At 36.8% G+C, this 144,179-nt stretch overlaps 1 long non-coding RNA gene and 2 pseudogenes across 1 annotated transcript; 2 read left to right on the top strand and 1 right to left on the bottom strand.

The window, feature by feature from the left end:
• The first annotated feature begins 5,134 nt into the window (after nt 1-5,134).
• Nucleotides 5,135-6,100, top strand: LOC140846068 (olfactory receptor 6F1-like; annotated as a pseudogene).
• A 16,235-nt stretch (nt 6,101-22,335) lies between these two features.
• Nucleotides 22,336-42,900, top strand: LOC140846287 (uncharacterized). Its single transcript, XR_012125301.1, has 3 exons — nt 22,336-22,441; nt 41,745-41,843; nt 42,526-42,900. It is a non-coding gene; the product is annotated as an uncharacterized lncRNA (long non-coding RNA).
• A 16,943-nt stretch (nt 42,901-59,843) lies between these two features.
• On the bottom strand, nt 59,844-129,433 carry LOC140846067 (olfactory receptor 6F1-like; annotated as a pseudogene).
• Between the last annotated feature and the right edge of the window lie 14,746 nt (nt 129,434-144,179).

Here is a 144,179-nt window from a genome sequence, read left to right as displayed (position 1 = left end):
ATGTAATCAGTTCTGTAACATCTTTATATGTTGACAGGAACTATGCTAATTGGGGTGAGGATTTAATAACATATATAACAGCTGAGTACTTGAAACCAATATGATATTGTATGTCAACTATATTCAAAAATAAACTTAAAAGTTATACACATATGCAACTTGGGAGCACCAAATGATATTAAGCAAGTACTAACATCTGAGGGGAGAATAAGGCAACAATAAATAGTAAGGGGAGACCACACTCTCAGCTATAGACTGATCAGACAGAAAATCAGAAAAGGAAACATTGAAATGAAACCACACTTTAGACCAAATAAACTTAACAGATGTATGTATAGAAATCCCACCCAACAACAGTACAATACACACTATTCAAACATTTACCTTTGGGTATAGAATTTGGCTCCCTTAGATAATTATAATTACTCATGCCCATACATGCCACCAACATTCTGTATCACTGTAAACAGATTGTTTCACACATTTTCAAGTATCTCCTGGTGACTTCCACTGCCTCATTTAAAACCACTGGTTTACAATTTCTTTCCCTAATGGGTAAATGTTTGATGTACTTGGCGTTTATGCCTAAGAATTGAATTTTTATTTGATTTTATATAGGGGCTAATGTCCACAAAACATGTTAAAGAACATATTCTTTTTCTTGAACTATTTAAGCAAGCTTGCAGTTATACTGTAAATTTCCTTATCACTATACATATATGGATATCATCTAGACTTATTCTATTCAGTCTTCTAGGTTGGTGTTCTCTTCTGCTAACAAATTTCATCAGGTTTTTTTTTACCATTTGCATATAGGCACTGTGCTCTTGTACATAAATGTCTCGTGAAGTGGCTCAATCTTGGTATCTACTCCAGTAGGTAGCATAATTTTCCCAAACATCTGATTAATGCTTTCTCCATTGAAGCATTTGCTATAGAGATGCAAGCCAGGGTTGGTTTCTGCACTGTATAACTGTAAAATGAGATATCCAGGCTAATCTCTTAATTAGCTTTGTAGCTAGATGATATGATTTTCTGGCTGTGTTTATGGTGACTGAAATATTGAGGAATACAATTCTGCAATCAAAACTGAAGGGTGGATAAGATGGGTAATGGGAGCTAAAGAAACCCCTTAGGATGTTATTCCTTCAGTTCCTGCGAAGTCATTTTTAATAGTTCCCAGAGATTCTTCTTCCTTTGGTCCCTAAGGAAGAGGACTCTGACCCTCTGCAAAGGAGAGTCCTCTGGGAATCTACACCAATGTCTCAAGATGCAGGGCAAACTTCTGAGGCTCAAAGCTGACGTGACCTCATTCATCCTCACAGGGGGAGATCTCAGAGCAAGCTCTTCTAGACATCTTGGACAGAGAGGGGAAAGTTCAGAAAAAAAAATGAGAAATTTGGTGTTCATTTATACCATAGATGGGGTGACACAGCCAATGATGCAGCAGGGCATAATTAATTAGCTTTCTTCCCTTATGAACAAATTGAAAGTAGTGTGCTCTAGTACAGAGCTTGGTGAAAAGGAGAGTTTAAACAAAATTTTCCCATAATATTCCATTTCTGAAGATAACCAAATGGAATAAAGGCTTGTGAGTATACCTGGGGACACATAAACAATGCCATTTTTTACTCTCCAGGAGAGTAATGGATTTACATAACAGAACATTTATAATTTTGGATATTCTGTAATCTGAGGCACTGTTCTTTCTCAGACATTCCTTTGTCCTGTAAAATGCATAACTAACATATATGAACTACAGCTTATGTCATATAACTATACCTTATAAGCTATAGTTCCTCTTTATATGTAATTTTATTTTTATCAAAAGTGTTAAATGGTTTAAAATTACTTTCCTCTATCTTTTTGTTCCTTCTTAAAGTTACATACATCTTGGGAGTGTAGAACCCTACCTGTGTGAAAGGCAGAATTAGTAACTGGGATGTCGTTTAGAAAAAGAAGAGGGATGTTGTCTTTGGGATGATGTTCATCTGGATCTGTTGTCAAAGATCTACGCATGTTATTTCCAAATAGTTATTTGATTTCTTTCTGTGAATGCTAGGGGAAAAATAGTCCTGCAATGTTCCTTAAATAATCACAATAAAAGGTACCTTGGACTTCTGGTCTCATATGAATAATATAAATGTTAATATTTTTCTTATGGAACTAAAGAATCAAACTCAGGGAGACTATTTAAAAAATCAGTGCTAGTTTTTTCATTCAAAAGATTTTCTTAAATTATAAATTCTAGGTGACTGTTAGTCATAATATTTTCAAATATTTTTGAAAACTGCTCTAACCTGTGAAATGCATGCATTTATTTTTGTTACTTAGAATAATATGGGAAGTGTTAGTAGTTTCAGGAAATTAATATTTAGAGGTTCATTTAGTGGGGCAAATAAAATATCCCTAACCATACTAACATAATTTCACTTTTAACCAGGTCTAACTAATAATTTCAATCATGTATCTGTGTGTGTGTGTGTATGTATGTATATACATATACTATAATATATATATTATAATACATCAATAGTGCACAATAGGAAACAATAATGGTGTGGCATAAAGCCTTTACACATCTTTCAATAAAGTTTTATGATTGGGAGTTTCCTAAGAGTTTAACACAGAAATGTGTAGACATGAACATAATTGCCTTTATGTTTCATTTTGCTGATTTTTTCACTGTGATATAGGAGCTATCAAGTCTGCACCTTTATGGCAAGGAATTTTAAAAATAGTAAAAATTGTATTGTATATATACCACAAAGTTCTTACAATGGAAACAAATAATTTTTTCTACTATATACTTATCATGTGGATTATTTGGTCTGAGAGGCGATTTCCTCCCCTAGTTTGGGGAAGTTTTCAGCAATTATTTCTTCAAAGACACTTTCTATCCCTTTTTCTCTCTCTTCTTCTTCTGGTACCCCTATAATGTGGATATTGTTCCATTTCGATTGGTCACACAGTTCTCTTAATATTCTTTCATTCCTGGAGATCCTTTTATCTCTCTCTGCATCAGCTTCTCTGTGTTCCTGGTCTGTTTTCTAGTCCATTAATGGTCTCTTGCATCTCATCCATTCTGTTTTGAAGTCCTTCCAGAGCTTGTTTTATTTCTGTATTCTCCCTCCTTAGTTCTTGCATATTTCTCTGCAAGTCCATCAGCATGGTTATAACTTTTGTTTTGAATTCTTTTTCAGGAAGATTGCTTAAATCTATCTCCCAGGTTCATTCCCAGGGGAAGATGTAGAAGATGTTGAAGATATCTGGGTTAGCCTTGTCTGGATCAAATTTTTTTTCCTTTTCATGTTGATAGGTGCAGTGGTATGCTATTGACACGTCTGTCAGCTGGGAGAGCCTAGACATTTTCCAATTGCTCCTGGCCTTCCTTTACTGGGACAACTGCGACCCCTAGTGGCTTGTATTGGGCAATTGCGTGTAGACTAGGTCTCTGTATCTTGCCCAGCTGGTATAGAGGAAGCTCCCTTGCTGTGGGTGTGGCCAGCCTCAGGCTGCTGTTCTGCTATTGCGGGGCCCTGGAGGGGTAATGGATGGGGGGATCTTTCGCAGTTTACCTCCATGAGGGGTCTCAGAGCTGTTGCCCAGGGGGTTAGTGTGCCTGGAATTCCCTGGAATTTCCAGCTGCTGGACTGTGACCCGGGATGCTTCCGTCCAGTTGTGAGGTCCCTGTCCCTTTAAGACTTTCAAAAAGCACTCGCTTTTCTTTGTCACAGGGGCGCTGGCTTCAGGACCCACTCACAGGTCTTACTCTCCTGCTTCTCTAGTTTCCAGCACCCCATGCATGCACTGTGTCTGTGCTCTGGTGCGGATGGCTGGGGCTGGTTGTTTAGCAGTCCTGGGCTCCCTCTCCCTCCCCACTCTGACTCCTCTCCTCCTGCCAGGAGCTGTGGTGAGGGGCCCCGGGTCCAGCCAGGCTGCGGCTTCTATCTTACCCTTTTCACCAGGTGCTGGGTTCTCACAGGTGTGGAAGTAGTCTGGCTGTTGTCCTGTGTCTTCTGGTCTCTCTTTTAGAGATAGTTGTATTTGTTGTATTTTCAAAAATATATCTGCTTTTGGGAGGGGATTCCCACTGTCCTACTCATGCTGCCATCTTGGCTCCCTGCCTCATGTGGATTATTTGGAGCTAAAGAACATGTGTACATTACATTCATTGGAAAACTGTTTCTCTACAAAAAGGATTTCTGTATTTTTTTTTATTTTAGAAAGAACACTTAAGTATAGTTATAAAATCTGTATCATACATTTAAAAATTCATAAATGGGTATATCTCATTAAATGTTCTTTCATAATAGCTAAGCTATAGAAAAAACTGTATGTCCATTGAAGAAATATTAGAATTTTGACTTTAAAGTTATTTGCTTGACTGTTCCCAACCAGTGTAGAAAAATTGGTGGTTGAACTGATTCTGAAACAAAACAAGCCAAGAATAGAATTTAGAAGAATATTTATGAAAAAATCATTTCTGTATAGATGTTGAATCTTACATTCTGTTTTGTTTACTGGTGATGGCATTTCCTCCAGGGCCTATCTTGCACCCAGCCCTGAGAGATGATGTGGGATAGGGGCCATAATGTCCATACTGCAGCAATGCCTTGGGTTCCTAAGGCAATAGGTGTGGCCCAGGAGCTCCATCTGAGATCCAGCCATGGTCACGGGCCTTTGATATGCATGGTGCTGATTTCTTCACCATCTTAAATGTCTGGAATGGGACATACCTGCTGATGGAACAATGTCATGTTCTTGCAACAGCCACTAATTTTATGAATTAATTTGCACTATAGTATTCTAAAATGCCCCACCTGAGTACAATGTGCCCCACCATATAAAGTGATGTAACTGAGGGAAAATAATGTCTTTCCTTAGTATCTTCATTGGTAAAATATTCACATCAGTCAGGTGTTTACTATTAACCTTCAAACTTAATTTTTTAAATTAAATGACCAATTCCATGTAAAATGTTTATAAAGACACCAATTATGTTTTTGGAAACCATTAATTTTAATATGTTTAGAGGTCTTTTATCATCATGAAGTAAATGAATATTAAAATATCCCATTCTTGCTCATCCATCATCTGGGCTTTGTTGGTTCCAGATTGGAGAGGATGAGCTATGGAGGTGACAGACCAGACCACAGTGACCGAGTTCATTTTTCTTGGATTTCCTGGTATGCTCTACCTGAGACTCACATTGTTTGTGTTGTTTCTCACTGTGTATCTGCTGTCCCTCATGGCAAACACCCTCATCATATTCACTGTCGTGATGGAGCCAACACTCCAGATGCCCATGTACATTTTCTTAGGAAATCTGTCCTTCCTGGAGATCTGGTACACCACAGCCACAGTACCTAAACCGCTGGCCACCTGCCTGTCACGGGGTGTCACCATCTCTGTGTCTGGCTGTATAGCCCAGTACTACTTCTTTTTCTCCATGGGAGCTACCGAGTGCATCCTCCTGGCAGTGATGGCCTGTGACCGGTACCTGGCCATCTGCAACCCTCTACAATACTCAGTGCTCATGAGATCCCAGTGTGCCTGCAGTTCTCCTCTGGATCTTGGATTGGGGGCTTCATCACCTCTCTTGTGTCTACCATACTTGTTTCCCATTTAAACTTTTGTGGCCCCCAGAAGATCAACCATTTCTTTTGTGACTCAGACCCCATCTATAAACTCTCTTGCTCAGACACATTCTTGGTGTAGGCCTTGGGCTACACATGTAGCTCTATTGTGATTCTCAGTTCTTTTCTTCTCACCATTCACCATGCCCTCCTATGGACACATTGTGGTAAAAATAACCAGACTGTCTTCCTTGGAGGCTCAGAAGAAAGCTTTCTCCACCTGTGCCTCCCACCTGACTGTTGTCACCATCTTTTATGGTACCATCATCTTTGCCTATGTCCGCCCTCCAGCCAAGTACAACTTCATCATTGGTAAAGTGGTCTCCATGTTCTACTGTGTGATCACCCTGTTGGTAAATCCTCTCATATACACCCTGACAATCAAAGATGTGAAGAAAGCTTTCAGCTAAGTTGTAGCACAAAAGAGGTTCTTCTTGGTCAGAAACATACATAAGACTTGAGCAACTAACTCTATGAAGCAGTTTAGAATGGATTCTCAGACCACATTTGGAAATAGTAAGTACTGAAAATTATATTAAGTAATTGATACCACCTGATACAGATGTCTCTCTGAACTTTACATATTTGCATTGAATTATACTAAAATAGATACTTTACAATGTATAATTTTGTTTTTAAGAATCTTTTCATAACAACACACAGTGATAAAATGATAGCACAAGATTATTTATTGCCCACAAGGTATTCCCAATCAGAAAATGGGTTGGTTTAATCCCATATAGTATTTCAGTTAAATGTTTTCATAATTTACAACTCAACAGTTGCCCTAGGCCGAAAATTAGGTGCAACAATGTTAGGCCATGTGGTACAAGGGCTCTTACAATAGTATCTCTCTGTGCCTCAAATTAATTCACTCAATAAACATTTACTGAACACATATGAGCCAGGTATTGCTCTTAATTATAGATGTTAATTTAGTTATGAATATAGGCAGAACTGGGACCTTTATTAGAAAACACAGACATTTAACCTTTTTCTCAATAAAGAAAATGATAGATAAGATTTTTATGTTTCTGATTTTGTTTATTTTTATCTTATGTTGTTTTTGAAAAGTCTGGCTACTTTGTCTACTTTGTCTATCTTTGCAAAGAACCAGCTCTTGGTTTCACTGATTATTTTTCTATTGTTTTCCTATTTTCCATTTTATTTATTTATGGCATGATATTCATTATGTCCCTCCCTCTACTAACTTTGCTGTTTGTTTTCTTTTTTTTCAGCTCCTTTAGTTTTGAGGTTAGGTTGTTTATTTGGGACTTTCTGGTTTTTTGAGTTAGGCCTGTATTGCTGTTCTTCCATCTTAGAACCAGTTTTGCTGCATCTCCCATACGAAACTATTTTTTTTCTGTTTTTATTTGTCTTCAGGTATTGTTTTATTTTCTCTTTGATTTGTTCATTAATTATTTTGAAGCATGTTGTTTAGTCTCCATATATATATTTTATATATATATGGAAACTAAAAGTAATTACTTGAATATATATTCAAGTAATTAGTTTTGGTTTTCTTCATGAAATTAGTTTAAACTTTCAAAGCATTGTAATGCAAAGATGCTTAATACAGTTTCCATCTTGAGTTTATTGTGGATTTTTTGTGTCCTAATATATGATCTGTTTTTGAGGATGTTCCATGTGAACTTGAGAGGAGTGTGAACTCTGCTGCTTTGGGATGGAATATTCTTTATATGTCTGTTAAATCCATCGATAGTAATGTGGCATTCAGTGCCGCTGTTCATTTCTTTTCTTTCTGAAAGTTCTTTCCATTGATATAAATGAGGGTTACAATCCCCTGTTATTTTTGTGTTGTTGTCTATTTCTCACTATAGGTCTGTTAGTATTTGTTTTGATATTTAGCTGATCCTATATTGGGGTGCAGAGATACTCATATTTGTCACATCTTCTTCTTGAATTGATCTGTTTATAATTTTACGTCTTTTTATCTCTTGTTCATTTTGTTGTTTTGAAGCCTATTTTTTATGATATAAGTAATGCTACTCCTTTTTTACTCTCTTCTATTTGTATGGGATATCTTTCTTCATCCCTTCACTTTCAGTCTATGTATGTCTTTATGTTGATATTAATATCTTTTACTAGCATGCAAATGGGTCTTGTTTCTTTATCTTGTTTTGATTGGTGCATTTAGTCCATTCACATTTAACATAATTGCTGATAGGTATGTATTTATTGGCACTTTGTTAATTGTTTTCTGGTTGTTTTTGTAATTCCTGTCTCTGCCTTTCTTCTTTGTGTTATATTTACATCCTTTCTCTGCTACACGCTTCCCTTGTGATTTGATGATTTTATTTAGTGTTTTGCTTGGAATCCTTTCTTTTCATTTTTTTGTTTTCTATTATAGGCTTTAGGTTTGTGGTTACCATATGATTCATAGACAGTTTATTAAATATACTACAGTCTATAATAAGTTGCTTGATTTCAAACATACTCCAAACATTGTACTTTTTTATTCCTATTCCTCCTCCACAGTTTATGTATGTGTTATATCCTGCATTTTTTTATTTCATTATAGTTGCTTTTTCTACTTTTGTGTTTTGAACTTCATACTTGTTTTGTAAGTAATTGGTATACTACTTTTACTGTAAGTTTGTTTTCATTGATGAAAAATATTTTGACAAAATATTTCCATCTAAAGTTCCTTTAACATATCTTGTAAGGCTGTTTTAATAGTCATGAATTATTTTAACCTCTGTTTATCTGGGAAACTTTTAATCTCTCCTTCAGTTCTAAATGACAGCCTTGCTGGGTAGAGCATACTTGGTTGTAGATTTTTCCCTTTCAGTAGTTTGAATAGTTCATACCACACCCTTCTGGTTTGTAAACTTTCTGCTAATAAATCTGATAGCTTTATGAAGTTCTGCTTGTAAGTAACTGTCTTCCTTTCTCCTGATGCTTTTAAGATTCTCTCTGTATCTTCAATCTTTGCCATTTCAGGTACTGTTCTTCTTTGTGTTGTCTTCCTGATGTTCATTGTATTAAGGGCTCTCTGCATTCTAGGACCAGGATGTCTGTTTTATTCCCCAGACTGTGGAAGTTTTCAGCTATTATTTATTCCAATAGATTTTCTATCCCTTTGTCTCTCTCTTCTCCTTCTGGGAGAAGGATATTTAATATCCTCCTGGGGCAAATATAGTTTCATTTGAAATTGTTGCAGAGCTTTCTTAGTATCTTCTCATTTTTAAATATTGTTATTTCCACTGTTCCTCAGCTTGGTAACTCTGCACTTGCCAATTTCTACCTCACTGATGCTTTCCTCAGCTGCTGCTGTCTGCTGTCTGTATTTTTCATTTCAGTTATTGTATTTTTCAGCTCTGAATGGGTCTTTTTCATATTTTCTATCTCATTAAAATTTTCATTGAGATCCTCAATTCTTGTCCCTATTCAGGTGCATATCCCTATGGCTGCTACTTTTAATTCTTTATCAAGAAGATTGTTTATCTTTGTTCCACGTACATGTGTCTATCTTATCTTTTGTTTGAGACATATTCCACTGAGCCCTAATTTTGTCTAGTTTCCTGTTTCTTCCTTCGGGTCAGATAGATCAGCAATGCTGCCTGGTGTTGGATGTAGTGGCTGTGTATAGTAGGTGGCCTGTGGTGCCCAGAAACTCAAATGCTCTGCTAGACAGAGACCAGTTTTCTGCTGTGGTTGATTGGTGGCCAGGAGAGTCTGCCATTGGTGGTCTGTGGATGGGGCTTGCCTTTCAACTTCTCTGCCAGTAATGGTGGATCCACAACTAGCTTCTTCTTGTCCTTTGTCTGAAGTAAGGTATTTCTTTTGGGAATCCCAGTGGGAATGCCTGTTACTAATGACAGACCTCTACTGGGCCTAGAGTTGTAGGTGGGGCAGGTCTCCAGGGGAAAGCTGGAGATGAACCAGAGGGGCAGGTGTAGAATATCAGAACTGGTTTCTGAAAACATCTGTCCAGTTGGTCTGAGGGCAGCTGGGAATGTGTTCCTCTCTCTAGAGATTGCTCCCTCAGACCCCTGACATCTGGTCTTGCTGATCATCAAGCCCCAGTTCAATGTGTACCCTTCTTCCTGGAGCTTATCTCCAGGGCCATGTACACCACATTCCTGATTGGTTAAGCCTCTTTATTCCATTTCTCTCCTTCCTGATTGTGGACTTTTATAAGGGGATGGCTTGGGTCACAAATGATAATGGCTACGCTCCCTTACCCTTCTCAGTGTGGTCTTCCCTTCCTTGCCAGTTATAGATGGTTTATTATGATGTCTGCAGGTCATTTTCAGGCTTATAGTCAATGTAGTTTCTTCCTTGGTGTACAGGTATAACAGGCGATTGAGGTGACCTCAATTCCACCATTTTTCTCCAAGTGTGATTTACTTTTTAAAAATTGTTCTGCCCTATTTAAACCAATAGATTTCCATAAATATTTCACAAGAAGCTTATCAATTTAAAAACACACACACACACAAACATCTTCTGCAGTTTTGAATCTTCTGAATATGAACATGACATATTTTACCATTTATTTGACCTTCTTTAATTTATTTTAGCAATATTTTGTAAGGTATTCCTCATGCTTTTTAAAAATTATCCTTTACATTTAATATTTTATTGTTATTAAAAGTGCTTTCCAAATATCAGTTTCTATTTTTTGTTGTTTGAATGTAAAAATACATTTGATTTTGTATAATGACCTTGTAATCTGTGATTTGTATAACTTAATTTGCTGCTTCTAGTAAATGTTTAAAACATAGTCTCTGTGATTTCATATATACACAATTTTATTTACAAATAAAGTTTTCTTCATTCTCTCAACTCAATATGCTGACTTTTAACTGTGCCTTCATCATTCATCTTGCCTTATTATGAGGGTCTCTAGTGGAAATACTGAGTTTTGATGTACCTTGTGCCTATTCTTGAAAGCAGGATTTCAGTTTTCCACTATTAACTAAGATGTTAGGTACAGGGTTTTTTTTAATAGAAACTCTTTAAAGGATTAACAAATCCTCTTTCTGTTATAGTTTACTGAGAGTGTTTTTGCTGTGACTGTTGTTATTGAAACACAAAACACTGCTGAAATTTTCATATATTATAATGCTTCTTTCTATTGAGACATTCTTATCATTTTTAACACTTGTTTTTGTATGGAAAGTAGAATTGTTTGTTTTCAAATGCTAAACCAACTTCACATTTCTTGAATATATTTCATCTGGTTATGTTGTATTATCCTTTGAATACTTTGGAATATTTGATATGCTTATGTGTCCATGAGGGTATTTATTTCTTCACAAAAGGTATTAAGGGTTCTATATTTTTGATAAGTTCACATGACTGTCTGCTCAATAAAATGATTTGGAAGGATATTTTATTATTCAGTATATCTCCAAACTGTGACTGATCAGGTTTTGTATTTCTTATAGAGGAAATCGTCATGATGTGTGTCTGTTAAGATATTTGTAAATGTCATTCATGTTCTTGCAATTATTGGCAGAACAGGCTGTAATATTTTTATCTTTTTACTGCCTGATATATCTTCCTTAATTCCTGATACTGAAAGTGTTTTTTTTCTTGATTATCTAGGAAAGAGACTTCCATATTTTGATTTTAATATTTTTAGTACCAATTTTTAATTTCATTGTCATTCTCTATGTTTTTCCTCTGTATTTCATTGATTTCTGTTCTTATAATTATTTTTTTATATTACCCTACTTTGCCTTGATCTGTCCTTATTTCTCTAGCTCCTAAAGTAGAAGATTCATCTTATAAATTTCATTTCCCTGATCAGCATTTAAAACTGTATTTCTCTTTTGACAATACATTTGACAAAAAGTACAAAATATTTTTATGTGTCTGTCATTTCTTGATCTTTATTCATATTTAAATTTTTCAAAATATTTGAAGATTTTGACATACATTTCTCTTATGATCTCTGATTTGATTCAATTATACCACAGAAAATGCACCACAGGTTGTTATTTGCATTTATTGAATGGTTTGTTTTGGCTTATATGTACTGAAAAAAACACTGAAAAAAATAATGTTTATGAATGTAAACTGTGTAAATATAGAGGATTCATTATTTCAAGTCTTCTATATCCTTACAATTTTTTTCTTCTAACCATTCTTATGACTAAGATTTCAGTGTCACAATACTTAAACTACATATTTTTCTCTTTTTCCTTATTTTTTCAGATTGTTTCATAGCATAAGTAGTTTAACATTAATTGATTTTTAATTGATGATCACTTCAGAATATCTTACTAAGTATATTAAAAAAATAACTTTATCACCTGTAATTTTTTATTGGTTATAAAACAAGAGGCACCCTTTTAAAAACTTTCACAGGGGTAACATACAAGTTCAGCAGAAAAAAAATTAAAATTATATGACACTATATTCAGTAACACTGACAAAACAATCAAACCAGCCATTAATTAAACAAAGACAAAGTATGTGTTGTGATATCTAAAATGAAACGCTGGTTTAACTTTTAAAAATAAGCCATTATTATTAGTTATATTGACTGTTGAAGAAACAAAAATATGCTGAAACTTACAGTTTATAAAGTATAAAATCCATTTCTAAATAGAGAAAACATTAGAGGTTAAAAACGAAAATCTTACAATCACATTATTTAAAGCTACAAAAAACCTGAAGTGTGATGTCAGCAAAGTGGCAGATTAAGCATCTCCAAAAGCTTTTTCCTTTAAGAAATACTGAAAATTGAGCAGAAACTCTCAGATCAAGTGTGATCATAACTCCAGAAAAATGTCCAGCATTTCCCAGCAACCTAAGAAATGCTGAAGCTAGAAAAAAGGCAACTTGCACAGAGTAGGATTATGTATGTTATTTTAAAATTCCCTTATCCCAGCCTCCTCCATGGTACAGTGGTGGTTTATTAAATCAGCAACAGCCCAAAGCAGTGACAGACCACATTCCCAATAGGTATCCTAATCACTGGTTCTGGAAGCTCCAACTCACATATTATCTGTGTGTGTGTGTATTCAAACCAGTGTGGGAACTATCTGAAAGTGTACCATAAGGGGCTTACCTGTTTTGCCTAACATGGAATGCAGACTGGAAGACTGGTAAATGTTACACAAAAATATTGCAATGAACACTGACAGACCACAGAAAACTAGGAAAACATTACTGGTAAAACAGAATTAACTACTGAAGGCTCAGGCAAGAAATTTCTGGAAATTCATTGGAAATCTTGGACATTCACAAGTAGTCATGAATACAGGGCACTATGGAAATCCGTATGAATGGTCATGGCAACATGTGCTGCGAAAAGATCGGAGAAGTTGCAAAGCTTTTAACATAGGCTGGTACCTGCAAGCAGTGCAATGCTGGCCCGGAGTGGAGGATATGTCCAATAGAAAGCCAGTGTGCATAGACCAGCAGTGTGCAGCTGTGTGTTTTACTTTTCTTCTCTTTTTCTCTTCTTCCTGGAATTCAACAGAATGTCTGTTAAAATGTGTGCTAAACACAAAGAAAAGTATATTACAAGACAGACTTCAGTGACTTCACAGGGAAAATTGTTTAAAAATAGATTGGCGAACAGTACATGGTGAGAACTTATTCACAATGTAAGAATTTGTTCACCATGTAAGAACTTGTTTGTTATGCTTCAGAAGATTGGAGACTGACGAGAATTAGGCTTGGGGTGGATTAATGATTGTGCATCGAGCATTGACTCCCCTATACAGAATTTTATTGTTGTTAACAACCATTTGATCAATAAATGAGAGATGACCTGTCAAAAAAAATAGATTGGAATGGTTCCTAAACAAATGAACTATTAGAAATTTCAATAATTTTTTTAAATCAGCCATTTCTGAGGGAAGGTGTGAGAATATGACTTCCAGAGTTGCCACATCATAATAAGAAAATGTCCAATAGTCACATAAACACAGACATACACAAACACAAACCTAGGAACTATACAAAAAAAATAGGAAATTATGTCCCAAAGGAATAAAATAAATAACAAATATCATTGCTGATGAAGCTCAGTGTTTAAAACGACTGAAGAGAGATTTATAACAAAGGCAAAAATATGCTCAACTTGCTAAAAGAAGCCCTAAACCAAAAATAAAGGAAAACAGGAAAATGATGTGTTAACAAAATATTATTAATGAAATTATTGAAAGTATGGAAATGAACCAAACAAAATTCTATAGCTGAAAAACACAATCAGTGAAAACTTTAGTAGGAAAGTTTAACAATAGATATGAGCAGAGAAATAAAAGAACAAACAAACTTGAATATACAACCATTGAAATTACTGAATCTCATGACAAGAAAGAAAAATAAATGAAGAAAAATGACTAGAGCCTAAGGATACTCTGCCATCAAGGAGGCCAGCACACAGAGTGCAAGGTTCTAAGAAGAAAAGAGAATGTGACAATGTTTTAAGGAATATTGCACAAAATTCCCTATATTTGATGAAAGACGCAACTTTACTCATGAAGCTCAAATAACTTTGAATAGGAAAAACTTACAGAGATTGACAACTGACACTACAAGAAAGGGGCTGAAGGCAAAAACAGAGACCCCAGGACAAAGGCTGATTCTAGAAGCAGCCACTACCACACAGATCCTCACAGACCGGGGACCCTCTGTGGACTGCACTCAGTTGCTCATCAGAAAGCAGACAGACTGGATGGAAGGTGGATGATATTTTCAAAAAGCTGAAGGAAAAAAAAATCCTGTCAAACTAAAATTTTATATCCAGTAACACTGTTCTTTAAACATGAGGAGAAAATAAGCCATTCACAGAAAAATAAAACATGAGAGATGTCACTTGTTGGCTTGCCCTATAAGAAATGCTAAAGTGAATAATTCCAACTGAAATGAAAGGAAACTAGAGAATAAATCAATGCCCTGTGAAGAAATTAAAGATTTGATAGTATTAAATATTTGGGAAAATTTTAAATTCAGAACTATTGTTTCTTTAGAGAGTAATTGCATTGTAATTTTCTACATAATTTCAAAAACAAATGCTAAATTAATGTCAATGGCCTCACAACTTAAAAAGATGTAATTTGCAACAGCAATAACACAGAAGCAGAGCATATAAACAGCTTTATGTTTTTGAAATTAAGTTCTCATAAGTTCAAATTTTATTTCTGTAAATTTATAATGGGAAAAATAAACTTCAATGTAACAGTAAATATGTATTAAATTATACAAAAAAAGGATATAGCAAAGGGAAATAAAACAATTCATTACAAAGGCAAACAGAAATGGAATCAGTGTTGGAGGATATAAAAAGCAAAAAAGACATACAAAAAGAATAGCAATTGTCAGGCCTAAGTCCTTTATCAATAATCACTAAAAGTGTAAGTGGCAAACTAATCAAATGTCAAAATTCATAGAATAAGTGAAACAATGAGATCCTGTTATGGGTCGTCCATTGGATACTTGTTTTAGATACAAATTGACTGAAAATGAAAGGACAGAAAAATATATTTAATGCAAATGGTAACCAACATGGAGTTAGGTTTACTAAACTAACCTTGGAAAAAATAGGCTTATAAGACAAGAAAGTTTAAAAAGCGAAAAACATCTCTATTTTGATAGAATATTATTAATTCATGAAGATGTAGCAATTATATAAATATTTGCAACACACGACAGAACCCCAAAATGTATGATGCAACCTTTGCCAGAATTGAGAAATAGTTTTATAGTATATTTGGTAACTTCAATATTTCATTTTCAATAATATATAGAACATCTAACCATAAAAAAATTAGAGGGCTTGTATAGCACAATATAACAGATACCTTATAAACATATATAGTGCAGTGTAGCAACAGTGATATAATTCATATTCTTCTCTAGTTCACATGGAATATTCCCTAGGAAAACTATGTGGTAAACACAAAACAAGCCTCGATATATTAAAAAATTTCTGGTATTACATTAATATTTTCTCCAGCCACAAAGGAATGAAGATGGAAATTAAAAACAGAAGGAAACTAGAAAATACACAAATATATGGAAATTTAACAACACATTCTAAAAAACCACGTTGTAAAAAAAAAGAAACAAGGGAAATTATGAGATATTTAGGGGTGAATAAATGAAAACAGAGCATTTCAAAACTTACAGGATACAGTGAAGGCAGTCTTCAGTGGGAAAATCATAGCTGTCAATGCCTACTTCAAGATGAAAGATCTCAAATCAACATCATCTATGTCCTCAAACAGGATGTTTTTCTTCTTCCCTCCAATATGGATAACTTTGCTTTTATTTGTCTGAATGCTCTACAACTTTTGGATTCATGTAGCTCTAGTACTTAGGCTAAAGTTCATTTACAACACCTACTGTTTGCCCACAACAAATCTGAATCTTTTACTTCTAAAGAATTTTCTAATTTAGTTACCTTTGCTGCTTTTCTTCTCATAAAAAACAATATTAAGTAAAAAATAGAAATACAATTACTATGCATAAATATACTTGATGGGAATAAATTACATTTGATCATAATACATATAAAACTGTACTATGTAGTATTCAATATCAATTTATAATACATAATTGGTATATAACAAATATTTCCCTATTTTAATTACAGAACCTCAATTTCCAAAAATGAATATTTTTCTCATAGTTTGTCATTCCTTACAATGAACAGAGAATAGAGAATTAAAAATAGCATGATGTATTCCAATTTCTTTAAAAAGCTGACTACCTTAAGAAGAATGGTAAGCTTTTGAGTGGTGGAAGGATGCTAAATGCAATAATCTAGCACTTTGATCACTCACACCAGTCCAGCACTTACAAGGGTTTTCCCAAAACTTCTTTCAATAAGATGGCAAATTCCTACTGATATTTAACAAAACCTCCAAGTCTAGAAATAAAACAGAGTGAACAGTTTGACATGATTATTTGGCTTTTGGCTACCAATGAATAATCACCTTGCACTTTTCCCTTGTCCTACCACTCACAGTATTTAAGGTACAGGACCCTAATTGCAGTGCCCAGACATCACAGAAAATCCAAGATTTCGACCTTGCTTTTCTCTCTGCTTAGAATACCATCCTGAGGCTTTTCCCTGCATAACATAGCAGTAATTAAATAAATAATTGTGGGAGGGATAGGGGGAGGGAAGAATGGAATGAGGCATGCTTATCAAAATGCTAATAAAATATAAGCATCCTAGTAACTGTTTGAAATTCAGTTTATGAATATGTTTTGTAATTCAGAAAATATCAATAAAGTTATTCACAAGAAAAAGTGATCCTTTGGGATCATGATTCATAAATGGTCCAAACCAGACAATTAATCATAATTGCTGATTTGTTGAATTTCTTGGGAGTAAATCTCTGGAGCACTTGTTTTCATGTGACATAATCTGCTTTCCAGGGTGAGGCCCGTGCCCACTCTGGTAAGGGAGGGAGCTGGCAAACCTTTAAAAGTTGCTGAAGGAACAAAGAGGTGATCTAATACATTACTTTGGACATATTATCCAGAAGAAAAGAGGAAAATATATGTCTTTGGAATTGAATTTCTTTTCAGCCAACAGTGGATTTCATCATTCATGTAGTAGCTTAACCAAAATTGATGGGCAAGTTTATCAAGTGAGTTTATCCTTTTCTCAAGTAAAAGTATAGTCTTGAAGAAAATAGCCAGAACAAATCACAAGCCTGCCAAGTTGCAAGTTATTCACTCTAAGTCCTCTGAGAATTTATTATAATATTGAGTGTTAATTAAATTTACTATATTGACATTTGAGGTAATACTCATATTCCTGAATTAACAAGCTTGAAACAATTTCAGGGATAAAATACCACAGACATTGTGTAAGACCACTTATTTACAGGAAAACATGGTGATGATACATTTTATAGGAAATTACTATTTTGACATACTATTAATAATAAATGCTAATTTTAGTATTGACAATAAAAAGTGTAAGATTGTTTAGTTTTGGAAAAAAACCCTCAGTGTACCTCATGTCTGTCTATCTTATATGAAAGGGAGAATGATATAGTGAAGGCATAATGGAAAGTAAGATATTGTAAAGAATTTGAAATGTGTCAGACTTCAAGAAAGTTTTCATGTTGGAATTTCTGAGAAATGAATAAGGATGTGTAAGGTTTAGAACACCCCATACTAAAAAGTAAAGTTAAGAAATTTTGACTTGATGTAGTAAGTAAAAGTCACTTAATGGCAGAGATAAGCTGTATTATCAGGCTTTCAGAAATTCTAGAGGTAATTGTGAATATGGCAACTTCTAGAAAGGGAAATGTTTTAAGATTACATGATATGTTAATGACAGAACTTGATTAAAGCATGAATTATTGCAGCAATAACAGAAACATAATGCTATTATACTCTCAAATTATTCACATTTCCCATTTTTCTATCTATAAGAGTTGACTTACTATGTTTGCTGAATATTAATTTAAATGTTCATGAAATTAATTAAATATTCTAGGAAGAGTAGATATATCCTATATTGAAATATCTCGGTTATTTTATAGAAATTGAACTAAGTTTGCTTTAGAAAAAACTCACTTTTTTGCTCATATACATCCTTGTTACCTCTTTGATATTTCAGGCTGCCTATAAATGATGGCTTCATTTTGACTTATTCTGTTGCTCTACCTTATACTCATTATATAGAGAATTGATCCAGAACTAGAGTTCAGATGGTAACACTGACATTATTTTAATGTGGCCCAAGATTGTTTTTATAATCTTGTTGCATATTTTATGAAATTCTTCATTCACAGCGTTTAGTTTATTCTCAGTACATATGTCATATTCTCAACATATATTGAATTCTAATGTTCCCAGCATCTTACCCTCAAAAACATGTATGTAAATAAATTTTTAAAAGTAACTATTGAGCAAAAAAGACAGGAAAGAAAATATTAGTCATCATGATACCTATTTCCATGTCATTATGTTAGTTATATATTATGCAAAAAAGAAATTAGCCTTATTTAGAAATGCAGTACCCTTAAATTAAGCCTAAATAGGTGAAATAAATTTGGTGATGAGACTCCAATTCAAAGGACTGATCCTCTGGGCTCTTTGTTTTATTAGGACTTTGATCTTAGTGAATTTACTGTCCTAATTCTGCAAAACTCACAGAGCAGACCAGTGGCTTACTACCTGAGATCCGTATACCACCCTGACTGTCTGTCATTGATCATATTGTAAATAAACTGGTTATCATCATTCTTGTTCACTGTAATTAAGTACCAGGAAATGTAAGGCAAACAGCTGAATCCAAGTAAAAAGAATGTAAAAGTAAACATTCCAAGTTGATTATTTAGATATTTCTGAATGGATGTTTTGCACAGTATACAAAGGTTTTCCATCTACATGTACATTCACAAGAGCAGAATTGTAGAAAGATTAAAATATATAAGTGGGGATATGATAGGTATTGCATATAATATATAACCTTTCTTTGCAAGGACTAATGAAAGCACATTTAAATTTTGAGTTATGTAAATATGTCATTGATGATTCTGTATAAGGGTGTCTTTTATTTTCTCAATAAACACATGAAACATGTTTATCTAACAATAGAAAGATATGTAAGAATAAATGTGAAATTACTGGTTGTTAAAGCAAACACATCTGTGTAATTAAGATTATATATAATTGATATCATAAGTGAGATGTTGGCTTACCTTGCTAGAACCATGTTTCTCTTTCCTAACCCTGACCTTTCTTTCACCAGCTGGAGGAAATGGCCAACCTCACTCGTATGACAGACTTCATCCTCATGGGGTTCTCAGAGATTCATGAGATTCAAACCTTACATGCTATCCTATTCTTACTGGTCTACATGACCGCTCTCCTGGGTAATATCCTCATAATCACCCTCACCTCGGTGGACCAGCGCCTTTCTACTCCTATGTACTTTTTCCTGAAGCACCTCTCCCTCTTAGATTCTTTATTCATCTCAGTCACTGTACCCAAATCTATCATCAATTCATTAACACACACCAGGACCATCTCTTTCCTAGGCTGTGCCACACAGCTGTTTTTGGTCCTCTACCTGGCATTTTCGGAGCTGGTCTTACTCACTGTGATGGCCTATGACCGCTATGTGGCCATTTGCCGTCCCTTACACTATGAAGCCATCATGAACAAGAAGGTCTGTGTGTACCTAGCAACAGCTTCTTGGTTCAGTGGGGGCATAGGTGGGGGCATGTACACTTCTAGCACCTTCTCATTAACCTTCTGCAGCTTCCTCATACAACAATTTTTCTGTGATGTTCCTTCCTTACTGAAGATTTCATGCATTGGTGCACATATTGCAAAGAATGTCATAACTGCCATAATTTTTTTCTTGGCTTTGGGGTGCTTTACTTCCATCATAGTATCCTACACTTACATATTTCATACTGTACTGAGAATCCCTTCAGCAAAGGGCAGATCAAAGTCCTTCTCCACCTGCCTACCTCACCTCTTTGTCATAATCTTATTTTTCTCAACTGGTACTACTCCCTATTTGGTGTCCATGTCAGATATCTCACCACTGGTGAATGTTCTATTTTCTGTCTTCTATACTGTGATGCCTCCAACTCTGAATCCCATGATCTATAGCTTGAGGAATAAAGACATCAAGGATGCCTTAAGAAAGGTAGTTTTTGGCAAAATATCTTTCCATTGTTAATTCTTTCACGTGATCTCTCTCATCTATAAGATATTACAGGGAGAGGGGTAGATTTTGAACAACATATGTTTGGGGAAATATTGGGTAATTTTAACTGGCTATCTAGCAAGGAAGGGATAGAAATTTTTAAAAAAGTATTTCCAAGTGATGTTCTCAGAGAGGCTCTGAGAAATCAATAGTTAAGTTTTCTCTAGGGAGCTTCTGAAGCCTTGTGTTCACTAGAGAGACTGCTCAGAGGGCTCTGTAAACTGATGGCACAGAACAAGAAAGTTTTGAATTAAACAAATGATGGAGCTGAATGATATGGAACAGTACCATCCAATAGCCATCCTCCAGGGTGATAATATGCCTAACGTGTTAAAGAAAGTGAGATTTGAATTTCATTTTAATTAATTTAAATGTAGGCTGCTACCTGTGGCAGGTGGCTGCCATATTGGACATTCACAGGTTTAGAGTTTAAGTGATTGAGTAAAATCCCAAAACCTAAGCTTAAAATATAAAAATCACTAGGTATATCTTTCTACGATGTGTACAACATTCAGTTTGCAGACATAGGTCTACAGGGAAGAGTTTATGTATGAGATGTTGAGCATTTGCCTCAGAGAGAGAAATCCATTTTACCAAGAACCTGTTGTTCAGTTGATGCCAGGGTTCTTGTTTGTGGAGTCAAAGCATGAACTTAGTAAACACTCAAAGTAGGAGAATGAGAGAGTAGCTTTTATCGATACAGACAGTGAGAGGACAGAGCTCCTGGCTCATGCCAGGAGGAGACAAGATAGTCCAAGGTGGTGGTTGTCTAGGGAATTTATAGGCTGTTGAGGATTTTTGTGAATTTATAAAGGGCTTAGGGTGTGGACTTGTTAAAAGTGGCCTTAGGATGTTTGTCTTTGATGAGATATTAAGTCCATTTTAGCATGCTAAAGTGAATCTTACACATGATTACAACCGATTAGCATAATAAAAACATGGGCTACTTTTCTTTGTCTCGGACATATCAACCGATCTCACTGAAGAATGACTCTAGAGCTTAATGTTTAACACAAGAGTTATTGTAGGGGGTTTTCTCGCATGTAGTTACATTGCTCTGACTGTAAATATCCTGCCTTGCTTTTTCCGGAGGCCCTCACCCTCTTCTGCCTAAGCCCATGGTCCCTGTCTCACAGTGACAATTTTAGGAAAGAGAGTGGAGGGAATTTTTTCAAGGTGACAACTTCATTTAAGGAAAGAGTGAAAGGATTGGTGACTCTTAAAGATCTTTATCTGTTAATATATGCTACTCGGAATCATTAGCAGTCACAAAACAAATAAACAACTGAAGCAATATATTGACCAATTTCAAGGAAAAAACAGGGAAAAGAAAAACCCGATCTGGCCAGAATTTTTGCATAGTCATCAGAGCCTTTCCAAGTTCTAAAGACGTGATAACAAAAATGTCCGGAAGAGGGCCGCCCCTGGCACTGAGCTGTGGGAAGTGGGTGTGGCCTCAGCGGGGCGGGGCCTCGGATGCCCGGTTCCGCCCCGGGGGTGGGACTTCCCTGCATGCGCGGCAGGTGTGAGAGCACGGCGGTCGGCTAGTCCACGTGAGCGCCCCGGACGGGCAGAGCCGACTTCGCTGCCTATGCGCAGATCGCCTCGTAGCTGGCTTTTCCGAGGGGCCGTCGCCGCAGCCGCTCTCCCGCGCCGGGAGCCACACGCCCTCTCTCTTGCCTTCCTGCGGGAGCAGCGCCCACGCTCCCAGGCCCATGGTTCTCTTAAATGTTTTCTTGTAACCTTAAAAATGGAGATGACTGAAATGACCGGTGTGTCACTGAAGCGTGGGTCCCTTGCTGTCGAAGATGATGCGGAAGCAAAAAGACAGAACGTCCTAGAGTGCTGTGTGACCAGAGGGCCAGACGGGCCGAGAATGACTCTCCTCCCCGCAGTGTCGGTGTGCCAGGCCACCTGAGGCTGTGGCGCCGGAGAGGGCCTGGAGAGCTCTGGGGCTCGGCGGGAAGAAGGGGAAGGGGACGGGGCGGACGGCCTTTCAGAGGAGGGGGAGGGAGGGAGGACACCGAGAGCTCGGCAGACGTGACGGAGCCCTGCCTCACCGAACTGGACGTGGGCATCCCCAGGTCTGTAAGCGCCCATCAAGGACTCAGGAATCTTACAGGTACTCTGACGTCGTGGGCATATTCTCTATAAAGTCCTGATGTTTTCCACTGCATCTTCACTCACACATAAAAACTGCGGCGTACATAGAAAAATGCTGCGCTTCGCCGAAGCTCTTTTCACAGTGTATCATTTATTTGTAAGGGGTGGGTTGTCAGTAAATCTTTTTGATATTTTTGTTCTTAATATGTTTTCTACAGCCATGAAAATTTCTATTTGCGTATAACCTTAATAAAAAATATGATCGGTTTTATTCCTTTACCTGTCGTATCAGCAGATAAAATCATAATGAAAATTATGGTCAGAAAAAGTTATTTCCTCACCTGTGACAGCCTCCAGTATAGAAGAGTTATTTTTATAGGTATTTGTAAGAGCAAAACTCCAAGACTGTATATAACAAAAGACTTCAGCCCTTTAAGGGCTTTGTCAGTCAGTATTCTCTCTGTGAATGGATGAAGCCTTAATTGTTTCTAACGAAGGTTCTAGTGAAATGAGAGGGTATAAGAAAAATGGGAGTGGAATGAAGGTTTAGCCATGCCTGAGAAAATAAAGTGGTAAAAAAAATGGCTACACTAAAAAATTAAACACTTAAACTATTAGAAAAATCCTGATATAATTAGCTTCTTTCAAAAGAGGGTTCTGGCAACACTTCGAAATTTGTTTCTATAGTGGACAAAATGAGTGAGATTTGTGCTCTGATAAAAATGATTAACAGTGTATTTCCTTAATTCTGGGACCTTCTTGATTATAGAAAATCTACCACATCTCACTGTGCTTGTAGCTAGAATAAATAAAGTATAAGTAATAACTCATATATTCAATGGGTCTCATGTGCCCTGTTGGACACAATGATTATATGGATTTAAACCCCAAATAGGATAAGGTATAAAAGTCAACAACCTTAACTTGTTTTCATAATGATAAAGTAAGTGAATAATAGTTTTGTTTTTAAAAATCTGTAACTCATATATAAGAAAAAATGAATCAAAACTAAGCAACAGAATTTAATTTGACTTTACAAAAGGGATCATGTATATTCATTTGTCTAATGAAATATTTTGGAGATTTCATTCCTTCCCAAATAAATCAATGAAATCCAAATAAACACGAAACAAGATTTTTCTTGGAGTCATAAAATATTCTGAAATTACTATCATGAGCTGGTGGGGATAAAATTATGAGATGGTCATGAATTTTAAGGAATTAACAAAATGTAATACTATGAATTGTGCTTACACAATATCATATGTGTAAACATTAGGACAAAACATACAATTGGTGATATGTGACTATTTTTATCATGCAGAAATAGCCATTAAATGTTATTCAATATAATACAAGTTGAGGGAGTGGATATAATTTGGTGTAGATGGAGCAAACGTAGCTTTCCTGAATCAGACTGTTAGCTGAAATACAGACATTCAAGATGCCACTGGTGAGAGCTGAGTAATGTTAAACAAAATTCGACTGAATAAATTTTAAAGGTATTATTGGCTCTATTCAGTGATTCATGAGTCAGCATTTAATCTAGCACATTCAAAGGGGCTTTGAAGAGTTTTATAGAAGGCAAGATATTTTATATGCATAAGGGGGAAGGAATGAGGAAACTGTAGTGGGAAAAAGAGCAGATTAGATATTTAAAGGATACTTTCCTTACAGGATAGATGATATCTATTAGGCAAATTACCTAATTAATAACAATCAGGAGATTCCTGTGACTCCTTTAGGATTTCATTCTTGGTGAAACCAAAACTGTAATTAAGTCTCAAGTTAGTAATGTGGAACTTAGCATACGCAACTCCACGCAGGGCCTGTTGTCTTGTTTTCAAGAGAAAGAAGGGACAGCATTATAGAAAACTCCTAAATCACCTTGGAGAAAACCTAATAAATGTAATGCTGGCAGACTGATACCAGAAATCCAACTGTGAGACTGCTTCTAGGTGAGTTTAGGTGGAAGTGGAATATGTTATTGGGTCCTGGAGTTAGTGGGCTCTGTGGTATGCAGTCACATAAATCTTAGTTAAATTGTGTTCTACAGTTTTGTGGGAAGCAGGACTCAGACATGTGAACTTGAATATTTCGCTGAGGATATTTCCAAGCAATGTGTTGGACCTGCACCTAGGATCCTCTTTGCTTATAATAAACTGGGAAAGTCATAAAATGAGAGAATTAATGTTTAATAAAAGAATTAGAATTTGATTACATGAGAAATGCTCATGCTGTATCATACCTAGACAAAAAAAAAAGAAGCGAAAATTCTGAAATGTCTGCTGAAAGCATTGCACAGAAAAAAGACTTAGTGGATGGCTTTACTACATTCTTCTGAAACTTGGGAAGATAGAAATAGATTATTTATTCACAAGAGAGGAAGGATACTCCTCACAAATCTTTTCAAACTAGAGGCCATTTAGGGTATTTAAGAGTCTGTTCCTCAGCCATTTCAACAAAAGCCAAAAATAGAGAAGGAATTACAGAAATTCTTTGTGTATCAATTTTATATCAATTTGGCTTTTGTGCAGTGGAGTGAATATCCATGAAATTTATACAATTTTCACTTTATTCCTGACAATTTTGAATCAGGAAAAACTGCCTGCTGAGCTTGAACTGAAAGAGAAAGAGTATCCTGGAGGGACATGAAATTTATACATATGCAAATTATGCTCTCTATAAGCAGGATGGTAGAAATACTCATTTTCAGTTGTTCACCAACATTTCAGAGAAAATAAGATGAATCTTGGTGGAGCCCGGAGTCCAGAGGGCAGAACTATGAGCATAAAGTGTAAAACCGAGAGCTCAAAGACAGAGCTGAAAATGGAAGATTTTTAACAATGCTTGAAATCAAATTGAGGGATTTTTAATTTTTCTGAATAAACTTTACATATACAAAAACATAAGTAATTTTTTTAGTTACAATTAATTAATTTCAAAGCAAACAAACAGGTTTTCACTCAGCCTAACAATTTAAAGGACTAATAATAACCATCCCAAGTATCTGTCTAAAGCTAGACTCATGCCTACACTTTAATGCTAAACTGATATATATTTGAAAGGCAGTTAAATAGTATCTAAGATACAAGGGATGGATAATGAAATCACCTATTCTGATAATTTTTCCATTTAATTTGTTAAAAAATTTTTTAAGGTTGTAGATTCACATGAATTTGTAGATTTATGTAATACCACATACCCTTTTTCTATATCAAATAACATTTAACAAAACTGTAGTGCAGTGTCACACCCAAGATATTGACACTGAAGATGCAGAACATTCCCAAGCCACAAGGATTCTTCATGTTGCCATTTAATAGCTACACCACCACCTAAATCCTGGCCAACACTAACATATTCTATATACCCACAATTTCATCATTTTAAGAACATTTTATTAATGGGATCATATAATATATAAACTTTTGAGACTGGCCTTTTTCTACTCAGCATAATGCCCCTGATCAACCAGGTTATTGCATGTATAGACAGTTTCTTGTTTTGTCTTGTGGAGTATTTCATATTATTCAGAAATCATTGTATTTTATTTTAATTATTTACCTGTAGGAGGGTGAACGAGCTCTTCCCAGGTTTTGGCTGTTATGAATAAAGCTCCTGTAAGTCTTTTTGAAGAGATTTTTCTGTGAACAAAAGTATTTCTCTGGGGTAAATGTCCCAGGTGAAATTGCTGTATTGTATGATAGTTGCCTGTTTATTTTAAGAGATATGCCAAACTACTCTCCAGGTTGACTGTCCCATTTTATTTTCACATCAGCAACATGTGAGTTACTCAGTAACTCTGAAGCATTGCCAGTATTTGGGGTTGACATTCTTTTTATTTTCACCAGTCTGATAGATGTTTAGTGATATCATGTTGTAGTTTCATTTTCTTTGCATTTGATTATTTTAGTACAATAGGCAATTCATAAAATGGTCGACATCAAAAATAAAGAAGAAATGATAATTATTTGAATTCAAAATAAGAATGGGGTTCATATGCAGTTTTGACATTAAAGTGATCACAGATGGAAATTCTGTAACATTTTTGTATATTGAGTAAAACAATAAACAGTTTAGTAATGCCATTAATATAAAACTATTTGAATTTTAAAAAGTGCAAGTAACTTTGGGGACACTATAAAATCAGACTGCACATGCAATACGCTGATTGACCAAACACAGCCAATAAGCAGTCCATGAAAATATATTTTCATCACTAAGGGTCAACTGATCCTTTGAAAGTTTCTGCTTCGATAACCTGCCATCTGGGATATGAGGCTGCCATGTGATCTCTATATATTCAGGTCTCTGCTGTGATCACAGATTGTGACTTACAAGTGCAGCTCTTCTTCAATAAGCTATAAATTTAACTTAATGAGCAGAAAACTAAACTTGTTTTAAATGCCTCCTTTGGTACTTCATATTGAAGGTTATTAAATGTCTGGGGACTAAATATCTCTTCTTCTTAATACCTACTTGTGGCATGTATGATTATTTCATTGGTCATTTACACTAGTAGGATCTACATCAGTGTGTCTCCATGATGGCTTTAGGGAATAATTTTATCCCCAGGGTACATTTCACAAGATCAGAAGAGATTTTTCATTATCCTGACTGAAGGGAGAGGAGGGCTATTAGAATCTAGTAGGTATAGGATGGAATGGTGTTAAACATCCTAGAATATACTGGACATGCCCTCCACAGTGAAGAATTATACAACCAAAATATCAATAGCACTATAGCTGAGAAGCCCTGAAATCAACACATTCTGATTCTAACTTGCATTTCCTTATAGGGTAATAAATGAAAATTTTTTTATCAATTGCTTCTTGCCATGCCTACATCTTCAGTGAAATAAGTATTCATGTATTTTTCTTATGTCTTAATTGAATTTTTATTTTGCTTTATTACTGAGTTTAGATATTTATTCTAAAATAGTCTGTTGACTACATGTTTTGCAATTGTTTTATACATTTGGTAGCTACTCATTTCATGCTCCTACCATTGCCTTTCAAAGAGCATAAAATTTTGATGGTTATAGAATTGGAGTGTATTTTCGTGTGCCTGTTAACCATCTGTATTTCTTCTTTGAAAATGTCTGTTCTTGCAAATCAAATACACAATGAGTTATCGCCTCACACAAGTCAGAATATTCACTCTCCAAAAGACAAAAAGTAACAAGTGTTTGCAAGGATGTGCATAAATGGAAACCCTCCTGCACTTTAGGTGGGAGTGTAAATTGGTGCAGGTATGGTGGAAAGCTGTATGGAGGTTCCTCAAAACACTAAAAATAGAAGTACTCTATGACCCCTTATTTCTACTCTTAGGAATTTATCTGAAGGAAACAAAACCATCTGATTCAAAAATATATGCACTCCTTTGTTTATTGCCAGATTAACTGCAGTAGCCAAGATGTGGAAACAATCAGTGTTCATCAATACATGAATGGATAATGATGCAGCCCATAAACACAGTGGAATATTACTCAGCCTTAAAAACAGAAAGAATACCTGCTATATTTAGGACATGGAAAGACCTTGAGGCTATTATTCTAAGTGAAATTAGTAAGGCAGAGAAAGACAAATTACATATGATTTCACTAGTATGTGGAATCTAAAAAATAAATTAACAAAACAGTCTCATAGACACAGGGTGACTGGTGGTTATTGCTGGAGAGGGGTTAGGGTGGGTCAGTGAAATAGGTGAAGTGCATAAAGAGGCACAAAATCTCAAGTATAACTTAGTCATGGAAATGAAAGTGCATCATATGTAATGTAGTCAGTAGCTCTAACATCTTATGATGACATAATAAATTCACTAGTTGGGTGAGCATTTAATACTATGTAGAGCTGTTGAATCACTATATTGTGTACTTGAAACTAATAAAATATTGTATGTCATTTATACTTCAATAAAAATGAATTAACAAAATATTTTTTAAGAAAGGGGGGAGCCAAGATGGCGGCGTGAGTAGGACAGTGGGAATCTCCTCCCAAAAACATATATATTTTTGAAAATGCAACAAATACAACTAATCCTAAAAGAGAGACCAGAAGACACCGGACAACAGCCAGACTACATCCACACATGTGAGAGCCCAGCGCCTGGTGAAAGGGGTAAGATACAAGCCCCTGCCCAGTGGGACCCGAGCGTGCCTCCCACCAGCTCCCAGCGGGAGGAGAGGTATCAGAGTGCAGGGAAGGAGAGGGATCCCAGGAGTGCTAAACACCCAGCCCCAACCACCCACACCAGAGCGCAGAAACAGTGCATGCGTGGAGAGATGGAAACTAGGGAAACAGGGCAGCAAGAACTCTGAGCAGGTTCCGAAGCTGATGCCCCTGTAACAAAGAAAAGTGAGTGCTTTTTCAAAGTCTTAAAGGGACAGGGACATTACAGCTGGATGGAAACAACATAGGTCACAGCACAGTGGCTGGAAATTACAGGGAAAACTGGGCACACTAACACCATGGGCAACAGCTCTGAGATGCCTCATGGAGGTAAATAGCCAAATAGCACCCCTGTCTATTAACCCTCAGGGGCACTTCCTCCATACCTGCCAGGCAATAAACAAAGACCCAGTCTAAATGCAATTGCCCAACACAAGCCACTAGGGGTCGTACTTGTCCCAGTAAAGAAAGGCCAGTAGCAAGTGAAAAGTTTGGTCTTCCCAGCTGACAGTCAATAGCAACTATCAACATGAAAAGGCAAAAAAAAAAAATATAAGCCAGACAAGACTAACCCAGACAGCTTCAGCATCTGCTACATCTTCCCCTGAGAGGGAACCTGGGGAAATAGATTTAACCGGTCTTCCTGGAAAAGAATTCAAAACAAAAGTCATAACCATGCTGATGGACTTGCAGAGAAATATGCAAGAACTAAGGAAGGAGAATACAGAAATGAAACAAGTTCTGGAAGGACTTCAAAACAGAATGGATGAGATGCAAGAGAACATTAATGGACTAGAAAACAGAGAACAGGAATGCAGAGAAGCTGATGCAGAGAGAGATAAAAGGATCTCCAGGAATGAAAGAATTCTAAGAGAGCTGAGTGACCAATCAAAATGGAACAATATTCACATTATAGGGATACCAGAAGAAGAAGAGAGAGAAAAAGGGATAGAAAGTGTCTTTGAAGAAATAATTGCTGAAAACTTCCCCAAACTAGAAGAGGAAATGGCCTCTCAGACCACAGAGGTACACAAAACTCCCATGACAAGGGATCAAAGGAGGGCAACACCAAGATACATAATAATTAAAACAGCAAAGATCAAAGACAAGGACAAAGTATTAAAGGCAGCCAGAGAGAAAAAAAAGGTCACCTACAAAGAAAAACCCATCAGGCTATCATCAGACTTCTCAACAGAAACCCTACAGGCCAGAAGAGAATGGCATGATATACTTAATGCGATGAAACAGAAGGTCCTCAAACCAAGACTACTGTATCCGGCACGATTATCATTTAAAAATGAAGGAGGGATTAAACAATTCCCAGACAAGCAAAAGTTGAGGGAATTTGCCTCCCACAAACCACCTGTACAGGGTATCCTACAGGGACTGCTCTAGATGGGAGCACTCCTAAAAAGAGCACAGAACAAAACACCCAACATATGAAGAAGGAAGGAGGAGGAATAAGAAGGGAGAGAAATAAAGAATCATCAGAGCGTGTTTATAATAGCTCAACAACCGAGTTAGGATAGACAGTAAGATAGTAAAGAAGCTAACGCAGAACCTTTGGTAACCACAAACTTAAAGCCTGCAATGGCAATAAGTTCATACCTCTCAATAATTACCCTAAATGTAAATGGACTGAATGCACCAATCAAAAGACAAGGAGTAATAGAATGGATAAAAAAGCAAGATCCATTCATATGCTGCTTACAAAAGACTCACCTCAAACCCAAAGACATGCACAGACTTAAAGTCAAGGGATGGAAAAAGATGTTTCATGCAAACAACAAAGAGAAGAAAGCAGGTATTGCAATTCTGGTATCAGACAAAACAGACTTCAAAATAAAGAAAGTAACAAAAGATAAAGAAGGACATTACATAGTGATAAAGGGCTCAGTCCAACAAGAGGATATAACCATTATAAATGTATATGCACCCAATACAGGAGCACCAACATATCTAAAACAAATACTAGCAGAACTAAAGAAGGAAATAGAATGCAATGCATTCATTCTAGTAGACTACAACACACCACTCACTCCAAAGAACAGATCCAACAGACAGAAAGTAAGGAAGGACACAGAGGCACTGAACACCACAGAAGAACAGATGGACATAATAGACATCTACAGAACTCTACATCCAAAAGCAACAGGATACATATTCTTCTCAAGTGCACATGGAACATTCTCCAGAATAGACCACATACTAGGCCACAAAAAGAGCCTCAGTAAATTCCAAAAGATTAAAATCCTACCAACCAACTTTTCAGACCACAAACGCATAAAACTAGAAATAAACTGTACAAAGAAAGCAAAAAGGCTCACAAACACATGGAAGCTTAACAACATTCTCCTAAACAATCAGTGGATCAATGACAAAATCACAATGGAGATCCAGCAATATATGGAAACAAACGACAACAAAAACACTAAGCCCCAACTTCTGTGGGACGCAGCAAAAGAAGTCTTAAGAGGAAAGTATATAGCAATCCAGCCATATTTAAAAAAGGAAGAACAATCCCAAATGAATGTTATAACGTCACAATTATCAAAATTGGAAAAAGAAGAACTAATGAGGCATAAGGTCAGCAGAAGGAGGGACATAATAAAGATCAGAGAAGAAATAAATAAAATTGAGAAGAATAAAACAACAGCAAAAATTAATGAAACCAAGAGCTGGTTCTTTGAGAAAATAAACAAAATAGATAAGCCTCTAGCCAGACTTATTAAGAGGAAAAGAGAGGCAACACCAATCAAAAGAATCAGAAAAGAGGAAGGAAAAATCACAGTGGACCCCACAGAAATACAAAGAATTATTAGAGAGGACTATGAAAACCTATATGCTAAGAAGCTGGGAAACCTAGGAGAAATGGACAACTTCCTAGAAAAATACAACCTTCCAAGACTGACCCAGAAAGAATCAGAAAATCTGAACAGACCAATTACCAGCAACGAAACTGAAGCGGTAATCAAAAAACTACCAAAGAACAAAACTCCCTGGCCAGATGGCTTAACCTCGGAATTTTATCAGACATACAGTGAAGACATAATACCCATTCTCCTTAAAGTTTTCCAAAAAATAGAAGAGGAGGGGATATTCCCAAAATCATTCTATGAAGCTAACATCACCCTAATACCAAAACCAGCAAAGACCCCACCAAAAAAGAAAACTACAGACCAATATCCCTGATGAACGTAGATGCAAAAATACTCAACAAAATATTAGAAAACCGAATTAAAAATGCATCAAAAGGATCATACACCATGATCAAGTGGGATTCATCCCAGGGATGCAAGGATGGTACAACATTCCAAAGTCCATCAACATCATCCACCACATCAACAAAAAGAAAGACAAAAACCACATGATCATCTCCATAGATGCTGAAAAAGCATTTGACAAGGTTCAACATCCATTCATGATAAAAACTCTCAGCAAAATGAGAATAGAGGGCAAGTACCTCAACATAATAAAGACTATTTATGATAAACCAACAGCCAACATTATATTGAACAGCGAGAAGCTGAAAGCTTTTCCTCTGAGATTGGGAACCAGACAGGGATGCCCACTCTCCCCACTGTTATGTAACATAGTACTGGAGGTCCTAGCCATGGAAATCAGACAGAACAAAGAAGTACAAGGAATCCAGATTGGTAAAGAAGAAGTTAAACTGTTACTATTTGCAGATGACATGATAATGTACATAAAATACCCTAAAGACTCCACCCCAAAACTACTAGAACTGATACCAGAATACAGTAAAGTTGCAGGATACAAAATTAACACACAGAAATCTGTGGCTTTCCTATAAACTAACAATGGACCAACAGAAAGAGAAATCAGGAAATCAACTCCATACACAATTGCATTAAAAAGAATAAAATATGCAGGAATAAACCTAACCAAAGAAGTGAAAGACTTATACTCTGAAAATTACAAGTCACACTTAAGAGAAATTAAAGGGGACACTAACAAATGGAAACTCACCCCATGCTCGTGGCTAGGGAGAATTAATATAGTCAAAATGGCCATCCTGCCCAAAGCAATATACAGATTTGATGCAATTCCTATGAAACTAACAGCAACAATCTTCAATGAACTGGAACAAATAATTCAAAAATTCATATGGATACACCAAAGACCCCGAAAAGCCAAAGGAATCCTGAAAAAGAAGAATAAAGTAGGGGGGAATCTCACTCCCCATTTTCAAGCTGTACTACAAAGCCATAGTAATCAAGACAATTAGGAACTGGCACAAGAACAGAGCCACAGACCAATGGAACAGACTAGAGAATCTAGACATTAACCCAGACATATATGATCAATTAATATTTGATAAAGGAGCCATGGACATACAATGGCGAAATGACAGTCTCTTCAACAGATGGTGCTGGCAAAACTGGACAGCTACATGTAGGAGAATGAAACTGGACCATAGTCTAACCCCATATACAAAAGTCAATTCAAAATGGATCAAAGACCTGAATTTAAGTCATGAAACCATTAAACTCTTGGAAAAAAACATACGCAAAAACCTCTTAGACATAAGCATGTGTGACCTCTTCTTGAAAATATCTCCCCGGGCAAGGAAAACAACAGCAAAAATGAACAAGTGGGACTCTATTAAGCTGAAAAGCTTCTGTACAGCAAAAGACACCCTCAATAGAACAAAAAGGAACCCTACAGTATTGGAGAATATATCTGAAAATGACAGATCCGATAAAGGCTTGACGTCCAGAATATATAAAGAGCTCACACGCCTCAACAAACAAAAAAACAAATAACCCAATTAAAAAATGGGCAGAGGAACCGAACAGACAGTTCTCCAAAAAAGAAAAACAGATGGCCAATAGACACATGAAAAGATGCTCCACATCGCTAATTATCAGAGAAATGCAAATTAAAACTACAATGAGATATCACCTCACACCAGTAAGGATGGCTGCCATCCAGAAGACAAACAACAACAAATGTTGGTGAGGCTGTGGAGAAAGGGAAACCCACTTTCACTGCTGGTGGGAATGTAAATTAGTTCAACCATTGTGGAAAGCAGTATGGAGTTTCATCAAAATTCTCAAAACGGACTTATCGTTTGACCCAGGAATTCCACTCCTAGTAATTTACCCCAAGAATGCAGCAATCAGGTTTGAGAAAGACAGTTGCACCCCTATGTTTATTGCAGCACTATTTACAATAGCCAAGAATTGGAAGAAACCTAAATGTCCATTGGTAGATGAATGGATAAAGAAGATGTGGTACATATACACAATGGAATACTACTCAGCCATAAGAAGAGGGAAAATCCTACCATTTGCAGCAACATGGATGGAGCTGGAGGGTATTATGCTCAGTGAAATAAGCCAAGTGGAGAAAGAGAAATACCAAATGATTTCACTCACCTGTGGAGTATAAAAACAAAGGAAAAACTGAAGGAACAAAACAGCAGCAGAATCACAGAACCCAAGAATGGACTAACAGGTACCAAAGGGAAAGGGACTGGGGAGGATGGGTGGGTAGGGAGGGATAAGGGGGGGGAGAAGAAGAGGGGTATTAAGATTAGCATGCATGGGGGTGTGGGAGAAAGGGGCAGGCTGTACAAAACAGAGAAGACAAGAAGTGATTCTACAACATTTTGGTATGCTGATGGACAGTGACTGTAAAGGGGTTTGTAGGGGCAACTTGGTATAGGGGATAGCCTAGTAAAGTAATATTCATCATGTTAGTGTAGATTAATGATAACAAAAAAAAAGAAAGAAAGAAAAGGGGGATTACTCCCTGATAGGATAAAACTAACTGTAAATCAACGATTAATGCATGCTTTAAATATCCTTAATTTTGACCACTTAAAGGTTATCAGGAGATTGGCTATGGAGGTACATTATTCTGATAATATTCCTTTCTTTAAAAAAAAAAAAGCAGTTCCTATGTGGTGATCTCCAATGAGTTTCACACAATGGTATAAAGGTCATATAAAAGTATAGGCAAAGGGTCTGTTTGTGTTTATACAGAGGATCAATGCCTAATTTGGCTACCCAGAAAATGAACTAAGATATGATATGAAGAAGAACTTCCAGCATCAGCACTCTCTGGAAGACTTATACCAGAAGTTGATCATCAAAAAACCTCAACAAAGATCCAGGCGATGCTACAGCTATAGGTGCACTCATCCCACCACTTCCTGGACTTGCCATGGGAATGAAGAAGGAGATATCTAAGCTGGCCTGTGAATACAGTAAAAGAACAAATTTGACTGAATCTATACAGTCTCTTTTACATTTTTCAATACTTGTAAAAAGCTCAGTATTGTGTTTTCTTTAAATATTTGGTAGAAATCCACTGTGAAGCTGCCTGGTTTTGGAATGTTTTCTCTTGGGAATTTTTTTTTTACAAATTCAATTTCATTGCTGGTCCAGATTTTCTGCTTTTTCTGGGTCAGTCTTGGATGCGTACACTTCTAGAAACTTTTCTATTTCTTCTAGATTGTCCAATGTATGGGCATATAATTAGGCATAGAATTATCTAAAAACTCTTCATATTTCTGTGGAATTAGCTGTAACTTGACATATTATGTTGATTATTGTTTTGTGGCATAATATCAGGGATATGTGTAGAATGTTTCATGTGCTCCTTGGAAAATTAAAATTTTTTAAATTTTTAATGAAAGACATTTTCTTGTTTGAGGGTATTGTCAACATGTCTTTTATGTCAGGTTAGTTTGTCATGCTATTCAAAATCTGCACTTACCAATGTCCTTTCTTCGATATTACTCATGTTCTTTAAGAGATGTTACCTGAAAAGTATATCAGCCTTGTGGTTATTAAAACAATGGTCATCCCTGAGGCCATCCCAGAGGAAAAGTGTGGCTTAACAAAACACAATACACATCCTTAAAGGACAAGTTCTTACAGACAAACCCGATACCAACACGTGAAGTAGGAACACAGTCCACAACGTCCATCTCTTTCTCTCATTGGATGGAGTAATGTGGATGGTAGCCTTTCTGTGAAGCATCAGAATTCACCCAAACGTGGAAGTATCTTTCCTCCTCAGACTTGCTCCCGAATGTTGCCAGTGTTATTCTGGAGCTCTGATATAGTTTTTCCTGACAGGTATTTCCACATCAATAGTTTTGGTGAATGGACTAATTCCCAGACTGTCTGTCTTCTATGACATCACCTCATTTTCTTATAGTTTTACAGATGTTACTTTTTCCTGGGACATTTGTATTTTTGCTATATACTGTGAAAATGTTGTTCCTGTATCATCTTACTTTAAATGAAAGTGTGCAATCAAACTAATCGTTTGTCCTTTATATGTTTTTTCTCCAGCCGATTTTCAGTTTTACTCTTTACAACTAGGAGTAATTTTACCCTTATGTGTCTTTTTGAAGCTTTCTTCATGTTTGTTTTACTTACAATACATTTATCTCAGACATGGTGGTTTATAGTTAACATCAAATTTGTGAAGTTTGGCCATTACTTTTTTAATCATATTTCTTCCCATTTTTCTTACTCTTCTTCTTTGTGGATTATATGTAAAATGGGCCAATTTTAGTTGATTTTTTACATTTAAAAACTTTTGTGTGTTTTATTCCCAATAGTTTCTATAACTGTAATTTCAGTTTCATTATTTTCTTCTGCAGAGCCTGAAATATCATTATCCACAAATATATTTTAACTCTAAAATTCTGATTTGGATAAAAGATCTGGGTCTTTAAAAATTTTAACTAAACTACAGACCTCAAGGGCAGTTTCTTTGTTTTCCTTCTTTTCTTTTTTTTTTTGCTCTCATTTCAATCCAGCATCCAGTTATGAGATGGAATCATGGCATTCGATCCACTATATTACATGGTATTTTGTGATCATGTTACCTATTGTCCTCACATCTGTGTCCAATTCTCAGTCTTCCCTGTGTTTTTCATAACCATTATTTCATTATTTTTGGAATATAGTGGTCAATTATTTTACAGAATGCTTCTCATTTTGTGTCTGATGTTTTCTCATGATTAGATTTGAGCTATAAATTATGGGAAGAGCAATACAGAAATGAAGCTCCCTTCCTTTCTATTCTCTCACTGTATATTTTACATTAAGTTAAATAACACTGAATATGTTAATACTGATATTTTGTTAAGGTGCTGTCTGGTGTCACCACTACCATATACATATGCTAGGAAAAAGGACCAATGTATCTTAGCCCAGCACCTGGCTACGGAAACAAAAGCAATGATATAAGTGTGAGAGAAATGGCCAAGGAATGGAGCCTCCATGACAAAGAATCTCAAAACTTACCAGTAAAATTATAATGTACAACATTTGTCTTAAGAGAAATGGGGGTATTACCATTGATGGGATGAAGGTGAAAGTTTGGATAAAATCTGGAATATATGAACAAACTTTATGTGAGTAGCTTCATTTGTATGAATTGATTATGGAAACTAATATTATGTTTAATTGGACAACACTTCTGTCCACTCTTGTAAAAAAAAAGAGGCATGTATATCCAACATTCTTCATGTACCAACTGTATATGCCAAATGAGAATATATAGAAATGCTGAAATGCCCCCAGATTGTTGTTTGGAATAGATAAATATACCTGGTGGAATAAAAGAGATTAACATTTTAATACATAACATGTTAGAAGTCCAGATTTTTTTGCAATTTTTTAGACTCCATATTCCACATCTGGGGATAATGCTGTCTCTTATCCATAAAACTACCTAAGTACATCTTTAAATGGTGAAATAAATAGTGGACATTCTGATCTGAAAATAGTGGTCTTCCTCTAGATGCCCTGGGCTCTGAAGATCCACACTCATATTTGATTTTGGAAGTGCCTATAACACGTCCTTGTGCAGGATGGAACTTTTGGAAAAGGCCGTGAGAAGCTTCTAACAGGGACAACTTGAATTTAGACCATAGAATTTTCAGTGGAGAGATACTAGCTTTGTATTTCCCTTAATGATAGTGTAGTCTGGCTGAAGGACCTACAGTAATTATAAAAGAAAGCTAAGATAGCCCACATATTTGGTTGCTATTGAATACTCTAATGGCGATGGTGGTGTCCAGAGGAGTTCCACAGTAAAGTGGAAATGTATTCTGCAAGAACATGCTACTAGGTAATGAAACCACCTACCTACCTTATTCACAGGCTGACAACATCTTTTTTCCAAGACTGACATTGGAACCCCCTGAGTAACTTCTGAATCCTGTAGACCCACGGGCAGTCCTATGAACAAATAAATTTTGAACAACAAAGAGCTGCCTGGTTGATGGTTTGTCATTGCAACATGAACAGACAGCATCCTACTGGGGAGCCGTCCACAGTGATAGAAAAGGAAAATCACATCAGCCTGGGGGGGATGAATTATATGTTGTTTCTCCTTATCCCTGGGCTGTTACTGTTTCATGGCCAGTGATAGAAGGCCTGTCAAAAATAATATATTTTTTGAGCAGTGGGATACTTGTCTGTTTAATGAAAACCTTTGTTGACTGTGGACTTTGAAAATTACCATATGAATTCGAGGCATCGGAAGACCCCTTCACAGCATTGGAAGTTGATTGGAATTGAAAAGAGGGCATCCTGATGCTCTCATGGAGGTGGCCACTGAGTTCATGTAATGATAGGAAATGGAAGAGCTACTGTGATGGAGAGATACTCGGATACTTTCCTTCCATCCTCTAATCACCAAATTGTATCTCCCACATAGCTGGAAGTTGTAGAATCAGCTGTTTACAAAAATCCTGAAATGGAAGATATTGGGACAGTGTTATCACATCAAATGAATATACTATCTTGCATATCATTTTCTTAGACAATTGGAATGAACAATTGAAATATTTGTTGACAGAAACTGGGTAGATATAGGGGTGAAATGCTGTCTTATAACTTTCGTAGATCTCAGAATGACACCCAATATGAGGAAGACTAATGGAAGTTCCCCTAAATAGATTTCTCTCCTTTTTTAGGACTTGTGGGGAGGGGGGAGGGGAAGACGCTACTATAACTGTACAGTTTTTCTATACAAGACTTCAGCTTTATTTTTGTCCAAGATCACCTCAGCCCCTTATTTCAACCAGGTTTTGTTGCCCCAGGCCAACAGTTCATTAGTAGGTGCTTGAAGAGAGGATGTTCTCTAGACAAGAAACTATAACTATACTCTAAAATTTTTTGGTTAGTATTTGTAGGGACCTGATGGAGTGGATTATGCATTTTCCCCACCTGGAAATACTGGAGTTTATAGTAAAATCTACATTGCTTAATCGTTGAAAGGGCCTACACATTCTCTACTTATGAATCCCTACCCTATATGATGGGAATGGACCAAAGGTGATAGTAGCCCAGTACTGTTGTCATGAAATAGACCATCACAACAGCTGAACTAAATATCCCTTCCAAAGACAGAAGAGTGTACAATATATTTTATGTACTTTTATCTCCAAAGTTTACCTAAATATCAGCCACTAGTGTCTCATGTATTTAGGGACATAGGCACCTGCTATATTTGATACAGTAAATATCATCGAACTCTTTTTGTCATGTTTCAAATCCCTGTGTAGCTCTTCTCCATAACAAATCAGGTGGGCCGTGCAGAAATCATTAGAAGAGGTATTTGGTCATCTAGCACTTAAGGTCTAGATGAATGATATTCAATTATAACAACATCTGTATGCTCTAAATAAAAGTGGATGTATTAGTTACTAAGTTAATTATGTAAAATTATGTAATTCTTTTAAGTATATCAATTCATTCAAGATGAACTGGTGCTAGACTTTATGAGATACAGAAATAATATTCGGAAAGAACTGTGAAAGTATTAGACTGAGAAAATAATTCTAAAACTATTGGTACATGTAGCTTGATTTCTAGACAGCTACTTAGAGATGCACTGTGTGTCCTGGTGGTTAGGAAACTGAGTTTACTGGTTTCATGAGAGTGCTGATTGTATGTTACTCAGGCTTTCGTCTGGTTTAATTAGCTGAAAATTACAGTAGTAGGAGAAATTTGTACCACTTAATTAATTATTAAAAGTGGAATATTCTCATTTAAATATTGGGAAGTATTTTATGCAAAACCTGAGTCAAAACTTTTGTGTTGACTTTATGTTTTTAAGTCAAATCAGTGACTTTAGAGAAAAAACAATTTACAGCATGAAAAGTATGGGGTAAGAATTTATTGATTGTGAAAATATTTATTAAGACAGATACTTTATAAATTGTAAATAATAGCATAAAAACTAGAAAAAAACCTAGATAACCAAAATTAACCAGAAAATAACAACCATTTCCCAGCTGAGAGAAAATCAGAAAGAAGTAACTTTGGCCAGAGTGTCAGCTTGTGCTTGAGCACAGAGATGTTCCCGGGGCAAGGAGACCACAGCAGGCCTTCTACACACTGGGTGCTGCCATGATAAGGTCTGAAGTGGTCCACAGGCATCATCCATTCTCCTGAAATTGCCACAAGGAACATCTGAGGACATTTCAGCCCTAGGAATTTTTAATAATTGTTAATTCAATGTGCTTGTTAAATTGTTCAACAGTGAAATATACACTATATGTTTTTTGATCATTTTTGCATTCTACAGTCATTTACTTTTGATTACTAGGTACCCCAAAGCTGGATACTATTCTTAGTATATTTGTCTTGTTAATATCCCTCTTATTGGTGTCATGGTTATTAGAATATACGATTTTTAAGTTTTTCTCCTAGGATTTATTCAAGATTTGTCTACTCATTCTTCATGACAGTCTCAGAATCACCTTAATATTTTGTCCATTTGACTTTCTTCATTACAACCTTTGCATTAGCTACTCATCAGGGACTCATCCTAGCATAGGTAATAATTTACATTGTCATATATAATAGTCATTTTCAGTTTTCATCCTGTGGCAGCCAATTTTCAAAATTATAGGAGTAACTTCACCACTTATAAGGATGAATTTGGGTCTGCATCAGGCACTTTTGGTTAGTTTAATTCAGATATGAAAGTTGAACACACCTTCTAATTTTTTAAATTGAAATTTTATTGATATATGATCTTATATTGGTTTCAAGTATAAAACACAGTGGTTGAACAGCTACACATATTATTAAATCCTCATCCCCACTAATGTGGTTGCTATCTGTAAACATAGAAAGATGTTACAGACCCATTGACTATATTCTTCATGTTGTATTACTATCCCTTTGATCAACTTACATTATGATTGAGATTTTTTTGTCCTCTTTTATCCCCCTCACCCTCCCAATCCATCCATGCCAATTGCTCCCCCAGGGTAACCACTAGTCACTTCTCAGTGTTTCTGAGTCTGCTGTTGTTTATTCTGTTTTGCTTTGCTTAACAAAAGAAGTTAAGACATATGGTATTTATTTGATTATTAACACACATTTTATAAATTTGTTTATTTATTAACTACTATTGACCCATTAACCATTTGAGGATTTGTGCTTTCTCAATTTTTATGAAACCTGCTTCAAATATCTTCTCTAAAAATGGACTTTTACTGATTTAATTAATCTAAGTGGACTGGCCAAAATATCTGCAGAAAACAGAGTATTGAAGAGCCTTTTGCATTTCATAAAGGTGAAATTACTAGTCTCCTAGGGCTTCCCAGGTGTACAAATAAAACATTGCCTTTCAGAGAAGGATCACTTGGTAAAACAGAAGGTGATCTCATGTGGCTTATGGTAAAAGTCCTTTCATCTTCAAGAAAGGACTCTCTGATATGCCTGATGAAGGAAATCGAAGAGTATGGTCTTGGCCTTTACAGAAGCAAGTCTTTGTGAGAAGTACTGACATGTGGGAGAGAGACCTCGTGTCACAGTCATCAGCATATCTGTGTTTACCTTTCATGTTCATTCCTTATTTGGACTCTTTTGATTTTTATACCCCATTGGACAAAACAGATTTTTTGAAGGTATATAGACAGTATTTAATATTTTAGCTTTATTGTATTTCTTATACCTTGATTATTTTACTTGATTAATTAATAAGCACTTTTCAAGGTAAAAGTTTTGTATATGAGTTGTGCACATTTAATTCAGTAAACCAATTTATACCACATATTTACAGCATATAAGGACATAATTGTTCTCTAACCCATCTGTTTCCAGCATCATCTTATCCCTTTGCAATTGACTACAGGTTTCTGAAGTATGTTAGCAGATACGGACAACCTCACCATCTTCACAGAATTCCTCCTGATGGACGTCTCAAGCTCCCGGGAGCTCCAAATCTTGCAAGGTTTGATATTCTTAGTGGTTTATCTGGGTGCCCTGGCTGGAAATCTAGTGACATTTACCATCATTGTTATAGATCCACATCTTCACTTCCCCATGTACTTTTTTTATAGGCAATTTATCACTTATAGATTTTGGATACATCTCAGTTACTGTTCCCAAATCCATCACAAATTCTTTGGTGGATCATAAAGTGATTTCCCTTAGAGCATGTGCTGCTCAGACTTTCCTATATATTTTCTTTGAATCTGCAGAGTTCTTCTTCCTTGTGCTCATGTCCTATGACCTCTATGTCGCCATCTGTCACTCTGTGCAATATGGGTCCACTGTGAGCCCCCGTTTCTGCACACAGGTGTCATGTGGCTCATGGGCCAGTGGGCTGGTCTATTCTGCTGTCCACACAGGGACCAGGTTCAGTCATCCCTTCACTGAGTCCAATGTGATTCACCAGTTTTTCTGTGATACACCTCAAATTATGAGCATTTCATCCCAGGCTGGGCAATTTTCTGAGTTTGTGGCCCTTGCTGTCAGTGCCTGCATTGTATGACTTGGCTTTGTCATCTTATTTGCCTCATATGTTCACATCTTTTCAACCGTGCTGCTCATGCATTCTGTGGAAGCACAGAACAAAGCTTTGTCCACCTGCCTCTCCCAGATACCTACACTTACTCTGTTTATAATTACAGGATTGTTTGCTTCCTAAGGACCTGTTTCAAGATCATCAAGCATTCAAACCCTCCTCACAGCTATGTTCTACTTCGTGGTGTCCCCCTTAGTCAACCCCATCATCTTTAGCCTGAGGAATAGGGAGATTAAGTCTGCTGTGCATAGAATGTTAAAGAAAGCTTTCCAGTTCCATAGAGTCGATTTTACTCCTTAAACAGAAATCAATGTTGCTCTAATCAATGTGGAAAAATGTGAACTAAAATATTAACTTTAATTTTAAAGTTACATAATAGTAGTGGGATCATTTAATAAAAGAGAAATGTATGTATTAATAAATTTGAAGTAAATCATTTGAACAAAATTTCTGTTTGGATAAAATGAGCTATTATTTCTTGCAGCCCCTGTTTTTAAATACTAATTGTTATGCAGTATGTAGTGGTATTTCATGTAGTTTCATTCCCATGACTTTGCAAGTGAATAAAGATCTAAAATGATAAATTTATTTCCTCACATGTGCACTGATTTTTTTGTAAAGCTGAGATGAATAATCAGTTCTGTTTGTCTGTAAGTTAATCCATACCTATAATTTTTCACCTTATCTCTTTATTTCAGTGTAATTTCACATTCCACGGATGAACATAAAGCCTATAATTTTATTAGATACCTATAGAAAATAATACTTGTATCTGTTAATATGCCCATCCATATGCATAAACATACACCACATAAATCCGTTTTCAGATTGTCCAACTCTCGAAGACTTAGTAAAGTAAAAGTTGATAATTGGTACATATACTAGGAAACCCTGAATAACTCCTTATAGACATATAAAACAAAGCATCATAAAATAGTGTTTATTATTGAAAACATATAATTGTGATAGTGTTTTAATTAATGCTTAAAAGAAGTATTAATCATTTATAAGACAAATAATAAAGACATGGATATACGTTAGTTGAAGTCAGTCATTGACCTTCTTGCACATGGAACCTGGATGCATGTGATGGGGTGAGACACAGGGAAGTACAAATTTGGAGCCAGGAGAAGCTAGCCATTATGGTAGGTAGGAGAGAAAATACAGCTTAATACACATTACATGATTCCTATCAGAGAAAAAATATTTGTTGTTCTCTGTAACCTTAAGAAGTTTTGGTGAAATTGTATGTATAATTCCTATTTCAGTGTTGAGTTAAATATTTTTATTCCAGCAGAGGGGAGGAACTTATATTTATAAAAAGACATATAATTTCCATGATTTTCAGATATACAGTAACCTTGATCTAGCCTAAAATTAAATCTTAAATTGAACAAGCTATGGCATGTCATGATCTACAGCCCTAACTGAAAAAACTCAAAGGGAGAACTCCCTCCAGTTTAGTTGATAGATAAGCCAGAATTCATACTCAATATGACCATCTGTTTTTGTTGTGTGATCCTTTCATTCTAATAAATATTATTAAAAATAAATCTCATGTCTCTTTTGTTTTAACTCAAAGGGACCATTGAAGTTGCTGAGTATAACTATTTAATTTATTCTTCCTACAGCATTGCACTTCATAGGACTCGCCACATTTCATTTATTCATACCCTCACCCATGAATATCTACATTATTCCTACTCACCTATGCTAAAGGATTTTGTTAAAAAAGATCTCCAACCATTTCTACTCCATTCGTATGCCTCTATATGATGATTACTGCACATCCTTAGAAAATTGGAAACCCAGTTTCCAATTGTTGTCATTTATGTGTTAATAAAGTTTCATCTCAGTTGTATTTCAGAATATTAGAGAATTAGAATTTCTTTTAAATTATATACATATTGTACTTAAAATATGTGAGGGAGTTACTTTATAAATATGTAAAGCTAGTTTTTTGCCATTTTTATTGAGTCATTGAATTTCTAATCATATCACTGTGATTTAAAAATATTACTATATATATTTATTTGTTAATAATATATATATATATTCCTTTCTCACTTTGAAGAAAGAGATGCAATTCCTATATTTACATGTCTGTTTAAGCGGTGGTGTCTTCTCTTTGAAGAAAGAAGTTTTATTACCAACAAACTATTTTATCGGAATTTTCTGGGTTTCAATATTATTTGAGAAATTTTTATCAACCCAAGAGCATAAAATTATCTAATTTTTTATTTTCTCTGGGATTGTACTGTTTACACTTTGATTTTAATTATTCAAATTCCAGCATTTTAGAGCAGAAAGAATGCAGGTGATTATATAAGTGATTTATCTCCTAATGATGATACAGTTGATTTGTCACATTCTATCTACAAATCTACTTTTCTTTTGCTTTGGGAAAACACTTAATTAAAATATAAATTTACCATGAATTCATACACTTATTTATGAGCACTTTATGTTCATTCTGTATATTTACTTCTCCATTATAATATTAGTTTGGCTACGTAGGGCTACTGAAGAAACATTTATTTTATTTATAAACTTGTTCTTTTTCAAGTTGTGTAATACCTGGAATACTCTGGGAAAACTGATTTTACAAATATGAGGTAATATCATTTTTTAGATAAAGTTAGACATGGAATTAATACATATTAATTGCACAATTGAAGTATAGAAGGAAATGATATATTTTAGTGGTTCTCCATAAAGAAGATCCAAGTTTCCTGAAAATAATTGCACATTTATATGTATTTATCCTAAACTTCATTTATTTCTAATTTTAAAGGTACACTTGAACACTTTCATTAAATACGTTGAGTTTGGTACAGTGCTAATAGAATCCATTTCTGCATAGTGAAAAATGCATGGTTATATCAAACCTTCCCTCTCCTAAGATGTATGTACTATATGCTTAGCAATTTAGATTTGGAGAAAGGAACATGTTTAGCTTCTCAAGTTTTTATTATTCTAATAATGTTATCAATTTACTAGCTTTTCTGTGTAGGCATTAACAGACTTGGGGCAGGAGAAGAAAGCAGGTAAAGGAAGATAAAGAAAATTCTAAATGGCTATTTTACAGGTAATTGTCATTGATGCCCTATGAGTATTATCAATACACCTTTGAAGACCTTTTTCCAATGGTACACTATTTATTCACATACACTAGCATACACTTTTATCAGGGTTATTGAGTGATAACTGAAAGCTATGATGTGGAAGAAACCAAACTGTCCATGGAAAGATGAATGGATAAAGAAGAGTGTCATGTATATACAATGGGATATTATTCAGTCATAAAAAGAAATAAATCTTGCCATTTGTGACAGCATGGAAGTATCTAGAGGATATTATGCTAAGTGTAACAAGTCAGGCAGAGAAAGACAAATACCATGTGATTTTATTTACTTGTGGAAGCTAAAATAAAAACAATACAAAATGAATGAAAGGGCAGTACACTCATAAACACTGGGAACTGACTGGTGGTTACCATGGGGGAGGGTTTGTGATGGGGGTTGGGGAGGTTGATGGTGATAAAGAGGAACAAAAATTCTTAATCATAATATAATTTGGTGAATCAGACATCTTGTGGATGGTAGTACAGCATGGAGAATACATCTAATGATTCTGTAACATGTTCCTATATGGGAAGATCATAACCGCACTGGTCGGGGTGAGGATTTAATAATATGGGTAACTGTTGAACCACCATGTTGTATACTTGAGACCAATATAAGATTGTATATCGACTACACTTCAATTAACAAAAAGAAAAGTATCATTGTGCAAGTTTACGGTGCAAACCATGAAAATTTAAAAGCGTATATGTGGTGAACGACAACTGCAATAATGTTGCTAAACACATTACCCCACATAATTACATATTTTTCTTGTGTGACATCTTTTAGAATTTACTCTCAGCATCTTTAAATTATATAATGCAGTATGGTTAATTACATTCAACATGCTGTACATTAGATCCCCAGGACCTATCATCTTTTTACTAGTTGTATAAATTTATTTTTAAATTTTTATGAAGGTATGATTGATATACACTCTTATGAAGGTTTCACATGAAAAAACAATGTGGTTCCTACATTCACCCATATCATCAAGTCCCCTCCCATACCCCAATGCAGTCACTGTCCATCAGTGCAGCAAGTTGCCAGAGATCCACTATGTGCCTTCTCTGTGCTACACTGTTCTCCTCATGATCCCCGAACACCATGTGTGCTAAACATAATACCTCTCAGTCCCCTTCTCCCTCCCTCCCCACCGGCCCTCCCACACGCCTCTCCTTTGGTAACCACTAGTCCCTTCTTGGAGTCTCTGAGTTTCCTGTCATTTTATTCCTTCAGTTTTGCTTCACTGTTATACTGCAGTTGTATAAACTTCAATTAAATCATAGGGCTGTGTAACCACTACCACAATCAAGATACAGAACATGTCCACCACCTTCCAAAATGTCCCTGTGCCCATTTTGTAGAAAATTCCTTTTTCCCTCCTTATGGTGGTGGCAACCACTCATCTCTTTATGACCCTATACTTTTGCCTTTTCCAGAATATCCAGTAAATATAATCATGAATTATGCAATCTTTTCCTTATGTTAAACTTTCAATTTAAAGATAATTGTAGATTCACATGCTGTTGTGAATATTCGCCCTAATGGTAATGTCTTGTAAAAACTATAGTGAAATATCAGAAGTAGGATTAGCTTTGATACAGTCAAGTTACAGAACATTTCCATCACCACAAAGAAACCTCCCATGGCCTTTTTATAGCCACACCTACTTCCCTCCCTCCCAAGCCCCTAATACTCATCCCTCAGCAACTATTAATTTGGTCTTTGTTTCTAATTTTGTCATTTCAAGGTTGTTCTATAAATAGAATCATATAGTGTGTGTAGTACTTTGGGACTGGCTTTTTCTTTTCTGTTAATTTATGGTTTCATTGATATACAATCTTATAAAAGTTTGTCATGAGCAACATTGCAGTATCAACATTCATCCATATTATCAAGTTGCTCCACATCCCACTGCAATAACTGTCCATCAGCACCGTAAGATGTTATAGAGTCATTACTTGTCTTCTCCCTGCTGTACTGCTACCCTGTGACCTACATACATTATGTGTGCAAATTATAATTCTCCTTAATCCCCTTTTCCTTCCATGCTTGCCAACCCTCCCCAAACACTTTCTTTCAGTAACTGCTAGTCAGTTCTTAAGAGTCAGTGAGTCTGCTGCTGTTTTGTTCCTTCAGTTTTGCTTTGACGTTATACTGCACAAATGAGTGAAATTATTTGGTACTTGTCTTTCTCCAACTGGCTTATTTCACTGAGCAAAATACCCTCTAGTTCCGTCCATGTTGTGACAAATGGTAAGATTTGTTTTTCTCTTATGGCTGAATAGTATGCATTGTGTATATGTATTACATCTACTGATGGACACTTAGGTTGCTTCCGTATCTTGCCTAATATAAATAGTGCTGTGATAAACATAGGGGACCATATATCTTTTTGAATCAGGGATCTTGTTTCCTTTGAGTAAATTCCTAGGACTGGATGTCCTGGGTCAAATGGTATTTCTAATTTTAGTTTTTTAAGGAAGCTTCTATTGCTTTCCACAATGATTGAACTAATTTACATTCTCGCCAACAGTGTAGGAGGGTTCCCCTTTCTCCACATCCTTGCCAGAATTTGTTCTTTCTTGTCTTTTGGATGATGGCCATCTTAACTGGTGTGAGATGAGACATCATTGTGGTTTCAATTGGCATTTCTCTGATGTTTAGTGATGTGGAGCATCTTTTATGTACCTGTTGGCCATCTGAATTTTTTCTTTGGGAAAATGTCTGTTCAGATCCTCTGCCAATTTTTTAATCTGGTTATTTCTTTGTTAGGTGTTAAAGGAAGGGAGTTCCTTATATACTTTGGATGTCAACCCCTTATTGGATATGTCACTTATGAAAATATTCTCCCATACTTTAGGATTCCTTTTTGTTCTGCTGATGGTGTCCTTTGCTGTATGGAAGATTTTTACTTTGATGTAGTCCCACTTGTTCATCTTTCTTTTATTTCCCTTGCCTGGGGAGGTATGTTCATGAAGAAGTTGCTCATCTTTATATTCAAGAGAGTTTTGCCTTTGTTTTCTTCTAAGAGCTTTATGGTTTCATGACTTACAGGGTTAGACAGTAATCCAGTTTCATTCCCTTAAATGCAGCTGTCCAGTTTTACCAAAACCAGTTGTTGAGGAGGCTGTCATTTCCCCATTGTATGCCCATGGTTCCTTTATATATATTAATTGGCCATACATGTGTGGCTTTACATCTGGGCTCTCTATTCTGTTCCATTGATCTATGTGTCTCTTCTTGTGCCAGTACCAAACTGTCTTGATTACTGTCGCTTTGTAGTAGAGCTTGAAGTTGAAGAGACTAATTCTCCCAGCTTTATTGCTCTTTTATAGGATTGTTTAGGCTATTTGGGGCCTTTTGAAGTTCTATGTATTTTAGAACTATTTGTTTCAGTTCGTTGAAAAATGCTGTCAGTATTTTGGTAGGGATTGCATAGAATCTGTAGATTGCTTTACAAGCAGGATGGCCATTTTGACAATATTAATTCTTCCTACCCAAGAACAAGGGATGAATTTCCATTTATTAGTGTCCTCTTTAATTTCTCTCGAGTGTCTTGTAGTTTTCAGGGTATAGGTATTTTAATTGCTTGGTTAGGTTTATTTCTATGTATTTTATTCTTATTTTATTCTTTTTGATGCAACTGTGAATGAAATTGTATTCCTGATTTCTCTTTCTGCTAGTTCATCATTAGTGTATAGGAACGCAACACATTTCTGTGTATTAAATTTGTATCTTGAAAATTTGCTGAATTCAGATATTGTTTCTAGTAGTTTTGGAATGGATTCTTTAGGATTTTTTATATACAATATCATGTCATCTGCAACAGTGACAGTTTCACTTCTTTCTTAGCAATCTGGATGCTTTTTATTTCTTTGTGTTGTCTGATTTCCATGGCTAGGAACTCCAGTACTACGTTGAATAAAAGTTGGGAGAGGGGTCATCCCAGTCTTATTCCCAATCTTCAAGGAAAAGCTTTCAGCTTTTCTCTGTTAAGTATGATGTTTGCTGTGGGTTTTTTATATATGGCTTTTATTATGTTGAGATGTTTGACCTTTATACCCATTTTGTTGAGAGTTTTTATCATGGATGGGTGTTGAATTTTGTCGAATGTTTTTTAATTATCTATGGAGATGATCATTTGATTTCTGTCCTTCTTTTTATTGATATGGTGGATGATGACGAATTTTTGAATGTTGTACCATCCATACATCCCTGGGATCAATCCCACTTGATCATGATGGATGATCCTCTTGATGTATTTTTGAATTCAGTTTGCTAATATTTTGTTGAGAGTTTTTGCATCTATGTTCATCAGGGATATTGGTCTGTAGTTTTTTTGTAGTGTCTTTGGCTGGTTTTAGTAATAGAGTGATGCTGGCTTCATGGAATGAGTTTTTAAGTATTCCCTCTTCTTCATTTTTTGGAAAACCTTAAGGAGAATGGGTATTATGTCTTCTCTAAATGTCTGATGGAATTCTGTGGTGAAGCCTTCTGTTCCAGTGATTTTATTCTTGGATAGTTTTTTTGACTACCGATTCAATTTCACTGCTGGTAATTGGTCTCTTCAGATTTTCTGTTTCTTCCTGGGTGGGTCTTGGAAGATTGTTACTAGAAAGTTGTCCATTTCTTCTAGGTTATCCAGTTTGTTAGCAAAGAATTTATCATAGTCTTCTCTAATAATTCTTTGTATTTCTGTGGTGTCCGTAGTGATTTTTTCCTTTCCTATTTCTGATTCTGTTTACATGTGTAGAATCTCTTTTTTTTCTTCATAAGTCTGACTAGGGGTTTATCTTTTTTGTTTATTTTCTCAAAAAATGGGCTCTTGGTTTCATTAATTTTTTCTATTGTTTTATTCATTTCAATATTATTTATTTCTTTTAATCTTTATTATGGTCCTCCTTCTCCTGATTTGGGCCTCATTTGTTCTCTTTTTCCAGTTTCAATAATTATTAATTTAAAATGTTCATATGGGATTGTTCTTCCTGCTTAAATAGGCTGGGATTGCTATATACTTTCCTCTCAACAAAATGGGTATAGATGGCAAGCTCTTCAACATAATAAAAGCCATTTCCTCTGCCTTCACTACATCCCACAGAAGTTGGTGTGCTACACTGTTGTTTTCATTTGTCTCCATATATTGCTTTACTTCTGTTTTAATTTGGTCATTGACCCATTGATTTTTCAGGAGCATGTTGTTAAGCCTCCATGTGTTTGTGAGCCTTCTTGTTTTCTTTGTACAATTTATTTCTTGTTTCATACCTTTGTGATATGAGGAGTTGGTTGGTAGAATTTCAATATTTTTGAACTTAATGAGGTTCTTTTTGTGGCCTAGTATGTGGTCTATTCTGGAAAATGTTCAATGTGCACTTGAGAAGAATGTGCAACCTGCTGCTTTTGGGTGGAGTGTTCTATAGTTGTTTGTTAGGTCCATCTGTTTTAATGTGCTATTCAGTGCATTTGTGTCCTTACTTATTTTCTGTCTGGTTGATCTGTCCTTTGGAGTGAGTGGTATGCTGAATTCTCCTAAAATGAATGCATTGCATTCTATTCCCCCCCTTAATTCTGTTAGTATTAGTTTCACATATGTAGGTGCTCATTTATTGGGTGAATAGATATTTATAATGGTTATATCCTCTTGTTGGACTGACCCCTTTATAATTATGTAATTTCCTTCTTTGTTTCTTGTTACTTTCTTTGTTTCGAAGTCTATTTTGTCTGATAAAAGTACTCCAACACCTACTTTTTTCTCCCTATTTTTGCATGAAATATCTTTTCCCATCCCTTCACTTTTAGTCTGTGCATGCCTTTGGGTTTCAGATGAGTCTCTTGTAGGCAGCATATAGATGGGTCTTGCTTTTTTATCCACTCTGTAATATGTCTTTTGGTTGGTGCATGCAGTCCATTTACATTTTGTGTGACTATTGATAGATATGTACTTATAGCCATTGCAGTATTTAGATTCATGGTTACAAAATGTTCAAGGGCAGCTTCTTTTCTATCTCATAGTCTACCTTAAGTCACTTACTACACTATTATAAACATAGTCTGTAGATTCTTTTTTCTCTCCCTTCTTTTTCTTCCTCCTCCACTCTTTATATGGTAGGTGGCATATTCTGTACTCTTTGTGTATCCCTTGAATGACTTTGTGGGTAACTCATTTAATTTTGTATTTGGTTAGTATTTAGTTGGTCTACTTCCTTTGCTGTGGTTTTATTTTCTCTGGTGACAGCTATTTAACCTTAGGCACACTTCCATCTATAGCAGTCCCTTCAGAATACACTGTAGAGATGGTTTGTGGGTGGTAAATACCCTCAACTTTTGCTTATCTGAGAATTGTTTAATCTCTCATTCAAATTTAAAAGAAAATCTTGCTGAGTAGAGTACCCTTGGTTTGAGGCCCTTCTGCTTGTATTGAATGCATCATGGCACTCCCTTCTCACCTGTAAGGTTTCTGCTGAGAAGTCTGATGATAGCCTGATGTGTTTTCCTTTGTAGATGTTCTTTTCTCTCTCTCTGGCTGCTTTTACTACTCTGTGTTTTTCCTTGACTTTTGCAATTTTAATTATTATATGTCTTGGTGTTGTCCTAATTGGGTCCCTTGTGTTGGGAGATCTGTGGACTTCCATAGTGGCAGGGCTTTCTTGACCAATAACTTCCTCCTTGACTCAGAGACAGCTGCACAAGTAAATCAGGTCACTTCCCTGGCTCAATTCCAGCAAACTCTCTAGAAACTGAAAGAAGCTTGAGAAGGGAAGGAAGTCCTCATTTTGAGCCAGGATACTTAGCCTTAGTTAAGACAGTGCCGTCTACTAGTTCTTCTCTCACCCTCATTTGGGAAGGACTGCTTACAGTAATTCCCCTCACTCCCCCTGCAACGAAGGTGACGGGGCACAAGTCTCCAATCCATCATTCCCGACTGAAGCCCTCGATATCTGAAAAACCAAGCTGTCCTCTGATCAAGAAGGACTCCTTGCCCCATTATTTTTGTGAGTTTGTAGGATATCTGAAGATCCTTTTTAATTGGCAGATGCCTAAGATAAGCACCTCATGACTCCAGAGACCTGGATCCTTTTCGGCATCACTGTGGGAGTGGAATTTCTTGTTTTCCTATTGTTCAATGTTTTTGTGACCCCCTCTCAGTGGCCAGCAGTATCTCTGTCCCTTTTGGGTTTAAAGTACAAGCAATGGCATTAAACCAAACTTATTACTATTATTGACACCATCCTTACTGGCTCCTCCCATGGCAGCAGTGTATCGTCTGACTCCAATATTACCAAAATTGCTAATCTAACTAACCAGAGCAATAACTGGATCTGCCTCTGCTGAGATCATTTGGTGGATAATGCAGACCACCTCAGTATTCTAATATCACTAGGAACAATTGCTAATACCATGACACAATATTGGGGTTTTTCTTATACAAACTATACCACCACCAAAAAAGATGGACTAGGTAGAGGCCCATGGTCCCATGATCCACAGTGGGTTACTCCATTACTAGCTAAGCAAGTAGGCAAAGTCTAGCACCTTGCTGCCAAAACCAGTCTGTGCTTCTCTGACTCAGGGGGCATGGGTCTTCTATTTCTATAACACCACCTTTATGTATAATCATACCTTCCTTAGTGGAAGCCACAAATCTGGGGGGATTTCACTGAAGAGGAAGAGGACTTTGATGTCTATAGCCTTCCTACACCATCATCCGAGACCCATGTTTGCAAGGCAAATCTCTGGCCTCTGGTTATGGTCGAGCAATAATAAATTCAGTGCCGCCAGTCATTATGATAATGAGATTTGGGCCATAGCCAATAATTCCCTGGGGCAAGAGACTCTTGGCATTGTAGCTAAAACAAAGACAGTAGTCAACATCTCCTGTGACAACTCCCAAACTTACCCTCATTTTCATGTCTTTCAACTCAATTTGGAAGCCTTCACTGTCAGATTCCTCATACTCATAATGAATCCCTCACCGACTTCTCTCCCTTGTGTGATCATGATTATTTCATGGGCTTAAAACCCACTAGTTTTGACATCTGAGGGCCACAGGTTTCCTCTATTTAGGCCAACTATAGTAGTCTCCCAACCTCACACAAATACTCTCAGCTACAAGCATGGTTGCCTGGAGTCTCACTGGCTGGGACTGGACCATTTTTCTCTGTGGAACAAATGTGTGCTTGGCCCTGCTGAGGGGATGTATACGGTGGTACACAATAATTGCAACTATACCTGACCCAGGTCCCTTCCTGGATGTGTCACTATGGCACCAACCTAGGAGCTAGGTGCCCAAGACCCCTGATTTCAGTGGACCCTCCACAAATAGTGCAATATTAGAGATGAATGGTGTAGGATACTTAATATTCCATGGCCTGTTTTGGTTTATAGGGATTCCTGAGCTTGAAAGGAGCATTAGAAACATCTCCCTAGTGATGTAGGGCACCTGGAAAGTGATAGTAGGAGCCATAGAAACCCAGGAAAAAGCCTCAGACTCCTCAGCTCAGGTGATTCTTTTATGAGGAAAGCCTTGGATATGCTCACCACTGAGGCCAGGGGCACCTGTGCTGTGCCCAGTGAGACCTGATGTTTTTATGTTATCACCTCAGGACTGGTAGAAGAGAATTTAGAGAGGATCAAGCAGCACATCCATCTCTTTAATGAGCTCACAGAAAGGGAAATGCAAGACTCCTGGCTGGGCCAGATTGTCAAATCCACCATGGGTGGGTGTGGCCCCAGTTGGCACCCTTCATTCCCCTCCCTGGAGTGATATTATTTGCTCTCATATTTGGACCATGTCTCCTTAGTCTTCTAATTAAATCTGTCACCTCTTTTTTAGAGTCCATCAAGCTCCAGATGGTGATGCAAATGGAACCCCCCATGACAGTCATCCCACATTTACCAGGGGTCACTAGATAGGCCACTCAGAGACTGAACCCAGACTGCTGTTCTCCAAGAGGCACCCATTGTCATTAGGAAGCAGCCTAAGTGGTCTTTTCCCTTCTGCCTAGTGACAATGAGGGGTACCTCTTCTGAGGTGGGGTTGAGGCAGGTGGGACTTAGGCAGACAAAGCTCAAGGCTCTGGTAAGGCAAAGTTACAGACAAGGCTTCACAGTAAACAAGAAGCCTCACCCTGGACATCTGGGAAAATCAGCCAGAGAAAAAGGGTTTTTTTCTCTTCCCTTTCATCTGAGCTTGTCCATAGCAACAGGTCCCAGCAATAACTCCCAGCCACTCGCATGCTTTTTGTGCTGATAAACCCCAGACAATGCAGCTCTCATGGCATCTCCTCTTGGAGCCCTCCTGGTCAGTGGGAGTTTTACTCTTTCCTTTTCACTTTTCATTAAAAACTTTGCCGGTTGCTCCATACTCTTGTCTGCTGACTTCATTCTTCATAGCCTCCAAGACACGATTCTGGGAAAGCAGCATCTTCACTGGTAACAACTTCATCTAACACATGTCATTTAAAAACTGTTTTTATGCAGGAAATCTAATGACTAGATCTACCTCTACTACTGTGGGGATACTTGCATTTGATAGGACAGATTTATACCTTCTTTGTTTTATTAATTGAAGTTTCATGTGTAATAAACATTTCTAATTTCAGTGTGTCTCAGGTAATGGTTTAATAAAAATAATATACCTTGGAGTATATTTGGGCTTGAATATATCTTCCTTAAGGAAATTTCCATTTTTAATATATTAAAGGAGATGTAATGCATTTAGAAATCATGCATGGTTATCTTATGTTTTCCTGTTGATCCTATAAGATATAGTTTCCAATTAGTTAACCATGTTGGAATCAACACCTCATGATGTTCACATAATTTTTATTATGATAGACATTTTAATTTACCAAATAAATACTAAAAAATTATGTTTGCTTATTTTATTCTGGGAATGTGACACATACCACCTTACTGTGGAATCACAGTAACTCATGGAAGTAGAATCTCTTTTCACCAGAGGTTTAATGGGCATATTAAGAAACTTGCCAAATTGCACAAGTTTGCTGTGGAAACAAATCAAACACAGGCCAGCACATTCCTGGATTCACTCTCTTTATTTCAGTAACATATTTTATGATCATTTTTATCCAGCCTTGTTCAAATATAATTGATACGTACATTTAAGGTATAAAATGGGATGATTTGATGTGTGTACATGTTACAAAATGATTGGCACATCCACCACTTCACATAATGACTACATTTTTATTGCAATGAGAAGATTTAAGATCTGCTCTTTAGGCAAGTTTCAAGAATACAATGCATAATTATTAACTGTATTTACATGTTGTATATTAGCTCTACTCAGAATTTAGTCTTCTTATAACTATAAGATGGTACCTTTGACCACCTTCACTTACCTTCCACCCCTATTTCCAGCCCTGAGAAGCAAGAATGTACTTCCAGTGACTATATTTTTTCTGTTACTCATTTCACAAAAATATTTATTTATACATGCTGAGATTTTATGGCTATATATATTCTTTCCTTTTTACTTTATAATTGAATTATTGTTGACATACAATCTTATATTGGTTTCAAATATACACAGTTCCACATATAATAATATCTTCACCCCATGAATGGAGTTATTACCTATCAACACATAAAGATGTTGCAGAACCATAGACAATATTCTCCATGCTATACTACCACCCCTGTATGCATATGTGAACATATGTACATATATATATATGTGTGTGTACATAATATATATTACACACACACACACACACACACACACACACACACACACACACACACATATATATATATATATATATATATATATATATATATATATATATATATATATATATATATATATATATATATATATACATATAACAACTTATTAGTCTATTCACATGTTGATGGACACTTTTGTTGTTTGAACGTTTCCTGTTATAAATAGTGCTGCAATGAGCACAGAGGGCAGATACCTCTTTGGTAAAGTGATGCCATTTCTTTCAGTTACATACACACCTAACCTGTCAAATAGGTCTGTGTTTGGTTGTTTCTAGGAGGCTTTTGAAGGAGGGTCACCAATATACTTGTCAATGTCAACCAGAGAGTTATGTATTATAGTTTTGATTATAAATATTTGTCCATTGTGTTCATAGAAAAGACACTGGTCATTACCAAAAGGGAGGGTGGTTAAGGGATTGCTTAACTATGGGAAGGAAGAAAAGTAGTGAGATTGTTTGACATCCTGATATAGCTGATGGTGACATGACTATATATATGTCAGAATTCCTTGAAATCTACTCAAGATTCTACGTTTTATTGTATGTACTGCACCACACACAGAAAAGAAAAACAAACAAATAAATGTCTGTCCAGAGAAGTTGATCAGAGCTAAACTCAATTTAAAGGAAGGTAAATTAATCATTTTACACAAAACAATGTATGTATAAAATGTTGTATTTTCACATCCTACTTTGTATAAACAGGAATAAATGTAGTGATTTAGGAAAAATTATAGGCAGGTGTTATTCTCCACATAGTGGTAGCTTCACTCATTTAGTAAGCAGTGCAGAAGGACAGGAGAGCTGAACAATGACGCAAGGCCTGGCCCAAGGCAGTGGGGCCGTCTGAGCATCTCCAGCTCCCAGGCTCAACCAGTGTTCACCCTTGCAGTTTGTGCAGCCACCTGATCTCTATCAACAACTACATAATAGACGAGTTGGGAATTCCTGTAGGATGCTGCAGACATGGCCTCACTGCAATGGTGTACAAAACATAGATTGCTATAAATGTGGCTTTAATTACTGAGGCTAGTTGTGAGAGTATCTATGTTGTTGTAGGTACTACTAGGAACTGGGAAAATGTGTGAAATACATGTCAAAGAATGGACCCTGTTCTTAACAGTATTTATTTTACATGATTTCAAATGGACAAAGATGGATCATCAACTACAAAACAAAACAATAGGCAGGTGCATTGGTTAAGTCATTCCTAAACATTCCACAATTGCAGTATGTTTCTGCAGCACTTTATCTGGACACTTGTGGTTTTGTCATGAATCGTTCTGCTTCCCTAATGAATTTGTTTATGGAGACTTCCGGGAACAATTCAGAACTGAACTAGATGCCCTTTGCTCAAGAGTTCATGAATATTTAGAGGACCCTGATTTCTATAGACTCCTGCTTCGTAAAAGCTAAAGCCAAGTAACTCACCCTCCTCCTTATCCCACTACATTGGGACTAACTTGAAAATGAGATACAACAAAGTCCCTAGAATATTGTTGCAGAAACATTATCCCAACTTTTTCACACTGCAAGTTTCAATCAAAGTTCATCAATCAAGGATCAACTATGAATCATCATCCTGTGATGACTGTGCAACAACATAAATTTTAAAACAATTCTCTGCCTCACTGATGTCCAATATGAAGCATGCACCTCTGTTAGAATTTAAGAAATGTATTATTTCCCCAACACTCTCAAATGTAGTTAAAATATTTTCTGTACTTCTTTAATCAGAACTCTTTCCAGAGCTGCCTTCATATCCTTATTTCTCAGGCTGTATATGATGGGGTTCATGATTGGAGACAACACAGTATAAGAAACAGACAAAAGGAGGTCCAGGATGGTCTGAGAAGGGGAGGGCGGCTTCAAGTAGGCCAAGGCAGCTGTGAAAATAAACAAGGACACAACCACCAGATGAGGGATGCATGTGGACAGGGTTTTGGACCTTCCCTTCTTAGAGGAGATCTTCAGGACAGCAGAGAAGATGTTGACATAGGAATATGAAATGGAGGTGAAACACATTATTGCCATAATTACACCTATTAATGTCATTGAAGCTTCATCTATGTTCATTTCGGGGTCTGAGATCACCATAATCTGAGGGATATCACAGAAGAAATGGTGGATTTTATTGGAACTGAAATTTGTTGAAAATGTTGCTGAAGCGTGCATGGCTCCATAAACCAATGCACTGACATATGAAGCCACCACCATGCGCTCACAGGCACCCTTGTTCATGATGGTCTCATAGTGTAGTGGGTGGCAAATGGCCACAAAGCGGTCATAGGACATCACTGTGAGGATGGCAAATTCAGCAGCACCAAAACCTGCAAAGAACAGCACCTGAAAAAAACACCCAAGGAAGGATATTGTGTTCCTGTTCATCAGGGAGTTGAGAGCAAATTTAGGGACAGTGACAGAAATGTAGCAGAGATCTATGAGTGAAAGGTTCTTCAGCAAGAAGTACATGGGTGTGTCAAGCTGAGGATCCCAAGTAATAAGCATGATGATGAGTCCATTTCCTAACAGGGCTGCCAGGTAGACCATGAGGAACAGGATGCCCTGTAGGGTTTGCATCCTCGGGTCTTCAGACAAGCCCAGTAGAAATTCACTGACTCCTGTGTAGTTGATCATCACATCCATGGTGTGTTCCCAAATGTCTCTGATGTAAATGAAGCACACATAAGCCACCAGGCAAAGGTGCCTCCATGTCCCAACTGCACAAAAAAACAACGAACAAAAACCTATAAAATTGCCTTTGGAGTGAATTACACATAGGAAAGGCTAATTCATCCTAAAATGTATATTAACATTTTTGTGCAATGCAATTTGGCTGTTTTTAAAATGACAGCAAATTGCATGTTTTTATGAAGGAAATGTGTTTCTTGCAATATTATTGCAATATAAAACGTGAATCACTGGGAATCTGCTGTAATCAGGCAGCACCTCTCCATTACATTGCACGGTACTATTTCTTTTTAAAGCTGTAAACTTAAAACTTGCTTTATGTTCCTTGATGCTTTGCCAGAACTATCTGTGTTCTCTGAGTATATTCATATATTAATAGAAGGTTGAAGTGTCCATAGTTAATGTTTCAAATATTATTATATTCGTAAATGAAACTGCATATATTAGGAGTTTCTATGGAGGGCTACTCAGTTTCATACTGTAATGGTAAATGAGACAAAAATATATACCCCCCAACTGGAGGTGATGAATAAACTACATGTATTCTTTCATAGGTCTGAAGCTCCATGTTATATTACTATAATATAGGGAACATAATGTGATAAACATTTGTTGAAGGATAAAATGAACAGATATTATGTGCATATAGTAAAAGGTCAGTAACAAAGTGCAAAATTTGTTACACTTGCATAAAATGAAAATGCTGGCTTATGGACAGGTTTATCCCACATAGTGGGTTTGTGATCTATTGTGTCACACAGTGATTTTAAGTCACACAGAAGTCCTGGCATTGGGGATATTGCCTCTGCCAGTAACCTGACAAAGAAATGGAACCTTGCACTCACTTCTCCACTTTAAGGATCCTCATCTGCCAAAAAAAAAAAAAAGGAGTAAATAGAGGCAGGTCCTCATTGGGGGCTTTGGAGCGTTAAGTCAGATCAAACGTAAGGAGACTGGATTATTTCATTTATTCCTTACAGTGTATCAAGGATTTTATTCTAGGAGAACACAAATACAATGACTCCATGCAATTAAACAATAGCGGGACTAGGATTTGCCCAACTCCTGGGTGAACTCTGTGCTGGCTTTGGAATATGTAGAGTGAAATGAACAAAAAATATGTTACCTTTTAAAGTACTTCCAGCACACATTAAATGTTAAGGTAAAAGGTATGGGTACTGTGCAATTTGATGGTGGCAAAAGGTAAATCATATACTTTACTGCCATTTCATTTGATGGTGTGTGTATACACATGCATATTTGTTTAAAATATTGATGAATTGGTACATTGTGATTGTCATGTTTATCAAAATAAAACTGAAGATTTTGTTGTTTTTCAAGGACAATTTTTTCATTGTATGTATGTAACACATCTTTTTTAACCTTTCGTCATGAAAGGACATTTAGGTTGTGTCAGTATCCTGCCTATTGTGAATAATGCAGCTGACCCTGGGAGTGAAGGGAAGACATTTATAATAGAAATGTTTCCCTAAAGGTACTTTCCCCAACCCAAAGCACTGTATTTTATGTTCATCCACTTTTAATATACTAATGATTTTATTTATTTTCTATGACCACAAGTATAACAAAATATTTATTCATTGTTGTATTTTCAAAAACCAGACAGAACCAGCCAAAAAATAGCTGGGTCATAGATATTTGTGGAATTAAAACACATGAGTGAATAGATTTCAGTACATCAACAGATCTGATTTTGTTCTCAAGAAATCATATGGCTTGAATTTCTTTTTTATCAATATTTAGCTCTAAGCTTGCTTTCTGGTTTTATGCCTTTAAGTAGATGTGTCATCATAAATGATATTTCTTATCATAATTTATGCAAAATGTATCAAATTACTGCATAATTAGATATCACATAACACATAATTTACTAGCTTTTGAATAGATTTTCTTTAGGGTTCACAATTAACTGTTTTCATTAACTGGGGTTTAATACTATGTTGAGATAAATTGAAACCTTCAAATGTACAAAATTCTAATTGATACTCTATGATGACAATGAGCACTTGGCAGTGATCAGAACTGAATAAAATGTGAGAAATATTTTTCCATATCTATAGACAATGGCACATCAAACTATGGGGAGTTTACTTACATGGTGGTTGTGTGTCAGTCTGATGTGATGACTTTTTATGAGAAGGTTCCTCTATTTTTCCTCAACTTCGTCACATTCATGTGTAAAATTGAAGCTGTTGTTATTATACTGGCTTCACATTCTGACAAAATGATAGAAAAAAACATTATATTTGTTACCAACCTTGAAACAGAAAGGACAATTATCAATCACAAGAGGATGGAGTCTCTCGGCAGGTCTGAGCAGTGAGTGGCCTCCTGGAATAAGATATTAACTGAGTGGCCTAAGGCGTCACGTCATTCCAAGGCCTGGACCAGCCAGTAGGGACATGATTAGAGACCAGAGACCAGGAGTGACCTGGAAACTAAACGAGTTCAGCATGTTGATTAAGCCCATGGGAAAGAGACTGTGTGATGTCAAATTTTGTGCAATATTTGAGGTGGTACTGGTGGCAGAGGGTGACTCAGAAAGGGGAGAAAGTAATGAAAACTCATTTTAAGTGACATGAAGGCAAAGACTCTCACAGATACAATCCATCCGTAGAGCAGAGAACAACTCAGAACTGCCCCATGGAAACTTCACTGAACACTTGGCTTCTGATAAAGCCTTTTATGCAACACAAGCTAACAGCTGTATCTACCTCTGCTACAGTAGAGTTACTATTATTTTTAGGGGCACAACTTATGCCTTCCTTGAGTGATTAAATGAATTTTTATATCTAATATCCTTTTCTGATTTCAATGTGTTGGGTAATATTTTAATAAAAATAATATACCTTGGAAATTACATATAGTTGAACTTGAATTTATTTTCTGTAAGAAAATTTCTATTTTCAGTATACTTGAGATAATGCAATTAGATATTGAGGATGGTTTTCATATATTGAACCACTGATTTTTTTAATATACAGTTTCTGTTTTTTAACCATATTGGAATAAACAACTCATGATTTTCATATAATTTTCATTAAGACAGACATTGTAATTTATCATATGAATAGTGGAAGATTATGTTTGCTTACTTGATTCCAGGAATGTGACACATGCCACCTTACTGTGGAATCACATTACCTCGTACAGGTAGAATATGTTTTCAAAAGAAAGGTACAGGTACAAGTTAAGAAAATTTCCCATTTGCACAAGTTCACTCTGGAGCCAAATCCAACTCATACCCTCCTGAATTCACTCGCATTGATTCAGGAACATATTTTGTGATCATATTTATGCAGCCATACTCAAATATAATGGACGCATATACACTTAAGGTGTAAAATGGGATGATTTGATGACTGTACATATTACAAAATGATTACCACATGTGAGCTACTACATCTAACACTGCACATCATAACCGCATTTTTATTGTAATAAGGCTTGAAATCTACTCTTTTAGCAAGTTGAAAGAATACAATGCATAAGTATTAACTGTAGTCATGCACTGTATATTAGATCTCCAGGATTTAGTGAATTTATACCTGGAATTCGGTACTTTGAACCCCTTCCTCTAGCCTCACACTCCCATTTCCAGCCCTAGCATACACAATGTATGCCTAGTTGCTATGAATCATTTGATTTTTGTTTATATTTCACATGCAAGTGAACGAATATACTGTTTTTTTCTGTGTGACTTATTTCACAGAGCCGAATATCCTCTATGTTTATCCATGATGTCACAAATGACAATATTTCCTTCTTTATAGCAGTATCATATTCCATTGCATGTGCTATATATTACAATTTCTTAGAACATAAATATGTTGATGGAAAGTTCTCTTGTTACGATGTCTTGCTGTTGTAAATAGGGCTGCAATGAGCATGGAGGGCAGATACCTCTCTGTCACAGTAACTTTGTTTCCTTCACATATATACCCACCTCCACTGTCAAACAAGTCAGTGCAGAGATGTTCACAGAGGGATTCTGAAGGGGAGTCACCAATGCTTTTCTCAAAGTCAACCAGAGAGGTCTGCAGTTTCATCTTGATTATGGATTCCAATCCATCACTGGACAGAGAAGACATTGGTGGTTGCCACAGGTGAGGGTCATGAGGGGACTGGTGAGCTAAGTGAAGGTAAAAAGATTCTGCTATCACTTCACATCTTGATCTGGGGTATGGCATCCTGAATGTATATCGCATGTCTGAATTCATTTAACTCCACTCTAGAATTTGTGCATTTTATAGTATGTACTTCACAAAATATAAAAATAAATCAATAAATAAATATTCTGTGCAGAGAAAGCCCAATTTTTTCAGAGATAACATCAACTTAAAGAAAGATAAATTAATCATTTTACATGAAACAATATACACATAGAATGTTTGAGTATTTTCATATGCTACATTGTATTACCAGGAATAAATGTAGTGATTAGCAATAATGAGAGATAGGTGTTATTCTCAACGTAACGGTAGCTTTATTCACTTAGTAACTAGTACAGATGGACTGGAGAGCTGAACCATGATCCATGGCCTGGCCCAGGCAGTGGGGCCATCTGAGCATCTCCAGCTCTCAGGCTCAACAAGCAGCTCACCCTTCTGGTTTGTGCAGCCACCTCATCTCTATCAACAATTACAGAATGGGCAAGTTAGGGAATTCCTCTAGGATGCTGCAGACATGGCCTCACTGCAATGCCATACAAAACATAGATTGCTGAAAATGTGACTTTAATCACTGAAACTAGATGTGAGAGTTTCTGTGTTGTAGGTACTACTAGGAACAGGAAAAATGTGTGAAATGCACATGTGAGGGAATACATCCTGTTCTTAACAATTTTTATTTTCTGCAGACAGAGATGGTTCAACAACTACACAACAAAACAATAGGCAAATGCATTGGTTAAATCACTCCTCAACTTTGCTCCATTGCAGTCTGGCTGTACAGCACTTTCTGTGGACACTTATGGATTTGCAATGAATTCTTCTGCTGCACTAATGAAAGTGATGATGGAGCTTTCTGGAACAATTCAGAACAAACTAGATGCTCTTTACTCAATAGTTCACAATACTCAGAGGACCCTGATTTTTTTTAGACTCGTGGTTCTGAAGAGCAAAAGCCAAATAACTCCTCCTTATAATCCCACTAAATTGGGACTAACCTGTAAATGGGATCCACCAATGTCTTGAATATTGTGCCAGAAACCTTTTTCTAACCACTTTTGTACTGCTAGTTTCAAGTAAGGTTCACAAATCAAAGCTCAACTATGAATCATCACCCTGTGATTATTTTGCAACAATATAAATTGTAAAACACTTCTCTGCCTCACTGATGTCCAATATGTAGCATGCACCTCTTAGAATTTAAGAAATATTTCATTTCCCCAGTGCTCTCAAATATAGTTAAAGTATTTTCTGTACTTCTTTAATCAGAACTCTTTCCAGAGCTACCTTCATATCCTTATTTCTCAGGCTGTATATGATGGGGTTCATGATTTGTGACAACACATTATAAGAAACAGACAAAAGGAGGTCCAGGATGTTCTAAAAAGGGGATAGCGGCATCAAGTAGGCCATTACAGCTGTGAAAGTGAAGAATGACACAACCATCAGGTGAGGGATGCATGTGGAACATGTTTTGGACCTTCCCTCCTTGGAGGAGATCTTCACCCCAGCAGAGAAAATGTTGACATAGGAATATGAAATGGAGGTGAAACACATTATTGTCACAATTGCAGCTATTAATGTCACTGAAGCTTCTTCTTGTTTAATTTGGGATTTGAGAACAAAATAAACTGAGGGATATCACAGAAGAAATGATGGATTTTATTGGAACTGAAATTTGTTGTAAATGCAGCTGAAGCATGCATGGTTCCATAAAGCACCACACTGACATATGAAGCCACCACCATCCGCCCACAGGCCCCCTTCTTCATGATGATCTCATAGAGTAGCTTGCAGCAGATGGCCATGTAGCTTTCATAGGACATCAGTGTGAGGATGGCAAATTCAGCAGCACCAAAACCTGCAAAGAACAGCACCTGAAAAAAACACCCAAGGAAAGATATTGTGTTCCTGTTCATCAGGGAGTTGAGAGCAAATTTAGGGACAGTGACAGAAATGTAGCAGAGATCTATGAGTGAGAGATTCTTCAGCAAGAATACATGGGTGTGTCAAGCAGAGGATCCCAAGTAATGAGGATGATGATGAGTCCATTTCCTAACAGGACTGCCAGGTAGACCATGAGGAACAGGATGCCCTGTAGGGTTTGCATCCTCAGGTCTTACTTCCCAGAAGAAATTCACTGACTCCTGTGAAGTTGATCATCACATCCATGGTGTGTACCCAAGTGACATTGATGTAAATGAAGCACACATAAGCCACCAGGTGAAGGTACGTCCATTTCCCAACTGCAGAAAAACAAAAAACAAAAAACAAAAACCTATAAAACAGAGTAGTAGGGAGCCATGATGGTTGTGTGAGTAGAGCAGTGGAAATCTCCCAAAACCACATATATTTTTGAAAATACAACAAAGACAACCCTTCTTAAAAGAGATACCAGAAGACACAGGACAACATCCGGACCACATCCACACCTGCGAGAACCCAGCTCCTCATGAAGGGGGTAAGATACAAGACCCGGCAAGGTGGGATACGAGCACCCCACACCCCAGCTCCAGGCAGGAGGAGATTACTCAGAGCAGAGAGGGAGAGGGAGCCCAGGCCTGCTAAATAGACAGTCCTAGCCAACCACACCAGAGTGCAGACACACAGTGCATGTGTGGAGTGCTGGATACTAGGGTAACAGGACAGTAAGACCTGTGAGTGGGTCCCCACAGCCAGCGCCCTGGGGACAAAGAAAAGCAAAAGCTTTTTGGAAGTCTAAAAGGGACAGGGACCCCAAAACCAGATGGAAACAGCCCGGGATACTTAGTACAGCGGCAGGGAATCTGGGGATCTCTGGGCACTCTAACCCACTGGGCAGCAGGGGGCACGGAGGCCCCTCACGGAGATGAATAGCCTCCCAGCTGTTCCCCTTCCAACACGGCTTCACCACATCTGAGCAACAGCCTGAGGCAGGCCACACCAACAGCAACAGTGGAGATAAGCTCCACAGCAGCTGGGCAAGAATCAGAAGACTTTTATGTGTGCAGCTGCCCAACACAAGCCACTAGAGGTCGCTATTCTCCCAGGAGAGGAAGGCCACAAACCAAAAAAAAGGGAATTTCTTCCACCCATCACTCGTGCCAGCTCTGCAAACTATCTCAAATGCCATGAAAAGGCAAAATTACAGGCATACAAAGATCAGAGAGACAACACCAGGGAAGGAGACAGACCTAACCAGTCTTCCTGAAAAAGAATTCAAAATAAAAACCATAAACATGCTGATGGAGATGCAGAGAAATATACAAGAGCTAAGGGATGAATTCCAGAGGGAGATTACAGATGCCAGGAAGGAGATTACAGAAGTGAAACAAACTCTGGAAGGATTTATAAGCATAATGGATAAGATGCAAGACGCTATTGATGGAATAGAAACTAGAGAACAGGAACACATAGAAGATGATACAGAGAGAGATAAAAGCATCTCCAGGAAAGAAACAATATTAAGAGAACTGTGTGACCAATCCAAAAGGAACAATATCCATATTATAGGGGTACCAGAAGTAGAAGAGAGAGTAAAAGGGAGAGAAAGTGTCTTTGAAGAAATAATTGCTGAAAACTTCCCCAAACTAGGGGAGGAAATAATCGAACAGACTACGGAAATACACAGAACTCCCAACAGAAAGAACCCAAGGAGGACAACACCAAGACACATAATAATTACAATGGCAAAGATCAAGGACAAGGAAAGAGTTTTCAAGGCAGCTAGAGAGAAAAAGGTCACCTATAAAGGACAACCCATCAGGCTATTATCAGACTTCTTAACAGAAGCCTTACAGGCCAGAAGGAATGGCATGACATATTTAATGCAATGAAACAGAAGGGCCTTTAACCAAGGATACTGTATCCAGCACGATTATCATTTAAATATGATGGAGGGATTAAACGATTCCCAGACAAGCAAAAGTTGAGGGAATTTGCTTCCCACAAACCACCTTTACAGGGTATTTTAGAGGGACTGTTCTAGATGGGAGTACTCTTTAAACTAAACAGATGCCATCAGAGAATATAAAATCACAGCAAAGAAACCAGACCAACCAAATACTAACTAAAGGCAAAAAAATAAAATCAAACACCCACTAAAAGCAGTTAATGGAAACACGAAAGTGCACAGAATAAAACAACCAACAAATAAAGAATGGAGGAGTAGGAATAAGAAGGGAGAGAAGAAAAGAATCTCCAAACAGTGTACATAAGAGCTCAATAAGTGAGCTAAGTTAGGTAGTAAGATACTAAAGAGGCTAACTTTGAATCTTTGGTAACCACGAATCTAAAGCCTGCCTGCAATGGCAATAAGTACATATCTTTCAATAGTCACCCTAAAGGTAAATGGACTGAATGCACCAATCAAAAGATACAGAGTAATAGAATGGATAAAAAAGCAAGACTCATCTATATGCTGCTTACAAGAAACTCACCTCAAACCCAAAGACATGCACAGACTAAAAGTCAAGGGATAGAAAAACATATTTCAGGCAAACAACAGAGAGAAGAAATCAGGGGTTGCAGTACTAATATCAGACAAAATAGACTTCAAAATAAAGAAAGTAATAAGAGATAAAGAAGGGCACTACAAAATGATAAAGGGCTCAGTCCAACAAGAGGATATAACCATTCTCAATATATATGCACCCAACACAGGAGCACCAGCATATGTGAAACAAATACTAACAGAACTAAAGGGGGAAATAGAATGCAATGCATTCATTTTAGGAGACTTCAACACACCACTCACCCCAAAGGATAGATCCACCAGGCAGAAAATAAGGAAGGACACGGAGGCACTGAACAACACAGAAGAACAGATGGACCTGATAGGCATCTATAGAACTCTACATCCAAAAGCACCAGGATATACGTTCTTCTCAAGTGCACATGGAACATTCTCCAGAATAGACCACATACTAGCTAACAGAAAGAGCCTCAGTAAATTCCAAAAGATTGAAATTCTACCAACAACCTTTCAGACCAAAAAGGTATAAAACTAGAAATAAATTCTACAAAGAAAACAAAAAGGCTCTCAAACACATGGAAGCTTAACAACATCCTCCTAAAGAATCAATGGATCTATGAACAAATTAAAATAGAGATCAAGGGGAATATATGGAAACAAATGACAAGAACAACACAAAGCCCCAAATTCTGTGGGACGCAACGAAAACAGTCTTAAGAGGAAACTATATAGCGATCCAGGCACACTTAAAGAAGGAAGAACAATCCCAAATGAATAGTCTAACATTACAATTATCGAAACTGGAAAAAGAAGAACAAATGAGGCCTAAGGTCAGTAGGAGGAGGGACATAATAAAGATCAGAGAAGAAATAAACAAAACTGAAAAGAATAAAACAATAGCAAAAATCAATGAAACCAAGAGCTGGTTCTTTGAGAAAATAAACAAAATAGATGAGCCTCTAGCCAAACTTATTAAGAGAAAAAGAGAATCAACACAAATCAACAGATTCAGAAATGAGAATGGAAAAATCACGACAGTCTCAACAGAAATACAAAGAATTATTAAAGACTACTATGAAAACCTATATGCCAAAAAGCTGGAAAACCTAGAAGAAATGGACAACTTCCTAGAAAAATAAAACCTTCCAAGACTGACCAAGTAAGAAATACAAAAGTTAAACAAACCAATTACTATCAAAGAAATGGAAACGGTAATAAAAAAACTACCCAAGAACCAAACCTCCAGGCTAGACGGATTTACCTCAGAATTTTATCAGGCACACAGAGAAGACATAATAACCATTCTCCTTAAAGTTTAAAAAATAGAAGAGGAGGGAATACTCCCAAACTCATTCTATGAAGCCAACATCACCCTAATACCAAAACCAGGCAAATAACCCACCAAAAAAGAAAACTACAGACCAATATCCCTGATGAATGTAGATGCAAAAATACTCAATAAAATATTAGCAAACAGAATTCAACAGTATATCAAAAGGATCATACACCATGACCAAGTGGGATACATCCCAGGGATGCAAGGATGGTACAACATTCGAAAATCCATCAACATCATCCACCACATCAACAAAAAGAAAGACAAAAACCACATGATCATCTCCGCAGATGCTGAAAAAGCATTTGACAAAATTCAACATCCATTCATGATAAAAACTCTCAGCAAAGTGGGAATAGAGGGCAAGTACCTCAACATAATAAAGGCCATAAAACATAAACCCACAGCCAACATTGTACTGAACAGCAAGAAGCTGAAAGCTTTTCCTCTGAAATTGGAAACCAGACAGGGATGACCAATCTCCCAACTGTTATTTAACATAGTACTGGAGGTCCTAGCCACAGCAATCAGACAAAACAAAGAAATACAAGGAATCCAGATTGGTAAAGAATAAGTTAAACTGTCCCTATTGCAGATGACATGATATTGTACATAAAAAACCCTAAGGACTCCACCCCACAACTATGAGAACTTATATCGGAATACAGCAAACTTGCAGAATACTAAATTAACACACAGAAATCTGTGGCTTTCCTATACACTAACAATGAACCAATAGAAAGAGAAATCAGGAAAACAACTCCATTCACAATAGCATCAAAAAGAAAAAAATACCTAGGAATAAACCTAACCAAAGAAGTGAAAGACCTATACTCTGAAAACTACATGACACTCTTAACAGAAATTAAAGGGGACACTAACAAATGGAAACTCATCCCATGCTCTTGGCTAGGAATAATTAATATCGTCAAAATGGCCATCCTTCCCAAAGCAATATACAGATTTGATGCAATCCCTATCAAATTACCAGCAACATTCTTCAATGAACTGGAACAAATAGTTCAAAAATTCATATGGAAACACCAAAGACACCGAATAGCCAAAGCAATCCTGAGAAAGAAGACTAAAGTAGGGGGGATCTCACTCCTCAACTTCAAGCTCTACTACAAAGCCATAGTAATCAAGACAATTTGGTACTGGCACAAGAACAGAGCCACAGACCAGTGGAACAGATTAGAGACTCCAGACATTAACCCAAACACATATGGTCAATTAATATTTGTTAAAGGAGCCATGGACATACATGGGGAAAAGACAGTCTCTTCAAAAGATGGTGCTGGCAAAACTGGACAGCTACATGTAGGAGAATGAAACTGGAGCATTGTGTAAGCCCATACACAAAAGTAAATTCGAAATGGATCAAAGACCTGAATGTAAGTCATGAAACCATAAAACTCTTAGAAAAAAACATAAGCAAAAATCTCTTAGACAAACATGAGTGACCTCTTCTTGAACATATCTCCCCAGGCAAGGGAAATAACAGCAAAAATGAACAAGTGCAACTATATTAAGCTGAAAAGCTTCTGTACAGCAAAAGACACCATCAATAGAAGAAAAAGGTACCCTACAGTATGGGAGAATATATTTGAAAATGACAGACCCGAGAAAGGCTTGACGTCCAGAGTATATAAAGAGCTCACACGCCTCAACAAAAAAGAAACAAATAATCCAATTAAAATATAAGCAGAGGAACTGAACAGACAGTTCTCCAAAAAAGAAATACAGATGGCCAACAGATACATGAAAAGATGCTCCACATTGCTAATTATCAGAGAAATGCAAATTAAAACCACAATGAGGTATCACCTCACACGGATGGCTACCATCCAAAACAAAAGACAAACAACAACAAATGTTCGCCAGGCTGTGGAGAAAGGGGAACCCTCCTACACTGCTGGTGGGAATGTAAATTAGTACAACCATTGTGGAAAGCAGTACGGAAGTTCCTCAAAATGCTCTAAACAGACTTACCATTTGACCCAGGAATTCCACTCCTAGGAATTTAACCTAAGAATGCAGCAGCCCAGTTTGAAAAAGACAGATGCACCCCTATGTTTACCGCAGCACTATTTACAGTAGCCAAGAATTGGAAGTAATCTAAGTGTCCATCAGTAGATGAATTGATAAAGATGTGGTACATATACACAATGGAATATTATTCAGCCATAAGAATAAAAGAAATCCTACCATTTACAACAACATGGAGCTAGAAGGTATTATGCTCAGTGAAATATGCCAAGCGGAGAAAGAGAAATACCAAATGATTTCACTCATCTGTGGAGTATAAGAACAAAGGAAAAACTGAAGGAACAAAATAGCAGCAGAATCACAGAACCCAAGAATGGTCTAACAGGTGCCAAACAGAAAGGGACTGGGGAGGATGGGTGGGTAGCGAGGGTTACTGGGGGGAAAGAAGAAGGGGGGTATTAAGATTAGCATGCATAATGGGGGGTGGGAGGAAGGGAGGGCTGTTCAACACAGAGAATACAAGTAGTGATTCTACAACATTTTGCTATGCTGATGGACAGTGATTGTAAAGGGGTTTAAAGGGGGGACCTGGTGTAGGGGAGAGCCTAGTAAACATAATATTCTTCATGTAAGTGTAGATTAATGATAGCAAAAAAAAAGAAAAGGGTGATTACTCCCTGATAGGATAAGACTAACTGTAAATCAATGATTAATGCATGCTTTAAATATCCTTAATTTTCATCACTTAAAGGGTGTCAGGTGATCAGCTATGGAGGTACATTTTTCTGATAATATTCCTTTCTCTTAAAAAAAAGTAGTTCCTGTGTGGTGACCTCCAATGAGTTCTACACAATGGTATAAAGGGCATATCAAAGTGTGGGCAAAGGGTCTGTTAGAGTTTATACAGAGGATCAAAGCCTAATTGGCCCACTCAGAAAATGAACTAAGATATGATATGAAGAAGAACTTCCAACATCAACATCCTCTGGAAGAGTCATTTCAGAAGGCGAACACCAAAAAACTTCAACAAAGATGCTGGCGCAGTTGCAGTTGCACCTGCGTTCATCCCACCGGTTCCTGGACTTGCCATTGGAATGAAGAAGGAGATATCTAAGCTGGCCTGTGCATACAGTAAAACAACAAATTTGACTGGATCTATACTGTCCAAACTCAACCAAGAAATAGGAGAAGTGCAAGTTGTAGCGCTCCAAAATCTTACAACTACAGACTATCTACTGTTAAAAGAACATATGGGATGTGAACAGTTCCCAGGAATGGGTTGTTTTAACTTGTCTGATTTCTTTCAGACTGTTCAAGTACAGTTGGACAATATCCATCATATCATTTCATAGATAAATTTTCACAAATGCCTAGAATGCCTAACTGGTTTTCTTGGTTTCACTAGAGATGACTGATAATTATAGGTCTGCTTTTGTTATGTAGCTGTATTCCTATTATGTTAATGTGTGTGTGCAATTTAATTAGTAGTTTAAAACCTATACATGCTTAAGTTACTCTACAAGAAGATATGTCAAAGAAATAATAAATCTTCCCATGTTTTCTTCTGTTACTTCTATAGCTTTTCTTCTTCCTTCCTAATTACAACCCTTAAAAAGAATTCATGCCTCATATCGAATTTACCGAGTATCATAATTCTTCCAAGTGGTAAAGATACCTCAAGACAAATGCTGGGCATAGAAGCCACAGGGCATAAATTTGCAAAGAAGTAAAACGCTAACGTTTTCAAACAATATTGCTTCTTTCTCACCAACTTTACATTTCCCTTTGTGGCCCTGGAAGATGACTGGTTAGCCAGAGACGGGTAAGATTCCTCAAGGGAGGAACAACCTAAGACAGGCACAGTCACAGGGGGGCCATCAGGTGAGAAATTGGGGATCAACAGAGGTGAGGCTTAGAACCTCTCCAACCCTGTTTTGAAAGAAATCTGCATCCGTGGATGTTTTATTCCCCTTGTCTAGCTTGGATTAACACTTAGTCTACAGGCACACACCTGATCATCTACATTTGCTCTCTTACAACACTAAACTTATGTTTTCTACCTTTATCTTGCATCTACCTACCACTTCAGCATTTTATTAAAAAAAAAAAAAATAATAATAATAATAATAATAATAAGGGAGAAATGTGGGACTCACATATAAATCAAGTATAAAAATCAAACGAATATTCATATTTGACCTGAATGTTTATAGTTCATAATGCGTGATCAAAACCAAAAGTTTCTGATGTCACAATGTGTGATCAAATCCGAAAGTTTCTTTGATGACTGCCCTTGTACTGTTCACCATGTAAGAACTTATTCACTATGTAAGAATTTGTTCACCATGTAAGAACTTGTTCGTTATGCTTCAGAAGATTGGAGACTGATGAGAATTAGGCTTGGGTTGGATTAAAGATTGTGCATTGAGCATTGAGTCCCCTATACAAAATTTCATTTTTGTTAACAACCATTTGATCAATAAATATGAGAGATGCCCTCAAAAAAAAAAAAAGTGGACGAACATAAAATACAGTGCAGTGGGTTGGGGAAAGTATCTTTAGGGAAACATTTCTATTATAAATGTCTTCCCTTCACTCCCAGGCCAGCTGCATTATTCACGATAAGAAAGATACTGACACACCTAAATGTCCTTTCATGATGAAATGTTAAAAAAGTTCTGTTACAGACATACAATGCAAAAATCATCCTTGAAAAACAATGAAATCTTCAGTTTTATTTTGATAAACATGGCAATCACAATGTACCAATTCATCAATATTTTAAACAAATATGCATGTGTATAACAAACCATCAAAGGAAATGGCAGTAGAGTATGTGATTCACCTTTGGCCACCGTCAAATTGCACAGTACCCATACCTATTACCTTAACATTTAATGTGTGCTGGAAGTACTTTAAAAGGTTACATATTTTTTGTTCATTTCACTCTACATATTCCAAAGCCAGCACAGAGTTTTCCCAGGAGTTGAGCAAATTCTAGTCCTGCTATTGTTTAATTGCATGGAGCCATTGTATTTGTGTTCTCCTAGAATAAAATCCTTGATACACTGTAAGGAATAAATGAAATAATCCAGTCTCCTTATGTTTGATCTGACTTAATGCTCCAAAGCCCCCTATGAGGAACTGCCTCTATTTACTCCTTTTCGCAGATGAGGATTCTTAAGGTGGAAAAGTGTGTGCAAGGTTTCATTTCTTTGGCCGGTGACTGGCAGAGGCAATATCCCCAATGCCAGGACTTCTGTGTGACTTAAAATCACTGTGTGACACAATAGATCATAAACCCACTATGTGGGATATACCAGTCCATAAGTCATCATTTTCATTATATGAAAGTGTAACAAAAATTTGGACTCTGTTACTGACTTCTTACTATGTACACATAATATCTGTACATTTTATCTTTCAACAAATCTTTATCACATTATGTTCCCTATGTGATAGTGATATAACATGGCGCTATAGACCTATGAAAGTCTGTAGTTTATTCTTCATAGACCTATGGAAACATGTAGTTTATTCTTCACCTCCAGTTATGGGGTATATATTTTTGTCTCATTTACCATTACAGTGCGAAACTGAGCAGCCCTCTATGGAAAATTCTAATATATTCTGTTTCACTTGTGAATATAATAATATTTGAAATATCAACTATGGACACTTCAACCTTCTATTAATATATGAATATATTCAGAGAACACAGATAGTTCTGGCAAAGAACCAAGGAACATAAAGCAAGTTGTGAGTTTACAGCCTTAGAAAGAAACAGTACAGAGCAATGTAATGGAGAGGTTCCCTGATTACAGCAGATTCCCAGTGATTCATGTTTTATATTGCAAAAATTTTGCAAGACCCACATTTCCTTCATAATAACATGCAATTTGCTGTCATTTAAAGACAATCAAGTTACATTGCACAAAAATGTTAATATACATTTTAGAATGAATTAGCCTTTGCTACCTGTAATTCACTCCAAAGGCTGTTTTGTAGGTTTTTTTTTTTTTTTTTTTTTTTTGCTAATCATAAAGTATTTATTTATTTGTTTGTTTGTTTTTTATTTATTTTTTGAGAGGGAATCTCCCATATTTATTGACCATATGGTTGTTAACAATAAAATTCTGTATAGGGGACTCAATGCACAATCATTAATCAACCCCAAGCCTAATTCTCAACAGTTTCCAATCTTCTGAAGCATAACGAACAAGTTCTTACATGGTGAACAGGTTCTTACATAGTGAATAAGTTCTTACATGGTGAACAGTACAAGGACAGTCATATCACAGAAACTTTCTGTTTTTATCATCCATCATGAACTATAAACAATAAAGTCAGATATGATTATTTATTTGATTTATATACTTGATTTATATGTGGATACCACATTTCTCTCTTTATTATTATTATTTTTAATAAAATACTGAAGTGGTATGTACATGCAAGATAAAGGTAGAAAACATAATTTAGTGTTGTAATTGGGCAAATATAGATGATCAGGTCTGTGCATATAGAATATGTATTAATCCAAACTAGACAAGGGCAACAAAACATCCACGGATGCAGAAGATTTCTCTCAAAACAGCGGGTGTGAGGTTCTAAGCCTCACCTCTGTTGATCCCCAATTTCTCACCTGATGGTTCCCCTGTGACTGTGCCTGTCTTAGGTTGTTCCTCCCTTGAGGAATCTAACCCGTCTCTGGCTAACCAGTCATCTTACGGGGCCATACAGGGAAATGTAAAGTTGGTAAGTGAGAGAGAAGCAATATTGTTTGAAAAGGTTAGCTTTTCACTTTTTTGCAGATTTATGCCCTGTGGCTTCTATGCCCAGCACTTGTCTTGAGGTATCTTTACCACTTGGAAGAATTATGATACTCGGTAAATTCAATATGAGGCATGAATTCTTTTTAAGGGTTGTAATTAGGAAGGAAGAAGAAAAGCTATAGAAGTAGCAGGCAGAAGAAAACATGGGAAGATTGATTATTTCTTTGACATATCTTCTTGTAGAGTAACTTAAGCATGTATAGCTTTTAAACTACTAATTAAATTGCACGCACACATTAACATAATAGGAATACAGCTACATAACAAAAGCAGACCTACAATTACCAGTCATATCCAGTGAAACAAAGTAATCCAGTTAGATACCCAAGGCATTTGTGAAAACTTATCAATGATATGATGGATATTGTCTAACTGAATTTGAATAGTTTGAGGAAAATCAGACAAATTAAAACAACACATTCCTGGGAACTGTTCACATCCCATATGTTCTTTTAACAGTAGATAGTCTATAGTCGCACGATTTTGGAACACTGCAACTTGCACTTCACCTAATTCTTGGTTGAGTTCAGACAGTATAGATCCAGTCAAATTTGTTGTTTTACTGTATGCACCGGCCAGCTTAGATACCTCCTTCTTCATTCCAATGGCAAGTCCAGGAACCGGTGGGATGAATGCAGCTACAACTGCAACAGCACCTGGATATTTGTTGAAGTTTTTTGATGATCACCTTCTGGAATGTCTCTCCAGAGGATGTTGATGTTGGAAGTTCTTCTTCATATTGTATCTTAATTCGTTTTCTGGGTAGCCAGCTTAGGCTTTGATCGTCCTTATAAACACAAACAAACACAGTGCCCACACTTTGATATGACCTTTATATCATTGTGAAGACCCTATAGGAGATCACCACACAGGAACTGCTTTTTTTTTTAAGAGAAAGGAATATTATCAGAAAAATGTATTTCCATAGCTGATCATCTGACACCCTTTAAAAGATCCAAATTAGGGATATGTAAATCATGCATTAATCGTTGATTGGAAGTTAGTTTTATCCTATCATGGAGTAATCCCCCTTTTTTTCTGTTTTTTTTGTTATCATTAATCTACAATTACATGAAGAATATTATGTTTACTAGGCTCTCCCCTATACCAAGTTAACCCCACAAACCCCATTACAGCCACTGTCCATCAGCATAGCAAAATGTTGAAGAATCACTACTTGTCTTCTCTGTGCTGCACAGCCATCCCCTTTCTCCTACCCCCCACAGTATGCATGCTAATCATAATATGCTCTTTCTTCTCCTGCCCCCTTATCCCTCCCTACCAACCCATCCTCCCCAGTCATTTTCCCTTTGGCACCTGTTAGTCCATTCTTGGGTTCTGTGATTCTGCTGCTGCTTTGTTCCTTCAGTTTTTTCTTTGTTCTTATACTCCACAGATAAGTGAAATAATTTAGTATTTATATTTCTCTGCTTGGCTTAATTCACTGAGCATAATACCCTCTAGCTCCATCCATGTTGTTGCAAATTGTAGGATTTTGGTTTTATTCTAATTGCTGAATAATATTCCATTGTGAATATGTACCACATCTTTATCCATTCATTTACTGATGGACACTTAGGTTGCTTCCAATTCATGGCTATTGTAAATACTACTGCAATAAACATAGGGGTGCATCTGTGTTTTTCAAACTGGGCTGCTGCATTCTTACTGTAAATTCCTAGGGGTGAAATTCCTGGATCAAATGGAAAGTCTATTTTCAGCATTTTGAGGAACCTCCATACTGCTTTCCACAATGGTTGAACTAATTTACATTCCCAGCAGCAGTATAGGAGAGTTCCCCTTTCTTCACAACCTCACCAACATTTGTTGTTGTTTGTCTTTTGGATGGTAGCCATACTTGCTGGTGTGAGGTGATATCTCATTGGGGTTTTAATTTGCATTTCTCTGATAATTAGCAATGTGGGGAATCTTTTCATGTGTCTGTTCACCATCTGAATTTCTTTTTTGGAGAACTGTCTGTTCAGTACCTCTGCCCATTTTTTAATTGGATTATTTGTTTTTTGTTTGTTGAGGCGTGTGAGCTCTTTATATACTCTGGACGTCAAGCCTTTCTCGGGTCTGTCATTTTCAAATATATTCTCCCATACTGTAGGGTACCTTTTTGTTCTATTGATGGTGTCTTTTGCTGTACAGAACATTTTCACCTTCATATAGTCCCACTTGTTCATTTTTGTGGTTGTTTTCCTTGCCCGGGGAGATACATTCATGAAGAAGTCACTCATGTTTATGTCCATGAGATTTTTGCCTATGTTTTTTTTTAAGAGTTTTATGGTTTCATGATTCAGGTCTTTGATCCATTTCAAATTTACTTTTGTGTATGGGCTTACACAATGCTCCAGTTTCATTCTCCTACATGTAGCTGTCCAGTTTTGTCAGCACCATCTTTTGAAGAGACTGTCTTTTCCCCATGTATGTCCATGGCTCCTTTAACAAATATTAATTGACCATATGTGTTTGGGTTAATGTCTGGAGTCTTTAATCTGTTCCACTGGTCTGTGGCTCTGTTCTTGTGCCAGTACCAAATTGTCTTGATTACTATGGCTTTGTAGTAGAGCTTGAAGTTGAGGAGTGAGATCCCCCCTACTTTAGTCTTCTTTCTCAGGATTGCTTTGGCTATTCGGTGTCTTTGGTGTTTCCATATGAATTTTTGAACTATTTGTTCCAGTTCATTGAAGAATGTTGCTGGTAATTTGATAGGGATTGCATCAAATCTGTATATTGCTTTGGGAAGGATGGCCATTTTGACGATATTAATTATTCCTAGCCAAGAGCATGGGATGAGTTTCCATTTGTTAGTGTCCCCTTTAATTTCTGTTAAGAGTGTCATGTAGTTTTCAGAGTATAGGTCTTTCACTTCTTTGGTTAGGTTTATTCCTAGGTATTTTTTTCTTTTTGATGCTATTGTGAATGGAGTTGTTTTCCTGATTTCTCTTTCTATTGGTTCATTGTTAGTGTATAGGAAAGCCACAGATTTCTGTGTGTTAATTTAGTATTCTGCAAGTTTGCTGTATTCCGATATAAGTTCTCATAGTTGTGGGGTGGAGTCCTTAGGGTTTTTTATGAACAATATCATGTCATCTGCAAATAGTGACAGTTTAACTTATTCTTTTCCAATCTGGATTCCTTGTATTTCTTTGTTTTGTCTGATTTCCGTGGCTAGGACCTCCAGTACTATGTTAAATAACAGTTGGGAGATTGGTCATCCCTGTCTGGTTCCCAATTTCAGAGGAAAAGCTTTCAGCTTCTTGCTGTTCAGTACAATGTTGGCTGTGGGTTTATGATATATGGCCTTTATTATGTTGAGGTACATGCCCTCTATTCCCACTTTGCTGAGAGTTTTTATCATGAATGGATGTTGAATTTTGTCAAATGCTTTTTCAGCATCTGTGGAGATGATCATGTGGTTTTTATCTTTCTTTTTGTTGATGTGGTGGATAATGTTGATGGATTTTTGAATGTTGTACCATCCTTGCATCCCTGGGATGAATCCCACTTGGTCATGGTGCACGATCCTTTTGATGTATTTTTGAATTCGGTTTGTTAACATTTTGTTAAGTATTTTTGCATCTACGTTCATCAGGGATATTGGTCTGTAGTTTTCTTTTTTGGTGGGGTCTTTGCCTGGATTTGGTATTAGGGTGATGTTGGCTTCTTGGAATGAGTTTGGGAGTATTCCCTCCTCTTCCATTTTTTATAAAACTCTAAGGAGAATGGTTATGTCTTCCCTGTATGTCTTATAAAATTCCGAAGTGAATCCATCTGGCCTGGGGATTTTGTTCTTTGGTAGTTTCTTGATTACCAGTTCAATTTCATTGCTGGTAATTGGTCTGTTTAGATTTTCTGTTTCTTTCTGGGTCAGTCTTGGGAGGTTGTATTTTTCTAGGAAGTTGTCCATTTCTCCTAGGTTTCCCAGCTTGTTAGCATATAGGCTTTCATAGTACTCTCTAATAATTCTTTGTATTTCTGTGGGGTCTGTTGTGTTTTTTTCCTTTCTCGTTTCTGATTCTGTTGATTGTTGTTGACTCTCTTTTCCTCTTAATAAGTCTAGCTAGAGACTTACCTATTTTGTTTATTTTCTTGATGTACCAGCTCTTGGTTTTATTGATTTTTGCTGTTGTTTTATTCTTCTCAATTTTATTTATTTTTTCTCTGATCTTTATTATGTCACACCTTCTGCTGACCTTAAGACTCATTTGTTCTTCTTTTTGCAATTTCGATAATTGTGACATTAGACCATTCATTTGTGGTTATTCATCCTTTTTTACATATGCTGGGATTTCCTCTTAAGACTGCTTTTGCTGTATCCCACAGTAGTTGGGGCTTTGTGTTGTTGTTGTCCTTTGTTTCCATATATTGCTGGATCTCCATTTTGATTTGGTCATTGATCCACTGATTATTTAGGAGCATGTTCTTAAGCCTCCATGTGTTTGTGAGCCTTTTTGCTTTCTTTGTACAATTTATTTCTAGTTTAATACATTTGTGGTCTGAAAAGTTGGTTGGAAGGATTTCAATCTTTTGGAATTTACTGAGGCTCTTTTTGTGGCCTAGTATGTGGTCTATTCTGGAGAATGTTCCATGTGCACTTGAGAAGAATGTGTATCCTGTTGCTTTTGGATATAGAGTTCTGTAGATGTCTGTTAGGTCCATCTGTTCTAGTGTGTTGTTCAGTGCCTATGTGTCCTTACTTATTTTCTGCCTGGTGAATCTGTCCTTTGGAGTGAGTGGTGTATTGAAGTCTCCTAGAATGAATGCATTGCATTCTGTTTCCTCCTTTAGTTCTGTTAGTATATGTTTCACATATGTTGGTGCTCCTGTATTGGGTGCATATATATTTAGAATGGTTATATCCTCTTGTTGGACTGAGTCCTTTATCATTATGTAATGTCCTTCTTTATCTTTTGTTACTTTCTTTATTTTGAAGTCTGTTTTGTCTGATACTAGTATTGCAACACCTGCTTTTTTCTCTCTGTTGTTTGCATGATATATCTTTTTCCATGCCTTGACTTTAAATCTGCACATGTCTTTTGGTTTGAGGTGAGTCTCTTGTAAGCAAAATATGGTTGGATCTTGCTTTTATATCCATTCTATTTACTCTTTGTCTTTTGATTGGTGCATTCAGTCCATTTACATTTAGGGTGATTATTGAAAGGTATGTACTTATTGCCATTGCAGGCTTTAAGTTTGTGGTTACCAAATGTTCAGGGTTAGCTTCTTTACTATCTTACCGTCTAAATTAACTCGCTTGTTGAGCTATTATAAACACAGTCTGATGATTCTTTATTTCTCTCCCTTCTTATTCCTCCTCCTCCCTTCTTCATATGTTGGGTGTTTTGTTCTGTGCTCTTTTTAGGAGTGCTCCCATCTAGAGCAGTCCCTGTAGAGGTGGTTTTTGGGAGGAAATTCCCTCAACTTTTGTTTATCTGGGAATTTTTTAATCCCTCCTTCATATTTAAATGATAATTGTGCTGGATACAGTAGTCTTGGTTTGAGGCCCTTGTGTTTCATTGCATTAAGTATATCATGCCATTCTCTTCTGGCCTGTAGGGTTTCTGTTGAGAAGTCTGATGATAGCCTGATGGGTTTTCCTTTGTAGGTGACCTTTTTTTTCTCTCTAGCTGCCTTTAATACTTTGTCCTTGTCTTTAATCTTTGCCATTTTAATTATTATGTGTCTTGGTGTTGCCCTCCTTGGATCCCTTGTCATGGGAGTTCTGTGTACCTCTGTGGTCTGAGAGGCCATTTCCTCCCCTAGTTTGGGGAAGTTTTCAGCAATTATTTCTTCAAAGACACTTTCTATCCCCTTTTTTCTCTCTTTTTCTTCTGATACCCCTGTAATGCGTATATTGTTCCATTTTGTTGGTCACTCAGCACTCTTAATTTTCTTTCATTCCTGGAGATCCTTTTATCTCTCTCTGCATCAGCTTCTCTGCATTCCTGTTCTCTGTTTTCTAGTCCATTAATGGTTTCTTGCATCTCATCCATTCTGTTTTGAAGTTCTTCCAGAGCTTGTTTTATTTCTGTACTCTCCTTCCTTAGTTCTTGCGTATTTCTCTGCAAGTCCATCAGTATGGTTATGACTTTTGTTTTGAACTCTTTTTCAGGAGGACTGGTTAAATCTATCTCCCCAGGTTCCTTCTCAGGGGAAGATGTAGCAGATGCCGAAGCTGTCTGGGTTAGTCTTGTCTGGATCAATTTTTTTGCCTTTTCATGTTGATAGGTGTTATTTTTTGACAGTTGGGAGAGCCAGACTTTCCACTTGCTACTGGCCTTTCTTTACTGGAACAACTGCGACCCCTCGGTGCTTGTGTTGGGTAATTGCATGTAGACTGGTTCTTTGTGTCTTGCCCGGCCGGTAAGCTCCCTTACTGAGGGCGTGGCCAGCCACAGACTTCTTCTCTGCTATGGCCGCACCCTGGAGGGTAATGGACAGGGGCTGTTTGGCTGTTTGTCTCTGTCAGGAGTCTCAGAGCTGTTGCCCAGTGGGTTAGTGTGCTGGGTTTTCCTCGAATATCCAGATTATGGTCTGTGACCTGGGTTGTTTCCATCCAGCTGTTGCATCCCTATCACTTTAAGACTTTCAAAAAGCACTCGCTTTTCTTTGTCACAGGGCCATCAGCTTCGGGACCCATTCAGAGGTCTTGCTGCCCTGTTTCCTTAGTTTCCAGCCCTCTATGCATGCACTGTGTCTGTGCTCTGGTGCGGATGGCTAGCCTGGGTGTTTAGCAGTCCTGGGCTCCCTCTCCCTCCCCGCTCTGACTCCTCTCCTCTCACCAGGAGCTGGGGTGAGGGTCGCTTGGGTCCCGCTGGGCCAGTGCTTGTATCTTACCCCTTTCACCAGGCACTGGGCTCTCGCATGTGTTGATGTAGTCTGGCTGTTGTCCTGTGTCTTCTGGTCTCTCTTTTAGGATTAGTCATATTTGTTGTATTTTCAAAAATATATATGTTTTGGGGAGGAGATTTCCACTCTCCTACTCATGCCGCCATCTTGGCTCTGCCCCGTTCATCCATTTTTAATATACTAAATATTTTATTTATTTTCTATGACCACAGGTATTACAAAATATTTATTCATTGTTGTGTTTTCAAAAACCAGACAGAATCAGCCAAAAATAGCTAGGTCATAGATATTTGTTAAATTAAAACACATGAATGAATAGAAACACATGTTTTCTAGAAATCAGATGGTATAAATTTCTTTATTATCAATATTTAGCTCTAAGCCATTTTCTGGTTTTATACTTTTAGTAGATGTGTCATCTTAGATGATATTTCTTATCATAATTTATGCAAATTATATCAAATTACTGCATAATTTCATATCACATAACACATAATTTACTATCTTTTGAATAGATGTTCTTTAGATTTCACAATTAACTGTTTTCATTATCTGGGGTTTAATACTTTGTTGAGATAAACTGGAACCTACAAATGTACAAAATTCTAATTGATACTCTATGATGACAATGAGCACTTGGCAGTGATCAGAACTGAATAACAAGTGAGAAATATTTTTCCATTTCTATAGACAATGGCACATCAAACTATGGGGAGTTTTCTAACACGGTGGTTATGTGTCAGTCTGTGACGTGATGCTTTTTTATGAGAAAGTTCCTCTATTTTTCCACAGCTTTGTCACATTCATGTGTGGATTTGAAGCTGTTTTTCTATATACTGGCTTCACATTCTGACAAATTAGTAGAAAAAAACATTATATTTGGTACCAACCTTGAAACAGAAAGGACAACTATCAATCACAAGAGGATGGAGACTCTCAGCAGATCTGAGCAGTTAGTGGAATCCTGGAATAAGATATGAACTGACTGGCCTAATGCGTCACGTCTTTTCAAGGCCTGGACCAGCCCGGAGGGATGTGAGTAGATACCAGAGTCCAAGAGTGACCTGGACACTAAACGAATTCAGCATGTTGATTAAGCCCATGGGAAACAGTCAGTATGATGTTAAATTTTATGCAATAATTGAAGTGGTACTCTTGGCAGAGGGTGACTCGAAAAGGGGAGAAAGTAATGAAAACTCATTTTAAGTGACATCAAGGCAAAGACTCTCCTATATAAAATCCATCCTTAGAGCAGAGAACAATGCAGAACTGCCCCATGGAAACTTCACTGAACACCTGGTTTTTGATAAGGCATTTTATGCAACACAAGCTAACAGCTGTATCTACCTCTACTACAGTAAGGTTATTATTATTTTATAGGGGCACAACTTATGCCTTACTCAAGTGATTAAAAGACGTTTTATATCTAACATCCTTTTCTGATTTCAATGTGTGTTGGGTAATATTTTAATAAAGATAATATATCTTGAAAATTATGTTTATTTGAACTTGAATTTATTTTCAGTAAGGAAATTTCTATTTTTAATATACTTAAGAGAAAGTGCAGATAGATATCTACGGTGGTATTCATATGTTGTACCAATGATCCTTTAACATACATTTTCCTATTTGTTATCCACACTGCAATAAACAACTCATGACTTTCATATAATTTTCATTATGACAGACATTTTAATTTATCATATAAATAGTGGAAGATTATGTTTGCTTACTTGATTCCAGAAATGTGACACATGCCACCATACTGTGAAATCACAGTACCTCATACAGGTAGAATATGTTTTCAACAGAAATCTAAAGGTACAACGTAAGAAATTTGCCCATTTGCAAAGGTTCACTACGGAGCCAAATCAAACTCAGGCCCTCCTGAATTCACTCGCATTGATTCAGGAACATATTTTGTGATCATTATCATTAAGCCATACTCAAATATAACGGACACATATACACTTAAGGTGTAAAATGGGATGATTTGATGACTGTACATGTTACAAAATGATTACCACATGTGAGCTACCACATCCAACACTGCACATCATAACAACATCTTTATTGTAGTGAGAAGGTTTGAAATCTACTCTTTTATCAATTTGCAAGAATACAATGTATAAGTATTAACTGTAGTCATGCACTGTATATTAGATCTCCAGGATTTAGTGAATTCATACCCGGAATTTGGTACTTTGACCCCCTTCATCTAGTCTCACACTCCCATTTCCAGCCCTAGCATACACAATGTATGCCTAGTAGCTATGAATCATTTGAGTTTTTTTTTATATTTTACATGCAAGTGAGTGAATATACTAATTTTTTCTGTGTGACTTATTTCACAAAGCAGAATATCCTCTATATTTATCCATGGTGGCAAAAATAGCAATATTTCCTACTTTATGGCTGTACCACATTCCATTGTGTGTGCTATATATTATAATTTCTTAGAACATAAATATGCTGTTAGAAACTTCTCTTATTACCATGTCTTGCTGTTGTAAATAGTGCTGCAATGAGCATGGAGGGCAGATACCTCTTTGACACAGTGACTTCGTTTTCTTCAGATATATACACACCTCCACTGTCAAACAAGTCAGTGCAGAGGTTTTCACAGTGGGATTCTGAAGGAGAGTCACCGAAGCATTTCTCAAACCAACCAGAGAGGTCTGCAGTATCATCTTGATTATGAATTTCAATCCATCACTTGGACAGAAAAGACACTGGTGGTTGCCACAGGGTAGGGTGGTGAGGGGACTGGTGAGCTAAGTGAAGGTAAAAAGATTCTGCTATCACCTCACATCTTGATCTGGGGGATGGTAATCTGAGTGCATATTCGCTGAATTCATTTAACTCTACTCTAGAATTTGTGCATTTTATTGTATGTACTTCACAAAATGCAAAAACAAATCAATAAATAAGGTTTTTATCCAGAGAAAGCCCATTTTTACAGAGCTAACGTCAACATAATGAAAGATAAATTAATCATTTTACATGAAACAATATGCACATAGAATGTTTGATTATTTTCATATGCTACTTTGTATAACCAGGAATAAATGAAGTGATTAGCAATAATGAGAGGCGGGTGTTATTCTCAATGTAACGGTAGCTTTAATCAGTTAGTAACTAGTACAGATGGGCAGGAGAGCTGAACCATGATCCATGGCCAGGCCCAGGCAGTGGGGCCATCTGAACATCTTCAGCTCTCAGGCTCAACCAGGGACTCACACTAGTGATTTGTGCAGCCACCTGCTCTCTATCAACAATTACACAATAGACGAGTTAGGGAATTCCTCCAGGATGCTGCAGACATGGCCTCACTGCTGTGTCATACAAAACATAGATTGCTAAAAACGTGGCTTTTATCACTGAAACTAGATGTGAGAGTTCCTATGTTGTTGTAGGTACTACTAGGAACAGGGAAAATGAGTGAAATGCATGTGTGAGAGAATACATCCTGTTCTTAACAATTTTTAATTTCTTCAGACAAAGATGGCTCATCAACTACAAAACAAAACAATAGGCAGATGCATTGGTTGAGTCACTCCTCAACTTTGCCCCATTGCAGTCTGATTCTATGGCACTTTCTGTGGACACTTGTGGTTATACAATGAATCTCTCTGCTCCACTAATGAAAGTGATGATGGAGCTTTCTGGAACAATTCAGAACTGAACTAGATGGTCTTTGCCCAAGATTTCACACATACTCAGAGGACCCTGGTTTTTTTTTTAGACTTGTGGTTCTGAAGAGCAAAAGCCAAACAACTCACCCTCCTCCTTCTAATCCCACTAAGCTGGGACTAACCTATAAATGGGCTCCACCAATGTCTCGAATATTGTTCCATAAACGTTGTTCTAATGACTTACATACTGCAAGTTTCAATCAAGGTTCATGATTCAAGGCTCAACTATGAATCATCATCCTGTGATGATTTTACAACCCCAAAAATTGTAAAACACTTCTGTTCCTCATTGATGTCCCATATGAAGCATGCGCCTCCGTTAGAATATAAGAAATGTATTATTTTCCCAGCACTCTCAAATATAGTTAAAATATTTTCTGTACTTCTTTAATCAGAACTCTTTCCAGAGCTGCCTTCATATCCTTATTTCTCAGGGTGTATATGACAGGGCTCATGATTGGAGACAACACAGTATAAGAAACAGACAAAAGGAGGTCCAGGATGGTCTGAGAGGGGGAGGGCGGCTTCAAGTAGGCCAAGGCAGCTGTGAAAGTGAACAGCGCCACAACCACCAGATGAGGGATGCATGTGGACAGGGTTTTGGACCTTCCCTCCTTGGAGGAGATCTTCAGGACAGCAGAGAAGATGTTGACATAGGAATATGAAATGGAGGTGAAACACATTATTGTCACAATTGCAGCTATTAATGTCACTGATGCTTCATCTAGGTTCATTTTGGGATTTGAGATCAAAATAATCTGAGGGATATCACAGAAGAAATGATGGATTTTATTGGAACTGAAATTTGTTGAAAACGCCTCTGAGGCATGCAATGGCTCCATAAACCAATGCACTGACATATGAAGCCACCACCATCTGCCCACAGGCCCCCTTGTTCCTGATAGTTTCATAGTGCAGTGGACAGCAGTTGGCCACATAGCAGTCACAGGACATCATTGTGAGGATGGCAAATTCAGCAGCACCAAAACCTGAAAAGAACAGCACCTGGAAAACACATCCAAGGAAGGATATTGTGTTCCTGTTCATCAGGGAGTTGAGAGCAAATTTAGGAACAGTGACAAAAATGTAGCGGAGATCCATGAGTGACAAGTTCTTCAGGAAGAAATACATTGGTGTGTGAAGTTGAGGGTCTGACATAATGACTGATGATGAGTCCATTTCCTATCAGGGCTGCTAGGTAACAGCAAGGAACAGGAATCCAATAAGATTTTGCATCCTCGAGTGCTCAGAGAATCCCAGAAGGGGAAACTCAGTAACTCCCGTTTAGTTGTTCATCACATCCACTGTGGTTTCCCAAGTGTCACTGCTGTAAATCAAGCACACACGAGCCACTGGGCGAAGGTGCCTCCATGTACCAACTACATAGAAAAAACAGCTTTGGAAGTGAAATTACATGTATCAAAGGCCAATGAATCCTAAAATGCATTTTAACCATTTAGTGGAATGTAGTATTGCTGTTTTTACAATGAAAGAAATAATAAATTTTTATGTAGGAGAAAGTGTCACAAAATTAATGAAATATAAAAAGTGAATCAGTATGACTATTCTGTAATCTGAGCCAGGAAAAATCCCCTCTATTATTTTATCTAACTGTATAATATTTTATTTTGTGTTGCATTTTATTGTGCTTAAAAATTAATTAAATATCTTTAATGCACTTTTTTCAATGGGAACATGACATTATAACAATGCACCATTTTTCACAAAGATTTTTCTGTTGTCAGGCATCTAGGGTGTTTTCTGATATTTTTTCAATACATTTAACAGTGTTAGTATAGGATACCCATTATCGTCATTTACTAGGCAATCATTTACTTAACATTTTAGTATGACATGAGGAAAAGAAGTCATAATCGGTAAAAGACAAAATCATCTCTCTTTTTTGGGTAGATGATGATTGGCAACATATAAAATCCATAATAATTGATAATATTGCATTAGAATGAATATGAGTATCCAACAATGTTGTTGGGTCCAAGATCAACATTTAAAAAAAATCAGTGGTATTCTTGTATACCAACAAAGCCAATTAGAATATTACATTTGTAAATTCAGTTTGAATCCAAATCCCAAGAGGCATTTTAGAGAACCTTCATAGCTTATCCTAAAATTCATATGGAAGCATATGCTTCATTTTCTATTATCATGGACTCACAATCAATGCTATCACATAATATGTTATCTTCAGGGTCTTGCCATTTTAACCTACTGTTATTATTTTTTCTGAGATTCATCTTAATATATATAGATTTAAAAAATTTGAAACTCAATATTGTCCTCAGTTTCCTTGATGCCTTTCCAGGGCTGCTTATGTTCTCCAAATATATTCCTATATTAACAAAAGTTTGAAATATTCATAATTAGTATTTAAAACATTAAAATATCCAATAATGAAATAAGGGATACATTAGAATTTTCTATAGAGGGCTGCCAAGGTGAGGATGGCAGCAGTGAAGTGGGCCACCACCCACGTGCCACTCGAGGTAATGATTAAATTACATATATTTCTTCACAGGTTCAGGCTCCATGGTATATCTCTGTGACACTGAGAATGTAATATCATAAGCTAAAAATATTTACTGACAGAAACAATGTATTGAAATTCTGTGCATTTAGTTAGAAATCAATAATATTTCATGCCATGAAAATGCTGGCATAAGGACTGGCTTATCCCACCTAGTGGGTGTGTGATTTACTGTGCCCCACACTGATTTCAATCTTTGGTGGAGACAGAGTTCCTGGCATTGTGGACACTGCCTCTGCCAGTCACCTGCCAAAGAAATGAAACCTTGCATGGACCTTCCCGCCTTAAGGATCTTCATCTGCAATCCAGGAGTAAACAGGTATCAAGAAGCTCTCTTGGAAAGTGAATCTGAGCCCATAATTTTTTATATACATTCCCCCATTCTATACCAATGGCCACAGTTTCCACCACATCAGCTTAAGGAGTTTTATACTTTCATGGGGATTATGTGTCAGCCTACAATACACTGAATGAAAATTGAGATGGTTGCTTTTTTTTTTTATCACATACGAGTGACTTTTATATTTGGGTATGAAAGCATTGTTCTACATAGCTCCAACAATTCTGGAAAGATTAAAACATAAAGTTACATTTGGATACCAACCTCAGAATGGAGACACAACTTTCTGTTACAGAGAGCATGGGAAACAGTGGCAGATATGAGCAGTGTGTCACCTCCTGCACACTGTGGACTCTGAGTCCAACCAGCGTCCTAACATTTCACTTCTTTTCAATGCCTGGAACTGCCATAAAGGACAGGATTGGAGAAAATCCAGTGGTGACATGGCTTAGAAACTAAGGGGCTTCAGCATGTTGATTAAGTCCATGAGACCAGACAGGGTGACTTACTCTTGTGTCGGGTTGAGATAGTCTTGGTGTCAGGGTAGTGAGCTGGAAGGGGGACAAAGCAATGAAAAGTCCATGTAGAAAAGATTTGAAGTGACATCAAAGTAAAGACTATTGAATACCCAAAAAGTCATTAGAGCAGAAGAAATGCATAGCCTCCCATGGCAATTTTATTCAAATATATGTAATGAACACATAAGACTCAACAGCAAATCAAACAAACAGTTTAAAATGAGCATATATCTGAGTTGACATTTTTCAACAGAAGGCATACAAGGGGCCAGTAATTTTATGGGGAGGTGCTTAATAGCACTTAGATTATGAAAATAAAAATCAAAACTACAATATTATCTCACAAATATTACATGGGGCTATTACCAAAATTCAGAAGATTGTAAGAGTTGCTGTGTGTGTGTATAAAAAGTACACCTAGTACACTCTTGGTAGGAATATAAATTGGCACAGACAAAAGTCAAAACAACATGGTAGCCCCCCAAAATTAAAAGTAGGACTACCATATGATCCAGCAATCCCTCTTCTGGATATGTACATGGAGGAAATTAAGTAGCTATCATGAAAGTTAGAGGTACCTGCATGTCACTTCAGTATTATTTACCCTCTCCAAGGCATAGAAACCACTTTTAAGTGTGCATCACAGATGAATGGATATGGTGGCACATACAGTGGATATACTGGTATGCCTATAATTTATGTTTATTTTATTTTCCCCCTTTATTGACTATTTCTCATATAGTGACTTTCTTACTTTCTGTGAGGTTTTGACAAAGCTTATATCCTTTGATAGCTGTACAACCCACCCCCTATTCTTTTGTGGTTTCCATTTGTATAGAATATAGTTTTCCATCTCCTCACTTTAAGACAATGTGTGTCTTTGGGCTACAGTGAGTCTCTTGTAGGACACATGTAGTTGAGCCTTTCTTTTTAATCCATTCATCCACTCCAAGTCATCTAATGTCTCTTTCCAATTTTTAATTAATAATTTATCATTATTCACATATACTGTGAAAATTCAAATTTTAAGTGTGTGAAAAGAAACATAAAAATACTATACATCAGGGGCAGAGCAAAGACAGAGGCATAAGTAGTTCAGTGGAAATCTCCCCCCAAAAACATATATATTTATGAAAATACAATAAATACAACTATTCCCTAAAGAGACAGCAGTGGATACAGTACAACACCCAGGATTTATCTATATCTGTGAGAACTCAACATCACATGGAGGGGGTAAGACACAAGCCATGGTCCAGCAGGTCCTGAACACCCAACCACCCCAGAACCTGGTGGGAAGGAAGAAGTAGGAACGGAGAGGGAGTGAAAGCCCAGGACTGCTATACAACCAGCTTTAGAAATCCTCACCAGGAGAGCAGACACAAGGTGCACGGGGTGCTGGATATTAGAGAAACAGAAAAGCAAAACCTGTGGGCAGGTCCCCATAACTGACGCCCCTGAGACAAAAGAAAACTAAGTGCTTTTTGCCAGTCTTAAAGAGACAGGGATCCCACAGTGGAACGAAGTCACCATGACACACTTAGCCAGCTGTGGGGAAAACCAGGAAATCTTAAGTGCCCTAACCCTCTGGACTACAGCACAGCTCTGAAACCCCTCACAGCAATAAGCAGACTGCCAGTTGCTCTCCCAACTTGCATGTAGCCTGACACACCAGCCCATTAGTGGGTGAGTGGCAGCACATGCCGGGGACATCATCACCAGAGGGGAATGGGAGTGGCACATGTGCACCAGCGGCACTAGAGGGGACCGGGAGCAGTTAGTGTGAGCCCACCGCAGCGTTGATTGAGTGGCCCAGGAGCAGCCCACGTGTGCTGGCAGTGGTGGCACCAAAGGGGCCTGGGAGTGGCCAGTGGGAGCCACCGGCAGTGGCAAAGGAGCAGCCCAGGAGCAGCCACACTCCCAGCAGCTGACCAGAATCCCAGCCTGACACACAGCTGCCCGGGCCAGACCCAAAGGCCAGTGCTTACATGCAGCTTCCTGGCAGGGGCACCTCTATTGTGGAAGCTAGTCGCCACAGGGCACTGTGCTGCTCTGACAGAGACCTCACCCACAGCAGCTTATGGGATTAAACTGGTGGCTGCTTCAGGCAGCCAAGAAGGGCAAAGCATCCAGCAAGCAGGAAAGGACTTTCTTCTCCCAGCTGACACACCTGCAACCTGCCTACAGCCACGGCTATCACCATGAAAAGGCAGAAAAATTTAGTCCAGCCCAAAATAGTCAAGATAAATCCTGAGAGAGGATCTGCAGAGACAGACCTAACCAGTCTCCCTGAAAAATAATTGAAAATAAAAATCATAAACATGTTGATGGATCTGTAGATAAACATGCAAGAGCTAAAGGAGCAAGTACAGAGGGAGACTGCAGAAACAAAACTATCTCTGGAGGGACTTAAAAGCAGATTGGACGGGATGCAAGAGGCCATTAATTGATTGGAAACCAGAGAACAGGAATGCATAGAGGCTGATGCAGAGAGAGATAAAAGGATCTCCAGAAATGAAACAATATTAAGAAAACTGTGTGACCAATCCAAAAGGAAAAATAACTGTATTATAGGGGTACCAGAAGAAGGAGAGAGAGAAAAAGGGATAGAAATTGTCTTTGAAGAAATAATTCATGAGAACTTCCCCAAACTCGGGGAGGAAATAGTTGCTCAGACTACAGAAGCACACAGAACTCTCAACAGAAGGGACCCAAATGGAAAACAACAAGACACATAACAATTAAAATGGCAAACATCAAGGACAGGGACAGAGTATTAAAGACAGCCAGAGAGAGGAAAATTCATCAGACTTTGCAACAGAAACATACAGGACAGAAGAGAATGGCATGATATATTTAATGCAATCAAACAGAAGGGCCTTGATCCAAGGATGCTGTATCCAGCACGATTAGCATTTAAATATGACAGAGGGATTAAACAATTCCCAGACAAGAAAAAGTTGAGGGAATTTGCCTCCCACAAACCACCCCTACAGGATATTTTAGAGGGACTTCTCTGGATGGGAGCACTCCTAAAAAGAGCACAGAACAAAACACCCAACATATGAAGAATGGAGGAGGAGGAATAAAAAGGGAGAGAAATAAAGAATCATCAGATGGTGTTTATAATAGCTCAATAAGCGAGTTAAGTTCAACAGTAAGGTAGAAAAGAAGCTAACTTTGAACCTTTGGTAACCACAAACTTAAAACCTGCAATGACAAAAAGTACATACCTTTCAATAATCACCCTCAATGTAAATGGACTGAATGCACCAATCAAAAGACACAAAGTAGTAGAATGGATAAAAAAGCAAGATCCATCTATATGCTGCTTACAAGAGACTCATTTCAAACCCAAAGACATTCACAGATTAAAAGTCAAGGGTTGTTAAAAGATACTTCATCCAAACAACAGGGAAAAAAAGCAGGTGTTGCAGTACTAGTATCAGACAAAATAGACTTCAAAACAAAGAAAGTAACAAGAAATAAAGAAGGACACTACATAACGATAAAGGGCTCAGTCCAACAAGATGAAATATCCATTATAAACATATATGCACCCAATACAGGAACACCAGCATATGTGAAACAAATACTAACAGAATTGAAGGAGGAAATAGAATGTTATGCATTCATTTTGGGTGACTCCAACACACCATTCACTCCAAAAGACAGATCCACCAGAGAGAAAATAAGGACACAGAGGCACTGAACAACATGAGAACAGATGGACCTAATAGACATCTACAGAACTCTATATCCAAAAACAACAGGATACATATTATTCTCAAGTGTGCATGGAACATTCTCCAGAATAGACCACATACTAGGCCACAAAAAGAGCCTCAGTAAATTCCAAAAGATTGAAATTCTACAAACCAACTTTTCAGACCACAAATGTATTAAACTAGAAATAAATTGTACAAAGAAAGCAAAAAGGCTCACAAACACATGGAGGCTTAACAACATGCTCCTAAATAATCAATGGATCAACAACCAAATTAAAATGGAGATCCCACAATATATGGAAACAAATGACAACAACAATACAAAGCCCCAAATACTGTGGGACACAGTGAAAGCACTCTTAAGAGGAAAGTATACTGCAATCCAGGCATATTTAAAGAAGGAAGAGCAATCCCAAATGAATAGCCTAATGTCACAATTATCAAAATTGGAAAAAGGAGCACAAATGAGGCCTAAGGTCAGCATACAGAGGGACATAATGAAGATCATAGAAGAAATAAACAAAATTGAGAAGAATAAAACAATAGAAAAAAATTAATGAAACCAAGAGCTGGTTCTTCAGGAAAATAAAAAAAATAGATAAGCCTCTAGCCAGACTTATTAAGAGAAAAGGGAGTCAACACACCTCAACAGAATCAGAAACGAGAAAGGCCAAATCACGACAGACTCCACAGAAATACAAAGAATTATTAGGCAATACTATGAAAACCTGTATGCTAATAAGCTGGAAAACCTAGGAGATATGGACAACTTCCTAGAAAAATACAACCTTCTAAGACTGACCCAGAAAGAAACAAAAAATCTCAACAGACCACTTGCCAGAAATGAAATTTAAGCATTAATCTAAAAACTACCCAAGAACAAACCCCACCCCGAGATGGATTTACCTCTGAATTTTATCAGACATACAAAGAAGACATAATTCCCCTTTCTCCTTAAAGTTTTCAAAAAAAATAGAAGAGGAGGGAGTACTCCCAAACTCATTCTATGAAGCAAACATCACCCTAATACCAAAACTAGGCAAAGACCCCAACAAAAACAAAACTACAAACCAATATCCCTGGCGAATGTAGACCCCAAAATACTCAAAAAAATATTAGCAAACCAAAGTCAAAAATACATCAAAAGGATCATATACAATGACCAAATGGGATTCATCGCAGTGATGCAAGGATAATACATCATTCGAAAATCCATCAACATCATCCACCACATCAACAAAAAGGACAAAAACACATGATCATCCCCATAGATGCTGAAAAAGCATTCGACAAAATTCAACATCCATTCATGATAAAAACTCTCAACAAAATTGGCATAGTGGGCAAGTACCCCAACATAATAAAGCCCATATATGATAAATCCACAGCTAACATCATACTGAACAGTGAGAGGCTGAAAGCATTTCCTCTGAGATCAGGATCAAGACAGGGATGCCCACTCTCCCCACTGTTATTCAACATAGTGCTGGAGGTCCTAGCCATGGCAATGAGACAAAACAAAGAAATGCAAGGAATCCAGATTGGTAAAGAAGAAGTAAACTGTCACTATTTGCAGATGACATGATATTGTAGTTAAAAAACCCTAAAGACTCCACTGCAAAACTAATAGAACTAATATCGGAATTCAGCAAAGTTGCAGGATACAAAATTAACACACAGGAATCTGTAGTTTTCCTATACACTAACAATAAACTAATAGAAAGAGAAATCAGGAAGACAAATCCATTCACAATAGCATCAAAAAGAATAAAATACCTAGGAATAAACCTAACCAAGCAAGTGAAAGACCTAAACCCTGAAAACTAAAAGACTCTTAAGAGAAATTAAAGAGGTCACTAACAAATGGAAATTCATCCCATGCTCGTGGCTAGGAAGAATTAATATCTTCATAATGGCCATCCTGCCCAAAGCAATATACAGATTCGATGCAATGCCTATCAAATTAACAACAGCGTTCCTCAACGAACTGGAACTAATAGTTAAAAAATTCATATGGAAACACCAAAGACCCCGAATAGCCAAAGCAATCCTGAGAAGGAAGAATAAAGTAGGGGGGATCTTGCTCCCCAATTTCAAGCTCTACTACAATGCCACAGTAATCAAGACAATTTGGTACTGGCACAAAACAGAGCCACAGACCAGTGGAACAGAATAGACACACCATACATTAACCCAAGCATATATGGCCATTTAATATAATACAAAGGAGCAATGAACACACAATGGGGAAATGACAGTCTCTTCAACAGCTGGTGTTGGCAAAACTGGACAGCTACATGTAGGAGAATGAAACTGGATCATTGTCTAACCCCATACACAAAAGTAAATTCAAAATGGATCAAAGACCTGAATGTACGTCATGAAACCAGAAAACTCTTAGAAAAAAAATAGGCAAAAATCTCTTAGACATAAACACGAGTGACTCATTCATGACCATATCTCCCCGGCAAGGGAAACAAAAGCAAAAATGAACAAGTGGGACTATATCAAGCTGAAAAGCCTCTGTACAGCAAAGGAAACCATCAATAGAACAAAAAGGTATCCCACAGTATAGGAGAATGTATTAAAAAATGACAGATCCGATAAAGGGGTGCCATCCAAAATATATAAAGAGATCAAACAATTCAACACACAAAAAACAAACAATCCAATTAAAAAATGGTCAGAGGAGCTGAATAGACAATTCTCTAAAGAAGAAATTCAGATGGCCAACAGACACATGAAAAGATGCTCCACATTGCTTGTCAACAAAGAAATGCAAATTAAAACCACACAAGTAAGGATTGCTACCATCCAAAAGACAAACAATAACAAATGTTGGTGAGGTTGTGGAGAAAGGGGATCCCTCCTACACTGCTGGTGTTAATGTAAATTAGTTCAGTCCTGGTGGGAAGCAGTATGGAGGTTCCCCAAAGTGCTTAAAATAGAAATACCATTTGACCCAGGAATTCCACTTCTAGGAATTTACCCTAAGAATGCAGTAGCCCAATTTGAAAAAGATAGATGCACCCCTATATTTACTGCAGCACTATTTACAATAGCCAAGAAATGGAAGCAACCTAAGTGTCCACCAGTAGATGAATGGATAAAGAAGATGTGGTACATATACACAATGGAATATTATTCAGCCATAAGAAGAAAACAAATCCTACCATTTGCAAGAACATGGACGGAGATAGAGGGTATTATGCTCAGTGAAATAAGCCAGGTGGGGAAAGACAAGTACCAAGTGATTTCACTCGTGTGGATTATAAGAACAAAGAAAAACTGAAGGAACCAAACAGCATCAGAATCACAGAACCCAAGAATGGAGTAACAGTTACCAAAGGGAAAAGTACTGGGGAAGATGGCTGGGAAGGAAGGGTTAAGGGTGGTGAAAAACAAAGGGGGCATTACAAATAGCATGAATAATGTGGGGGGCTTATGGGGCAGGCTCTACAACACAGTGAAGACAAGTAGTCATTTTACAGCATCTTACTACGCTGATAGACAGTAACTGTGAAAAGGTATGTGGGGGTACTTGGTGCAGTGGTGAGCCTAGTAAACATAATGTTCTTCATGTAATTGTAGAATAATGATTCCAAAAAAAATCCTACACATCATTTAAAGAAATTATAATTTGCTTAAAAGACATATATGAAGAGCAGTTTTAATAAGCAAAAATATACTGTGTCTCATGGGGGAATTGGTGGCACAACTTCATACTTCTTCTTAATGTACTCACAGATAATCAATTTTGGGCCTATATTTTTCCATGCAGAATTTAAGTCACAGATTAAAAAACATAGAATGATAATGGAAATTATTTTAGCATACATAATGTGAAGCATTAAAAAGAGTATTTTGAACGGGCAGAGCCAGGATGGCGGCGTGAGTAGAGCAGTGGAAATCTCCTCCCAAAAACACTTAGAGCTATGAAAATCTAACAAAGAAAACCCTTCCTAAAATAGAGACCAGAGGACACAGGACAACATCCAGACCACATCCACACCTGCAAGAACCCAGTGCCTTGCAAAGGGGGTAAGATACAAGCTCCGGCCTGGCGGGACCCGAGTGCCCCTCCCCCCAGCTCCCAGCGGGTGGAAAGAAACCGGAGAGGTTTTCTTTTTTTTTTTGGCGAGTGCTTTTTGGAAGCCTTAAAGGAACAGGTACCCCGGTGCTAGGGAGGCAGAGCAGCAGGACCGGTGAGCAGGTGCCTGGGCCCGGTGCCTGAGGACAAAGAATATCGTGCATTTTTCCCCACGGGACAGGTGGGTGGGTGCCTGAGACCGGCGCCTGAGGACGGAGGAAATTGCACATTTTTCCCCTTTTTTTCCCTCTGTTTGGCTAGTGCTTTTAGGAAGCCTTAAAGGGACAGGGACCCCGGTGCTAGGGAGGCAGAGCAGCAAGACCGGTGAGCGGGTGCCTGGGACCGTCATCTGAGGACAAAGAATATCGCGTGCTTTTCCCTGTGGGACCAGTGGGAGGGTGCTTTTTGGAAGCCTTGAAGGGACAGGGACCCCGGTGCTAGGGAGGCAGGGCAGCAGGACCAGTGAGCGGGTGCCTTAGACCGGCACCTGAGGACGGAGGAAATCGTGCGTTTTCCCCTTTTTTTTTTTCTTTCTCTTTTTGGCAAGTGCTTTTTGGAAGCCTAAAAGGGACAGGGACCCCTGTGCTAGGGAGGCAGGGCGGCGGTACTGGGTGAGCGGGTGCCTGGAAGCGACGCCTGAGGACAAAGACTACCCCACATTTTTCCCTGCAGAACCGGAGGGTGGGTGACTGAGACCAGCGCCTGAGGATGGAGGAAATCGCGCGTATTCCCCCTTTTTTTTCTCTCTATTTGGTGAGTGCTTTTTGGAAGCCTTGAAGGGACAGGGAGCCCGGTGCTAGGGACACAGGGCGGTGGAACCAGTGAGTGGGTGCCTGGGACCAGGGGCTGAGAACAAAGACTATCCCACGTTTTTCCCTGCAGGACCAGAGGGTGGGTACCTGAAACCAGAGCCTGAGGATGGAGGAAATCGCGTGTTTTTCCCCTTTTTTTTCTCTTTTTGGTGAGTGCTTTTTGGAAGCCTTAAAGGGACAGCCTCATTGTTGCTGTTGTTGTTTTGATTTGGAGAGTGCTTTTTGGAAGTCTTGAAGGGTCAGGACAGGACACTTAGACCAGAGGCAGGGAATCTGGACGTCTCTGGGTACTCTAACCCCCTGGGCAACAGGGAGCACAGAGGCCCCTGATGGAGATAAATAGCCTCCCGGCCGCTCCCCATCCAATGGGGCTCCACCACTTTGGAGGAGCAGCCTCATCCAGGCCACGCCCACAGCAACAGTGGAGATAAACTCCATAGCAACTGTGCAGGAAGCAGAAGCCCTGTCTGCTCACAGCTAACAAGCATAAGCCACTAGAAGTCGCTATTCTCCAAGGAGAGGAAGGCCACAAACCAACAAGAAGGGACACACTTCCAGCGGTCACTCGTACCAGCGCTGCAAACTATCTCTATCACCATGAAAAGGCAAAACTACAGGCAGACAAAGAACACAGAGACAACACCTGAGAAAGAGACTGACCTAACCAGTCCTCCTGAAAAAGAATTCAAAATAAAAATCATGAATATGCTGACAGAGATGCAGAGAAAAATGCAAGCGCAATGGGATGAGATGCAGAGAAAAATGCAAGCGCAATGGGATGAGATGCAGAGAAAAATGCAGAAGCAATGGGATGAAGTCCGGAGGGAGATCACAGATGTGAGGAAGGAGATCACGGAAGTGAAACAATCCCTGGAAGGATTTATAAGCAGAATGGATAAGATGCAAGAGGCCATTGAAGGAATAGAAGCCAGAGAACAGGAACGTCTAGAAGCTGACATAGAGAGAGATAAAAAGATCTCCAGGAATGAAACAACACTAAGAGAACTATGTGACCAATCTAAAAGGAATAATATTCGTATTATAGAGGTACCAGAAGAAGAAGAGAGAGGAAAAGGGATAGAAACTCTCTTTGAAGAAATAATTGCTAAAAACTTCCCCAAACAGGGGGAGAAAATAATCGAACAGAACATGGAATTACACAGAACCCCCAACAGAAATGATCCAAGGAGGACAACAACACCAAGACACATAGTAATTAAAATGGCAAGGATCAAGGACAAGGAAAGAGTTTCAAAGGCAGCTAGAGAGAAAAAGGTCACCTATAAAGGAAAACCGATCAGGCTAACATCAGACTTCTCGACAGAAACCCTACAGGCCAGAAGAGAATGGCATGATATACTTAATGCAATGAAACAGAAGGGCCTTGAACCAAGGATACTGTATCCAGCACCACTATCATTTAAATATGATGTGGGGATTAAACAATTCCCAGACAAGCAAAAGCTGAGGGAATTTGCTTCCCACAAACCACCTCTACAGGGCATCTTACAGGGACTGCCCTAGATGGGAGCACTCCTAAAAAGAGCACACAACAAAACACATAACATATGAAGAATGGAGGAGGAGGAATAAGAAGGGAGAGAAGAAAAGAATCTCCAAACAGTGTATATAACAGCTCAATAAGCGAGCTAGGTTAGTCAGTAAGATACTAAAGAAGCTAACCTTGAACCTTTGGTAACCACGAATCTAAAGCCTGCAATGGCAATAAGTACATATCTCTCAATAGTCACCCTAAATGTAAATGGACTTAATGCACCAATCAAAAGACACAGAGTAATAGAATGGATAAAAAAGCAAGACCCACCTATATGCTGCTTACAAGAAACTCACCTTAAACCCAAAGACAAGCATAGACTAAAAGTCAAGGGATGGAAAAACATATTGCAGGCAAACAACAGTGAGAAGAAAGCAGGGGTTGCAGTACTAATATCAGACAAAATAGACTTCAAAACAAAGAAAGTAACAAGAGATAAAGAAGGATAGTACATAATGATAAAGGGCTCAGTCCAACAAGAAGATATAACCATTCTAAATATATATGCACCCAATACAGGAGCGCCAGCATATGTGAAGCAAATACTAACAGAACTAAAGAGGGAAATAGACTGCAAAGGATTCTTTTTAGGAGACTTCAACACACCACTCACCCCAAAGGATAGATCCACTGGGCAGAAAATAAGTAAGGACACACAGGCACTGAACAACACACTAGAACAGATGGACCTAATAGACATCTATAGAACTCTACATCCAAAAGCAACAGGATATACATTCTTCTCAAGTGCACATGGAACATTCTCCAGAATAGACCACATACTAGCTCACAAAAAGAGACTCAGTAAATTCCAAAGCATTGAAATTCTATCAACCAATTTTTCAGTCCACAAAGGTATAAAAGTAGAAATAAATTCTACAAAGAAAACAAAAAGGCTCACAAACACATGGAGGCTTAACAACATGCTACTAAATAATCAATGGATCAATGAACAAATCAAAATAGAGATCAAGGAATATATAGAAACAAATGACAACAACAACACAAAGCCCCAACTTCTGTGGGATGCAGTGAAAGCAGTCTTAAGAGGAAAGTGTGTAGCGATCCAGACACACTTGAAGAAGGAAGAACAATCCCAAATGAATAGTCTAACATCACAATTATAGAAACTGGAAAAAGAAGAAGAATAAAACAATAGCAAAAATCAATGAAACCAAGAACTGGTTCTTTGAGAAAATAAACAAAATAGATAAGCCTCCAGCCAAACTTATTAACAGAAAAAGAGAATCAACACAAATCAACATAATCAGAAATGAGAACGGAAAAATCACGACAGACTCCACAGAAATACAAAGAATTATTAAAGACTTCTATGAAAACCTATATGCCAACAAGCTGGAAAACCTAGAAGAAATGGACAACTTCCTAGAAAAATACAACCTCCCAAGACTGACCAAGGAAGAAACACAAAAGTTAAACAAACCAATTACAAGTAAAGAAATTGAAACAGTAATCAAAAAACTACCCAAGAACAAAACCCCGGGGCTGGACGGATTTACATCGGAATTTTATCAGACACACAGAGAAGACATAATAACCATTCTCCTTAAAGTGTTCCGAAAATAGAAGAAGAGGGAATACCCCCAAACTCATTCTATGAAGCCAACATCGCCCTAATACCAAAACCAGGCAAAGAACCCACCAAAAAAGAAAATTACAGACCAATATCCCTGATGAATGTGATGCAAAAATACTCAATAAAATATTAGCAAACAGAATTCAACAGTATATCAAAAGGATCATACACCATGACCAAGTGGGGTTCATCCCAGGGATGCAAGGATGGTACAACATTCGAAAATCCATCAACATCATCCATCACATCAACAAAAAGAAAGACAAAAACCACATGATCATCTCCATAGATGCTGAAAAAGCATTTGACAAAATTCAACATCCATTCATGATAAAAACTCTCAGCAAAATGGGAATAGAGGGCAAGTACCTCAATATAATAAAGGACATATATGATAAACCCACAGACAGCATTATACTGAACAGCGAGAAGTTGAAAGCATTTCCTCTGAGATCGGGAACAAGACAGGGATGCCCACTCTCCCCACTGTTATTTAACATAGTACTGGAGGTCCTAGCCATGGCAATCAGACAAAACAAAGAAATATAAGGAATCCAGATTGGTAAAGAAGAAGTTAAACTGTCACTATTTGCAGATGATATGATACTGTACATAAAAATCCCTAAAGACTCCACTCCAAAACCTCTAGAACTGATATTGGAATACAGCAAAGTTGCAGGATACAAAATTAACACACAGAAATCTGTAGCTTTCCTATACACTAATAATGAATCAATAGAAAGAGAAATCAGGAAAACAATTCCATTCACCATTGCATCAAAAAGAATAAAATACCTAGGAATAAACCTAACCAAAGAAGTGAAAGACTTACACTCTGAAAACTACAAGTCACTCTTAAGAGAAATTAAAGGGGACACTAATAAATGGAAACTCATCCCATGCTCATGGCTAGGAAGAATCAATATCGTCAAAATGGCCATCCTGCCCAAAGCAATATACAGATTTGATGCAATCCCTATCAAATTACCAGCAACATTCTTCAATGAATTGGAACAAATAATTCAAAAATTCATATGGAAACACCAAAGACCCCGAATAGCCAAAGCAATCCTGAAAAAGAAGAATAAAGTAGGGGGGATCTCACTCCCCAACTTCAAGCTCTACTACAAAGCCATAGTAATCAAGACAATTTGGTACTGGCACAAGAACAGAGCCACAGACCAGTGGAACAGATTAGAGACTCCAGACATTAACCCAAACATATATGGTCAATTAATATTTGATAAAGGAGCCATGGACATACAATGGCAAAATGACAGCCTCTTCAACAGATGGTGCTGGCAAAACTGGACAGCTACATGTAGGAGAATGAAACTGGACCATTGTCTAACCCCATATACAAAGGTAAACTCAAAATGGATCAAACACCTGAATGTAAGTCATGAAACCATTAAACTCTTGGAAAAAAACATAGGCAAAAACCTCTTGGACATAAGCACGAGTGATCTCTTCTTGAACATATCTCGCCGGGCAAAGAAAACAACAGCAAAAATGAACAAGTGAGACTACATTAAGCTGAAAAGCTTCTGTACAGCTGAAGACACCATCAATAGAACAAAAAGGAACCCTACAGTATGGGAGAATATATTTGAAAATGACAGATTCGATAAAGGCTTGACGTCCAGAATATATAAAGAGCTCACATGCCTCAACAAACAAAAACAAATAACCCAATTAAAAAATGGGCAGAGGAACTGAACAGACAGTTCTCTAAAAAAGAAATACAGATGGCCAAGAGACACATGAAAAGATGCTCCACATCGCTAATTATCAGAGAAATGCAAATTAAATCTACAATGAGGTATCACCTCACACCAGTAAGGATAGCTACCATCCAAAAGACAAACAACAACAAATGTTGGCGAGGCTGTGGAGAAAGGGGAACCCTCCTACACTGCTGGTGGGAATGTAAATTAGTTCAACCATTGTGGAAAGCAGTATGGAGGTTCATCAAAATGCTCAAAAGAGACCTACCTTTTGATCCAGGAATTCCACTCCTAGGAATTTACCCTAAGAACGCAGCAATCAAGTTTGAGAAAGACAGATGCACCCCTATGTTTATTGCAGCACTATTTACAATAGCCAAGAATTGGAAGCAACCTAAATGTCCATCGGTAGATGAATGGATAAAGAAGATGTGGTACATATACGCAATTGAATACTACTCAGCCATAAGAATTGGAAAATCCAACCATTTGCAGCAACATGGATGGAGCTGGAGAGTATTATGCTCAGTGAAATAAGCCAAGCGGAGAAAGAGAAATACCAAATGATTCCACTCATCTGAGGAGTATAAGAACAAAGGAAAAACTGAAGGAACAAAACAGCAGCGGAATTACAGAACCCAAAAATTGACTAACAGAAGATCAAGGCCTAGCTTGGATACCCAGAAAATGAACTAAGATACGATATGAGGAGGAGCTCCCGGGATCAGCACTCTCTGGAGGACTTGCACCAGGGGGATGATCAACAAACAGCCTCCACAGTAATCTGGGCGATGCTGCAGTTGTGACTGCATCCACCCCACCGTTTCCTGGACTTGCCATAGGAATGAGGAGGGAGATGTCTAGGCTGGCATGTGCATACAGTGAGACAACGAATTTGACCAGATCTGTACTGTTGGAACTCAACCAGGAGTTGGGAGGGGTGCAAGTTGTAGCACTCCAAAATCTCATGACTATAGACTATCTACGGTTAAAAGAACATATGGGATGTGAACAGATCCCAGAAATGGGCTGCTTTAATTTGTCTGATTTCTCTCAGACTGTTCAAGTACAGTTGGACAATATCCATCATATCATAGACAAATTTTCACAAATGCCTAGGGTGCATAAATGGTTTTTTTGGCTTCACTGGAGATGTATGGTAATTATAGATTTGCTTTGTTTATGTCACCATATTCCTATTATGTTAATATGTGTGTGCAAATTAGTTAGTAGTTTAAAACCTATACATACTTAAGGTACTCTACAAGAAGATATGTCAAAGAAATAATCAATCCTCCCATGTTTTCTTCCATATGCTACCTCTACAGCTTTTCTTCTTCCTTCCTAATTACAACCCTTAAATAGAATTCATGCCTCTTATCGAATTTACCGAGTATCATAATTCCTCCAGGTGGTAAAGATACCTCGAGACAAGTGCTGGGCATAGAAGCCACAGGGTATAAATCTGCAAAGAAGTAAAAAGCTAACCTTTTCAAACAATATGGCTTCTCTCTCACTTACCAACTTTACATTTCCCTGTATGGCCCCGGAAGATGACTGGTTAGCCAGAGACGGGTAAGATTCCTCAAGGGAGGAACAACCTAAGAACGGCACAGTCGCAGGGGGGCCATCAGGTGAGAAATTGAGGATCAACAGAGGTGAGGCTCAGAACCTCACCCCCCCTGCTTTGAGAGAAATTTTCTGCATCCGTGGATGTTTTGCTGCCCTTGTCTAGCTTGGATTAATACTTAGTCCATAGGCACACACGTGATCATCTATATTTGCCCTTTTGCAGCACTAAACTATGTTTTCTATCTTTACCTTGCATCTACCTACCACTTCAGCATTTTATTAAAAATAATAATAATAATAATAATAATAATAATAATAATAATAATAATAATAATAAAGGGAGAAATGTGGGTTCAACATTTAAATCAAGTATAAAAATCAAACGAATATTCATATTTGACCTGATTGTTTATAGTTCATAATGCGTGATCAAAACCGAAAGTTTCTGTGATGACTGCCCTTGCACTGTTCACCATGTAAGAATTTATTCACTATGTAAGAATTCGTTCACTATGTAAAAACTTGTTCGTAATGCTTCAGAAGATTGGAGACTGACGAGAATTAGGCTTGAGATGGATTAATGATTGTGCATTGAGCATTGAGTCCCCTATACAGAATTTTATTGTTGTTAACAACCATTTGAACAATAAATATGAGAGATGCCCTCTCAAAAAAAAAAGAGGGTTTGAATATTTCTTATGAGAGAATTAAAATACCTACATATTTTTAAAAAAGGAACAAATAGTGTATTCCCTAAACTTAAAGCAAAATATTGGAGACAAAGACTTAACAAAAAGTTCTTGGAAAAAAAACCATTTCATCACTGAAATATCCTCCCAGAAAGATTAATTATAAGCACACACTCAGAAACATCAATATTGGCTTTCATTAATCCATCATATGATATTATATTATGTAATAAAGAAATGTGTAAAGGATTAAGAATCACAAGTGTGTTATATTTTTATCAAGTATCACAGTGATTGAAATACAATAGATCTTGAAGATCAAATATTTTGTAGGTTAAATCCATGGACTTAAATTCTACATATAAATTTATATATATTCATTATATATACATCATCTATATATGTGTATATATATGGAGACAGGACTTAAGAAGGGCATATTCACTCATATGATGACTATAAATGTAACCCTTAAAATCTTTAAGTGTGTTACTGGAATGCAAAAACTGAGCAGTGATATATTTTCCCAGGAAACAACATTGCACTTGGCCCAGGTACGAACAAGTGTATTTTAAGAGGAAACACAATGGAATGTTAAATTAAACAATGTATTAAAAGAGTGAGGACATATTTCAGGCATTGGACAATAGTGGCCAAAGCACAAAGTTGTTAAAGTATTTTTTGTTCAAGCTTTTCATACTCATTTATTACTTGTTTTTACACTGAATCCTAATGAGTCACCATGAGGCTTATAAATCAGTTACAGAAGCTCCTAAATCCTGAGCCTTTTGCTGATGGGTATTTGGATTCTGAAGTGTAAGTGCAGACTTTTATGGGATTCAGTTCTCAGATATAAAGGTTAACATCTTTACCCAGGGGAATTCTAGCTTAGCTTTAGGAAATGACATGAGTCAAACTGTTTCTGTTTGAAAAGTTCCACATTCATGTCACCTTTTTAGTGGGCAAATTTCTAGTGCAAGGAACATCTGGTTCCACCCAGGAAAACTTCAGCACAAGTTATTGCTGCCTCTCACTCCACGATGTAGCTACTTATTCCTTTACTTAATCACGCAAAATGTTTAGATAAATCAGGTATGACATACTTTTTTTTGCCTCCATAGATCAAGGAGGGAACAAAAGCATCAAACTATATTCATAGTTGAAGGTCAGTGGTTCGAAAGTCCCCCATTGCACGTAGTAAACTGACGTTTCAAGGCTTCCAGAAACCAGAGAGAAGCTGGTTTCCCGTGATTTCCATTTCTTATTCCTGCCCTCTCTGTGTCTAAATTCTTTACTTGTCTCTCAGCTCTAATCCTTCATTACTTAGACCACCTGCTGTTTAATAATGAAGACAAACAGAAGAATTTAGTTTTACTTTTATTGAACTACTTTGATATACAACATTATATTGGTTTCAGTTGAACAATGTGGTAATTAGGCAAGTATATACATTACAAAAAATTCTCACCTGGATGAGTGTAGTTACCAAATGTCAGCATGCAAAAAAATTACAACATTATTGACTGTATTCCCTATGATGCACCTTTCATCCCCATAACTTTCTGATTTTAAATGAAAGTTTGTAGCCAAAGAGAACAATTTAAATAGTGAAGTTCTCCACCCAAGCCACTACACTCAGCAGGACCCGGGATCATGAAGTTCTCTTATACAAACAGGTGCTTGTAAAGAACTAATATACAGACATGGTTTTCTCCATATGAAGTCTTTCTTTATGTTGTGATCAAATCATTCCAACCATTTACGAAAACTCTTTCAGAATATTCTCAGGTTTGTTTTACTCTCAAGTATCATGTATCAATTATCTAAATAGTTATCAGTAAGAAATAAACATAAGGAAAGTTAAGTTCACTCCAAAAAGAGTTTATGAATCATATAAAGAATAGTAAACTAGATATTGAATTCAAAGAGATTAAACATTAAGTGTATCTGTTTATCCATCCATCTGTATTCACACTGTGGGGTAAATGACAGAATTTCCAGAATCTCCTGCCCAGCCTTAGTTCATTTATATATCAGTAGATGTTTACCACTGTAGAGGCCCCGTGGATCTGGGGCAAACGGTCGAGAGAAAATGGCCCATCTCTCCTCTCCTCCATTCCTTGTACGTAATTGGTCTGTCATCTGCTAGTCACCATGGACTCACCAATGAAGTTCCTCAAAGAAGGGGTGCTCAGGAGGTAGAGAGCATGCCAGGGCAGCAGAGAGTGAGCCCCAACTGGAGGAGATTTACAGTGCCAAGCCACGCCAGCGACTTTGAGCAAGATGTGAGCAATAAAAATGGTTTCTCTCAATTTACCTTTCCCTTGACTTATTATGGTTTCTTTGGTTTCATAGAGAATTCAACCCAGGCCAGAAACACCGTCCCCCTGGATCTGTACACACATGCACACACTAAACTTATATCAAACAGTCCTGTTTTTAAACACTTTTATTGGAGAGAATTACTGTGTTTTCTCAAAATAGCTCTTGTACATCTTGCATAGAGCAGTGTTTATCTGCCTGTTCCACAGACTGTAGATGATGGGGTTTAAGAAAGGAGGCCCCATGGTGTAGAACACGCCTTCAGCAGATTTTCAAGAGATGCTTTATTTGCAACGGGACCTAAGACAGCAATCAATCCAGAAAATGAAAACAAAAGAAGAATTACCAACTGGGGGGTACAGGTGGGTAAGGCTTTATTGCGGGCTTCCACTGAATGGATCTTAAATGCTGTTGAGAATAAATTGACATATGATATAACCAAAAAAGAAAGGTATGCTAAGACAATACAAGCACTTGTTACAAGGATTACTGATTCAGAATACTGAACATCTAAATATGATATTCTCATTATCTGTGCTACATCACAGAAATATTGGTTGATCACATTGGACTTGGTGAAGGGAAGCCTGAACAGATTACCGGTGTGGGTGGCAGAGTAGACAAGCCCACTGCCCCATGAACCCGCTGCTGCCTGTGAGCACATACATGGGGTGATCGACAACCTGTAGTGTAGAGGGTGGAAAATGGAAACATAGTGGTCATAGGACATGAGCACAAGGAAAGTAAGCTCAGCAAATGCTAAGAAGGAATACAGGAATATCTGAGTAGCACATCCTGCGATGGAAATGGACTTACTACCTGTCAGGGAATTCACAATTGATTTGGAAACCACAACTGAGATGCTGAAAGATCTATGAGGGATAAATTGTATATAGAAAAGTACATTGGAGAGTGAAGGCATGGGTCTGTCACAATGACAGCAATGGTCACCAGATTTCCAGCCAGGGCACCCACATAGATCAGTAAGAACAGCAGACCTTGCAAGACTTGGAGCTCTCACGAACTTGAGATGTCCATAAGGAGGAATTCCGTGATGGTGGTGAGGTTATCCATGCCTGCTAATATGCTGGGGGTGTCCAGGAGTCACAAAACAAAGGGATAAGCTGGAGTGGTAAGGGACCAAATGGAGATACTCCACAAAATCCATAAATAAAATTGGCATCACTGTATGGCTTTGAACCACAACATACAATAGAGGAAATGGAGAGAAAGAGAGAACCTATCAAAATAAATGAATGTGCATATTTACTGTTTGCATTTTCTTTCAGTCGGCTGAAATATCATGAGTTTCAACGGTCATTGGTTTGGAGAATTGAGCATATATAGGATTTAGAATAAAACCAAGCCCTTGGCAACCATTTAGCTCATGAGACACATGCAGTATTTCTTTAAAAATGTCTAATTCTGCCTGGACACATCCCATGACTATGTTCCCATTTACTTCAAAATCTAACATTTGTCCGAGAAATACTCTGTACAGGGTTCCGTGTCAGCCCTCTGGGTTTGAACACTGCAATCTGTCCGCATTATGCACTCTCATGTACTAGAGGACTGGGATGATTTTCATGTCTCCCATTTTGTTTCCAGCTGCTCTAGAAAGTTTTACTTAACAAAGTTCATATTGTATGTAATCACACCAGATATCTCAACATTTCTTTCAAATTTTTAAGAAGTATCTTACTTTTTATTAGACTATTTTTAAAGCAGTTTAGGTTTACAATAAAACTGAGCAGAAGGTACAGAGAATTCCCATGTACGTTCTGCCCTGACACATACATAGCCTCCCCCATTGTCAACATCCCCCACAAAACAGGTATGTTTGTTCCAACTGATGAACCTACATTGACACATAATTATCATCCGAAGCCCAAAGTTCACATTATAAGTATCCTTTTATCATTTGACCTCAATTAATGTCCATGATAAATCATCAGCCTGCACATTTCTGTGTTATGTTTAATATACAGCTCAAGAAATATATGTTCTGTGGTAACTGCAGTCCTTTATTTCCAAGGAAATTTTTTTGTCAGTGTAGCTTATATTTTTGACAAAGACTATGTATCACACATCTTCAGAGACCATTTTTAAAATAAAAATTAATCACCTAAAATAAATGTAGAACCAGAAACATTCAGTATATGATATAAGAACAGATGTTTTATATGGGGGAAAAATAATGCTAGGGATATTGAGACATACCAGCGCTATTTCAGTGATGTATTCATTAGCAGCTTTGAAGAAACACATAAATTACGACTTCCCAAAACTACTGGGAACTGAAGTAAGAAGCTTATCTTCCCTAACAGGTATATTGCTTTTGTGAAGTTTGAAGGAAGTTCACTGTTTTTGATTTTGTCTTTTTCTTCAGTGAGTAAAATTCAAGTAGCAAATTTTCAGAGATATTCACACTTACAAATCATGCAAACAATTCTGCTTCTGGATTATTTATAAGCGTGGTTATCCTTTAAGAAGTAAATATCCGAGTCATACCTCTGGCAAGCCCAGGGGAATATGGAATTTTAGCCTTCAGGGAGGCCAGCCTTCTTCAAATGCCTGGCTGTTAAATATTCTTTGACCACACCGTTTGAGATTAATTAAATATGTAAAATGTATATTGGCAATGAAATTAGTATTTTTTTTAATGTGTGTGTGACACTTAAAAAAGAGAATTATTTAAAAGTGTTTCCTAGGTCACTGGAGATCCACTAAGTTTTCAAGTTGATGAGTAGTAAATAGTAAAGTAATTTACATACATTACAGGAAATCCATAAATTACATAACTCCGAATATAATTATATTTTCGTAAGGTTTTGACTTTAAATTATGGCATAAAAAGTCATATTCAATTAAAATCATTAAAGAAAAGCAGTCAACTTATTGATCTTAATTTAAAGAAACCTGAGTAACAATTCTCAATGGAATTTCAAAAGAAGGCAAGTACAAGAAGAATAAACCATGGTACCTATTGGGACTCATCTAACCAAATATGCTGGGAGCAGATCCTCACAGAAGCAATACACGAGCCAATAATAGTTCCCCTCAGAAGGCAGGCACCACACCTCCGAAGCAGTTCTTAGGAAAGAATCCAATTTGTCAATATTCAAAAGGTCCTTATGAGTAGCTGCCTTATGGAGAGAAGCAAGATGAAATAAAGTTGGAGAAGCTACAGTGAAATGAAGACTGAAATACCACACTCTCTATTTCCCTACCACATCATATGGACACAGCTGGGAAAATCTACAGAGATTCCCAAAAATTTATTGAGCATCAATAAAACTTAAGCCTGTTAGCAAAAATCCCTCTGATGCTACATAACATTTAGGCTTCTCCAGAATAGGGAACATATAACTAGGGTGTCACAGAGCTCTGGCAGACCTTCATCTACCCTCCACCACTGCTCCTTGTGCTCAGTCTATGTCTGTGTATATTTGGGCAGAAAGCAACACACTGGCGGCTTGTGCAACTTGATTATTTTATAAACTGTCCCTGACATGTCAGTGGCAACTCATATGGTGTCACAGTGCAGAGGTGAACGAGGCTTTGATTTTGCTGATTCATGGTTTTGTAACATAAGGTTTTGACCACTTGGAGTACTTTGGCTCACAGAGTGGTATAAATCTTACAAACATGACGTATTTCATTGTACAATGCCGGAATAAATCACTGTTTTAAATATCACTACTAATATCATTAGGAAGGTCTTTGCTTATTACAAAAATATCAAGCTCATGTGGAGAATGTATTTCTATGTTCTAATTTCAAAATTCTAATTTTGACTTAACGCTCAAATTTTATCATGAGAACTCATTTTACAAATTATTTTCACTTCACTTTTGAGACAATGTCAAGCACAAAAGTCTGATTACTTGTATGCCTGTCAGGAACAACCCCTATTTTTACTAATATACACAGTTTTTCCAAACTTTTTAAAGATATATTTGACATGCAACATTGGGTAAGTTTAAATTCTGCAATATGATAAATCAATGCATGTGTATGTCATGAAATAATTACAATAAAGTTAAATGAGCATATCCATAAACTCACATATTTATTGTAAATTTTTGTGGTGAAAACATTTAAGATCTGTTTTCTTAGCAACTTTCAGTTATACAATGCAGTATTTAACTATGGTCCATGCTGTACATTAGATTCCCAGATCCTTAATTCATCTTGAAATTGGGAGCATATAATTTCTTTCTATCCCCTTTTCAATTATTTTCTTGAAGAGAGTTTTGTCTACCTCAGCTGCTCCATTTTATCCATAGTGCACAAAGCCAAGTGGAGATTTGGTGAATATTTGGTTAATGGGATAACAATAACAAGATGTTCCTTCAATAGTTACTTATCTTTTTTCCATATTTCTTGGGATATAATTGACAAAGATCACTGTATAAGTTTAAGGTGTACAGCATAATGATTTGAGTTATATATATTGTGAAATTTCAACTAAAATGATTTTAGCTAGCATCCATTATCTCATACAGATAGAACAAAAAGGAAAAGCAAAGAAAGATTTCCTTGTCATGAAAACTGTTAGAATCTGCTCTCTTAATATGTATGTGTATATTATATAGTAGTGTTAACTATAGTCATTTTGTTGTACATTGTATTTTGTTTACATATTGTAATTACTTATTTTGTAACTGGAAATTTGTGCCTTTTGATCACCTACTACCAATTCCCTCTCTCTCCATCCCTTACCTCTGGTAAATCACAAACATCATAAATCTGATCTTTGTCTCTATGAAGGTTTTTCTTTTTTTAGTTCCCACAATTAAGGGAGATCAAACATAATATTTATTTGTCTGATTTTCTTCACTCAGCATAATGCCTTCAAGATCCATCCATGTTGTTGCAAATATCAGGACCCCTCAATTTTATGACTGAATATCTTATCTTGATCCTTTCTTCTGTTTATGGTACTAGGATTTTTTCCTATTTCCTAGTTACTGTAAGGAATGCTGCCATGAGCATGGGGTAGAGGTATCTGTTAAAGTCAGCGTGATTGTTTCCATCAGATACATGTCCAGAAGTGCAGTACCTGGATCATAGTGTAGTTCTACTTTTAAATTTTTGAGGATCCTCCATAGTGTTTTCAGAGTGATTATACCAATTTATAAGCCCAGCAATAGTGCACAAACTTTATCTTCTCTCTGCATCCTCAGTAGAATTTTTTTTGTCTAATTGATGATGACCCTTCAAATATGTTTGAGGTGATATTGTAATTTTGTTTTGCATTTGCCTCATGACTGGTGCTGTTGGGTGTCGTTTCAGGTACCTATTGGCCATTTATATATCTTCTTTAGAATGTCAATTCAGGTCTTATGCCTACTGAGATTGGACTATTTTTTTCTACTACTCAGTTTGATGAGGTTCTTATGTATTTTTCATATTAATATATTCTCAAACATCTGGTTTGCAAGTAGTGCCCCATGATGTAGGCTATATTTTCACTTTTGATTGTTTCCTTTGCAGTGCATAAGCATTTTAATTTGATGTGTTCCCACTTGTTTAATTTTTATTTTTGAGCTTGTTCTTTAGGTGTCATAAGAAATCATTCTGTAGACATATCAAGGATTTTTTTCCCCACAGTTTTCCTCTAGTAGCTTTATGAATTCAGGTCTTCCATTTAAATCTTTAAAGCATCATTTATTGAAGAATAGTTGACATACAATATTCTAAAAAGTTCAGGTGTATAGTAAAGAGATTCAACAATTATATGCATTGCAATATGCTCATCATGATAAGGGTAGATACCATGTGTCACCTTCCAAACTTATTACAATATTATTGACTACATTCCCTATGTTGCACTTTTAAGGGTACATATTTTATCTTTTTTTATTATTGTATCATTGATATACAGTCACATGAGCAACACTGTGCTTACTACATTCCCCCCATTATCAAGTCTCCACCACATACCCCATTATAGTCATTGTCCATAAGAGTAGTAAGATGCTATAGAGTCACTACTTGTCTTCTCTGAGCTATACTGCCTTCCCCGTATCCCCCTCTACATTAGGTGTGCTAATCTTAATGCCCCTTATTCCTCTTCTCCCTCCCTTCCCACCCATCCTCCCCAGTCCCTTTCCCTTTGGTAACTGTTAGTCCATTCTTTGGTTCTGTGAGTCTGCTGCTGTTTTGTTCCTACAGTTTTTATTTTGTTCTTATGCTCCACAGATGAGTGAAGTCATTTGGTACTTGTCTTTATCCACCTGGCTTATTTCACTGAGCATAATACTCTCTAGCTCCATCCATGCTGTTGCAAATGGTAAGATTTGTTTTCTTCTTATGGCTGAATAATACTCCATTGTGTATATGTACCAGATCTTCGTTATCCATTCATCTACTGATGGACACTTAGGTTGCTTCCATTTCTTGGCTATTGCAAATAGTACTGTGATAAACATAGGGGTGCACATACCTTTTTGAATCTGAGATCTTGTTTCCTTTGCATAAATTCCTAGGAGTGGAATTCCTGGGGCAAATGGTATTTCCTTATTTAGTTTTTTGAGGAACCTTCATATTACTTTCCACAATGGTTGACCTGATTTACATTCCCACCAGCAGTATAGGAGGTTTCCCCTTTCTCCACATCCTCGCCAGCAATTGTTATTTCTTGTTCAAGGCAATTCTTATCAAATTACCAACTGCATTTCTCAATGAACTAGAGCAAATATTATGAAAATTCATATGGAAACACAAAATAACACAAATAGTCAAAGAAATATGGAGAAAGAGGAACAAAACTGGATATTATGCTTCCTGTTTTCAAGCTATACTGCAAAGTTATAGTAGTCAAAACAGTATGGTAGCGACACAAGAACCAACTTATAGATCAATGGAAGAAAAGAGCCCAGAAATAAACCCAAACATATATAGTAAATAAATATATAGTAAAGGAAAGAAGAATAAACAATGGGGAAAAGAGAGTTTTTAATTAAGTCTGTAGGGGAAAGTGGACAACAACATGCAAGAGAAGGAATCTAAATCACTCTCTAATCCCATGCAAAAGTACAATCAAAATGGATTAGAGCTCTAAATATGACATGAATCTATAAAAGTCTTAGAATAATAAATATGCAGAATGTTACTGAGTGCTAGCATGAGTCACTTTTTTCTGGATATGTCTCCCTGGGCAAAGTAAAAATAATAGAAAACATAAATAAGTGAGACTATATCAAACTAAAATTCTTATGCACAGCCAAGGAATCCATCAGGAAAATAAAAAGACAACCCACAGTGTAGAATAATGTGTTTTTAAATGAAATATTCAATAAGGAGCTAACACCCCAAAATACATTAAGAACTCATATACCTCAACACCAAAAAAATTAACCCAATTAAAAAATGAACAGAGGATGTGTGTAGATATTTTTCAAAAAAAGTCATACAGATGGTCAATAGACACATGAAATGATTCTCCACATCACAAATCATCAGGAAAGGCAAACAAAATGACAATGAGGCATCACCTCGCAGTAGTTAGAATGGCCATTATTCAAAAGACTAAAAATAAAACAAAAGTGAACAAGTGGTTGTACACTCATAGAGACTGAGAAATGACAGGTGAAGAAAGGGTTAGGGTGGGTGGGTGAAATAGATAAAGGGGATAAAGAGGCTAGAATCTCAATCATAGTATATATAAATTAGTCACAGGGATAAAAGCATAGAGACAGTAGCCAACAGTTCCATAACATTTGTCTTCATTGAGAGATAGTAACTATACAGTTTTTGGGGTGAGCACTTAATAAGGTATATAATGCTGAAGTGCTGTTGTATAACTGAAAACCAATATAATATTGTCTATCAACTTTACTTCAATAAAAAGTTTGATAGAATAAAAACACACACATATGACTATTCTACTATGTTAGGTACTTGTTTAGATATTCAATTGATGTTGCTTTTTATTGCTCCACTTGTAGGCATCCAGTAAGGGTTTGTTGGCTCAGTGACTTCTAAATAAAGTTTTTAAAATCATTAAAAACCATATTACACACCTTTCCTGGATATTAAACAAAATGGACAAAGTAAAATGCTGTGCTTTTTAGTCAACCTGAGGGGAAATTTATATGAAAATAAATGCCAAAACGGTGTTTTTGCTTTTCTACAAAATGCTGCCAAACATCAAAGGCACCATTTCCTTTCCATAGAACTCATGATTTATTTTGCACATTTTAATAGTCATTTTATTGAAATACATTTTCTATACAATATTATATTGGTTTCAGATAAACAACACAGTGATTCAGCAATTAAATATATCAGTGATGCTCACCATGATCAGTGTAGTTGCCATCGGTCACTTAACAAGGATATTAAAATATTATGAGCTATGTCCCCTATGCTGTACTATTACCCCTGTGAACTATGATTTTATATGTGTATCTCTTCATCCCCCTCACCTATATCACACATCATCCCTCTCCCACGGTAATCAACCACCTGTTTATGTGTTTAAGTTTCTATTTGCATCCATCAATAGATGAATGGATAAAGATGCGGTACACATATGCAATGGAATATTCTTCAGTCACACAAAACAAAAAAGTCTTGCCACTTGTGACAAAATGGGGATAGACCTAGAGGATATGATGCTAAATGAAAAAAGTCAGTCAGAGAAACATGAATACCATATAATTTCATTCGTATGAAGTATCTTAAAAACAAAAATACCCAGAAAATATCTCACATATCTTTTATAATGGCTTTATTGATATATAATTTATATACAAAGAATGATGCATATTTTAATGTGTGCAGTATAATGACTTTGGACATATGTATGTGCCTGGTGAAACTATCATGACAATGAAGGTAATATATGTATCTGACACCCACCTTGTTTCACTCTATTTCTGAGGGTTAAAAACTCTTAATATCTACTCTCTAAACAAATTTTGAGGTAAACGCAACTACAATGTTAAAATTAGGCACTATGTTGCACATCAGATCTCTGTCTTCTGTTATATATTCATATAGCATAGTTGAAATTTCATATCCTTTGAATATAAACTCCCTAATTCTCCCAAACACCAAGGCCCCAGAAACAACTATTCTATTTTCTACTCCTATGAGCTTGATTGTTTTAGAAACTCCATATAAGTGTAATCATTCAATATGCGTACTTCTATGACTGACTTGTTTCACTTAACACAATGTACACCAGATTAATTCACATTTGTATATATGCAGGATTTTTTGCCATTTCAAGGCTAAGTCATATTCTATTGTATATATAAACCACACTCTTTTCATCCATTCATCTGTCCATGGACACATGAGTTGTTTACACATCTTGGCTATTGGGAATAATGTTGCAATGAACATGGGAGTTCAGATATCTTTTCAGGATCCTGATTTTAGTGTGACCTCCTCAATACAATACTATGTCCTCTGCATCTTAGATATCTCTCAGATAAAATCATGTTATGACTTCCCATCCTTTGTCTAAGATTGAAGACAAAGAGATGATTTGACAATGCAATAGTAGGTCTCTAATACCAACTGCTCAATATGTTCTCACAGCTTGGCAGTGTGAATCACCCTGAAGTTCTCTCAAGAGTACATTTACACTTGTTAATGTAGTAATAAACAAGGCATGACCTTCTCAGTAGGATGTCCTCCTTTTGTTTAGCTAGAAACATAACATTTCCACAATAGTTTGGCAATGTGGGTCAGGCTTCTAATATTTCAAGAACTATGAACAAATTATGCAAAACAGTATTGATGAAGAAAAATGAAGACAGATTTGTAGCTTACTATCACAAAAAAGACAATAACAATATATGTAGACAAACATAACTAATTCATGGGGATATATTCAAATAGAATATATATAAAATATAAATATAAACAGCAGCATCAATGTTGGCTTCTAACCAGGAAGTCAGGATAGGAAAAATAGATAAATTACCTTGAAATTAAATGAAAATACATATTTCTCTGGATTTTCTTTCCCAACTCTGCTGAGATAACATTAATTTAGACATTTGTAGGGTCAGAAAATCCAAGTGCATAACATATTAAAAGTAAGATCCATTCTCCCCAATGTTTTACTTACTGAGCACATTACAGTGTTATGTAAAAGGTTTTAAAAATTATTCCTAAACACATCCATGATTTTTTATATCAGTTCTTCAGCGTCAAATAGTTGGCCTAGACATGTTTCAAGAGTTTGATATTGATGTTTGAAACTTCCACAGTTTTATTCATTCACTCCAAGCACCAGGAATCGAAATGTCTTTTAATGTATCCCCTTCTGTGATTAGCTGCTCTAGACTTTCTCTCACAAATTTTTGAATGATACATCCCCTCTGAAATGTTTTTAACACAAATGAGAAAATATAATTTATGCCAAATTTCTTTCACTGCAATTTCTCAATAGAACTAGTATGTGAACCCTTTCTATCTTCCTTTACAGCACATAGTCCATAGTAGGTGTGGTTCAATTCATATTTGATTGGTTCTGTTTTACTCCTGGCAAGCATATAGTCATTTCTCTTCCTGTACTCTACTTCACCTCTGCACCTGCACATTTTATCTCAGAAAAGCATCCTCCCTGAAATTATTCCTTCAACAAGCACCCCTCCTGCTGTGTAGCATGCATTTCAGTTTTTAACGTATTGGTATCTTTCTATGCAGTCCTCTCCACCTGCTTACATAGCTTTTGCTGAAATCTCCTTATTCTAAAGTAACTATTTTAAATTCATTTCAGTTACTTGTGCTTGCCTTGAGCATTTCAAATCATAAAGAAATCTCATTTATATCTTAATTGCTTTTCAATAATAATGTTAGTTAATAGTGGTACAATTATAGTATTATTTAATATTCATCTGTGAAAAATCTAGAGTAAAGAATTATATCATTAAAAATGTTAGTGTTTGCATTTCTGTATCTTATTTATATCTAATTCATGTCATAAAATGTTTTATAATTTTATTGTCATATTTTGGGAATAATATTGTAAACAATAATATTTATATGCCTGCAACAGTGGCATTTATATGACCTTTCTAGTGCTTTACCAAATTATTTTGTTAGTTTTTTCTATAACAACTCTGAATTACATGTGGTTTCTTTTATTAGTTTCATTTTTCTAACGAAAAGAAAGTCCTTTTAGTAGAGAATGTCATCTTCCAAAACAACACTCATTGATTTAGTTGATACTATAGATTTATATTTTTAGTTAGTGAAGGAAATCATGCTGACATCTAATTAATTAATTAATTTTTATTAAGGTATTGATATATGCTCTTAGGAAGGTTTCGCATGAAAAAACAATGTGGTTACTACATTCACCCCTGTTATCGTGTCCCACCCCACACCCCATTGCAGTCACTGCTCATCAGTGTAGTAAGATGTCACAGAGTCACTATCTGCCTTCTCTGGGCTACACTATCTTCCCCCTGGCCCCTCCACCCCATAACATTCATGCCAATCATAATACCCCGCTAACAGCTATCTTTAACTGATTTTATTTTTTAAAAAACAAATTTTAGCTATAGGTCATTTGAAGTTTCATTTCCATCTCCCTGCCTTCAGTTACATCTTCTTTTTCCTAGATCTAAAATTCTCATGTTTCCCTCTGCCAACTTTGCCTTACATCTCAGAGTGTATCTGCTGGCCTTCTGAATAGTCTTGTTCAGTAGAGAATGTTCAGGACTTTCTCCCTTCTTATTATCTCAATTACATTTATAAATTATTTAGTTCACAAAACTTTCAAATGTGGACAACTGAATGAGTAGAACTGTTAAGTCCCCACAAATGATTAAGCAGATGAAATTAAATGATATATTAAAATAATCACTAGAACCATTTTAAGGACTCATAAAATAAAACTGTCATCAAAAATTGATCATACTTATAAACATACAAGATGTTTTACATTTTATATTTTATATTACAATATTTTGCTTATGTGGTTCAATTTCTATGAAATATTATTGAAACTCTTTTTGGCTGGTTGATTGTTTAGTTACTTTAAATTCAGCTCAAGTGATATTTAACTCATGGGGCCTGCATTTCAATGTGCAGGGACTTTTTCTGTTACCTGTGTTTCAATACTTTGATATTTATCAAGCACAGATATTCAAACTATTTTAAATTAATCATTTAAAATGAAAACTAGAATCAGAACCTTTTAGTCTATTCTATTAGCATATATACATTATATAAAGTACAAATATGCTTAAGATACTCAAATGTGTCTTGGTTATGTCAGGGACTTATTCATTAGTAATTTTAAATAAGTACATAAATTAATACATACAAAATACCTGAGAAGTGAATTCATAACTTTATCATCCCTATCATGAATATTTATTTTAACACAATTTAAAGAAACAACAAAATCTTAGACTCTACTTATTCCTTGAATAGAATTCATGGAGTTACTTCCCATGGATATTCATACTTATCATAGACCATATGAACAACTCTGCTTCCGTGTTATTTATAAGCATGAGTCTTTAGTAAAGGACTTGTACAGGTCATATCTCCAATGAGCCCTGGAGAACCGGGTGAGTTCTACCTCCAGAGTCCAGCTTTCCTCTAACTGTGGACTGTTGAGGATTATCTGGTCATGCCATTGAGAGTAATTAAATTTGTAAGAGTATTTCTTAGCAATAAAATGACAAAGTTTTTTTGTGATACTTAACAAATGAGAAGTATTCAAAAAAAGTTTCTGGTCTACTGCAGAGTCAGTTAAATTTCAAGTTCATGTCTGATTACATAGGCAATTTATTTACTATTATAGTAATTTCATAAATATGTGCAAGTCTTATACAATTATATTTTCTTAAGGTCTGGACTCCAATATGGCATGAAAGAAATCAAATACCACTTGAAATTAATATTGAAAATCTTTTACAAGCCAAATCAACAAGCAGATATTAAATTAAAGAAAAGTGGATATTTTAGAATGACTTATTAAAGGAAAGCAAGTAAAAGAAAAAGTAATTATGGTATGGAGTGGCATTCCTGCTCGCCCAAATTGACTGAAATACACCTTTGCACAGGACACATAGCCAGGACATTGGTAGGGTGACCAATGGCAGCTATACTTAAATATGGAGAGCATTTATTTATATAATTGTTGAATCACTAAGCTGTTTATCTAAAACCAAAATAATATTGTGTATCAACTATATTTAAATTCAAATGAATGAAAAAGTTATTTTACTGTCTATTCCAAAATTTTGCAAAATACAAAATAATAACAATAATAAATTCAAAACACATTGCTTAATATTCTATGGGGGATAAAGTCATTCCATAGGGGTAAATGATTAAATGATTAAGAATTGTTGTCATAAGCAAAACTATAAATATAGAATGAGTCACTTAAATGGATTTTATTCTAGAACTCTACATTGTTTCAATATCAAAATAGTGGAAGTACAGTGACTGTGCAAAAGGAAGTCCATGCATTGCAGGAATGATTCAATATATTCATTAAACTGAACACGAGTCTAACAATGGTGCACTTTACAAACAAAATTGTGTCTTACACATAAATACAAAATATGAGATGGGGAAATGTATTATTTCTATACTATATGTAAAATAATATAAATGTTGGTGTATAAATAACTGTGTTTTATATTTCAATATCCTGAAATTTGAAAATAAATTTTAAGATAATCAGAACTTTTTTTAAAAGCACCTATGCATTGTAAAGACGAAGTGGTACATATACACAATGGAATATTACTCAGCCATAAGAAAAAAGCAGATGCTACCCTTCACAACAACATGGATGGAGCTAGAGCGTATTATGCTCAGTGAAATAAGCCAGGCGAAGAAAGACAAGTACCAAACGATTTTACTCATATGTTGAGTATAGGAACAAAGGAAAACTGAAGGAACAAAACAGCAGCAGAAGCACAGAACCCAAGAATGGACTAACAGTTACCAAAGGAAAAGGGACTGGGAAGGATGGGAGGGAAGGGAGGGATAAGGGCGGGGGTAAAAGAAAGGGGGCCTTACGATTAGCATGTATAGTGTGTGGGGTTCATGGGGAGGGCTGTGCAACACAGAGAAGACAAGTAGTGATTTTACAGCATATTACTATGCAGATGGACAGTGACTGTGAAGGGGTATGTGGGGAGACTTGGTGAAGGGGGAGCCTAGTAAACATAATGTTCTTCATGTAATTGTAAATTAATTATACCAAAATAAAAAAAAGTGCCTATACATTGTTTATCAGAGAACCTCTTAATTGCTTCAGATCTCCCAATTTGTATTAGTCCAATATTACATGAGTTTCACTTTAAGGATTTCAAAAATTTGTAATCCTAATTTATGAGGTTGTATATTTAGGGTGCTTGGGAAACAGGTCTATACCCTGAAGATTTTCATGCAGGATCTGGCTTGTTTTCAAAATTTTGTGTAGGGTGATGTTACCCTCAATTTTTAGAAAACTTAATTTTTAACACTGATTTGTTAAAAATATCATGTTTTACTTTGGATGAGGACTCAAATCACACATACAAAGCAATAATGTACATTAAAGGATGGTTTATGGAGGGTAGAAACACTACTGCTTTTATTTCACAGCATGTAGAAATTGAGCTTGAAATTTGCTGTTGAGTGTATATGAATTACGAAGACCTATATATCTTAAAATTCTATCATTTATTTATTTATATTGATGTACATAAAATAAAATTCACAAATCTTAGTGCATAGCCTGATGAATTTTAACATGTACACACACTCATGAAACTGTTGCCATGACCAAGACACCAATCTTTGTTTTTAAGAGAAAGAAGGGACAGCATTATAGAAAACTCCTAAATCACTTTGGAGAAAACCTAATAAATGTAATGTTGGCAGACTGATGCCAGAAATCCAACTGTAAGACTGCTTCTAGGTGAGTTTAGGTGGAAGTGGAATATGTTATTGGGTCCAGGAGTTAGTGGGCTCCATGGTATGCAGTCACATAACTCTTAGTTAAATTGTGTCCTACAGTTTTGTGGGAAGCAGGACTCAGACATGTAAACTTGGATATTTCACTGAGGATATTTCCCAGCAATGTGTCAGACCTGCACTTAGGATCCTCTTTGCTTATAATAAACTGGGAAAGTCATAAAATGAGAGAATTAATGTTTAATCAAAGAATAGAATTTGATTACATGAGAAATGGTCATGCTGTACCATACCCAGACAAAGAAAAAGAAGTGAAAATTCTGAAATGTCTGCTGAAAGCATTGCACAAAAAAAGACTTAGTGGGTGGCTTTACTACATTCTTCTGAAACTTGGGAAGATAGAAACAGAGTATTTAGTCACAAGAGAGGAAGATACTCCTCACAAATCTTTTCAAACTAGAGGCCATGTAGGGTATTTAAGAGCTTGTTCCTCAGCCATTTCAATAAAAGCCAAATATAGGGAGGAATTATACCAATTATTTCTGTATCAATTTGGCTTTTGTGAAGTGGAGTGAATATCCATGAAATGTATGAAATCTTCCCTTTGTTCTTGACAGTTTTGAATTAGGAAAAACAGCCTGCTGAACTTGAACTGAAAAAGAGAAAGAGTATCCTGGAGGGACATGAAATCTATACATATGCAAATTATGCTCTGTAAGCAGGATGGTAGAAATACTCATTTTCAGATGTTTACCAACATTTCAGAAAAAATTATGAATCTTGGTGGAGCCCGGAGCCCAGAGGGCAGAACCATGAGCATGAAGTGTAAAACCGAGAGCTCAAAGACAGAGCTGAAAATGGAAGATTTTTAACAATGCTTGAAATCAAATTGAGGGATTTTTAATTTTTCTGAATAAACTTTACATATACAAAAACATAAGTAATTTTTCTAGTTACAGTTATTTAATTTCAAAGCGAACAAACAGGTTTTCACTCAGCTTAACTATTTAAAGGACTGATAATAACCATCCCAACTATCTTTCTAAAGCTAGTCTCATGCCTGCAGTTTTAATGTTAAACTGATATAACATATTTGAAAGGCAGTTAAATAGTATATTTAAGATACAAGGGGTGGATAATGAAATCACCTATTTTGATAATTCTTCTATTTAATTCATTTAAAAAATTTTAAGGTTGTAGATTCACATGAATTTGTAGATTTATGTAGTACCACATACCCTTTTTGCACATCAAATAACATTTAACAAAACTGTAGTGCAGTGTCACAACCAAGATAATGACATTGAAGATGCAGAACATTCCCAAGCCACAAGGATTCTTCATGTTGCCATTTAATAGCTACACCACCACCTAAATCCTGGCCAACACTAACATCTATGTATCTACAATTTTGTTATTTTAAGAACGTTTTATAAATGGGATCATATAATATATAAACTTTTGAGACTTGTCTTTTTCTACTCAGCTTAATGCCCCCAATCAACCCAGGTTATTGCATGTATTTACAGTTTGTTGTTTTGTGTTATGGAGTATTTCATATTATTCATATATCATTGTATTTTATTTCAATTATTTACCTGTACCAGGGCAAACGAGCTCTTCCCAGGTTTTGGCTGTTGCAAATAAAGCTCCTGCAAGTCTTCATGAAGAGATTTTTCTGTGAACAAAAGTAATTACTCTGGGGTAAATGTCCAAGATGAAATTGCTGGATTGTGTGATAGTTGCTTGTTTATTTTAAGGGACTTGCCAAACTACTCTCCAGGTTGACTGTCCCATTTTATTTCACATCAGCAACATGAGAGTTACTCAGTAACTCTGAAGCATTGCCAGTATTTGGGGTTGACATTCTTTTTATTTTCACCAGTCTGATAGATGTTTAGTGATATCATGTTGTAGTTTCATTTTCTTCGCATTTGATTATTTTAGTACAATAAGCAATTCATAAAATGGTCGACATCAAAAATAAAGAAGAAATGATAATTATTTGAATTCAAAATAAGAATGGGGTTCATATACAGTTTGAAATTAAAGTGATCACAGATGGAAATACTGTAACATTTTTGTATATTTGGTAAAACAATAAACAGTTTAGTAATGCCATTCATATAAAACTATCTGAATTTTAAAAAGTGCAGGTAACATTGGGGACACTATAAAATCAGACTGCATATGCAATACGCTGATTGACGAAACACAGCCAATAAGCAGTCCATGAAAATATATTTTCATCACTAAGGGTCAACTGATCTTTAAAAGTTTCTGCTTTTATAACCTGCCATCTTGGATACGAGGCTGCCATGCGATCTCTATGTATTCAGGTCTCTGCTGTGATCACAGATTGTGACTTACAAGTGCAGCTCTTCTTCAGTAAGCTATAAATTTAACTTAATGAGCAGAAAACTAAAGTTGTTTTAAATGCCTCCTTTGGTACTTCATATGGAGGTTTATTAATTGTCGGAGACTGAATATTTCTTCTTCTTAATACCTACTTGTGGCATGTATGATTATTTCATTAGACATTTACAGTAGTAGGATCTACATCAGTGGGTCTCCATGATGGCTTTAGGGGATAATTTTATCCCCAGGGTACATTTCACAAGGTCAGAAGAGATTTTTCATTATCATGACTGAAGGGAGAGGAGGGCTACTAGAATCTAAGTAGGTAGAGGATGAAATGGTGCTAAACATCCTAGAATATACTGGACATGCCCTCCACAGTGAAGAATTATACAACCAAAATATCAATAGCACTATGGCTGAGAAGCCCTGAAATCAACACATTGTGATTCTAATTTGCATTTCCTTATTGGGTAATAAATGAAAATTCTTTTTTATCAATTGCTTATTGCCATGCCTACGTCTTCAGTGAAATAACTCTTCATGTATTTTTCTTATGTCTTAATTGAATTTTTATTTTTGCTTTATTATCGAGTTTAGATATTTATGCTAAAATACTCTGTTGACTACATGTCTTGAAATTGTTTTATATATTTGGTAGCTACTCAATTCATGCTCCTACCATTGCCTTTCAAAGAGCATAAAATTTTGATGGTTATCGAATTGGAGTGTATTTCATGTGCCTGTTAACCATCTGCATTTCTTCTTTGAAAATGTCTGTTCATGGAAATCAAATCCACAATGAGTTATCACCTCACACCAGTCAGAATAGTCACTCTCCAAAAGATAAGAAGTAACAAGTGTTTGCAAGGATGTGCATAAATGGAAACCATCCTGCACTTTAGGTGGGAGTGTAAACTGGTGCAGGTACCGTGGAAAGCTGTATGGAGGTTCCTCAAAACACTAAAAATAGAAGTACTCTATGACTCCTTATTTCTACTTCAAGGAATTTACCTGAAGAAAACAAAATCCTCTGATTCAAAAATATGTGCACTCCTATGTTTATTGCCATATTAACTGCAATAGCCAAGATGTGGAAACAATCAGTGTTCATCAGTACATGAATGGATAATGATGCAGCCCATAAACACAGTGGAATATTACTCAGCCTTAAAAACAGAAATAATACCTGGTATTTTTATGGACATGGAAAGACTTTGAGGGTATTATTCTAAGTGAAATTAGTAAGGCAGAGAAAGACAAATTACATATGATTTCACTAATATGTAGAATCTACAAAAAATGAGCAGAACAGAAGTAGTCTCACTGACACAGAGATGACTGGTGGTTATTTTGGGGAAGGGGTCAGTGTGGGTCAGTGAAATAGGTTAAGTGGGTAAAGAGGCACAAAATCTCAATTATAAATTAGTCATGGAAATGAAAGTGCATCATATGTAATGTAGTCAGTAACTCTAACATCTTATACTGACAAAAAATTCACTAGTTGGGTGAGCATTTAATACTATGTAGAACTGTTGAATCACTATATTGTGTACTTGAAACCAATAAAATATTGTATGTCATTTATACTTCAATAAAAATGAATTAGTAAAATATTTTTTTAAATGCATATGACCTTTTGATTCCACTTGCTTCTCTGGGTCTTCATTTTCCTTTAGAAAATTTCTATGTGGACATGAAAATATTAAATATAGCTAACACGCCATTTTCCTTTTAATCTGTCTAGTGACTGCTTAATACTTAGGCTCATGCACAATACCCAAAAAGGATGAAAGCCTTTGTTTTCCTCCCCTACAGTGGGATGGCATACAGAAGTAACTGGACTGATACAGAATGTTTTGCTCATGTTGTGAAAGTCTATATATAATCTTTCATATGCTGATAGAAATGGAAGATTTAGCAAAAACTGTTGATTATGACTTGTTTCACATTTACATGTAAATGTAATTTTGATAAGTTTCCATGCATGCATTCTGCTTTAAAAATGAAAAGTAATTACGCATTCAGAAAAAAATGCAATTCTAATTTATACCAGGAAATAAGACTTCAGATATAAACAAAGACATATTTAAACATTGGCATGTGCAGCAAGTTCTTTGTTTTTTCATTAAATTGTTTGTGGTATATGCAATAAAATTCCCATATTTTAGTGTACAGCTTGATGAATTTTGATATGCATATATAATCATGTAAGCATCATTCAGATGAAGATACCAAATTTTCTCTCATTAATTATTCCCCTTTCACTTATTTTACCCATTCCCCCATCCCCATCCACAATGGTATCCACCAGTCTGTTCTCTGATTTCTTTATATTTTCTTCCCATTAAAATTTCATTGTTTAGACACTAGGGTGTTTAAAGTAGTGTTTTTTTCATGATTTACTATGCATATCAAATCAATCAACTGGGTATCTTGTAACTATGTAAATTCTCAGTCTCTAAACCTCCTAGAATATTCTGACTGTGCTCATCCACTGGCCATACTTTCAATAGGGAGACTTTGTGAGGCCATCTAGTGGAAAATTCGTACTTAAAAAGTGTTGATGATACCTTTTATTCCATCACCTTTACCATCCCTGTAGATTCTTAACTGTACTGAAAATTATAGAACTTCTTTATTCACATGGGAGAGGGATACACAATAATGGAAAAGTAGTTGTCCATCCTTTTTTTGCCTCTTACTCTAAATTGAATTAGCATATAGTACAACGAGTGTGTATTTGACTATTATATTAAAATCTAAGAGAGTCAATACTTGCTTTTCCATGTTAGATATCTAATTCTTGTACTGTCCAGTTCAAACTTTTCCCATTTTCTCCCCCTCAAATTATTGATCTTGTTACATTTGCTATTATTTATATTACTCAGAAAAATGGTAATTAGAGAGTAATTTCTAGTTTCTAATTTAATTTTTATGTTTGTATTCATAATTAAATCTACATCAATGCCTTGGAATAATACTGAATCATCATGTGTTTTTTAATATATATAGTGACAAATTTATATTAATCCATTTACCAGACAGAATTAAAACATTTCTCCCTTTAACAGGGACAATTTTTCACCCATAGTTACTGTTAAGGTACATATAACATTTAACTGAAATATTATATGACACTAAACCAGCCTTTTTACCTATTCTGGATGGTTTATGGACTGGAAACTTGTAACTTTGGCATTAAGCTAAAACATTCTTAAATACATTAATTATAGGATAACTATTTCAAGAAGATACCAATCAATATGAAAAGTGAGAGAAGTGAACGTAGTAGATGGTATCAATTTCCTGATGTACTTTGCAATACTTACTGTTTGCAAATGTGGTATGGGAATCCATTCTAAATTACTTATTTTAGTTGGTCTCCCCAATCCCCTGCATGGGCAATCTCTTTTGTGCTAGAAACTTTCTGAAGGCTTTCTTCACATCTTTGTTTCTCAGAGTGTAGATGAGAGGATTTACCAGTGGGGTGACCACACAGTAGAACACGGAGACCACTTTACCAGTGGTGAAGTTGTACTTGGCCGGAGGGCGGACATAGGCAAAGATGATGGTGCCATAGTAGATGGTGACCACAGTGAGGTGGGAGGCGCAGGTGGAGAAAGCTTTTCTCTAAGCTTCCTGGGAAGCCATTCTGATTACTGTGACCACAATGTGTCCATAGGAGGACATGGTGAGAAGAAAAGAACTGAAAATCACAGCAGAGCTACAAGTGTAGCTCAAGGCCTCCACCAAGAATGTGTCTGAGCAAGAGAGTTTATAGATGGGGTCTGAGTCACAAAAGAAATGGTTGATCTTCTGGGGGCCACAGAAGTTCAGATGAGTGATACGTATGGTAGATAGAAGAGGGGCAATGAAGCCTCCAATCCAAGATCCAGCAGAGAACTGCAGGCACACTGGAATATTCATGAGCAGTGAGTATCTTAGAGGGTTGCAGATGGCCAGGTACCGGTCATAGGCCGTCACTGCCAGGAGGATGCACTCGGTAGCTCCCATGGAGAAAAAGAAGTAGCACTGGGCTATACAGCCAGACACAGAGATGGTGACACCCCGTGACAGGCAGGTGGCCAGCAGTTTGGGTACTGTGACTGTGGTGTACCAGATCTCCAGGAAGGACAGATTTCCTAAGAAAATGTGCATGGGTATCTGGAGTGTGGGCTCCATTACAACAGTGAATATGATGAGGGTGTTTGCCGTGAGGGACAGCAGATACACAGTGAGGAACATCACAAACAATGTGAGTCTCAGGTAGAGCATACCAGGAAACCCAAGAAAAATGAACTTGTCACTGTGGTCTGGTCTGTCACCTCCATAGCTCATCCTCTCTGATCAGGAACCAACAAAGACCAGATGATGGATGAGCAAGAATGGGATACATTTGTCATCATTTTTTTAAATGATAATCATAGACTTCTAGTATTAGTAAAAAGAAAAATTTACACATGGATTAGCTCACTCAATTTAGAACAGAAATCTCCATGGTAAATATTCAAAAAAATTTAAACTTCAAATGAAGAAACTGTGGGAGTGATTTTCCTACACTTATATCACTTTAAATGGCAGGACATGTTTTGAACTCAGCAGGTTGATTTTAATGGTGAGTCCACACCAATAAATAAAATATGTTTCTGTTATTGTCACATCACTGAGGAATTTACATCCTCGAGACTAGAGGATGGTGATGAAATATGCAGACACCTCGTTTCCAAAGCCAGAAGATCATGGGAGTGGTTGTTATGCCTCACAGAATGGAGATTCTAGGACATACTATTTGCTAATCAACACAGAATGTTTTTTACAATTTTATCTTCAAGATCCTAATTAATTCCATCAATCATGGTTTGGTGGGAGATTGGGACATGAGCAAACACTATCTCCAGAAAACAGTAGCACAGAGTAGGATTTAAAATCTATTTGGAAAATATTTTGTTTATAAATATTAACATTCCTAATCTTTGGTTTGTTTGTTTTTAGAATCATTGCATTCATCTCTTTTCCTACATTTAGGAGGAATAGTCAAACAAATAAACTTCCACAGAGGTGGTTTCTATATCTTGGTTACTGTGAAAGAACAGAACATGAGATCTACCCACTTTCTAAATATTTAAGTGTACTTTATAATATGGCAAACTGTAGTTCTCTTGTGATACCACAATAAAAACTAATTAGAAATCTTGTCTTTAAAGAGAAAAGGTTTCCAGTGGGTACAGTCAGGTATACGTGTGCTTTAGTGCCAAGTATCAAGATGATAAATGTAAAGTACAGCAGAAAAAAATTCTTAGGGCTCATAATAAAAGCTTTCTTGTATATGTAAAATAGAATTTTAACATTTAAAAAATTATCTGGTGTAAAGATACTGACTTGATATTTCCTATATCACAATAAAAAATATGTTGAGTGAAATGTAGAGACAATTGTGTTCATATATGTGTATTTCTGTGATCAAACCTTTATGGGAATTTTGAACCATAAACCTCTATTTAAAAATACGTATATGTTATAAGTCACAGTGTTAATGGTACAATGTAGTGTACTGCTGATACAGAGGAGAATTTTTTTCAAGATATGTATGTCAAAAAAATTATTAGATGTGGTTAAAGTAACATCAGTATGATCAGGAGACATTTTATTTGTCCCACTATATCAACCTTCAGATTATAATTTCCTAAAAATGCTACTTTTGGTGTTTACTCTAACATAATATAACGTTTACTTTTTTCAGGTTATATAACTATTTAAAGTATTTTTAAAAATATTATGACTAGTGAACACACAGAATTGATCAATTTAAGAAAACTATTGGAATGAAAGAGTTGGGAGTAATATTTAAAAATATATTTCCTGATTCCATAAGACAAATATTTCAATTCATATTGTCACTTTAATATAAATGTTTCAAGCTTTCTACATTGCTTTTATGAAAAGTGTATTGCATGGCTATCTTTCTGCTGGTACTCGCAAAGCAAATGCAGCAATTTGAAAAAATAGCAGTAGAGTTTTGGCAACAATCAGGTGAACATCACGTAAAAGAGAACATTTATTTTCTTTTTCTTAAAGATATTATGGCTCATTCTGCCTTTAGCAAAAATAGGGTTATACCCTCTTTAAATGTATATTAACTTTGAAGAGAACTGGACATGCCAAAGGTATATTACATGTGATTACAGAAGGATCCAAATTACAAAAGTACTATTACGTAGCTCCATTATTTTCTACCCAAGTAAAAACATGGATTATATACCCCAGATATACTCACAGCCTGTATTCCCTTTGGTTATTTTTCAGGAATGGAATGTGATTAAATTTTCTTTAAGCTTTCCTTTCAGAAGGCTGCAGTATTAAAGGACACTACATTCAATTGGACCATAAGGAGAAGAAAAAAATCCTCTTCACTGCTATGTCCTTGGCTCTCCTCGACCATCTATGTTATATATAAACACGAATTCCCCCTTTTTTTTTCAGAGCTTCTTTTCCCTGTAAGCAGAATGTAAAGAAAGTCCCGGTCTGAGATCCCCTTGTGGGAATTACTATTATGTGTTCAGCCAGGGGCGTTGGAGACTTTCCTTTCAACGTGGGACATCCACAAAGTTTCCCTGAAAATTTTCCTCGGATGAGAGTCGTAATAGTCTCACATTAGCAATAAAGAAAGAACAAAGGAATTGTGGGAAGCAGCAGAAATGTTTCTATAGGAACTGAAGAAATAGTCTCCTAATTGGCTTTATAATGCCACTGCCCATGGCATTCACCTGTCATTCATGTATATAAATTGCACCCTTCAATATTTCAGCCAATAACAAGCGTACCCAGAAGATCACACTGCCTAGCATACAATGCACACATTGGATCAGTACTTAAAACACTTCCTTTACAATAACAGCACTGCTAAACGTGCAAAACAAAACAATGCTGATGTGACATTCTCTTCATACCAAAAACCTCAAATCTAAACATTTACTAAGGATATGTGGAAAACAACATCGCTCAACTGAGTGGATACCAAAGTTAAGTCATTTCACACACACACACACACACACACACACACACACACACACACACACACACATTGTTATAGCAACATAGGAAATATGTATAGAGGGTATGAAAGACTGATAATCTACAAGAAGAAGGAAAAAATGGCAATGTATGTGTCTTAATAAGATCAATCTAGATTATTTCTACATATGAATGGCAAAAAAAGAACTCAGAATATAAGTGTGAGCTTGTTCACATTAAGTTCATGTTGCCAAGGAAAATATTTTCTTAAATACATGGTTTGTGAAAATTAGCCCATATGTAAACATTTTAAAAATAAATCCTTATAAATGAAAGTCAGGCAGATCGAACATTTAAGCATTAAAAAATAAACTGTAAATCAATTGTTATCACTGAGAAAGTAGGAAATACCAGGAGGTATTTATTTGAAACTATACACAGGGAGCTTGTTGAAAGTAACATGGGATATTGGTGGCATGATTTAATATGAGCATGAAGAATGCTAATTATTTAAGGTTGTCAAATGCCCTACCAAAGGTATTAATAGTGGTCCCACTAAGAATCACTATTTAAAGACAATAGGAGATCATTTTTAAAATGAACTTTTTGAGCTATAACTGCATACTATAAGATACAGCCGTTATAAGGATAGAGTTTGAGTTTTGATAAATGTATACAAATCTAACCACAACTGCAATAAAAAATAGAGCTCTCAGAAAGTGTCCTATTGACCCATGCATTCAAATATTTTCTCCACTTAGACACAAGAAATTGCTGCTTTCTGTTTTGTCACTGTAACTCTGGGTGGGGAAATATGTTCCCAGCCCTGAACAAATTACCTTTGATGGCAAAATCATTCAAAGGGAAAAATAAAGTGGGATAAACCTGATTATTGCTTACAAGCACTTGTCCAATTCTGCTCACCAGTGTCTCTTCCCACTGGCTGTAACTGACCCAACCCAACCTCTCTGGTAAAGATATGGCCTCACTCTTGTGATCATCTATTTATATGGAGATGGACTACAACTCTCCACAGCCTGGAAACACCTATTGATATGGAGATGCACTAAGGCCAGGCCAGAGAGTGTGGAAATATTGAAATTTTACCCCGAGCGCACCCCTCCAGAAATCTCACCTCACAATATACTCTATCCCCATCTTCCACAATGGCACCTGTGTGAGAAAACTGGAGCACTGTAACCAGACTCATAACATGCAAAACAACAGCAATAAAACCATGAAAATCCTCAAGGTGGAGGATTTTACTAGATTCAAAGTCCTATGCAGATTAAGTCCATAGCTCACCCATACTACAGGTGCCAGTAGCTAAAGGAGTTCAGAGCAATCATCATGCAGCAGCTGCAGCCAATGGGCACATCCAGATTACGGGGAATGAAGAATAAAATAACCTTAAGGGCAATAAGATACATGTTTTAATGACACAAGCATAGGCAAATCTTGTCCATCTGATAGGATGTATGCAAGAGAGTGGTCCTGTGAGAGGACACTGGCAGGAAGGGGATCTCATCCTGGTCTGGTACACCAGACTTTCGCCCCCTCCCTGTGGGAGTTACAGATGGGTCATCATATGGGGCTACAGGAGGTACATGTCCTGCTCATAAAGATAAAGCAAAACTTCCTGGAAAGAAACTCTTACTCCTCAGACACTTTGGGTATACTACCATGATCTTTAGGGTCCACCCTCCTGTTACTCCTGGTACATTCACAAGGCCAGCTTCCAGGGCTTTTCCCCAAGGTGCCAGAAGGGCCAGCCATCACTGGTCTGTGTGTTGGAATGTGCAGGGCTACGTCCACTCAACAGAGTCTCCAGGGTTTAAAGCAGTTGTGGCTGGCAGCAGGATGTTGCTCTGCTGGTCATATCCTGGCTTCAATTATTCCTCTTTGGTTTGCACATACATGTGTAGGAGAGGCATCACTGTGTGTTAGCACATCCACAGGGTTCGAGGCTCTTTTCTGGGGCTTCTCATTCAAATGTTGTAGCATCATCCATACGTGAACTGACCAGCCCTGTAGACTCTTATTGTCCAACTTCAGGCCCGATTTCAACAAAAAAATTTACCTCTCTATCACTCCTGCCCCAGTAGAATTATATGGTACCAGAAACTTCCATTTTATTCCTAATTGCTATACCCATTCTTGTAATGCATGTCGAGGAAAGTGGATACCTTAATCACTCTCAATCACCTGTGGCTGGCCAAAGGCTGCAAAGAGATTCTCTGAGCCCCTCTTGCTGGTTTGCTGTTCTGTACGACATGAAGGAAAAGCAACCAAAAGTCCAGTAGCTGTGTTCCCACAAGTCATGGCATACCGATATCCTTCTTGTATGTGCAAAGGTATAGTATAGTCTATCTGTCACCTGACAAGAGGTATTGGCACTCTTGCTATTGTCCCATGTTGCTGCAGGACTCAGTGTAAGTCCCCCTTAGAGCACACAAGGAACTCCTTCCAGCATCTGCTGACTTCTTCAAAGGTCAATGTTAAGTGCCACTGACAGGCCACACCCACCTTGTCTTTTGTCCCATGTGCAAGAAATGCTGATGTAAGCATTGGGCTCCATCAAAGGCAGGCCTTCCTTCTAGCCAGGACCAATATGATTGCTGCATCATTCTCTGGGGATGTCAAGGGCAAATGGCCAGTCACATGATATACAGTAGCAGTCTTAGTCTGACCAGAGGGCCATAGGGTTTTGCCACAGCCCTTGCCCCCAAAAGGGCCAGTGACCAACCATCCATTGTCATAGTACCATGTCGGTAGCTATAGGGTCAAGCCCCAGTAGATGACCCAGATGTCAGTGCAGACAACTATAGGGGAAAGTTGCTGGGTGATCATGAGCCATACTGCCTGCAACTCAGCCCAGTGACTGCTCTTCCCCTCTACATCCTCCATCTATATTGTCTCAGTCTTAGGATGGAAAGCCACATCCCTCCACTTTGGGGGCTGCTCACAACTGGAGCTGTCTGTATATTAAGTATCTTCAGATATAGGGGCTTTTCCTTCCTGATAAGCACTCTTGGCTACCAATGGCTAAAAAGAAATTTCTTCCTGCTTTTCCAATGGTAAACATCACTGGCCCCAATAAGCATTGGAGTTCTCCACTTAAGGGGCTATTGGAAAGCATGTTAATCTACTGTGAATATGTGTTCCATTTGGCTAGTGTAGGCGTCTGTGCCACACCACTCCATGGCCTTTGGGTCCAGGCTTGCACCCACCCTGCAATGGGAGGTGGTTTTTACCTAGGTCAGAGCTGTTCTGGTGATGGGCTCCATGGTCAAAAAGGTATGGCACCCAGCATCCAGTTGCTTCACTGTCAAAGTATACTGGACCTCTGCTCCTTTCCATAGTTGTGTCCAGAATACAAAAGGTTGGCAGATTAGTTCAAGCTGCTGCCAAAGGTACAATCCATAACCATCTTCATTTACATGAACATCTAGCTCATAGGGCCTGATGAGTCCATTACACTCAGGGCATGTATGGCAATACCCAATCATCATCCTGTGGTGGTGAGGGTCCAGGCAGAGCCTTAGTACTGTCCCCCAGGAGGTTCTGCAGGGACACAGGCCGAGCAAGAAACTTTGCCTCTCTCTTCCAGGTCCTGGACCTCAGTGGGTGGAACTCTTGCTCTTCCTTAGTTGTTTCCACAGTTACGACATCATCTTATTGGGTTTCCCATCAACTTTTCTTTCACTACCCCAGCCTTTATCAAATTAACCCACATCTGAGTCCTCGAGACATTCACAGGTCCCTTTGCACCTCTCCTTTCAGCTGTAGCCTGTCCTTCCTTCCATTTTCTTATTATTTCAACCTCCCCCAGATCTGCTAAAGCACAGGTAGCCTCATTTATGGGTTGCTTTATGTGGAGGGCAAGAATAGTCACTGCAGACCCAAGGAGAGATGAAGTCGCTATATGGAACACCGTATTTCTCATTCCTACAGTGAACAACTCTTCATTGAGGCGCTGAGTGTCCATATTATAGATGAAATTTTTCATGCCCATCTCCCATAACACCTGCTGTAGCTGTGCATACATTTTCCAGCTAGTGGGTGAGTTTGGTAAATCACCCTGATTAGGTCAAAGTGCTCTGATGGCTACTGCCAGTCAATCCAGAAGTGCCTGATTACCTGAGGTGTGATGGGCACTTTACAACTGTTGGTTGCCAGAAGGAAGGATGAGTTGTCAGGGAAGCTAGTATATTCATCTCAGTACCTGACATAACAATGTTTTCCACCTGCATATCCCAGAGATCTAAAAGCCATGTAGGCAGAGATTCCAATGGCTTCTGCCTATACCAGATGCTCATGACCACTAGCACATCCTGGGCATAGGGACAGAGCATGGAGTGCTCAATAACTTGGGAAGGAGGCAGCTCCTCCCTCTGAAGAGCAAACAGTTGTTGTGTTTTTATTTTTTTAATTGCAACCCACAGAACTTTAATTTGGGAGAGGTTGGTGCCTTGGGTAGTGACCTCAGCAACAGCGCAGCCCCTCACCCCACCCCCTCTTCCCCTCCTGACTACTCCTCTGCCATCTCCAGGGGTGAAGGTACCACTCTTCCGTCTAAATGTTTAGATTGTTTCCAATTTGGAGTTATAAGGATAAAACTACAATGAACCTTACACATAAAAATCCTTGTATGAAGATGTTTGCTTATGCTTGAATAAATAGCTGAGATGGTAATTTGTATGTATAGTGTTAAGTATTAAACTTAGTAAGAAATTATTACCAAAATAGCCAGATTTGTTGGAACACTTCACATTCCAGTGAGGAGTGACAAGTTCCCCACTGTCCAAACCCACAACCACAGTTAATACTGTTCTCTTTAATTTAAGCTATTCTAGTGGGTATGTAATGTACTTCATGTCTCAGTTTGTGCTTTTATTACAACTAATGGCAGTGAGCATGTTTTCATGTGTTCACTGGCCAATCTTATGAAACTTTTTGTCAAATGTTTAAATGCTGGCATTTTAAATTGGATAGTTTATTCTCATATACTTATTTTTTTACTATATATGTGCATGTATTTTTATCCCAATTTTTACTTTATTTTCCATAGCCTTAGCAATGATTTCTAAATACTAAGAGAGTAAATTTCATTGGGATTTATCTCTATTATCATTTGTATCTTTCATATTTCATGGTTTATGATTTATGGCATGTGTCTTATAAGACTTCTTATATTTCTTCAATTTTTTGAAGACAGTTTTCTCTATTTTCTTCTATAAAATGTAGTTTTACATCTTATAATTAGGTCTATCATCTTTTTCTAGTGAATTTGTGTATGGCCTGAAATAACATATGAGATTCTATGTTTTTCCTATACTGGTTTTCTACACCATTTTATAATCCTTTCCTTATGAAATTTTCATAGCCCATTAGAAAAAAGCTCAGTGTAAGTCTGTGTAACTATTTCTAAAGTCTTATCTGACTCATTTGTTTATATTTATGCTAATAACAGTCCTGATTAATGTACCTGTATAGTCATTCTGAAAGTCGGGTGGTAAAATTGGACAGTATGGTTTCCCATTTCCAAAATTGTTGATTTTCTAAATATTTGGACTCCATGTGCATTTCAGAAAGAGTTAAACAACTTACACACACACACACACACACACACACACACACAGCCTTCTGAAAACTTGTACGTGGAATCTAAAAACAAAACAAAATGAATAAAACAGCAGTAGACTCGTAGACACAGATATGACTGGTGGTTACCAAGGGGAGGTGTTGAAGCGGGCAGTTGAAATATGTGAAGGGGATAAAGAGGCATAATATAAATTAGTTACAAGGATGAAAGTACAGCCTAGAGAATGTAGTCAGTATCTCTTGAATATGTTTCTATGCTGACACATAGTAACTACACTATTTGTGGTACACATTTAGTAATGTATATAACTGTTGAATCACTGTTGTATATTGAAATAAATATAATATATCCACTTTAATTAAAATATATTAAAAGAAAAAAGATGTTTCATCAATTAAACATCCATAGTGAAAATGTATCTTTAAACATCACTAACACCATAGATAATATCAGCTGCATTGTAATTCTAAATTTGAAATATAAATTACTAAATATTTTAGAAGAAAACACATGCGAGCACAGGTATATGGAAAACATATCTGTTTGATGCAACATTCATATTTGACCTTTTTGCTACCAGCTTAAAACTCTTTGGTGGGTTTCCATTTTTTGTTATTATATAGAATATTATGAGGAATATAGATAGACAGTACCTATCCACTATCTATCCTGGATCATCTGTTTCATACTCATCAATCTTGACCCCTTTGCAATCTCATCACTGGGATATGAGACCCTTAGTGTTAGTATAAGTATGATGGACACTTTATTTCTCAATATTACAGGTATTTGGCGGTGGGGTAGTGAGGGTTGCAGAGTGGACATTACACCATGAAGATCAAATTTTAGACATGTGTTGTCAGGATTTAGCCAATACTATTAAGCACAATTTATTCCTGTTGCATATATATGTGCACGAATGTGAAACAAAGACATTTGGTACAACCCAACCAGCATTATTGGAGTAAGAAGTGCCTTATCCTCATGTGTATTAAAGCCATAGATCAAGGGAGAAAAGTTACATGATCATATTTTTGGACATTGAAAAGTATATGACATATATAACACCTATTGCTGACCACTGTCCTTCCTTACCCCAAGTAAACACACATACACAACACAGATGCTCACACAAACCAAAGGAAAATGGAAATTAGAGAAATATACACATATACAGAGAGAGAAAATAGAAAAGGGAGATAAAATAGAAAAAAATATATTGATAGATTATATAAAATAATATATATACAAAATCAATATAAAATAAAATTTATATATATAAAATAATTATATACAATATTTTATATATGTACATAAAAACACATTCCAACATCTTAAAAACATGATAAAATTGAAAATAAACAAGTTAAAAATGAAAACATGGTAAAATTGAAAGTAAATGAAACAGGATGCTCACTACACCTGTTTTATTTATATGTATTAGAGTTTATTACCAATACAATTCACCTAAAAGATACAGATAATGAAAATTGTAAATTAATTGATAAATATATTTCTATTTGCAATGATTTGACTTTATACTTAGAATATCCAAAAGAATGTATCTAAATACAATCAGAACTAATATCAAATAAGTGTAATTATTCCCTTTTGAATAATGTTATTACACAATATTTAATCATATTCAATAGAATAAATTTTAGAATAAACATATTTGAGATTTATTATATATTTTAGGATTAGTCAGGTCTGTAGAAATCCTAGGAATTAGAAATTTTGTTTCTACAGCATCGACAATATTTATGATACTCAGGTTTATGTACTTTAAAAATTGTATGTTAACATTTGTGTTAGGATATTATAATTCCAAAAAGATGGCAGCATGAGAGGAGAGACAGAGGCTTGCTCCTAAAACTGGATACAATTAGAAAACTTAACTGGCGAAACTAATCCTGAGAGAGCAACAGGAAAGAGGATGTGTCAGACTGCACACACGTGGAGAAAAGAGCAGACCTCATCGAACGGGACCCAAGCCCCTCCCCCATCCCAGCTTACTGGCGAGAGGAAGACAAATGGAGCAGGGAGGTAGTGGAAGGCATGGGACTGCTGAATACCTAGCTCCAGAGATCTTCTCTGGGAGAACAAACCTACATTTCATGTTGCTTTCATGAGACTCGCATGACTACCGGCTTGGAAAGTTAATACAGGGTGAGTTCCCAGGGAGATTGGGATTCCAGCTGCTTGTGGAAAGCAGGGATCCATATCTGGCTTCTCTGAGACAAAAACTTATACCTGTGTGACCCGCCCACTGGCTCAGGCAGTGGAGACAGGCACAGCAGCCAGGAGGTGAGGAACAGCCCTTTCCTACCCCCAGGCACCAGTACCGCTCCCCTGCGAACCTCAACATTGCTTCAGGGGCTCAGCAACTCCAAAATAGAGCATCTGGACACTAGAGGGCGCCATATACAAACATGAAACGCCAAAGGAACCTTGTCCAGAGTAAAATTGTTAATACAACTCCAGAGAAAGATTTAAATGATATGGACCTAGTGACTCTTCCTGAAAGGGAGTTCAAAATAAAAATAATCAACATCCTAATGGAGGTATGGAAAGACATCCAAGAACTCAGGAATGAATTCAGGTCAGAGGTCCAATCATTAAAGAACACGATGGAGGCTATTAAAAGAAGGTTGGATACGGTGAAGGAGACGATAAATGAAATAGAAGCTAGAGAAGAGGAATACAAAGAAGATGAGGCACAGAGAGAAAAAAGGATCCCTAAAAATAAAAGAATATTGATAGAATTGTGTGACCAATCCAAGTGGAACAATATTCGCATTATGGGGATACCAGAAGAAGAGGAGAGAGAAAAAGGGCTATAAGGTGTCCTTGAGAAGGTAGTTGATAAAAACTTCCCCAATCTGGGGAAGGGGATAGTCTCTCAGGCCATAGAGATCCACAGATCCCCGTACACAAGGCACCCAAGGAAGACAACACCAAGACACATAGTAATTAAAATGGGAAAGATGAAGGATAAGGACAGACTATTAAAAGCAGCCAGAGATAGAAATAAGATCACATACAAGGGAAGCCCATCAGGCTAACAACAGACTTCTCAGCAGAAACCTTACAGGCCAGAATGGAGTGGCATGATGTATTTAATGCCATGAAGCAGAAGGGCCTGGAATCAAGATTACTTTATCTGGTGAGATTTTCATTTAAATTTGAAGGAGGGATTAAACAATTTCCAGATAAGCAAAAGCTGAGAGAATTTACCTCCCACAAACCATCTTTGTAGTCTATTTTGGAGGGACTGCTATAGATGAAAGTGTTCCTAGGGGTGGATAGCTGTCACCAGAGGTAGTAAAATCATGGTAGGGAGAATGGAGCAGCTGATTGCAAGGCAAATGCAAAATTTAATTGACTATCCCAACAGCCAATCAAGGGATAGAAGAAAAGTATAGAATCTGGAATTTTTATTGTGAAAATATAATAAATATAATTTATTTGGGGTAGGGTATAATCATATTGGTTCAATTTATTCATTACCATCAAATTAGTTCAAGAATAATTAAATTCTATCTTAAAACAAAAACATTTTATCACACCCAAACTAAGTTATGTTATACATTCTCTAATTCATTTTCATTCAATTACCCTGGAAATCATATTATCTGTTTACCAATGACTAAACTGAGATTCATAAGATGTTAAGTCTTTCCCATGATTTATCATACACTTATAAGTAACTGAAACTAATATTTCAACACAGATTTTCTGACTGTTCTTTTGCAATTCACATGAGGTGTAATTTCACCATGAAAGTGCCAAATGTAAAATTATTGAAACACTCTTGGTTTTTTACTATCAAGAGTAGTAATTATAATCTATATTCCACTTTCTTTTGGCTTTACAACCTCCCTAAGACTCATTCCATCTTATTTTAGGTGTGTGTCCCAGAACCTTTAATCTTTGTCAGAACAATTAAGTTGTAGCAATTCAATTGATCCTTAATTTATGTATTTTTAAATTAACTTGCAAGGCCCTTGAATAATAGAGTCTATGTCATGTTTACTCTTATATCACATCTTTCAATAGTTCAGACTTAGATAATGGAACTATTGCATGAATGAAAAATTATCAAAACAAAATAATACATTTCAGGAAACTTTGGTTAATATAGCATCTGGCAAGATAGGGAGTGGCTCCCCTATTTTCATAACATAAAGCCTATGTGTTCCCACTTGCAAAAAATAAGGAATAAATGATTTCTAAGAATGAAGTGAAGCAAATCACAATTTTTCATTGTCCACATTTGTGAGATTAAACTCATATCAGAGAATTGTTGATTAGCAAATAAATGATTTGGAATACATGAATCAAAATTATGTAATTCTAAGTGAATGAACCAGGACAGAAAAGGATTCAAAGCTTATTAGCTCTGTAGCTGTGAAATGAAAATTTGTTATTAAAAGTTTTCTGGTATGTAGAATAATGAAAACAACTGCTTTACTTAAAACAAACCTTTATCTGTTTGAATTAATACTAGAACAAATATAATGAATATACAACTAGTCTAATGTGTTTGGAGAATTTAAGCTGAATTGAATGAAATGGAGATGACATTTCCAGTAGCAGACTATGGCAATGATTGCATAGAAGGAGTATTAAGATTGACATCCTTCCTTTGTGTTATTTATGTCATCTGTGCCTATCTTGTTGAAAGTTTACACTCATCTTGAAGTTCCATGTGAGTTTTCCTTTTATGATGCTCTTGAAGTGGATAGTAGCTAAGTTTTCAGTTAAAATAAATTCCAAGAAACAGTGAGGTGTATGGTCTTTTTAGCATCATGTCATCAAAAAAACCCTTTGGAAAACAAGTGTAACCAGAACCTCAGTTTTTCTCATATGTCCCTGGGCATATTCCTTTATCTTAGATTACTGGTCCACAGGGCTCCTCCAAATATAGCCATTTTTACACATCTCTTGAAACATACCTGGCTTCTAAAAGAGGAAAAGCCAAGAATTCAGAATAGGTGACAAAATTAAGGAGGTAGAGCCTAACTCTCATACGTTAGATTAATAAAACTGCCAAATATAGAATTCTTAAAGAATATTAATTGAAAATTGTGCTCAAGGCATCCATGGAAATTACCATAATTTCTGACTATGTGTGGCCCAAAACAATCATGTTCTCTTTAGTAACAAATGCTTGGATGGAGTTGTTCTTCCTCAAATACCACATTCCACCCCTGTTGTAGACAAAATATTTATTGTAGCAGATCATGTGTATAACATAAACATCTGGAAAGTCACACTACAACCAATTTTGTATGTGTTGACTGCATAGTTGTGTTTAATGATGTCAACATATTATTTGAAGACTGAATCTATCACATTGACCGAATTTTTATTTTTTGGAAAATTTATAGTCTCATCAGCATAAAATCAAAGACCAACTTATCTCATGCTACAAAGAACACAGAAATTCAGAAGTGTGTAATATATATTTCTACAACATATATAATAGACAAACCCTTAGGCAGAGATATCAAGGAAAAGAAAGAGAAGACAAAAAGAAAGAAAAGATCAGAAATGTAAAATGAAGTTACCACTGACACAGAAAAACTCAAACAATTATAAGAAAATCACATGGGAAATGATATGCCAATAAATTTGACAAACTAAAAGAAATATATAAATTCCTAGAAACATACAATCTTTCAAGACTTACCTAGAAATAAACTGAAAACCTGAACAGACCAATTACTTCAAACAAGATTGAATTGGTAATCAAAAAATTCACAATAAACAAAATTCCACAACCAGACAGCTTCATGGGTGAATTCTACCAAACTTTTAAAGAGCTAATACTCTTTTATAAATATTCCAGAATAATGGAAGAGGAAGGAATAATTGTAAACTCATTCTAGGAGGTCAAACTACTAAACTAGAAAAATATGAAAAAAAAAAAAGCCACAAACCATAATTCTACATTCACTGAATGTCATGGTTTGGCCATTTTATAGTCTCATCAGCATAAAATCAAGGACCAGCTTATATTATAAGGAAGAGAAATTCAGAAATGTGTAATGACATATACTTTTAAATATTTCTAAAACAGCTTTGGAAATGGAGATGTTAGAAGAGTTTTCACCCTAAAAGTCATTTTAAAATATGAAATATAACCCATAGCTATAGTTTTCAGATACTAAATAACATCAGTACCTCTAAGCCTTATTATTTGGGTGGACATCTGTATACTAAATCTCTCAGAATAACTTTCTTTGAGAGCAGGGACTACTACATCTATAAAACTAAAAGATGCCCATGTAGCCATTCTATGTACCATAGGCTGCCAGCAAAGGGGCTTTTGTAAAAAACTGGAAATAACTTACCTAAATAAATGTTTTTATTTGGGTATTTTTTTCACTGCTGTCATTACTGTTTCTTCTCATGAAGAAAGTGGGCTTGATGGATCCACCAGTTTATTCTCCAGC

This window comes from Manis javanica, chromosome 14, assembly GCF_040802235.1.
Source record: "Manis javanica isolate MJ-LG chromosome 14, MJ_LKY, whole genome shotgun sequence".
In the NCBI taxonomy this organism is placed as follows: domain Eukaryota; kingdom Metazoa; phylum Chordata; class Mammalia; order Pholidota; family Manidae; genus Manis; species Manis javanica.
Note: the sequence above shows the minus strand (reverse complement) of the source record. Positions and strands in the feature narration are given on the sequence as shown.